The following is a 105,973-nucleotide window of genomic DNA, read 5'->3' on the forward strand; positions in this document are numbered from 1 at the left end:
CAATCGGTGGCTGACTAAATACTTTTTTGCCCCACTGTATACACACACACACACACACATATATATATATATATATATATATATATATATATATATATACACACACACACACACACACACACACACACACACACACACACATATATATATATATATAAATATATATATATATGTGTGTATATATATATATATATATATATATATATATATATGTAAAGGCTTTACAACCAAGTTAACGCTGAAAGTACAAACATCACTAATGTCACACAACTTTGCCGATATGTGGCCAACAGCAATGTTTTAATGTTCTTCGTTATTAAACATTTGCACATAAATTAGTGACGTCATATCCAGTACTTACTTTTGGCAGTTCACTCTTGGCCGCTCCCTTCTGCCGTATTTTGCGGCAAAATTATCCACACCCACCGCTGCACTATGAATTGTGGGATATATGGGACCACGAAGCATGCACCGGACCACGCTTGATATTTGGGGAAATCGACGGCGCATTTGGAGTATGCATTTGAAGTACACTTCGAATTGGGACAGCCGTCGTCGCGTGGCGGTGACGTAATCACACTTAAAATGCATACTTCAAGCGTGCAGACCAAGGTTATTATCGTTAACGAAAACTAACGAAATAACGAAAACTAGAAGTGAAAAAACATTTTCGTTAACGGAAATAAAAATAAAAACAAAAAAAGGAAAACTAACTAAAACTATAATGAGTGTTCACAAAACTAACTAAAATTAACTGAATTTATAGCAAAAATGTATTTAGTTTTCATTGATGTGTGCATGCCATACAGTAGTCAAGGGTGAAAATGAAGTTTAGTTTACAGATTTTTTTCTTGCTGTCTCATTATGCCAGCAGGTGGCAGTACGTTAGTCGAGTCGTCTGTGTTGCTGCTCCGTCCACGTGCAGAATCATGTCAGGAAAAGTCGGGAGCCAGAGTCCAATTTGGGATTACTTTGAATATGACTGTGTTTTGGATAAAGCAAGTGTCTTGTAGTGGAAACAGACAAATTATGAGGGACATTTCTAAAGGGAAAAATCCCACAAACCTTAAAGTGCACTTGAAAAGCTCACACAAGAAGGCTAACCTTGCTTACCTTGAGAAGGTAAGGGAGCACACTCAACCCTCATCCCCAGAAAACAGAAGCTAACCCCAGGCAAAGCAGCGTGATGCATCCTGAGACAACAGGACGGGGATATCTACACAACTGTGTGAGTCAATTACCTTCAAAAAGTTTATCAATTCACTTGAACCAAAATTACGAACACCCGGTGCTGCGAGAGTTAATAGTCTCATTGGGGCCAAGATATACATTTTATAGTTGCCTGGTATCAATGGTTGTTCATCTGCCTTTATTTATTTATTTAAATAACCCATAGGTGGGAATGTGAGTTGTCTGTCTCTGCGTGTTAGCCCTGCGACAGACAGGCGACCTGTCCAGGGTGCAGTATGGTAGCTGGAATAGCAACATACCCAAGGATAAGCAGAATGACTGATATGATGAAACTGGGATTTTGTTACACTTAATTATTGCAAACACAACTAAAACTATAACTGAAACTAATCAAAACTAAACTGAAACTAAGGATTTTCAAAAAAATCAAAACTAAACTAAACTAGCAAACAATTGGTAAAAACTAATTAAAACTGATATAAAATTGAAAATCTGAAGTCAAAACTAAATAAAAATAAAAACTAATGAAAATTGCAAAACTATTAAAACCCTGGTGCAGACCCTGAATTGGGACACAGCATGATTGAGCTTATAATAGGGAGATTATATTGCTTGGCTGGCTTGGGAATGCCTCGGTGTGGATCTGAACTGTCCAGTATGTGTAAATTCTAGTTAAAATTAATATTCTTTGATTTATTGTTATTCATAGTTTTGGTTTATTGTTTTCTGCTTATGTTATACTTATAGTTTAATGGCCTTAGCTCTCTGTCTCTATGAATTCCCTGTGTTCCACATTTCACTTTTAGTTACCTTTGTTTCTGAGATCCATGCCCCCTCTGGCTCTGTCATGGTCACGAGTCTGTGACCCAGTGTTTTGTGTTTTTGAATTATTAATATTCCTTGATTTCATTGTTATTTATAGTTTCTAGTCTCTTGGTTTGTGTCTCAGTGCCTCCCTTGTGTTCCTTCTGGTCTCCGTTGTCTCTATGTTCGTGTATTTCCTGTTTTACTTTGACTGTCTCGCGTCATATGTTAGTGTGTTCAGTTTTGCTTCCTCCCTGTCTCATTAGCTATGTCCGAATTCATAGGCACCATCCTTTGGAGGACCCAGCCCTCGCGGTCTACGTCGGCCGGGTCCCAGTGTTGCCAACTTAGCTACTTTGTCGCTATATTTAGTGAGTTTTTGGATCCCCTTAGCGACTTTTTTCTAAAATTGACTAGTGACAAATCTGGTGACTTTTTCTGGTGTTACTGGAGATGACTTTTTGACCTGAAAGCACGTACTGTCAGAGTGCCTATTTCATCCAGACAAAGGAGGATGGTTGGAATTGTGAGATTAAAAAAACAATAATTGCTAAAAGAAATTTAATTTGTAGTTCTAAATATGTTCTAAATGCTTTTAGGGTGTTTTTTTACTCACTTTATGTTTCTTCCACAATGTTATTTCTCTCTCGTACTGCGTCTATTACAATTACATAGGCATGACCAACTCTGCAAATTAGGCGATGACGACTTCTAGCGACTTTTAGGACAGGTCCTTCGAAGGCCGAGAGCACCGGAGGTGCGAGGCCTTCAGATTTGCGTCACCAGCTGTCTCCGTGGAGTTTAATAAACTCATCCATCTGCTCCTAGCTCACTAAAATATAAAGGACATTGGAGTAAATTCTCGACCATCTCATGCTTCTGTTTAATCTGTTTTCTGTTTGACGTTTATTCAGTTGAGTGAAAACTATAACTTTAATTTCAGCCAAACTAATTTACTCATAAACAAATAAAACACTGAAAAAAGCCAAACACAACATTTTTAAGTTATCTTAGTGACTTAAATATCATGTTTAACCTGAGTAGCGAAAGACTGTGGGAGGTCTGAAAACGATGTGACGGGAATTCGCTGTTCTCCCCGGCTCTTGTGAGCCTCGACCTCCCCGTCAGCTTCGAGCTGGTGGGTAGCAGACGTCTCCGAAAACGCCGATGTCTTGATAAACCGAGCAGATATTTGAAGTTTACACAGCTACATTCTCGCCTGAAAATATGTTAGAAATTTATTTTGTGACCCAGAAAGAATAATAAGAGTAATATTCAAACTTAGTAGCTGCCGCCATTGTTGAAAACTGTAATTGGCTGGGCCGCGCTATGAATTCTGGGATAGGTTGGGTGTTACATCCCCCAGGTGGATGTTTCTTCTTCCTACTAACTCTTTGTTTTGTCCAGGCTCCGTAACATTGGGCCATGAAGTTCTGTTCCAGTATTTGCATTTGGATCCTCTTTATATAGTGCTTTTCGAGAACCTCAAAGCACTGTACAATTCCACTGTTCATTCACACACTGGTGGAGGCAGCTACAGTTGTAGCCACAGCTGCCCTGGGGCAGACTGACAGAAGCAAGGCTGCCATATCGCGCCATCGGCTCCTCTGGCCATCACCAGTAGGCGGTAGGTGAAGTGTCTTGCCCAAGGACACAACGACCAAGACTGTCCAAGCTGGGGCTCGAACCGGCAACCTTCCGATTACGAGACGAACTGCCAACTCTTGAGCCACGATTGCCCCCCGACATTGCACAGACATTGCACCTTTACCCCAATTTCAGCCTGTCCATATATGTTACATTAGTCCCAGACGCTCTAATGAGTTGACATGTTTTTATTTATATATATTTTTTTTCCATTTGCAAATTTTAAAACTTGTAAATGAAATGTACCTCTGTCAGCGGGAATGTACAACTAAATATTCGGGGATTCGTCCATGCCTGTCAGCTTTGATCCCAGCAGAATTAATCCTCACGTAATTAAAAACTCGTTAGCAGACAGACGTCTGGTCTTGTCTGGAGGAAAGGCTATTTGTATTTCGATAGTCGCGGTGTCAGTTTGGCAGCAAAAGGACATCTTAAAAGGAAACGATTAACTGGTTAGCTGAAATGAAAAAGACATGGATGTTTTTTTTATTCCTTCTGGCAGCTTTGTGGGGACCACTCTTGTGGCAGATGTAACCTATCCCTGTACAGCGTTGCCTTGTGCGTCTCTTCCTGATGAACAGCGGACTATTCACATCTTTAGTTTAATATACTGTGAAAAGGCTTTAATAGTTGTAAATGTGTAGTCGCTTGTACCTCAGGAAAGATAATTGCCACAGAGATTGCAGAGAATCATTGGATCCACCTCTTGGACCAAACCTCTAATGACGAAGGATAATGAGCTCTTTCACCTTGGCCCACAAATTTCCTTCATTTAAAACCAGTAATCGTTCCAAATCTGGAATCGTTTGCTCTGTGAGGATAATAATAGTCTTTGATACTTGTTATTCATCTGGGGGGGATTAAAGAGATAATGTGATTGACTTTGATCGTGCGGTGTCCAGAGTTTTGTTTGATCACCACAGGACAGCATGAAGACGGATAACGGCCCATATTTGGGGAGTTCAGTGCTTCGAGAAAAGCTCAACACATGGAGCTGCTTTTGCATTAAACCACCGGGGATGCAGTTCAAAGACAGGCACTTTAACACCTAGAATTTAAATGTCAAGAAAGGTTTTTCCGTCTCTAATAGCTGCATGTTTTGCAGCATGAGGCCGCTTGCTAATGTCCATCATCCTCCAGCTATACGGACTGGTGCTCTAAGTGCACAGTTTAAAAGTCAACTTATGGCAAAGAATTTCTCAACACTGAAGTGTAAAAATAGATTAGGATTTAATCAGAAGACAACTGCATGCAAATCATTTTCCCTTGAAGTGCTTTGCCACTCAAGGGACTGAAAATGAAGGAGATTTGGGTTAGATTCCTTATGGCGGGCATTTCACTCCTCTGAGATTTTCCTGTTTTTTTTCCCCCTGTCTTTTTCTCTTTCTTCCACACACAACACTACAGCAACTCCATTCACTGCTTAAAATGACCCCATTCATTGTTAAAAACAAATGTACGACTCAGTGTGGTGTAAAATCAGTGTTACAAAGGTTTCGAGGTTGTATTACTGAAAATTGAGGCACACATGAAAAGCCCAGTGGGCCTGTACCTGTAGAATATCATTACTGTTAAAGATGCACATTTGTGTGTGTGTGTGTGTGGGGGGGGGGGGGGGGGGGGGGGGGCTGTATTAGTGGAGCAGTATAAATCAGTTTACATGATGAAGCACTGTGGAAATGTGGTCAGTACTGTCATGGTTACTCTGCTGTCTTCAAAGGAGTTGAAAGGTCTTTTTTCCCCCTCCAAACTGGACCATTATTTTGAAATGCTGCACACATGGCTGCTTATAACTATAAACATTCTTCATTCAACAAAGTAGAGCATGGGAAATTTGAACATCTTGAGAATTACAAGAATTCTTCTGGATATTAAAATTTTGCCAGCAAGTGCCTCTCATCGCTGCTGAGTTGGACTTCCAACCTGCAACTTTTGATTTATTGTCTGCTGTCACTGCTCTTAAAAGCGTTGCTTTATCAGGAAAACCTCTCCAATGAATTCACTGTATTTTATTTAGTTTTATTTATTTACTCTACAGCATTACAGTGAGAAACCCATTGATCAAAAGATCCTTTGTTAGCAGCGCTTAGTGATGGTGAGGGAAGAACTCCTCTTTGACAGGAAGAAACTTCCAGCAGAACCAGATCCAGTGAGGAGCAGCCAGGGGTGGCTGCAGCTCTGGAGGTAGAGCAGGTCATCTACTGGTTGGTGGTTCAATCCCTGGCTGCCCCAGTCTGAATGCCAAATATCCCTGGGTGAGATACTAACCCCAAGTTGCTGTCTGATGCATCCATTGGAGTACGAATGTGTGTGAATGATAGAAAGCACTTAAAAATCATGCTTGTGTGAATGTGTGAATGCAGCATGTTGTATAAAGTGAGTGCTCTGGGAGACTAGAAAAGTGCTATTTAAGAATCAGTCCATTTACCATCCGATGAAACTGGTTTGGAGATGAGGAAAAGTGATGTCATTAGAAGGATAATCTGTCAGGAGTTAAAAAAAAAAGAAAAACAAATTGAAAACAAAAAATTCATCATTGACATTCACAAAACAAAACATAGAACCGTATAAACTGTAGTTCCTGGTGTACTGGGATCATTGTGCTGTTGCATGACCCAGTTTGCCCCAAGCTTTATTTCTCGGACAGATGGCGAACATGGTCGACTTGATGACTGCAAAGTAACAAAGTGCTGTGGGTGTAAAACAAGCCCACATCATCACACCTCCACCACCATGCTTGGTATGAAGTCGTAAAGTCTCTCTGGTAATCCTTCCTGACAAGGCATAATGGCTTTGTTAGGAAGGATTAGCATTAGCTAATGCATTAGCATTAGCATTAGCTAATAACTCCAAAAATACATCATATGAAAGAGGCATGGCACATGAAGTATTTTCAAATCTACTGTATAGGACATATTGTTTGGGGGGAAATCATGAGATGACATGCTAACAAACAAAGAAGTTATTGCTGATAGAGTTTTCCACCCTCAGTTGTAAAATGTTTTTAGGGTACTGTAGTCACCCTGCTGCACAAATAGCTGGAGAATGGGGTGACGTAGAATTTTCAAATGATATCGAAAGTATCTACTAAAAATCTTGGACGAGTTTGAATCTCGATGACTTTGATGTCAAGTTTCTGAAAATCTTATGCACACGCGAACTGGAGAAAGATGAGGGTTAGCATTGGTAGCTGTTTAGTTATTTACCATTTACTGTGCAACATTTTGCAGGCAGCTTGTTAAAACCATCAAAAAAACATCAAGAAACCTGCATTTTGAAAATGTTATACCCAGGAACTGCACAGTCATCAGATATACAGTATGACAGATATAATTAGATTCTGTGAGATCATCATTCATTAAAGCCTTGTAAATAGCATTGATGTCTTCAGGGGAAAAACATGTCTGTTCGTGCACAACATAATTGCAACAACATTACTCAGAACAGGGTTTGTGATGAACAAATAAACAGACCTGTGTAGACTGTTGAAGATAACAGCAATGGACGTCATGGCACACAGCAAATGAGGCATAGAAGAGCAAATGGGTAGTAAATGAATAAATGTTTTGGCTGCAGGAGGAAATATTTTTGAAACAACTTTAGTGCATTAAAACTGGTTGCAAAGTTTCATATTTGAAAAAACCCCCCATGATGTTAAAAGATTTGAAACTTCTGCTCACAGCTACTTTTTAACAGGGATTCCACAAAACATCATTACGATCCAGATGTCTGTCGTGTTCTGGCCTATATCTCAGTGTTGGAAATCTGGTCGCTGGTCCAGGCCCCCCCTCCTGAGAGGCTCCTCTGAGAGTGAAGGTCTATTTCTAGTGTGCCTATTTTTACAGTGCCTGTCTCAAAAGAGAGGCAAAATGAAGAAAAATCTTCCCAGCAATCAGGCCAGGAAAGTGAAGGCTTGGTGGGAAAACAGCTTTTTAAACTCAGCAGCATTGCAACAGTTCCCAGAGTTACCTAATCAATGCAGCATCCCTTCTCTTATTTATCTAACCATAGAAAAATCTAAACTAAATGCCAAGCAGTGTTGTCTGTAAACGCCTGGACAAGTGACAATTAGCATGTAGTCAGGATGTCAGGATAAACAGAGCACTAGCAAAAGAATAGCAGGGACACACTGATGTGCACAGACTCAGGTGAACATGGGAAAAAGAGCACTTTCTGCCTTGGTCACCAGAGGACTATATCTTAAGCGCCCTTAAGCCAAAAAACAACAACAACAAAAACAAAACAAACGGTGTCACCTCTGCATTAATGGTGTAAGTTCCAAACACTGTAACTCATTAGGGTCTATTTTACAGAACCAAGTGATGCTGGAGACCGTTCTAAACTAAACAGTACACTTCAGTTTCAACAACAAACTAAGTAATAAGAGCTTTTCTAAATGATCCCAACCATATTTTCTTCATTTTATAAAATGTTTTTATATCATTGAGCACCGTAAATGCCCATAAATATAGAAAAAATACTGGGACACAACAATAAAGTTGAAAAAGTTGATTTGCAGTTGAAAAAAATTAGTAGTAGTACTGTAATACTCAGAGATGGAGGAGAGGAAGAGAGAGAATACAGTTATCTGCTTTATTACAAATATCATATCACATGGTACTTTTTAAATTTAAATCAGAAAAACTGAAAAAAGTCTCAGGTTCGAACCTGAGACTTGAGAATTACCTGAGAATTATTTTATACAGGCATCCAGTCAAAATTTGCTGCTATCTACTTTCTGAGGAAAACTTAATAGAAAGAGTTTCTGGCTTAGAGCTTAAAACTTGCACATTAGAAGAAGGATCCTTTTACAGAAGCTGAAGTCATCGATGTCCTGGCTCAGGAGCAGTCTTTGTTCCCTGCAGCTGAAGTCTCTAACACGCTGCTTCAGGCTACTCCCGCTAAAATTCCTGGAGGGTGCTGAAGCGGTCTGTTTAGTAAGTTTTCACACAGACTCGGCTTAGTTTAGGTGTGAATGTCTTTCTACAAGGAAAAGACAAATTACAAGAAATCCAGCAAAGCTATTGGTAGCACTTGCACATAGTATCATTCATTGGCTGTATTTTTAGACTTTTGGAAAGGCCCATAATGTTGGTATCAAGCTAATGAAACACCCCCCCAAACTGGCACCAAACTGCTCCCATGACACGCTGCCTGCTGAGATTAAAATGATGACACGGTTACCATAGTGACATGCTAAGTTTGTCCTTGTGTGTGTGTGTGCGTGCGTGTTGTTTCAATGATAGCAAGGTTATGTGTTGTCACCCTGTTTCTGTCGCAGTTATCATAGCTCAGCAAAATGGCTCAGTAAAGTGTTGTGGCTACATCTGCTGCTGGTGGTAGGGGGCTTTGGCTGCTGCGGAGACGACTGAGGAAGCGAAGCATGAGCAGACTGGGACCATGTTTTCCATTATGTCCTCCACGAGGATGTGCTGTGAGCCCCATCCAGACAACTAGGCACTGTTCATTTCCTGCTGCACAAAGAATAAATTGTCATTAAAGAGAGTCAGCCCAATACAAGTGTATGAAATTTGCGATTCCGATGTGATTTTCGATGAAATGTTCACATCTTAACTGTTTACTTGCTTGTTTTGCATGCAGCACCAGTAATTTATTCAGGAAAACCACACTTGCATACATGCACAGAAACATGCGCTCACACACGCACTCAAACATCACTCACTGTAGGGCAAACATTCTCCCACCAACATTTATGCTCTTTTTGTATCTCCCCCCGGCCACATCCCCCTGCAGACGGATCCAGTCATCACCAGGAATTTTCCATAAATGTGTGATCGCCTCATTTCCATCTGTTTATAAAAAAAATAAAAATTCCTCCACCCACAACAGCTTTTCTCCTTTGCTTGCTAGATACAGTATGTTTATGTGTCTGTTTATATATTAAATATTTAAAAAAATATAAAAAAAAAAAAAAAAAGGGATAAAGTGTGTTAAAAATTGAAAAAAGAGAAGTTTATGTAACTGTGCTATCTTCAGTTCTATTTAGCAGAATGGATTTTGAACATTTTTAAGAGAATCAGGTGGTGATATTTCCCACATTTGTGCTTTGCTTTAATTGTCATACACAACAGGCAGTAGTCTGCTTCAGATGCATTCAGACTACAAGACTGCTTGTTTGGATAGAGTGTACAGATGGCAGTTATCATGAACTGCAGGGTAAAACCTGGCTAATAACAACTAACTTCACTTGACATTTGCATTTTTTACATGCACCTGTGTTGGGTAAAGCAAAGCAGAAATCAAACCTGCCTCTTTAAAGGATGCTTCTGCTAAGCTTCAAGTTTTAACCTGGAATGATTCATATACATCCTCCTTTCTGGTTTGCAATTTAATGACAGGTCTGTCCCCTTTGAGTTAAGCCAGGTCAAATTTTAGTGGCAATGTCAGTAGATTGCAACTGAATTCTCCTTTCTTACCCCTTCCAAGTGCAAAATGTTTTTTGGTAGCTGCTTTTAATCAGATGACAGATCAAAAACAGAGTATCCTCCATAATGACCAAAGTTGAGCTTGTTTCTTTGTCTGTTTGTGTATAAAACTATATTTTAACATGTTTAAATATCAGCACCTGGCAATAAATCACAAAAAACAGATGTGTGTTAAATAAATACTTTGCAGCATTTTATGTTTTTACCTTTGAGTCAACTCAAAAGCTCTGGCTGCCATTTATCTGTAGTGAATATAGGCCATCAGTCTACTGTTTACCTCAGCTGTCTTCAGATGTCTTTATTCCAGAGGAAGCTGTAAAACTTTGTGAAAGGAGTCCAGTAAGAGTTGTTGACTGAGGAAAGTTCACTTCTGTCTGATAAAAGCGATAATGAGGTGAGTTGTTGAAGATATCCTGATCTTTTCTGTTGGTAAGTGGTACTGTTTTTGTTGCTGTTAGCCTCTGTTAGCTGCTGTTAGCTGCTGTTAGTGAAACCTTGAATGTAATCAAACTGTTAATCAGAGTAAAAGTGTGACTTTCAGGACACTCATGGCTAACATTAGCAACTATATTGTTAGCTTATGACCAGAAGCTGTTGTTGTTCAGCCAATTTGTTATTGGGAGACGGGAGGGTCATATCTTTATCATTAGATGTGAACAGAAGTACATTTCAGATTTTAATGTTTGTTCAGTTCAAGTCTAACAAAAAAATTGAGCCTAAATACACCTAGAGCATTGTACGTTTGTTACCTGTGAGCTTTTATGGATTTTTGTCAGTTCTGGAAACGTGTTGTAACAGTTGCTGTTGTAATGCAGTGTACCGCCGCATGGTTGCGCCTCCTGTCTCATGACTGGTGTACTACCCCCTTTTTGTTCTTCTTCGCACCATCTCTGTAATGGATTCTTCCATGTGTACGAGGACTAGTGTGCTCTCAAGTAATGTGTGGTAGAGGTAACACTTTAATTTTTGATATTTTAAATGAGTCATTCCACGAGAATAGCTAAAATTGGACTTGGATATTTTCACATTTTTTACCAAAATGTATTATTTATATGTATATCCCACATCATTAAGGATATATTTAACTATCAGAAAAATGTATTTTCCCATCTCAGGCATTAGTTTTCTTTTATTATTGATCATATTTTTAAGATGTAGTGACTGTAATTCTTCAACCCTGTTATGGACATTTTGGAGGCTCTCTGAATATTATCATAAAATGTATTTCTAAAGAAATCAATATGTTTACATTAGTTAGATGTCCCCCATACTAATTCAATAATTTTACATAGAAAAATGACATAAAATCACACATTTTTACCCTTTTAAATCCTGAAATGTAACTAATGAGTGAAAGCAATCTTTTCATTTTTCATCAAAAATTTAGTTTAACTAAGAATTGTAATCTAAATCAATGATCAGATGATAGCGCTCAATATTTTAGACAGAAATCAGCAAACATTAAATTATTTTTTCAACATTTTAAGAAAATTATATATGAAAATGTAGGTGTGACGGGGTTGAGACTAGCATAACAGGGTTGAAGAGACAAATACAGCTTTACATATAAACAGTTGTTTACTCTTAAATTCAATGTACAGGGCTTTCCATTAGCATTATATCTCACTTTGTAACCATAGGAAGGACACCAGATACAAATTACCGTAGAATCAAGTTTTATTAATCTCAAGTAAAAACAACCACAACAGCACATTAACAACTAGCAAACATTGTGAAGTGAATTGCTCAAATGTAACATAATGCGTGTGTGTGTGTGTGTCTAGGCATAAGAGAGCCTCATGAGGTGTGCTAAAAGTCACCTCATCCTTGCTCCGATAACATACAATTAAACTTGATGAACTGGTTGAACTAATAACAATAATAATCAGTTAACGATTTCAATGTGTCTGTCTGTATCAGTGCCTGTGTCCATGTCAGAGTGTTTTTGCATGTGTGTGCCTGCATCAGTGTGTCTGTATATAATCATGAATGTGACGGTTGTTTTATGAATTCATCTTGTGAGTCGGTTCCACACCTCTTTCAAGACTTCCACATGGCGCTTTGTCACAGCCCGTGGGGGTGGAATGAGTTCAAGGACATCATCAAACAGGTACCAGAGGATATCATCCTTATGCGGCCAGAAGAATCGGTTTAACCCAACACGATGCATGCATTTGACCTGGACTTGTGTTGTTTGTATGTTTAGAATGATGCCTGGATATAAATCATCATCATATCTGAGAATACACCATTTACCAATCAGCTCTGGACTTTCCCACTGGATTTCTTTTTCTGGATTCCCCCCACTGCCTGTCTGTGATACAGCCGTTTCTATCTTCTGGCCAAAAGTGAAACACTTGGTGTTGAAGCACTTGCAGTTAAACTGCTTCCGTGTTGTGCACATGCAGCTTACATCACGAGCCATCAGTTCTCCTGGAGCTACAGTAACGACCTGGTGAATTCTCATGGTTCCAGGAACAGCTGGTATCTGCTTCGGCATTTTCTCCATAGCTTCCTCAACATCTTCACTTTTCACAAAGAACAGTTTCACACTTGTGTTTGTTTCAGACAAGGCCCTGAATAACTCTTCTGCATCTGGGATGTCATGCCCCTTTGCTACCATCATGTCAGCTGCTCTTTTTAAGGCTCCCCCGACACCATCTGGTGCTCCTTTTCCATGACTAGCCTCAAAAAAATTCCAAGAACCAGCCTTGAATCCTCTTCTGTCCAGTTCTGTAGTGAAAAGGTAGAAGTTTCCTCGTTGTTTGTATTGCATACAGGGTCCGTCGCTTAAAAAGTGCAGCACAGACACTTGTGGATGTTGGCCTTGAAGGTAATCTAGCACAGGATTTAGGTGCTGCCATATTGCTGGAGGGCCTTTATGTCTACTGGGAGAGATGGTGCTAAAGCTCACAGGCTCTGAGAGTCCACCAACATACAACACACCAGTATGAAGGGTGGCCTGCTGATGTGAAGCCCCAAAGTGGACCGCCTGAACTTGAGAACTGTATTTACAGCTGTAGTTTTCTGAGAAGTCAACATGTATCAAAGCCTCGTCCCCTGACATGTTGTTCTTCAGCTCACGGCAGAAGGCATACTGCTGCTTGATATTAAAGTGATGCATTTTAAATTTCTTTACAAAGCTGCGGAAGAGCTCAATGAGGTCCTCTTGTGTGCCCTCCACAGATTTCTTGACTGTCACCTTGACAGTTGCCTTTTCTCCCTTTTTGTCTATCTTCTTTTCCTCTATCACCCACTGGGTAAATGATGTGGTTGCGGTGCTGTTGTATGCACTTGTGATGTGGACAGTTTTGTCCTTGCAATGGGCACACTCTCCATACATACAACTCTTGCTGGATGAGTTGCAGCAAACCTTCTCTATCAACTCTTCAATGTTGGCAGTCTCAATGAGTTTCAACTGACGGAGCTTCACTGCCAGAAAGCTGAGATTTTCATGCAACTTACACATGCATGTGTCACGTTCAGAGAGTGTTGGATTCACAACCCAAAAGGGGCGAAGATGACAGAAAAGGGAATAGGATATCATCTGGTCTGGGTTTTCTGCCAAAAACCTTCTGTGGATATTTTCTATCGTGTCCATCAGGAACCTCTTCTGCATTTTTAATTTGTCCTTTGTGAGTGTTTGTTTGGTTCCTGTGGTCATTCTACTCACGTCATCCCTGAGATAGAACGCCTTTTTTTGAAGTCTTCAGTGAACCTGCTGGTCATCTTTCTTTCAAAATTAAGACTGTCATGATGTCTAAAATTCTTGTTTGAAAATCCGAGGGAGTCACCTGTATTTTTTTATAATTCTCCCTGTCGCAACTTTGGCAATCAGTTGCCTTTCTCTGTCCTTGGTGGCTTTTTTGTATTTATTCCTAATATCTTCAATGAGTGATTCATGGAAAAGTAAGGTTTTTTTTATTTGGGGGTTAATGAAGCAATTTGAAGTGAGTCGTGTTATTTTCAACTGTGGGGAATCCGAAAATTTCTTTGAACGTTGGCACCTTTTTTTGTATTTTTCTTTGCTTTTTCTTTCTTTTTCAAGTTTTTCCTGGAGTTCCGCTATTTGCCTCTTGAGTTTATTTTTTTCTGTTCTGTACTTTTTCCGAGCCACCAGACGTTGCCTATAAAATAAAACAATAAAAGTTGATTTGGGTGTGGAAAATTATGCCGTTTCCTCCTGCCCTCCCTGTTTCTAAAATGACATTGTGAAAGTGACATAAAATGACATTTTCACTATAACACTGTTAACTACCCATTGCCCTAACCTTGAAGATCTTGGCTGTGAAGGCTGCTCTGGGTGATCTCCCTGATCAGGACTCTGTGGAGGAGTGCTAATGTTCTTGAGCACTTCTTTCCTCTCCTTGCTCCTATGGTAAGCTGCTCTCCACATTTTTCTTTTCTTATGCTGTTCTCTTTTACTCAGTTCATTAATTGCTTTCTTCTTCCCTGCCTCTACATTCTTTCTCCATCTCTCACGCTCACTCTGCAGGTATCTCTCCCTTCTTTCAGGATCAGCTTTAAGGCGTTCCTGATACTTCCTTTGCCTTTCTGCTGCTGTTGTTGGTGCCATCTTACTTGCATCCTTAACATGTAACATAAATCACATTCAGCATGCATGCAGTATAAAAATGGTGATTGAATATAATAATAATTAATTTAAATAATTGGATAACTTAACAACCAAAGTATTAAAATCTCAACCCCATCACAATCTCACAACCCCGTTACAATCAAAAACATAACAGGGTTGAGTGTGACGGGGTTGAGATTTTTGCACAAACTGGCCGCTGCTCAATATAGTGAATACCAGACAGAGAGCACATGGCATGCATGAAATTCAAAATCACCATATATTCATGAACTAACAAAAAACGTTTTCATAAGTAATAGTTTTCTATCTTTTTTTCATGTTACGGTGTTGAGTCATTGAGGTTGACGACCACAATATCACAAGATAAATGACTAAAATAAAGGAAAAGATGGGAGCAACTTGCCTGTCTCTGTGGTCCTGTTGTCCAAAAGACTTCAGTGATGTCACTTCCTGATGTATATGGAATTCTGGATCACACCATTGTATTTATGGGGGTAGGATCATTCGTGTAACGGGGTTGAGGGGTTACTCAGGTACAGAAATAATTGTGATTTTAATGAATAATTAACAATTAAATTTGAAAAAAACAAATAGTAACAACAAAAGAGCACAAATAGATGTTTAGGTTGATATCAAAATTTATTGACTTTTTAAAAAGTTTTATTTGGTATTTTCAAAGTAAACTTTCATCAAGGCCATGAGGGACATGACAAAATAGGTGGTGTCAAATGAAAAAACTGTATTATTTCCCATAAAAAGATAAAAAATTAGTTCATTTTTTTACACTGTATTACAGGGTACATTTTAATATATATGTAAAGCTGTTTAAATTGAAAGTTTGGCGACCAAATAGATGAAATACGCCATAAGAGGTGAGAGGGACTCAAATTGTGCCATTTTCATGGAATGACTCAAATAAATGAGTTCTTGTGGAAAGTTAGAAGCTGTTGCTCATTCCCTATCCATCTGCACATCTCCACAGCTAGCTTCATTTCCACATTACAGTGTCACTGTCTTTATCCCATTATTCATTCATCCACTACATATGGTTTCCAGATTGTATTTAGGCAAAGGCATTTAATATGGACCTAGGCCAGCCAAACATCCAGTTTTATTTTTAATGCTGTTTTTAATGCTCATTCAAAATCAACAGGCTCCTCTCTTTGCCTGCAGTCTGCATGCTGTCGCAATACAGCTACACCTCCAATTTGCTATACAAGGCAACATGCATACCTGGAGGTAAAGTAGGGAGATAAGTGATAATGTTGTAAGAGAGAGGCCTGCACCACTAAGGCAAAAGAGAACAAGAAAGTCCAACTAGAGAAACTTAAGTAATAATGTCCAAGGAGGAAGCCAGAAAAGAGGCAGCTCTCCACAGCTCTTCCACAGACGTGATAGCCAATCACATAATTAAATGAATAAATAAACAAAAAGTGACACTTGGGTAAAAATAATTGGTTGCTGAATATCATTTGCCCTGAGACACCCACTGTGGCTCAAGCAGAGGAAAAGGAGCAACTGTTGGCCCGAGATAAGAAATTCACAGCAAAGAAAAACAAACACGAAATACTACAGATTCTTCAGCACTTGTTGGGATAGTGCCAAAAAATGTGATGACGGAGATGACATAAGGCATTTTAGTGAGAGATAATTTAAGACTGAAAACTGAGCTCTTTCCAGGGTTAACAATTTCAGAGACTGCTTTTACATAGGGAAGAAATAGCAAAGATTTTGTTTTGCAGCGTTAAAGACCTGCTTCTTTAGCTCCTTCTTTAATATTAGACTGTGCAGAATATTTGCATGGTTTCTGATTGGCTAGCTTTTCAACAGCCCTTGACTTAATATTTTTTGTATTTTTATGTGGCCTTAATAAAAGGTTGAAAACATCTGTGTCTCTGCCACATACAATCAGTACACCACCTTTACTGTGCTTACTTTTTTTATTACTCCTTTTTTTTTTTTGTTAAAGGTGTCTTTCCAGACAATGTCAGCTCACTCAGTTCATCGCATCATTCTCCTGGTCCCAGCGCACTACTGCATAAAGAGGAGAGACATAATTAGACAATACCTGACAGCTGTGCCAGCCAGCCTCTCCTGGCACTGCCCCCTGAAACCTCTGCTCCACCCCTTCACTGCAGCTGAATCAAAACCATCCCTCACCATCGCACTATAGTTTGAAAAATACCTGTGGACCAAAAACTATAAAAATGTTAGTGTTTTGTAGTCATTGGTGTGAAAGTAGTGTGAATCAAGCAGCAACCTACAGGGCAGAAAAATGAAGCCAACTCAAAAGTGCTAAATACTGGGGATCCTTGAAGCCCACAAGGCTGCCTCCAAACGTGAGACAAACCTCAAACAGTCCCATGTTAAATTCCCAACTTTATAGCAGAAATAGGCATGCAAGCATTAAAAAAATACGGTTTTGGTCTATTTTTAGACAAAAAACCCCATTTTTGTTATCTCAATTCTACAGATTAAATCTTCTTAGTTAAACTAATGAGGAAAAGAATATTTTTCTGCAGAAGATTTTACTGACATCCTGCTAGACATTCTGAAAACGGTTTAAGTGCTCTATCATGATGCTGCCTGTGTGAAAACCCCATACGGGATCAACTGCTCAGTTTCTTTGGTAAGTATGCTTCATCTTAATGCTGTTTATTGCAAGCCAAAGTCTACATCCTATTTAATATCAGTGACGTACTGGGACATCTTGCTATGTTAGGTAGCCAATATTAGCCTTAGCTGATAACTCTCGAGCACTAACCTTTTAAATATTGTCATTTCCATTTTAAAAAAACAAACAAACAAGAAAACTAAACTAACTTGAGACTTAAAAGTAGTAGTCCACAAACCAATAGGTGATGTCACAGTGGCTGCATTCTTCTTTTATGTACAGTCTTAACACTTTGGTATCAGAGCTTTGGAAAGCTAAGCTAAGCTAATCACCTTCTGACGGTGGCATTTTGGTTGAAAATGTCAAATTATGATTCACAACACAGCATATTCTATGGGAAGCAAAGAGGCGGTGTTGAAAATTAGGGGAGTGCTCCTTAGTTTGCTTTCAGAAATTGATGGCTGGTTAAACTTACCAAACATTTATGTCTCATCGGTTTCACCATTAAAAAATGTAAATATCCCGTTTGCATAGTTAAAAAAATGAGTAAATAAAACATAAAATTTTAGCTGTATAAGGCGCATTCACACTCATTTAGGAACTCACTGGAGACTGAATGTTAATGTTTACTGTCTATGGCTTATTCTGACTCCAGGTATGTGGATAAAAACTAAACTTTAAATGAGTGCAGATGCCTATACTTAGAAGCTGGGACCCCAAATAAACCTCAGACCTCAGGCGGGTGTGCGACATCAGGTTATAATCATCTGGGCAACACTTATTGAATTATTTGATGATAGACAAAAACAAAACCAACAAAATAAAAAGAGATGTTTCATGAAACACTTTTGACTTGAAAATAAAGATAGCCTTACTGCTCGCCTCTCTGTCTGACTTTCACTTGCTTGAATAGCACAGACATAAACTTCACGTAAGTGTGTCAGAGCAGCGAAGTGTCTAAAAAGGGGGAAATTTGCCATCTGTATATCACAGGGCACTCAAGTGTTGTCAAGTACTTGTATGTAATGTGTGGGCAGGCTTACTGGAGTAGATAAGAGGACGCCAGGGCACTGCAGAGCAAAAAATGACTCCCAATCACTCAGAGTCACAAGTGGATAATGGCTCAGGATGATGCCTCCTTTGCATTTGGATGGGACGACTTCATTTGTCATGATTGTGGACAGCAATGACAGAAGAAAGAGCACTTCATAAGACATAAAACATTGGGCCGCTGTATTCTGAGTGCTTCTCTGAATATATCTTGTTCTTGCCGGACGATTTAGTGCCTCGGGATCTTTTTTTTTTCTTTATGCAGCTTTACTGTTCATTTCTACAAAGTGTTAATAAAGATAGGAACTGCCTAAGAGCAATATGAGCTGTGAGGTGGTAACTTGAACCTTAAAAGTAAGAATTTATGTCAATATTCTTTCTTAAAAATGGATGAGTGGAAAATGCAGTTTATTTTTACAGGCTTGCATGTCAGTGAAGATGTCATACCATGCTGTTTGAACCCTGAGGGCAGACTCTCTTTTTGGCTCCACCTCCGCCTCTGCAGGGAGGTCAGAGATCATTGACGGCTACCGTAACGGCATCCGCATCCTCCAGATGAAGAGCGAGTGTCTTCACTGATGTTTGCTTGAGCGCATACAAAATCAAACTGGGGTTTCCAAGCAGTGTGTGGAGCTTCAAGCTACAGTCTGAGTGGATAAATTCACCCATGATTAGTGTGAGCTGTGAGAGTTTAACATGAGACAAATGGAGTACGAAGCAGTTTGGACATTAAGTTGCACAAATGTATCTTAGAAGGAGAGCTGCACTGGAGCCTCTGTGTCAGGAGACGTGATGGACAGATCACACGGTGGGAGGGGCTTGTCCACACTTTTTCCAAACTAGGGGTCTGAATCTGTATCAGTTTATCAAGAAAAAAATAATTCATGACTTTACATCACAGACACTAAGTAAGGTGGTTAAGTCTTAAAACCAAAGCAGTTTAGAAAAACTGTACATTATAATTAATTGTTTTGTAAAGTGTTGGTTTATTAAATGTGATCATTTTCAGACTGTAGTTGTACTTCTTTACACTCAAAGAATTACCTTTTTTTTAAAAAAAAAACATTTTTACATAGTTTTTAATGCAATGTTTTCCACCAGTTCATCCCATTTTGAATTAAATTGTGCTGTATGTGATCCATGGATTACAATTAGTGTTCACATCCCTACGTTAAGTAAAACTGGAGTGAACAGTGGGCCATTTTCCAAAACAGCTTCAGATTTATTCCACCCCCTTTTCTCAATCTGCAGTGTAAATTAGACTTAGACAGCAGCACAGCCTCATCATATGTGGATTTCTGAGCCGAGTTACTGACTTTTATTGTGCCACAGCTGGATCATGGAACAAGATGTAGCCTAATAATCTGGAGAATCGGTCTTCAGTAGATGGAACTTAGGTGGCAGAGCCCCCACTAAATACAATAAGCCCCACACCCCACAGTTTGAATATTGTTACATGCATGTCAAAGTTTCCATTTTTGATACAATGCTATAAGTGCGCTGTGAGATTGGTTTTACTTTTTGCCCTGTGCACAAACTAGAGCTTTAATTATTCCATCACTTGGCAGGCAGCTTGCTTCCCAATCATGGACAACAAGCTGTCCAAAAGTAATGGAATAATTAAAACAAGGATGTCAAACTTAATTTTACTAATGGCCACACTGGGAATTTAGGATCACATCAGGGCTGCATGTAGTTTATTTACAGCCTTAAATTAACCCCCCAAAAGTTTGACAGCTTTGATAGCATTGTTGAATGTCCCGTGTGACCTCAGTACATATAATTTTGTCAACATAAAAGGGTCAAGAAAATAGACAAAAATGGAACTTGTGTAGCTGATATACAGTTGCGCTCAGACATTTACATACACTCAACATGGGTATGATGAGTGTATGTAATTTTTGACGCATTGCAACAATCGTTATTATGGCATAGCTCCAGTAGGCGGAGTCTTTCCATCCCAAGAATGTGTGCGATCCGTAGCCATTACAGACAAACATGCTGCTGTATTCTCTCCTCCTTGTGATGAAGACCTTACGCTTGTAACAGGCTGACGCAGTCAACTTCTTGTTCCCAGGACTTGTATGACCGGATAGTGTAGAGCAGCGGTCCCCAACCTTTTTTGCGCCACGGACCGGTTTATGCCCGACAATATTTTCATGGACCGGCCTTTAAGGTGTCGCGGATAAATACAACAAAATAAAACTAGTACCGGTACCGAAAAGAAGAAAATTTATTCCTAACACACGTGAAAAGACCAAGGAAAACAGAGTAAACGATAAAAACGATAACAAAATAACGCTGAAAACCGATAAAAACCCTGAAAACCATACATTTCACACCTGAGCCTCAACTCTCGCGGCCCGGTACCAAACAACTCACAGACCGGTACCGGTCCGAGGCCCGGGGGTTGGGGACCGCTGGTGTAGAGCCAAGGAGACCTGGCTTATTATTGCCAAATAAATGCCTATTATTCTACCTACCTGACTAACGAGATGTTCGGTTAAATTGCCAGCTGCACACCTGCTAGACCTGCTAGCTGCTCCTCCCTCGCCAGACCTCCGTTACGAGATCTGAATAACTTGCATACAATTGCTTGAACTCATGATCTTGGAATCGACAATTGTTCAGAAACAGCTCCAAGAGACCTCCTTTGGACTTCCCCATTCTTCTGAGTAATGGTCAATCCAATGAGTGCTGTCAAACAATCCTTTCTATGTTGGCAAAGAGAAACTACCATCACTAATGAGAAGTAAAAAGGCCTTGGACTTTTCATCTTTAAATACATTGTAAAACCTCCAGCACAACTTTTATTAATAGATTTAAGTAAGTGTATATATCTGTATGTATACAGGGTGGGCAATTTATATGGATACACTGTAATAACATGGGAATGGTTGGTGATATTAAAGTCCTATTTGTGGCACATTAGTGGCAAACTCCTCAAGATGAGTGGATCGAAATTGTGTTGATATCTGGTGAACGCAGTAACCGGGTCATTGCAGCAGATTTCAATGCAAGACACCCTACGAGACCACCCATCTCCCATGCTACAGTTAGCAAACTGCTTGCTAAGTTTCGTGAAACTGGTTCAGTGTTGGATTTGCCAAAATGTGGACGCAAGAAAACTGTCACTAATGAAGAAACATCAGTGGCTGTCCTAGCTTCTTTCAGCAAGAGCCCACAGCGTAGCACTCGCCGCATGTCACTGGAGAGTGGCATTAGTCGAACATCCCTTCGGCGGATATTAGCTACTCAAAGCCCCAAATTACCATGACATTCGTTACCCATGTATGTAAACAGCTGTACCATTTGGTGCTACACTCATTCACTACATTCATGTGAAAAAGAAAGTCTTCACAGGACTCCACATGGCAGGTTGTGGCATTGTATTAACAACCCCCTGAATGCTTCAGACCAGAGCACTGACAAAAGCCCTGTCTTTATATAGGTGCTCACACTTACTGATGATCAGTGAGTCAAGTGCATTTGATTAGCACATATGCTCTTAATTCCATGGACATGGGAAGGGTGTCTCTAGTTTTACACAGTTCTGACATGAGCTTTCTTTTCTTATGCGCACAACAGTTAGTGCAAAGGTAACAAAACACATTCTTATGTAAACTCAAGATAATCAATCTGTATTTTTTGAACATGACTCAACTCAATAATTGTGGGAAATTTCAATAAAAGTAAAATTAAAACAATTTGGATTATGTACTATATAAAGGTGCAATATATTCTAGCCCTCTAGTGCGAAAATAGATGTATGTAATCCAATAAATCACAAATTAACGGCTAGATTTGGCACCAAAACCTCGAGTTTAAAAAGAAAGTATTCACCACTCTTTCTACAGTTCCTTTCTGTAAGGAATATTCACATTTTCAAAGCTGTATTAATCAATATTCCCTGTTGACAGCTGCTATTTATGCTAAATGTAACAATATAATCAGCAATCTTAGCCGCTCTTCCTTTTTTTTCCTGGTAGGTGCACAGCACCAAACAGCAGACTAACCAAGAAACATGTGAATATAAATTAGGATTTAAAGTGCCCGTGGATGCTGGATGTCTAAATAGAAAGATGTTCAGCATAACAATTTGATCTTCCATTGTTCGGTGGGACAGATGTGAGTGACAGTCTCTGTTTAACATGTGTGGCTGACGAGTAGAAAGTAAAGTTGAGAGTATTCTCTCCTGCTGTGTTGGTGTTGATTAAAGAAGATGATTTGAAGAGAAACTGTAGCCCACTTAACACCCACAGCTCAGAGACTCTGAATAACACTACAAACAAAGGAATCAGGGTTATGCCAATAGATAAACTTAAAAGTAAAGTAGCCACACATGTTTATATTATTCAGTACTGATCAGAGTCAAGAAGACATGTTAAATTATGAGGCACTATTTAATTTCTTTGCTTCTATTTTTAAAGGTGTGTATTCTGTATGTGTGTGTGTATAGTACTGTACTGTAAGTGGTGATATTCGCTTTCAGATTATTGGTAATTTGTGGATCGTTAAGATGAAATATCTGTTGAAGAAATGAATTACTGTTGAAGTAAAGCAGTGACATAAGCGCTCGTTCTCCGGTGTCTCATTTTCAGTCAGCCTGTGTCTCTCCAGTAGCATTTGTTTGGAGTTGAAGATCTCACGTTGGGTTTTTACAGGGAGGGTTGGTGGCGGCGTGATTTCCCAACAGCTTGACTCGTGGTTCTGACTCATTAGCTTCCTGCACTGCCACAATGAGCCTCATCAATCGTAACCCCCAGCGCAAAAGAGCTGCTTTCTCTCTACCTGGCCTTTATGGTTCTCTTTGCTCAGTAACACAACCAGGAAGCTGTGCGGCTTTTCTAGGACGTAAATGCATAAAGGGATATAAATAACTCAGAAAGGAGTTTTTAATATAAATACAGTCAGAGATAGAGTGATGTACAGTGCTCAACAAATCAATCAGACCATGTCCCAGTGTTAGGGTTTTGTCACAGATGTGATAAATTAACAGTGTTGATAATAATCAAAATCATTGTTAAGAAAAAAGCTGAAAAAGAAAATCACATTATTTTTTCATTTTTTATTAAGATATCAAATTACATTTCATGCCACCAGAATAGATGCAAATTTTACATTGAAATCTGAAATCTAAAAATGGAAACTTATGTCGTTTTTATGATTATATAAAAAAGACATAAAAAGCTCCACTGAAAGCTAAAATACCAACATTAAAAAAGCCTTTAACAACCTTAAATAAAGAGATTTGTTTGCACTGACTGACCTTTTTTGTTTACAGTGGGGGGTGGGGGGTTCTTCAGTTTCTTTTCGATGCCACTGCTTTTCAATTTAAAAAGGTCTTTTTTACACTTATGCATTTTTCCACTAGAAGCTTCAGATGACAGGACAGCGGGACTTCCTGTCATTGTCCCAGGCCTTTTCCATTGGAATAATTTTACTGCACCAATGAAAACACTAGGCTACCCCCAGCTTCTGGGTCATAGGGGGAGTGCATCGCAAGAACGTCAGCTAGCTAATGCAACCTAGCTAATGCAACCTAGCTAACATTTCCTCCCGGCTCTCTAGCTAGTTAAGAGTGAAGCAAGGGACAAGAGGAAAGGACAAAAAATCTTTACATGCTGTTTAGGAGTTTACGACGCTGTTTAGTTGGATCTGAACTTGAAACGTTGTTGAGTTGTTGAGTTAAGATGGCCGCTAGTAGGTAGTACCTGTGAAGCCCCCGCCTCTCGGTCTCAACTATTAGCCCTTCCCACTGAAACTGGAAAGAAACTGTAAAAATGTCTATCAATCATGCGGTTTTCACCAAAGGGGAAATTAGTTATAGAGACAAGTGTCTTAGTAACAGGCTGCAAACATGGATATTTCTGCTGTTAATTTGTTCCTTTTAACCGAGGAGTCTGTGGGGATTACCTCGCTTGTGGCTCTGGCCTCAAGTAGCCATTTGTGAAACTGCAGTTTTCAGCTCATGTGGTCAGGCTTCATTTTTCAGTGGCTGATGCTCCCGCTTAATTTCCACACATGAAGTCAGCTGAAATCCAACCAGAGATGAGAGCGAGCAGAGGAGGTGAGGAAGAGACACACAAAAATTAGACATCCCTGCCTCGCAGCGTTCATTTTAAAGCAAAGTCAATTAAATATGACGTTTGGCACAGCTGCATCATCTGTCAGTTGTTTTGTTACAGCTGACTGCTGTATGTTATGATTTCAGATGCCAGAAGAGCATAACAGTCCTCATGACAACTTTTATTTTTAGAAGTACTTTAATTAAATTCACAATGAAACTCAGTCTCTCTCTCGCGCTCTCGCTCTCTCTCTCTCGCTCTCTCTCTCTCTCTCTCTCTCACACACACACACACACACACACACACACACACACACACACACACACACACACACACACACACACACACACACACACAGCAAAGAGCAGAATCATTTTAAATAACTGAAATAAATTATGAATACACAGAAACATTGTGTACAATGCCTCTTTTATCTATGACGTATAAAAGCACCTCCACGGAGGATACAACTTAAATACAGCTCCTCCATTCTCAATCCACTGTCCTCCAGATCCATTTTATGAATTGAAACATCCTTCAGCATGGTGCAGTGAAATTGCTGTCTGGAGCACAGGCATGAGGATGGGGGGACAGAGGAGCCAAGGAGGTACAAGGCAGAGAAACGACAAAATACTCGATACACACCAGAGAGTGAAGGCCAATAAGGGACAGGTAGACTCAGATGCTAGGGAGGGTGGGAAAAGAACAAAACAGGAAAGTAAAAGCCATGTGAGGAGCCTTCAAAATAAAACAGGAAGTGAAATTGAGACAGGAAAGAGGAGAAAGGAAAGCAAATCAAGGAGAAGAAACGAGGTAATAACTGTCTAACCGATCATGTTCTCTGTAATGCAGAGAACATGATATGAGTAATAATGGTCATATAAGTTCTTATGGAGTGAAAGTGATTTTTTGTGGTGCTTTACATGTTGACCGTGTAACAGTGATGTGCTAAGTAAGTAAATGTCATTTTCCACTGTAAGAAAAGAGCACAGAATTACTGTATGATCTCACCACTCTGCCAGATTAAGTGAAACACAGTGAAGACAGCAGTCTTTCACATGTGCTGAGCTTGAGTTAACAAGCCCTGCCGCAGCAGCTGTAGGTGTGTGTGTGTGTGTGTGTGTGTATGTGTGTGTGCGCGTGTCATCGGGCTGGGACTCTCTGATGGCTGCCAGCAGGCCCTGCACGGCTCCTACAGGAGGTAATGTAATGACCCTCTGTTGGCATGCCCCTCAACCCGCTTTCAACACACACACACTGACCAACAATCAGAGCCACATCGCTCCTCCTCTACCCTCCTCCTTCACACACACACACACACATGCGCTCACACTGTTAAAAAACTGGGTTATTGTCGCAGTTTTTTGCTGCTGCAGGGCATATAGCTTACAAAGCAGAAGAAACAGTTTCAAGGAATCACAGGGCAAACAGTTTCCGAGGTAAACACACGTGCACAAAACACACAACCCACAGGAGAGTCCAATAACCAAAATTAAATTAGAGACCTCTTGCAATTTTCTTAGGGTGTGTGTGTGTGTGTGTGTGTGTGTGTGTGTGTGTGTGTGTGTGTGTACGTTAAGGGCACAAATGTTGACACAATGATGCACCAAGCACAGTAATTTAAACACTGGCCATACTCACAGGAAAAGGTCATCATTGCATAATAAGGCAAACGTGACTTTTCCTACAACTCTACATCTCATATTTTGAGGCATTTGCTGAATGAATATTGTTACAACCTCTTTTTTTACCCTATGTCCAAAGTGCTTCCATTAAAAGAGCAAACTGCAATAAAATGTCTAAAAAGAAAGAAGGAAAAAACACACACACACGCTGGACGAAAGCCGGGCCCCACAAAGAACACATGTATTACTCATCCCCCACAGAGCCGCCTTGCTTTAGTGTATTGTGGGAGGGCTGGGGTGGGCGGCTGTGCAGGGGATTGGGAGCTGCGGTATAAGACTGCATGACTTCAGCCTGCATGTAATATATCTACATGATTTTTCTTCAGCTTTGCTTTGCACTAAGTGGCTTCTGTTTCAGCTAAAATTAAAAAAGTAAAATGTGCATGTGTGCGTGTGTGCGTGTTCACTTCAAAACTAATCAGGAAAGCCAGTGTGGTGGAACCCAGACATCTTGTTTATCCTGAGATTTACCCGCACTTCACCTTCAGCTCCACACACACACACACACACACACACACACACACACACACACACACACACACACACACACACACACACACACACACACACACACACACACAAGTGAAGGTCTTGTGCTTGTCCCAGGTGCAGAGAAATCTGTGAAGCAGCATGTGGCTTGTCCCAGTTCCTCTACAGTACCTGTGTGCCTTTGTGTGTGTGTGTGTGTGTGTGTGTGTGATTGCGTATTGCGACAAGACTGACCCATTTGAATCTTAATACAGGCGCTCACCATTGCATTCCTGAAACTAGTTCAACATGTAGGCTATAGGCTGCGTGTGACACTGTCACAGAGCAGCGATGCTGAGGTCAGAGTGAGAAGATCTTCATTTGTTGGAGATTTGGTGACTAAAAAAAATTCACTTTTTTTCTTAGAGCTGGAAACTGAATGCAAAAAGATGTTGATGGGTGGAGGCGGAGGGGCTGAGATGGGCTTTGAGGAGATGGAGAAAGCCTCTGCTTCCTGCTTCTCCAGTTTTGACAGCAGGGTGAAGTCAGAGATGTGACTCTTGTGAGCTTAAGCTATTTCAAAGCAGCGCACGTCTAATCTGTGTCCTGACCAAAGGAGGTGCGCGCGTGTGTGTCTGAGAGAGAGAGAGGAGAGAGAGAAAGCGGGAGAGGAGGGAGAGAAAGAAGTAAGACACTGAAGCAAACAGAGTGAAGAAGAGAGCGAGAGAGGGGAAGGACTGTTTGTGTGCCTGGGTGCTGAGCAGCAGCAGAGCAGCTTAGATGCGGACCAGAGGTGACCAGGGCTTGGGGTGAAGGTGTGTGCGCGTATGTGTGTGTGTGTGTTTGTGTGTGTGCGCACGTGCATGTGTGAGTTTGTGTTGCGCGCCTGGCAGAGAGACTGCAGGATCGGGAGGAAAAGGGCTCTCAACTTCCCTCTTCCTCTCTGCGCCGCTCTGCCCTGTGTCGCTCCCTGCCTATTGCTCCTCTTTCCCTTTTTTTACTCCGGGACACAGGCAGCTGCTGCCGCTGGTAGTGGTGCTGCTGCTGCTGGTGCTGGTGGTGGTGAGATGTGAAGAGGCTTGAAGTATGGCATGCAAGGATGGTTTCTGCCAAGAAGAAGGAGATGGTGACAGCGATGCGCCCCGCGTTTACTCGGACCCTCTTCTACTTTTTCTGTTTGCTGACTTGGTGAGTCTCTGTCCGCGGTGCTGAAACCTGCCGCCGAGCTGTGTTTTCAGCCCTCAACTTACAAGTATCCCGATTTTCTTCTTCTTCTTCTTCATAGTATGAAGAAAATCTCTGCGCAGACAAAAAAGGATGAAAGGATCTATCCGGAGAATTTCACTCGCATTTTGGACCGGCTTCTGGACGGCTATGACAACAGGCTGCGACCTGGATTCGGAGGTATTTTAGAAAAATGCGCACTATTTTTGCGCACTATTGAGAGTGTTCTGCAATAAAAGTAGTCATATCAGCTATGTGACCACTCAGAAATATCCCGAATCTTCAAACCACCAGGTGAAATTTTATTTCTTCTGTAATTTATGCTACTTTTTTAAAATTTATTTTTAAAAGCCATATCTCGTAGCTCTAACCACATTATCGAGCAATAAAAGCATCAGGTGACATCTTTAAACTACTAAAAAGGGAGCTTCGCTTGTTATTGGACTTTTTAATGTGAGAGAGCGTAAAATGTACTCTAAAGATAGCTGCAAACTCACTGCTGAGCAACAAAACACCCCATTAGTGTGGTTTAAATCAAGTCAGTTCCACCCATAGTAATCATACTACACCCCTGAAGCGCTCTAAATGAGCAGAGGGAACAATCCACTTGCTGAGGGAGGCTAAAGATTTCAATTTTGGTGTATTCTATTTATATAGCTCACAGCTGCAGTCATCTCAAGGCACTTGATACTGTAAAGTAAAGCTCCTGCAGGGGTGGAGAGAGAATGTCATTGATCTATGAACAAGCACTTGGTGATGGTGGGGAGGAAGAACACGTTTCTAAGAAAAAAGCCATAAAATGACCATCAAATGTGCCATAATTAAACAAATATGCACTTTTATTTGCACAGCAACAACAACAGTCTACAGCCTGAACCATGAAATAATTGGCAGAAAATTCCAAGTTTTTGAAACTGGTTTTTATTGAAGCTTAGAAATTTTATGTTAAATGGACGGCTACTTCAGCACTCAGAGCACTTTACACAACATGCCTTATTAACCCATTCATACCCATTCATGCCAGCACCTTTCTTTTTCTATGGCAAAGTGTTTTCTTTTTAACATCCATACACATTCACACTCTAATGACGTCATCTAATAATAGGAAGGTTGGTGGTTCGATCCCTGGCTGCTCCGGTCTTCATGGGAAAGATGCTAACCCCAAGTTGCTCTTTGATGCATCCAATAGAGTCTGTCTATGAATGTTAGACAAAAAGCACTTAACCAAAGAAAAAACAGTGCTTGCATGTGCTTGGGTGTGAATGGGTGAGGCAAGTTGCATAAAGTGCTCTAAGTGCTCAGGTAGAGTAGAAAAGTGCTATACAAGAACTAGTCCAGTAACCATTTACCAGTGAACACTCAGAGAGCAACTTGAGGTTCAGTTTCTTGCCCATGAAGAAACTGCCCAAGACTGAAAAAGCCAGGGGTCGAACCACCAACCTTAGTAGACAGCTCAGCCCAGTAATTTGCATCAGATTTGTATCAGACTGGCATTTCTATGCAGCTGTTTTAGGTTTTTTTGGGGGAAAAAATGACAGGTCTCTAAAACCCATCTATCAAATATGATGCACTCGGCATTGCAGGGTTAAGACTGTCAAATGAGCATGAACGCCTTACTGAAACTCTTTAACAGCATGGGGGAAGTAGAAAGCTGAGGACATGCATGACATGTTTTCATGGGAATATTATGGCAACATTTTAATGACCTTTTTCTCTACAATGTTTTATGTGATTTGCATACACAACATACTGCTTTGTGGTTTAGTGTATCACAACACGAGCGCTGCTGAATTGTGCACAAGCCTGGTAGTTGTGCCCACTGAAGACGGGCCTCTGAGCTGGCACGTTTGAGTGAGTGTGGTTACATAATTGTGTGTATGTCAGCGCACAAACGTCCTAATGCACAGTTCAAGTTCTAAAAGTACAGTTCTGGGTTTCTACGGCCATATTTCTCAAAGAGATGCCTCACTGCTGGTTGTAAAGCAGCCTGTCAGCAGAGATGTTCAGACATGCAGGCGTACCAGCTTCGCTTTAAAGTGAACAGAATGGAAACAGCAACAAAGGCGCTACAGCTCTGGAAGAGATAAGTTACTGCAAGGCTTTTAGATTGGCTAAACAAGTATGAATAGGACTCCTGTCTTTTTATGACCGCGACACTGAAGGATTTACACCAGTAAACGGTCATTAAATGTGACACTTGTCTGTTTCATTATCTCAACAGGTCCTGTGACTGAGGTCAAGACTGACATTTATGTGACAAGTTTTGGGCCTGTCTCAGACGTTGAAATGGTACCTATCCTATCTCATGTTTGTTTATGACTTTCTTTTGGTTTATTCTAGATTGAGTGTCAAACTACAGAAGACACAGAGATCAATACTTGAAGATAATGACTATCTTGCTCAACCAAGAGCCACTCAACCAAGCCTGCTTTATGTTTTGATGAAAAACCGAAGCAATTTCTTCCCGCTGGTCTTATTTTTGGTCCTTTTTTTCCCATCTTAGGAATACACAATGGACGTATTTTTTCGCCAGATGTGGGTTGACCGGAGGTTGATGTACGAGGGCCCAATAGAGATTCTCAGGCTGAACAACCTGATGGTAACAAAGGTGTGGACACCGGACACCTTCTTCAGGAACGGCAAGAGGTCCGTCGCTCACAACATGACGGCGCCCAACAGGCTGTTCCGCATCATGAAGAATGGCACCATCCTCTACACCATGAGGTACTTATATTAACTCGAATAATATGCCAATCTACAGATTGCAGCCAGCTCTAATTTTGCATCCATCTAAAAAGCCTGCTTGTGTTAGTTACACTTCATGTATTTGTTTTCTCTTTTTAGTGTTTTTTGCTCATTAAAATGGGATAGGAGGGATGACAGACTTTGTTTGTTATAAAGCAATGAAAGAGATTTCCTGTGAAATCAAAAACTCACTGTGTACACAGTAGAGAGCTGTGTGGAGGTAGTGCACATGCCAAACTTTCACATTCATTCAGGAGAGCAGTTGATTGTTTGATATTAATTGGCCTTTTTTATATAAAGATCAGCAGAATCAATGATTGCATAGCAACAATTGAAAAACCACCTTTGTTTGTTTTAAAATACCTGAACAAATAGAACCATGTAGGCAGTAGTTTTTGGTGTACCTTTTAAAAGAAAGCCCTTGTTATTGGTCCTAAGTCAAACGCTTCTCCTCTGTTCTGCAACAGGCTGACGATTAGCGCCGAGTGTCCCATGAAGCTCGTGGACTTCCCCATGGATGCACATGCATGCCCCCTCAAGTTTGGCAGCTGTAAGTTCTTTGTGTGTGAGTTGGTGACATCAGCATCAGAAAACTTTATTGACACACAGTTTGCACAGTTGCTTTGTTACAACTGCAACATATATAGTTTATAAAAGTGGGAAATTAAGTGGAAGTAATAGTAACAATATGACATATAAAAAAGCATTTTTCAAATGTAAACTTATTGAAAACGTGCAAAAATATGCAAATAGATGAACAACACTTACAACACCAGGAGTTAACAGTTTAGTGTAGAGTACTAATGTAGATAGATTAGATGAAACTTTATTAATCCCTTGGGTGGGTTCCTCCGGGAAATTCGGTATATGTACAAAGTCAGTATTTTATCCATCCATCCAATAGGATTTATTATTAATATTAATGGTATTATTTAAATATAAACTAAATAGACAGAAGCTGAGATGAGGAGAAAGACATGATGATTTATTTTCTTTTTATATAGCTACATCATGACAGGAAATAAATGGTACCATTTTAGTGAGCCTCCTTTCAATGTTCTGGCTGTGCTGCAAGAGAGAAAACAGGAAGGGGCTGTTGATTAGGTCTGACAGGACAAAGTGATCCAAACATGCATGTAAGATTACTGTTAACCTCTAATATTCCTGCAGTGCCTTTGAATGAGGAAAAGGACTCAAAGTTTTAAAAAATCTATCATTTTATCAGACTGTGAATTCTGTTCGTCCTCAATGTTTTGTCAAATGATTTTATTAATAAGTCATCATCCCAGTGAAAATTTGTACCTGAGTAATAACATAACATAACAGCATTGTAGCATTGTAAGTCTGTTACTTTGGGAAGACGCGAGTAATGTAAGTATAATTTTTAAAATTAAATACAACAATTAGTGATATTTAAACACAATCAATATCCAGTCCTTGTGTATTCTCACTCTGTTGCATGTTTGACAGTCTAACATAAAAATAAACAAAACGCCGCCTGAGCAACTCGACACAGAGTAACTCGACACAGAGTAACTCAGTGTAACAGAGAGTGTAGAAAATATTAGTTAACATTTTTAATCTAAAGCTGAAATCCTGGAATTTCACCAGCACTCCCACTTTGGACTTTGCAATACCAAAGAACAGCTGCACACTATGGCAGATGTACACAAAAGAAAAAGCACTCTGAAATGATCATTTTAAAATGGAAAGTAAACCATCAAAATACTTCCAGTTAATTAAAAAATAATCAGTTTCATCAACTCAAAAATGAAGAAAATGTCACAGCAATGTAAAATACTGGAGTAAGTCAATTTTGTTAAATTACTTTTTGAGTTAAACATACAAGAGTACAGTAGAAGTGTAAGCAAACAACCCACTTCTGGTTCTTTACTTCTTGTAACTCAGATAAACTTGCACATTAAAACAGGTGGCAGTGTAATGAGCGTGTAATACGCAGCAAAGATCTGATGTGAGTTACCTGGATGATTATTTTGTAAATCAGTTGTATTCCACTCTAACACAATTGAAGTGACTTTATTTAGAGGACAAAAAAAGCTGGATTCTAAGATGAATAGTGTGATTCTATTTCAGGACGCCATGCTTCCTCGGCCGGTACAGCTGCTGTGTAGCAGTTGGTTAGGATAGCGTGACCACTTTATAAACAACCAAATAAGAGCGTTTCGACTGAATTTGAATCTAAACTAAGCAGAGTGGGTAACAAAAGAGAAAACACCAGTGGAAGGGTAAGACAAAGAAAATATTGTCCTAGCTCAGTTCATGAAGCCACTTTCATACTGAAATGGATGCTGTGCTGAAAAGGAGCGCTAAAGAGCTGAGCAGAAAGCGACTAAATGCTATAGTTAATAATGAAACATTTCATTCTTCATCATGAACAATAAACGCCCAACTCAGCAACAGTGTTCACAGTGGGCCCACTGGTCAGCAGAAATGACTTATTTCAAATAAAGGAGCTTCTCAAAAAACGAGCAGCTGCGTCTTATCAGAGAGCAGCAGCGATTTGAAGATTACATCTGCAAGAGAAAGGAGAGGAAAAAAGACAACGAGTTTGCCTCTACACCCGCTGTCAATTACCCAATCTGGTGACATTGCGGAGGACAAATTCACATTCCTCGGTTATTGTCATCCCCCCTCCTCCCGTCCTTTCACCATCCTGTGCTGCTGCTGCTAGCCTCCAGTCAGGAGGAAGCAACCATGGATCTGATGTGGCCTGAAGCGAGGGAAAGGTCAGAATCCCTTCCTCTGCCTCAGGATAGCGCAGACCTATGCAGCTATTTTCCATAGCCGGTGCATGTGTGCGCGTCGATGTGTGCCTGCGTGCTAATTTTCTCGCTGTCTGCCCTGCCTTCATTTTTCCTCCATCTCTCCCCCTCTCTCTCCTCTCGCGTCTCCTTTTTCTGTTTCTCCATCTGGACTTGTGTGCACAGGCACGGCGTTCCACTCCATGACACACCAGAGTCATTTCATTTTGGCAGCACAGTTGGTATCCCGCCGATATGGAGTCCCATAGGGAGTGGCAGGCCAAGACAACTGGCATTTTGTTTTGCATTCGCACTCTGGTCAACCTCGCCAGTGAGAATACAGCGAAGAAAGAAAAAAAAAACGCACAAAAAACAAAATAAAACAGAGGGGAAGCAACAACGGGGCATAAACAAACTTGTAATATAATGTGTGACTGTTACAACTTTAATTAGACACAAAGTGGCAGCTTGAGTCTTTACTAATTGGACAGTTTTACTGTTATCATATATTTTTACTTTCATTTGTTCTGATGTCATGGTGTGGTCCACAATTACCAAAATAGATTGTAAAACCTGCACTGGAATCATTTTCTTTATGCAGATTAGTGAATTATTCATGCTTGAGTGGAGGTGAGATGATGAGTCAATCTGGTAGAACCAATAAAAAAATTATTAGTGAAAAGTTTTTGGTGGAGACTTCTTGTCTGTTTTTGTTTTGATTTTTTTCCAGTTCTTAGAGAAAAATTAATAATTAGCAGCAGTATTCACTTGGAGGGGACTGTCTACATTCTTACACCTTCTGTCATAAAACCTGTTTGAAACAAAAATATATGTTTTTGACAAACTTTACATTTTCATATGTAAATTTCAGCCGGCACACTGAACTTCTCTGAGACTAAATAAATCGAGCATAACATTCAGCCACTAAAATGTTTTTCTGTTCAGAAATACAAACAAATAACTGTAAAAATACATTTTTTCTGCTTTTTCGTAAAACAGTACATACAAAACATAAAAATTTACTTTGGTGATTACCAATTTACTACTGTTACTGTAGCGCAGATGAGGCATAAACCTCACACAGGATGGTGATCTAATACATTTGTTACACACTCTGCATATTTTAGTTGCATTTTACTCAAAATGATTGTCTCGTGTTTCTTAAGGGTGAAGAAACATATTTTGAGTGTAACAGGGACATTTGAGGCCCCACCCAACTGCTCTTTTCTGTTTTGAGAGGGGCAACCAATCAGCCAATCAGTTCCTCCAAATTTTCATTTCAGACACAGGATGAACTGAGGGGCAGCACTAAGGCCCAGTGTAAGACAAATAGGGATTGATTTTAATTATGAGTCATGCAAAGCTACTCTAGTAGAATCTAATAATAAGAATATCAACTTTATTAACAGGAACCTTTAAAGACCTCAAATGTAGGAATATTGGACACGACTTAATTAATTGAATTATCTATAACATATCCTACTTAAAAATATTTATTATATTAATCAATTATTATTCTATTATAATATGTTTAAACATTAACATTAACGTTAATCTTTTTTTGTGTGTGTGTTTGTTTGCTTTTTGTATTGTTTCATGTGTGGACATGCAAATCAATTTCCCATTGGGGACAATAAAGTTACCGTTGAACCCTTATCAACAGACAAAGCAACAACTGTAGAAATAACAGTTATTATCAATTTGTCTTTTCTTTAAATGTAGGCAATAAAATAAAGGCAATATAATACATGCTGCATATAAAATATATTAATTCAACTTAGTTTCACTACACCAACCCACCAAGGAAGTAGAGGTTGTCTTTTAATGGGAAGGTTGGTTCACTTCCCAGTTCTTCCAGTCAGCATACTGATGTGCTTTTGAGCAAGATAACAAACTCCCAACCTGCCCAAGCATCTTTTAGAATAAAAGGCTTGGAATAAAAACGCTCTGAGTAAAAAAGTGCTACATACAGTTAGATCCACAGGTTTGTGGATAATGACACAATAATAATTTTGCCTCTGTACATCAACACAGTGGAATTAAAAGCTGAAAGTCTGCAAAAAAATTCATCTCGGATTTTTGAGTTCAAGTTCAAACAAAATAACTGGATTCAGTACTTTGGAATTATGGCCATTTTTATACATAATCCCCCCAAAAACGTATGAACCTAACCGTAAGCAGCCACGTGACCAGGAAAATGATGTCCGGGTAAAAGCTGGCTAGTAAATGAAAACTTGTGTTGTTGCACCGGCCCAATAAATGCAGACGTTTTAAGTTTAGCAGCAATTTCCACAACAGTTGACAACAGACAAAATAACTAATGTGTAGCTTGTTCCTAATGGTTTCTGGTTTAATGCACTTTTACATAACAATATGCAGAATTTGTTCCAGGAATAGCAACCCCATTATCTGAGAAGCAAAAGCAGAAGTGCTAGAGGATGTAGCATTTATCACATATACAAACAGTGTGAAGAATGGCAACCCAAAGGAAAACAGGAGAAAAGTGGTAATGGGGAAAAGGTGCTATTAACAGCTGGATGGTGACAAGAAGAAATCTACAGTGATGATTTCAATTATTATTGAATATCAAAGTAAAATCCTGCACACATATGGACAGTTTACAGTATACAAAGAGCTGCTTTCTTCTGAGCATCTTATGTTTTTCTGCTGCACTGCTCACAGCTTACAGTCAGTGACTCATGTTGGTGTGGCTTTGCTGTCTGCCCACAGATGCCTATCCTAAAACGGAGATGATCTATACTTGGACCAAAGGGCCTGAGCATTCAGTGGAGGTCCCTCCAGAGTCCTCCAGCCTCGTTCAGTATGATCTCATTGGCCAGACGGTCTCCAGTGAAACGATTAAATCTATCACAGGTGAGATTTGCTCATCCTTTCACCGTCCTGCTTTATCAACCGAGTTACAGTGAACGCTTGAGGAATAATGGGACACTGCTGTTCATTTATCACTTTTACAAAAGAGTCAGCTTTTTTTATTAAAAGAAAAGATCCACATCTGTCTGAGCGCATTATATTGAATCATACTTGGAAGATTTGCCAAGTCTACACTGTGTTTCCACAAGACAGATTTGGGCGTCGCATATTGGGGGGATATAGAGTTTTGACACTTGCACAGACATGACAGTGGGTCTACTGGACCATGGCTAGCACACAGTCTTGTGAAATGAAACCCTCAAACATCATGCGTTGAGACATTTCAGAGCCAGTTGGCTCACAAAAATACTAAAAGCCCCCCACACCACACCAAAAAAAAAAAAAAAGATTTTAGCAGCAGAAAGCTACAACAGAGTGCAAATGGACACAATGTAGAAGTGAGGGGAGAAAACCAGATCAAATGTGACATCTGTCTGGAGCTGCATTAATGAAATCTGTCAGCCTGCAACTTCAAATTCTTTGTTAATGAAACTAATTCATTTCTGTTGATCCCCAGGTGAATATGTGGTCATGACGGTCTACTTCCACTTGAAACGTAAAATGGGCTACTTCATGATTCAGACGTATATCCCCTGCATAATGACAGTAATCCTCTCCCAAGTGTCCTTCTGGATAAATAAAGAATCAGTCCCAGCGCGCACAGTTTTCGGTATGTAGACTTCACACAGCCCTCATGCTGCACTGCCTTTCTGCTCCTCTCTCTCTCTCTGTTTATTTGGTGCCTTCATGCCAATGGAGCAATCAGAGCTGGAGCATCTATTCAGTCAACACAACAAGGCGATGCTTCAGCACGCGGTGATTACGGGAAACAAAAAGTTTCCCATTCTATTTTATTTTCACCTCTTTACAGTAATTCTCTAAAATATGTTTGGCTCAAAAAGCAGTTACAAGCAGTAATACTGCACGTGTGGTTGAAATAAACATTTTTAATCAGATGGGGAAAGATGCCCTCCTTATTGTAGTTGCTAATGACAAGCGTTTCCTGAGTAAATTATTCTTTTTTTTAAAATGCCTAAACCACTGGCTCAGTTCAGGAATGCCAAGCCCAGTGATTTTCCATTACTTCCCATTCGCTCTTGTAATGCTTCTGTCATGGATTTGCTGTGTGGAAGGAAGGATGTAGGACCCAAACACAGGACTCAGAAACCAAAGCGTAAACTAAAAGAGCTAGCTTTATTTTGGCCGTAAATAACTTACTTCAAATACAAAACTAAACTGGAAACAAACCAGGACCAGTAACTAGGAAATGGCTGAAAACACAGAGGAAAACAGACCAGGGAGTAACGAGGGAATGGAAAACAGGAAGGAAGCACAGCTGGGGCTAATCTGACATAACGAGACAAAGGAAGCAAAGCAGAATACACTGACATGGGGCACAGACTTTCAAAGTAAAACAGGAAACACACGAATGCAGAGGCAAGGATGACAAGATAGACACAGAGAACACAGAGACCTGAAACGTGGGACAGGAAAGCTAAGAGCAGACAAAACATGGAAAACAGGGGAGGCACATAAACAAAACCTAAATATTAGAAATCTGGAAATACTAAAGAACTTAGGCAGCTAGAATACACAACACAAACCAAGAGACTAGCAATGATAAATCATGATGAAATGAACAACAAAACCCTTGGTCACTGATCCTGGACCAGGACAGCTACAGTCACACTAAGTCACAAAATGACTGCACCAGTATGGAACAAACTTATGATGTTTTTGCCTTTGAAATGGTTTATTTAAAGACCAGGTCCACAATTTGGTGCATCAAGATGGCGATAATTAGGTGGTGTCAGTGTGCTATCAGTTTGAATGGAGTCAAGTTGGCAGCTACTTGCAGTCTGTTGATGATACAGCAATTAACGTTCACAAATTAGCCCAAATAACAAATCGGTTGCTTTCTGCATCGACAGAAATTCACACTGACTAAGAAGCTCATAGATCTGAAACAGAAATTCCTCCACAAATAGTGACGTAGTTGCTGCAAAATGCAGATTTAACTGCAGAATTACACACAGCAACCTTGCTTTTATATAGGAACATAACCAAAATACAACCAGCTGAGTTGATGGACTGATGGACACAGACCTTTACAGTCTGTGGGATTTCCAATGAGCTTTTCTTGTCTTAAGCTCTCTTTTTCAGTGCTGTGAGCTTTAATCTGATTTCCTATTGTGAGTCATGGGTCGGCCATTTGTTTGTTTGTTTGTATTTGTTCTGTGTTGTCTAAGAAAATGGTCATATGGCTTGTTGATGAATTTCACAGTCAGCGCTAAGACTACCGGCCCTGTTAACGGTCATGTTAAAAACCTCCACTGTCAAACTCGACATGATCAACAAACTTCTGTTATCTTTTCATTTGTTCTGTAACTTAATTTATAGCTAATTTTGTTTGCTTACAGTCAGCAAAATAAGAAACTCCTTCTGAATTCATAGTTTAAACGGTTTATAAAGAAGTGAACAGTCTATCATTTAAATTTGATTTAAAAAAAATAAATAAATAAAGTGCAGTCTTACCTAATGTCCACCCGACTGTTACTCATTTTATATTAAGATTTAAACATCTAGTTGGTATTGGTATGGAGAGTAACCTTCAGTAATGGTAATAGATCACACAGCAATAGTACATTCATGTACTTGTAAAAAGCATGATAATATATTAAGTAATCCAAAGTATTCAGAATACGTTACTCTCATTGAGTAACTTACCTGAATACGTTACAAAATACATTTTGGGGCATGTAATCTGTAATCTGTAATCTGTAGTGGAATACATTTGAAAAGTAACCTTCCCAACAGTGAACATGACACATAAACCAGGGGACATGGATAACTAACTAAGACAAACTAATAACAATACTAGCTCTTAGTGTTATCTCCTAAGTAATACAAATTACCTCAACTTTACTTTAACTTTAGCACATGATATTAACATAAGAAATCAACAATTCAAACATAACACAAAATGCCCCTGACAAAAATAAAATTAGTCCTCCTTAGTCTTCTTAATTCAGTGCATCCCTTAGAAGGAAAATAAGAAACATAAATAAAAAGAATTGTACTAAAACATAACACAAAATGAAATTGACAGGGGAGTGCTTTCAGTTTTGCAGTGTGCTACATGTCTGTTAATTAAAACCTCTTTGGAGGCGAACACTGCATTTCTTCAATTGGCCTAAGTACATCTGAAAGCAAAGAAATAAAATAAAGGCCTTACTAAATTCATTATTGATGTAAATAAAACTCAAAGTAAAGTACCTGACCTATCTACCCCTGTTTTGTGTACTGCACATGTTTTGTCACTTAGTTGGGGAGGGAATAACATCTTTTTTCAGTACGTTGACCATTTTTCTGAAGTCTTCTAGGCTCCAGCTCTTTGCCTTCTTCTGTGGCAGACATTTGAATTTTGTTGCATAATCTGTCTTTGAATACAGTGTTACTCGTCCAGACAGGAAACAAGCAGTGCAGTGCAGGGAACAGCTGTGATTGGCACATGCAGACTTGTGGTGAGGCGCTGATGTAGGGAGCACTCGATTTACTTTTGCTTTCCATTTTCGGTATCGCTCAGTCATGTTAATTTAACTGTGGGAAGCCAAAATCGTGATTGAGATTAAACTCTGATTAATTGTGCAGTCCTAATCCTTAAATACTTGCCAATGAAACTTTTGTTCGATAATTTACTTGATCCAAATTCTTACTGGTCAAAAGGGGATTAAATACGTTTCTCCCTCACTAAAACTTGGATGGGTTGAGAACGACTCGGTGTGCCCCCCCCCCCCCCCCCCCCCCCCCCAGATGAGTTGGAAGAGGTGGCCATGGCGAGTCTGCTTTGACTGCTGCCCCCGCGACCTGAACTCAGATAAGCAGAAGAAAATGGATGGACAATCCCAGATCACGTTCTGGCATTCAGGCATTAAAATATTGCATTTTCACACCAGAGCTACTCTATCATTAAAGTGCTCTAAAGCAGGGGTGCCCAATCCCAGCCCTCGAGAGCTACCGTCCTGGAGCTTTTAGATGCATCCCTACTCCAACACAGCTGAATCAAATAGTTTGATTACCTCTTCAGCATGCCATCAAGTTTGGCAAAGGCCAGATAACAAGCCATTCATTTGATTCAGGTTTGTTGGAACAAGGATGCATCTAAAAGCTGCAGGACGGTAGCTCTCGAGGACTGGGATTGGGCACCCCTGCTCCAAAGTGTTGAAGAAAAAATTCTTTAACAAGTTATATTTTCAGTCAGTGAGTGCATCTTTTGTATCTTTTACTTTCCCCCCCTGTAATATGCAAAACTGCACTGCTTAAAACAGAATCAATGTGATCATAGAGGTTTTTGTTGGTTACAGTAAGGTAGTCACAGGTCAGCCACCAAGCAAACCAGTTACTTTATTGATCACTATATTTGATTTATGAATATGAATTAAGATTACACCCAAATATATAGTGTATACAGTATATGTTTGAGTAAATTATAAATAATTAGTTTGCTACCCATATTAATATCTTGCTGTAACAGTAATAATAAGCAGATGTTCGTCAAACTTCACAGAACTGCTACAGTTCTTGCTAAAATGAAGGTGCATTGATCAAAAGCCAGACCCAATGGAAGGGAAAGTTGGATGAAATTAGCACAAAATCCATCTGTCTTCCTAAAAGCGAAGTGGGCGAGATGAACATTACAAACAATAGCCTCCCTGCATGCTGGCTGCTCATAGATGTGCTACAAAACCTGCTTTCAGTTTTTAGCCTGTAACCCAGTTGCGTGCTACCCTTACTCCCTTGCTACACTGTTTGGGTTTGCCCTAGAATAGACTAATTAGTGTGTGACAATAGACATGTTGTCTATTGAATGATAGTGGCACTGATGCTTGCCTCTGTTTGAAAGTATTCCTGCATTGCTTTCAAGAGAATTAGCATTAACTCATCACCTTGACTAATGACAAGCTAACTAAGAGAAAAACAAACAAGTGTCAGTGGTGATTAATGATTCTGATTTAATATGCTGACCGTTCATGATGCTGCACAGACGTCTGCATAAAACCACACGTGGGTTTATACAGTAGTACTGACCCCATGTATGAAATCCACACATCTCCTCTATTGACTGGTATTTTGTTAGCTAGCACTCTGTCAAATCATCATAACATACTCAGTCACCAACACAACCAACAACCCACCCCACCATTTGGTTTTAATAATGGTGTCACGCACACTGCAGCATCACCTCTAAGCATTCATTTGGTATAGTGAATGCTTTTGCCGTCAGCTGTTGAGTTGCTTAGTGAAAAATGATGCTGTGTGGCTCTCTCTCTCTCTGAGTGTCGCTCAGTGTAATAAAGCACGAGCGAATCACTGCTGCTCTTCTTCAGCGGACAATGTATCTGACAGTCCTGCTGCTCTACCCCTGCCTCCCCCGCCCCAAACTGTCCGGCATGACAGAGGCGTCACAGCAGCCCGACTATTGACGCATGAGTCGAGCCTTTGAGACAGTGGAGTTCTGCTGTTATCCGCTGCTTTTCAGCCAGCGCGTGTGTGACTGTTTGGGTTGGAAGGTGGTCTCTGTTTGTATTTCTCCTCTTCTTCCCTGCAGCCTCTGTTTTGACTTCCTGCCTCTATGACTCGACTGCAGTGACCTGTTTTAAGCCTAAAAGAAGCGGTTTGTCAAGAAGACAAACAGGAGTGGAGTGAGGATTAGAGCTCAAGCTTCATGGTTTCAAATAGAGTCAAGATAAAAAGTACACTTAAAGTAAAACGAGTGTTTCTTAAAGCCTCAAATTATAACTTTCTAGACTTTTGACATTTAACAACAGTGATTGTCCCAAATCAGAGTTTATGGCCAGTAATTGTTCTGAAGTCCCAAAGTGTAATTGTCCTTTGGTCTATGAAGAGGCACACATTTATGATATCCTACAGTACATCTTCTCTGTGAAAGTGAAGACAAAGGACCATGAGTTTCGATTAAGAGGTTACTCTTGTGACATCAGGCGCATGTTTCCTTAGACACAATAACTGGTCATGAGAGAAAACTATGCGTTCCTCGACGAGTTGGAGAGTCGTGTCATGAGGTTAGTGGCTGCTTCTGGGTGAAACTAATCGCAAAGTGGGTGCTACACAAAAAACTACCCTGTGATTGTGTTGATTGCAAGAGTAGAAGACCCAAGTGCAGACAGAGGCGAGGAGACAAAAGTGGACTTAACGAAAAGTGAGCCTTTATTTAGGGCTGAAAGTCATGAAAATACAGCAAGGCTAAACTGAGGGAAAACCTGAACATAAACTGGGAAACTATGACTATGACTTGACTGGGAAACTGTGACAAGGGGTAGGGAAGGTAACACAGACAATGCGACGCTGAGCACAGGAAGACGGAGGACTTAACTACACACATGAGGTGATGAGGAGACACATGAGGACACAGCTGACAAGAATGTTTGTATGTATAATTTGTATTTTGCATAGAACATACCAACTTCTCTGCAAACGCACACCAAATACTAGTCAAGCAGCAGTAACAAAAAGTTCAACATAATCTGGAAATGCAGACCATTCACCTTCAAAGTAAAAGCCCTGTTGCCAACAAGTTTGAAAAAGTGGAACTTATACTGTCGAGGCAAACCTTTGCCATCCAATCTAGGAACACTTTTTCCCAGTGAGCAATGGTTGTCAAATAGTAGGACTATGTAACTGAAGGCTTATTAATTCGACCCTACATGGTCACATGTCCAAAATGAGGGAAAAGCTAACATTTAGCAATCACAACAGCAAGCCCGACTATCCTATGAAGCATACTAATTCATGCAATTTACTGTATCTTCTTATTTAGCTACATAAGTAACAGTCTATTCAGATATATGTTGCACTTGTTGTTGCACAGCTGCTTTCACTCTTTCTGCTTCCTGCTATAAGCTAATAACCTCAAAGCTTTATGTTCCTGAAGTACCAACATGAAAAAAACATCTCTCTATGCAGCGCTTGGAACAATCAAGTATCCAAACCAAGCATAATTATGGCGAAAGAATGGCTTCCGGATAATTTCTCTGATTTCAGCGACCCACACCATACTTTGCATTATATACATAATCAGTTCCAGAGTCAGTGAAATGTTTCCGCAAAAGCTTTAATTTTAATGGAAAACACCCACTGTTTCATTCTTTTGGCTATGTTAAGAAACGCTCTCTATTAGAGGGTAACGTCCTCAGTCTGTGGCCTTGAGCTGCAGTTCACCTATCAATGTCATCCAGCTGCTTTTGACTGACAGGTAATTATATGGCGGTCACGTCCGGGCAAAGGAGACATGCGTTTATGTTGGGTAAGGGCTGTGACGCACAGATTGTTCCAGATCTTTGGCATAAAGGGGATTTTCTCCAAATCCCATTATTGCTATTGGTTAATAGTACCAAGGGCGAGTGACGAGCCTCAGGCTTATACGGTGACCTTCTGTTATTGTAGGAGCCCCGCATAACCTTGGGTGCTGGTCAGACAGGTGTCTCATTTTATTTTTATGGTCCCTCGCTGGGTAGTGCAGCGACAAATAAATGAGAACACATGACATTCAGTCCCGGGATGGTGTCTGCATGAACCTCAGTCAATGTGTCCTCTAGCTCTGTGATGTATAACCTTTCTTTATTTGAATTATTTCCACAATTTGAGAGTTACCAGTGTTAATGTGATAAACAGGGTGGGCCATTTATATGGATACAATTCCATTTTATTACAGTGTATCCATATAAATGGCCCACCCTGTAGTTAGGAAACTGCAAGCTCACAGTGGCATAATATAAGTTAATGCTTAGTTATACAAACAGTATTTGGAGGTAGAGCATGCTGACCATTGCTTAGATGTCTTAATTCATCTGCTGCATAAAGACCTTGACTATCTTTAGCAGGACTATGATATAAGAAATTAAGTGGGTTGGTACCAAGTTATTGATGGAAGTGATTGCCAATGAGACTGGAGAATAGTGCTGACAGACAATTCTCAGGAAGGGGCATATACAGTTAGGTCGACAAGTTTATAGACAGTGACAAAATGTTTATAATTTAGACTTAATTTAGTCTTTACACCATCTTATGGATTCTAAATCAGACGGTCAAGATGTGACGTTTTAGCTTTAATTTGTCACTTAGTACAATTTTTACTTTTACTTATTTTTTAATTGTGCAAGTAATAATAATAATGAATTGCATTTATATAGCGCTTTTCAAGGCCCTCAAAGCGCTGTACAATTCTACTATTCATTCACTCTCACATTCACACACTGGTGGAGGCAAGCTACAGTTGTAGCCACAGCTGCCCTGGGGCAGACTGACAGAAGCAAGGCTGCCATATCACGCCATCGGCCCCTCTGGCCATCACCAGTAGGCGGCAGGTGAAGTGTCTTGCCCAAGGACACAACGACCGAGACTGTCCGAGCCGGGGCTCGAACTAGAAACCTTCCGATTACTAGACGAACTGCCAACTCTTGAGCCACGATCGCACTGCAAGTGTTTGGCCATTACACATACTTCATTACACATACTTTTATACACAGTCCCCCAAGTCAAGTCAATTCAAGTTTAGTTAAGTGGCTTTTTTGTCATTCCAACCATGTGCAGTGGTACAGTACATAGTGAAACAAGACAATGTTCCTCCAAGACCGTGGTGCTGCATATGACATATAACAGACAATCAACACAGGACTACATAAAGTGCAATTTGCAACACCCCCCCCCCCCCCCCCCCCCCCCCCCCCCCCCGAAGACAAAGACAACAACACCAGACAGAAAGAACGATACAGACACAGCAGTGCAATAGAAATGTGCAGAAGCAACAGCAACAACCACTGGTTACAATCAAGAAATGGAAATCCAGATTAGACTAGACGGCAGTTTAGGAAAAAACCTCCTTGGATACGTGAAACCAAACCTAGATGATGGGAAGAACAAAGTATGGAGAAGGAAAGAAACAGTATTTGAAGCACATCACATCCTCTTTCTAACATGGTGGAGGCAATGTTATGGCAAGAGGATGTATGGCTGCCAGTGGAACTGGATGTTGATGATGATGACTCCTGAATGATGTAAAAGAGTGAATTCTGAAGTTTGCAGAGCTGTACTTTCTGTTCAGATTCAGATTCTGCTGGAAAACTGATTATACAGCGCTCCACAGTCCAAATGACCCAAAGAAAGTACAAAAGAAACCCAAGAGTTTTTCAAGGCAAAGAAATGGCCAGATTAGTTACCAGATCTCAACAAAATAGAGCAGCTTTACAGATACTGAAGACAAACTTGAGAGTGGAGCAACTGAAAGCAGCTGCAATAAAGACATAGCAGAGCAGCTCGAGGGAGGAAACAGTAGTCGGTGATATTCATGAATTGTAGGCTTCAGACAGTCATTGATTACAAAGGATATTCTCCTAAGTATTAACCACAAACCTTATGTTAAAGTTATGCTGGCTTGTCCAATTACTGCTGAGTCTCTGAAAATTTGTTTCTATGTATAAACAAACATCAGTCCTCAGAGTACAGAGTCGAGTGAAACTCTCCGAGTAGCTCAAGTGGACAAATGCCTTTTGTGGTTCTATTGTACATGTTTCTATTGCAAAGCTATACTGTATATATGGTTCATTATCCTTCTGCCTTCAGTTAATGAAATCTCCTGATGAGAAGAACATAATATATGGGTTATTGAACACGTCTGGTTGTCTATTCAGATCTGCAGTGTTAAAATTCATACCAGTCTGTGGTGAAGCCTCAGTTTTCCCAGTGAGATGGATATTTTTGCAACTCTACTTACATTCATATTGAGTCAAATTCAGACTAATTATGTGCTTTGATCAAATATGAAAGAATTTATGTCAACTCCCTCTTTGATACAGGCTCATGTGTTCTTTTGTTTTTATTCTCCCACAAACCATCCAAGGCATCACCACCGTCCTGACCATGACAACGCTCAGTATCAGTGCTCGCCATTCCCTCCCCAAGGTCTCGTACGCTACTGCGATGGACTGGTTCATCGCCGTCTGCTTCGCCTTTGTCTTCTCCGCCCTCATTGAGTTTGCCGCTGTCAACTACTTCACCAATGCACAGATTGAGCGCGCCAAAAAGAAGCCGGCCAAATGTCCCCCGGTGCCCCAATCCACGCCTGTCAAGGTCAAGGACGCAGAGGAAGTGCTGCAGGTGACTTCTGTTTCTCTCAAAGTGGCTCAATAATCTGATCACACGTTACTTCAAGGAGCACTCACAGAGCATGTCCCTTATTATGTGCTTACTGCCTTTAGCCTACACGTTTGAATCATCAGAAGTGGTTCCTGCATGTGAGAGCAGTCAGCTGAGCTCCTGCTTACAGGGTGTTAAGGAAAGCTAGAGAAACCTGGTCCCAGAACTTTACAAATGAAATCTTGCTTGTCAAATTAAAAACAACTGCTTGTTAAAAAACAGAAAAAAATGCGTGTGAGAGAGAAAATAAGACAGGTCTGAAAACAGCTTCACAGCCCAGATGTTTGGGAGTAGTCACGAGGTGTGCAACCTTTCTTTTGAAATTCTACATGCATGAACTGACATAAGCGTCTATTTCTGTGTGACGAAGTTTAAGCAAATTGCATCGACACCATGGCAAGTTATATGGATTCAACGAGGATTCATGAATATACCATGAAGCTATTTTAAAGCTGTAAGTCAGATATGATGAATGTGTTGCAGTGCTGTTTATGTAACTGTAGGAACGTGTTCATGGTGCCGGATAAACACGTGCGATGTATTTGTCTCAGCCTGCATAATCTTCTGAAGAGTGGAAATCATAGGTCATCTGTTAACCGATCATTGAAGTTGACGTAACCCACCAGCGGATATGCCCGTTTTACAGTAACTACTTTAAGTTGTTCCCTTCTGCCTAAATCCCAGTGTGGCGTAATCATGCCTGAATGCAGTATAGTGACAACAGCGCTTCAATGGATTAGGGGGTTGCCATGGCAACGCAGTCCGAATACATCTGTATAGGTTTCAGGACAGCTCTGGCAACAGGGGGGGAAATTAATACTCTCTTCCTCAAGAGCAGGTCCTGTTACCAGAGGGCTTGGCACATGGGTCACAGTGTGTTGATGGTTCCAACTCCTCAGCATTTTACCTCCTCCATGTTGAGACACAAACTCCACGCACACGCACACGCACACGCACACGCACACGCACACACTCCTCCTCTGCTGCACATGGGACACAATAACATTGGATCCTTTCTAATTCAAGGGGTGGGGGTGGTGTTGGTGGATTATTCCTGCGAATGCCTTAGTACCAGCATCACACTCTGCTTGAAAACATCAACTTTCAAAGGATAAGCTCCTTTGACGCTACAGTGCATTACCCCGATACAGTGCTACCTACTTTCTGTCTTAAGCTTGTGTGAAATGAGTGAAAGCCATGGTAAGTGACACCTGTATTACGCACAGTCTGTCGTCTGCCTTCACAAATGAAGGCCATCTGTGTCGGGGGACTGTGATCAGATCAATATGACAAAGATTGTGGGGAGGAAGTAAACTTCACCTATCCTGCAAACTCCTTCAAACAGGAAGAAGAAAGGAGAGATGAAAAAATTCTTTGCACAAAATATTTTTATTGTTTTAACGCTCCTTTTTTTTTTGCTAACATCAATTCAACAGTTTATATTTTAACATTAAGCTTCTACAGTAATACAGAGAAATAATCTCCCGAATCCAAACTGAGAGCTGGTTTCAATAACAAACTCAATCAAGAATTCCAGTTGGATTTGTCCAGTGTTATCAATAAGTGGTGGCATGGTGTTACAGGGGTTAAAACTATTGCCTGTCAGATGGCTTTTGGTTCAAACTGTTTGGGTTTCCTCAAGGTTCTCTGGTCTCCTCCCACAGTCTAAAGACATATCGTAGGATAAATGGTAATTCTAATATAAAGGTAGAGGTGGATAAAATGCTTAAAGTGCATAGAATAAAGTAGTGCATCATTGTATTATTAAATCTGGCCTGTTGTGCAGAGGGCTTTGGGGGCTGCATTTGGAGAACTTTGAACATGGTGATAAATCTGGAAAATTCCTTGCTAACCACTTCAAGCTAAATACAGAAAAAAAACAATTTATTCTAGAAAGGACTGCACTGGGAACATTACTTACAATAATACACAACAAATAAGCCTTGGCCTCTGTTGGACATGGGCATGGAGGGAGGAGTTCACCATCCCCATCACTCCCTGCTGGGATGCAGGTGTTTATTGGTTCCGGGGACTGTGGCTGGATGTTCTGGTGTCGTCACTGACCCACTCACTCGGTGGTCTTGGAACTCCTTCTGTCGCTTGGACCTCTTCCGTGGCGCCAAGAACTTCCCAGGCAAAGGTACCAAGCGGTTCTTGGGCACCTGGAGCCTTGATCTCGACTCACACTAGGGTGGGCAGCTCCAGTGGGGTCGGCTGCCCGTCGCCACTGGTCCTTTGGGACTCCCACCCCTTGGCCGTGCGGACCCAATCTAGGGCCTTCCTCATTCTCCTGCTGGAATGAGCGTGCAGATATTGCAGAGATGTGTGGACTTAGGTCTTCAGAACTCTTGAGGGCTGCGGATGGCGCGGTTCTCTGGCCGGCTCCCCACCTTCAAGTAAATTTCTTAACAAAGACACACACCCACACTCGACACTCTCTCTCTTTCTCTCTCTCACACCCCCCCACAAGAAGATTGTTGATTTATGTACCTGTGCATTTTCAAATTTTTGTGTTCCAGGTGTTGTATGTTCGTTATTTCTTACAGGTGCAGCAGTTGGCGATACATTTGTATACAGGGTGGGCCATTTATATAGATACACCGTAATAAAATGGGAATGGTTGGTGATATTAAAGTCCTGTTTGTGGCATGTGAGGGGGCAAACTCCTCAAGATGGGTGGTGACCATGGTGGCCATTTAGAAGTCGGCCATCTTGGATACAACTTTTGTTTTTTCAATAGGAAGAGGGCCATGTGACACATCAAACTTATTGGTAATGTCACAATGAAATGTATTTCAAGCTGTTAAACTGAACTAAGGAAGGGGAGGAACAAATTTAAATGTCAGTGTCAGTAAACTTTCTTATCAGCCTGACTCAAATATGGTTATTCTCCTCTCTCGCAGCAAAATCCTGATACGAACGGTAATCTGAGGAAGCGCATGAATTATATCTCCCACCAAGAGTCGAGCAGTCAACAGAGAGCCCAGTCCACCACCAACATTGCAGGAGTAGGGCGAGGAAGGCCGCTGCGACCTTTAGCCGGTGGAGCCAATGGCAGCTCTTCCACCCTCTCCCGCTCCAGCCCAAAGTCTGAGAGCCTGCTCAGCGTTGCGTCTTCCTCAGCGCAGCTGGTGAAGAGTACGCCTCAGGGTGCAGCTTCTACGCCAGACGTAATGGCGGGGACGCCGTGCAAGCAGAACGCCAGCACTTCCTCTCTGCAGCATCTGCTGGGCCCGAAGCTGGAGCGCATCCAGATGATGGGGAACAAACTGGAGCCGAAGCAGACGCCGTGCTCCCAGCCCACCACTGCTGGTATGGGCGGAACCAGTAAAATTGACAAGTATGCACGGATCCTCTTCCCCGTGTCGTTTGGCGCATTTAACATGGTCTACTGGGTGGTTTACTTATCAAAGGACACGATGGTGGCTAAAGGTGGCTAGACGTGTCTTTTAACACATGGGAAGTAAATAAGGATTACTGGAGTTTGTGAACATTATGTAGAACCACTTGTTTTTGCCAAACAGATGAACAAAATGTGCCCATAAAGCACTTAAGAATACATTTATTTTTTTCTTCCTGAGTCCTGAAACTGCAAGCATGGGAACAAGCGAGCAAAATTAGAAAAACCTGACTCAACATAAGAAGGAACACCTGCACACTGGAGTATGCTACTGTCCTCTTTCTATTACATCGTGCTTCATTTGACTGAAAAGGTCCTCATCAGCTTCAACTGATCTCTTCTGGCCTGCAGTCAAGATAAAGCATGGATTTTATTCATTTTCCTATTTTTGTACCCTGCACCTGGCAAGATGCGTGGACGTGTGTGCCATTGTTCTGAACTCAACTGCACCAATACTGTAAATATATAAATTTATTAGGATAAACAGATTTATATTTAATGAATACAGTTTACTTCCTTTTGAATAATTAAGACGTGTCGCTTTTGGTGCCAGCAGGTTAGAGGTTGCAAAATTAAAACGAGGGATTTAAGAATGGAAAATTGTTGAATGTTGGCCAAAAGGGTTTGAAAGTAAAATGGATTTGGCCAGAATGAAAGTCCTCAAACCAGGCTGAGTGGAGCTTTGGCCAGGACCTGATCAACCATGAAAAGCTTCTCTTGTATAGTAAACACTGCAAAGCATCTTTCACATACAAGAAGGATTAACTAATCTGAAATAGTGAATATGAAATTTGTGGATAAGTCGGGCAGAAAATAGTAAAGACAAGTTATGAATTCATGTAACAGTAGGCGTTAAGCTTCTTTCCAGCCGTAACAGATTGCGAATAGCAGACAAAGATTGTGTAAGTGATTAAAAAAGAGCCATAGCATGAACAAACACAGGGAGCAGAACACAAAGCCATTTGCTCGTAGACCACTGTGGCAATAAAATAATGAGCTGGTTGTTTGTTTCGAGACATTTCGGCGCGCTCAACAAAAGAATATGACTCAACAGCAGCTCCAGGGGAGAAACACAACATCTAACTGCTGTCATCCACATTCTTAAATGTGTTTCCGTGCACTTTGATTTTGGGCATAAAACATTATTTAATTACTCTTCATGGGAAAGATCTCTCATGTGTGTCTATGGAGCACACTCACTTGCTATCAAAACTACAGCAGATACACAACGCGTCGAGCACGTTTTGAAGGTTGAAATAACTTTTTCTCTCCTGTTTGGTAACCCCAGTGTCAGCTGACGCACGGCTGTTGGTCACTAAGTTGACAGCTATTAGTAGGTTATGGAATTTATTAGTGTTTGCACTGATAATTGCTGAAACATTGATGTTGCCCTGGTTGAAAGATATTAGTGATTTAGACCACATTAAGTTATGGAAGTGGTTGATATTTATCTGTTGTGTCAGATCAGTTAATGTTTAAAGATAATGACGAGTCATTTTTCATGGAGGTAATCAGTTTGCACCTAATTTACTGCAGCTGCAGTTTATTACCAACCAGAAAACGATTGTACTGAAAATCAGAGTGCATATCTTTGGAAGTGTAAAGGCCTTTTCACATAGGTGCGCTTGTGCTGTGGTGTGTGCGAGCCATAGAGAAGAATGGGTTTTAGAGCAGTTTTCACATTGTATGGGAAGGGTCTTAATAAATTCTCCTGTCGTTCTGAATTAATGGGAAAATGTGTAAAGAATCTTACTTAAGATTATTTTCATGAGAAATATTGGCCTCTACTCGGTTTTTATTTCAGTTCAGGTCTTAAATGCTTCGAGATGCTGGCATCTTCGTGTAGAGCCCCCATGTACTCAGGCTGAAATCCATTTTAGTCGCTTCATCTCATATCCTGAAACCAGATGTTTTGAAGTGATTCTGTAAAAACACTGCACTATCAAAAAGTCAAAGATGCTTCAAGTCAGCAGAGGCTGTTGGGATTCATTAATCAATTTAGAATTAGATGTGCTGACGAATAAACACTTTGAAGACAGTGGTCATAATAGCGAGGACTAAAGCCCTTTACACACCGGACATGTAAAATTCAAGCTAATATTTCGTGCCTTAAAAATATTTTTCATTTTTCATCTATTTTTAATGCAGCCATTCGAAATTTGGGGCTTTTTTTTAAACCGAGCTAAATTTTTCAGATCCAAATAAACAACAAGCGTGCTCGTAGTTTAAAACATGCAACGGCTTGATGATGTCATCTTCAAGTTTTTTTAAAAATTCATTTTCTGCAGAAATGCTTTTGGTGTGTATCTGTGTAACACGACAAGTTTGGATCAGAAAAATTCTGTTTTCTGATCCAAACTTGCTTCTTTGCAACGCGCTCGAGGCGTAATGGCCTTAACTCAGAACTTGAGCTCATCTTAATCTACACGCTGGCTACTTCAACACTTGCTAAAGTATTGTTTTTTAAAATAGAGATTTTCTGCTTTCATTTAAAAAAATCTGTGCATACAAGAATTGATTTGAAAATATTGTCCATCTACATGAAAATGCTGAAAACAATAACAAATACTGGCCAATCAGAATCTTTAATGGAACAACTTTATTAGGTGAACAAAGATGGGCATAACAGAAATGTCTTAACTGAATGTGGAATGTAGAAATCTCTGTCTTTCTAAAAACACAGGAGCGTGAGTCCTTTGCATGTGTTAGCATCTAAACGTGCATAAAAAGATAAAGCAATAATATTTTGTCGCGCAAGCAACACAGCACACAGTCTGATGTAAGAGTTAATAAAAGGCAAACACCAAGTTTCAGAAAACTCTGTTTTCAGTGACATAAAATGTGGACAAAAGGCCAAAATGGACAGAAAAGGCTAGTTATCAAAACAACTGTGTTGGGTTTTTGAGAGAGAGAGAAGACAAATATGCTCAAAGTGCATTTTCTTAAATTTATTTAGCAATTGAAGGTTCAAGTTTTTAAAAAATGGCTGCAGGGTCTCTCTGCTCGCTCAGGAGACCCAAACGAACAAAGAGCCCCACACCCAGACAGTGAATGCTTTTTATTATGTGTGTTAAACAGGACACTAAGGTCAAAGGTCAAAAGTTCTCCTTGTTTGACTGAGATCCAATACTTACGTTTCTTCTTCTGCAGCTTTCTGTGCACTTCAGCCTTCTGCTAGCAACACTACCGTTACCATGACAGCCACCTCTTATCCTCCGGTCAGACGGAGCTAGGGTGCATTCCATAAGAGCAGATTTATGACCTTGTTGCCTTGTAGGTATCACAACCTCCATCCACATTCTTGTGAAGGGGATCTTACTATGTTACACTGTGGACCGTCAAAGACAACACACAAATATGTGATGCTACTTATGAGATATTAGCCGTACATATAAACATAAATCCCAACAGTATGTGTAGAAAGGCCCCAAAAGGTAACCAAATGCCGCTACTTCCTCGCACCTACTCTTTAAAATACGCCTAAACAAAAGCTAGGAGGTCCGTTAGCCAGGCTAGCTGCTTCCAACTCTGTCTGGTTATTGTGCTAGGCTAATCAACTGCAGGCAGCGTCTTCATATTTACACTTTATGTGTCTATAATCACTTTCAACTCTTTGGTAAGTGATGGAAAAAACTTTATTTCCACAAGTCAGAAATGTTTAAACTCAGCTATTAGCTGATGATATATATGTGCTAATTTTTTTCTTTTTAGACATTTTGAACCCTCAATATTAGTATTAGTGCTGACACATTTTTGTACTGTTTTTGCACAAGTAATAATCATATTTGGAGGAATTAAGGTCTAAGTTGTCAGCTACCATTAATCCAAGCATGCTGATAAAGAGAAGCTTGGTCATTTGGAAAGAGGTCAGAGTAGAGCTCCTAATCTAAAGGAGCCAGCTGAGGTGCTTCAACATCTGACCAGGATGCCTCCTGTGCAGCTCCTAGGTGAGGTTTTGTCACAGCAGTGTAAGACCATGGAGCAGATTCACAACAGGCTTAAGAGATTACATCTCTCGGCTGGATTTGGAAAGTCTTGGTGACCCTCAGAAGAGAAGGACTATCAATCCAAATATCAATAGTATCGATACTATTGAACTGATACTAGTTCAATAGGATCAATAATTTGTTTCTATCCTCTAAGTTCAGTCCACTGATTTGTGTTAAATAAATATTTTTTTAATTACCGGTACTTGTAATTGGATCAGTACCAAAACTTGCAGTGTTGCACAACACGACTGGGGGAGTGGGCAGGGAGCCGCAGATCCAGATACGTGGAAGAAAGTATGGATAGTCCCAAGAAACAGATAATATAAATGATAATTTTAAAAAAATTACAAAATAAACCTGAAACTTACTGGATGGTCTGGAACACACAGCAAGTTATATTATGTGTCATAAAATTCCATCAAAAAGTGTCAATGTGCAGTTTAGTGACTTGGATTATCAAAGATGAAGCCTAACAGACACTAACTGGCTGCAGGCTTACACCTGCATAGTCTATAAAAACGCTGTTCTCTTAACTTTAAATCTTCTCAGTGTTCAAATGGTTGAGCTTCGAGAAAATTCACTATACACCACTGCACAGCTGTTTTAACCAAAATCAAGTGGCCCCTCTGGGAGGACATTCATGTTTGGCATAGAAGTGTCTGATTTCAGTCACTAACAGTCTGACACTTTTTCCCCACATAGTGAATTTTCATTCTAATGCATGAAAGCAACTTTCAAACATGTTAAAGGAACAGAGGAAATCCAGTGTGCTTCCAGTGTGATCAGGACCTTGGTGCAGTTTCAGCCTCTGCTGACCTTTAGAGGTGATGAATCTGCCGGTAATTGAATCCTTGAATAGACAAAGGACACCATTATCTTGATAACACACAGCACCGCAGCAGAAGATTGCCCTCCCTGCTGTCGGCTGTTGCTGTTCCCTAACTGGCTGATAGAGGTGAAGCAGGGGATGTTTTGTCATTGAGCGCCTCGTCTGGACAAAACTGACATTCGGCGATGACGTTGCTAAAAAGTGCACAGAAGAAGTCTAGAAAATATCAGAAAATTACAGTTATCGTCCATAATTAAGCGCTTTAGCAGATCCTTTTTGCAAATAAATAATGTGTAGGTTAGCGTCATTATAGGAAGGAACAGAGGTGACTCACCTTGAAGAGTCTATAATTATAATGTACAAGATCTAATTTTATATTTCCATAAAAGAAGCAGAAAAATCTCACTTGATAGATATATGTATGGTTCTTTTTGGCCTAATTTTCTTCTTGTTGGAGAAACTGGAGGTTAAACAGTTGGCGGATGAGCTCAGCGTCACTCCTGCAGATAAAGATGTCATATGTACAGGGTGTGTGTAAGTGTGTGTGAGTGTGTGTGTGTGTGTGTGTGGGGGGGTTCGTGATGTAGTAGGTGCCTAGTTTCTTGCTCTAACAGCCGTATCATCCATGTAGTCATGGTTGTTGGCCCTCGGTTAGTCTAACAGGAGTTATGATGCTGCCACTGCAACGAGAATCACGCGGGCTGATGGACAGATCAAGATGCCCGGCGCCACTCACCTCTCCTAAATGCAGTCAAGTGTGAAATTGATTTTGCCGTCATTACCTCCCCGTTGGTCTCTGCTCTCATGCTCTCCCCTTTCCTCTCTGTTTGCCACAACAGGCTACAAAATGCATCTCCTCATAATAAAAAAACCCAATAAGAACCCCCACAGACCATCCATGTACCAACGAGGAGCCAGTCAGCAACAGATTGATGGTCAGTGTAAATATGCTGTATCTCTGTGCTTCTAAATGTGTGCATGATTGATGGAGCAGCCGATGCCAGGTTTTGGATTTTCTGTTGTTGTTGGTTTATCTTTTTTTCCCCATAAACTGGCAGTGCTAGACAACAGTCGAACAAGCTCGCTTTGCCCCTTTCAGAGTTTACTCGTAGTGTTTGTGAAAAGTGTGAGCACTCCCAAATGATCATCATCAGGCTTCCTGAAAAACCACACAGTGCAGTTTAACTGGGCAAAAAAGTATATTTATTGTCGCTTCAGAGCACTTTTGAGGTAAAACATGGCGTCACGCTCCCTCTAGTGGCTCAACTGAACCCACTTTTATTTCCTACACAAACTCACAGAGGATGAGGCTGTGTAAGTTACAGTAATGAGCAGAGTGATGAGACGCTTTTCACGAATGTGGACACTTTAACTCCTCACAGAAATCAAATGAAAGATTGGCTCTGTCCCCATACGTTTCCATTTTTTTTTGACTGTTGCAGATCATTTTCAAAATAAAAGTACTACTTGCTTCCTGATATTCTACAGAGAAAAACTATAAATGTATTTAACAAAAAAATGCAATAGTTCAAAGGTCATATGTGTGGTATGTAATAACATAGACTGTATGATGTTATTAGGTTGACATTGATGCACTGTTATTGTAGCTGGTTTCACTTATTTTCCTGCACTTTTAAAGATTTCTCTTATCTGTAACTTTTTGACTGACCTCTCAGGTATTGATTTAAATTAAACGGAGCCACGTGATAGGAATTAAGATTTGCCGATAATATAACCTTGAAACGTCAAAGGGCTCAGAATGAAAGGGTTTGAGTCATTAGTAACTGTGCTGTACTGTAACACCCCCTAATAAATAACTGTAGTGAAGTGAAAAGCACAATATTTATTTGATAAAAAGGTAGCAGAAAGTGGAAACTTGTAAGAACCTTTAATTCCTCCTCAGATATTCCAATCATATGGAACTGAACATGTCTGCAGCTCACCTTTAAAGCTGTTTATTGTGAGTCCTCTTTAATGCACATGGGAATTAAAGCGCACGTCAAAAAGCGTCCTTTTTTCATGTTGAATCTCTGTCTTATTTGCATCAACATGAAATATTATTGTATAAAAGTTTTACAGTCTTTTGGGTTCATTTGAACGAGTTCATGAAGGACCGTGCACTCACACATTAAAGTAAGAGACCTGGACGTGTAATAGGTTGTGTCTAATTCCTGACATGATCCACTAGAGGGAGCAGCGTGCCATGATTTTCTTCACTTCAGAACACAGATGGTACTTTTAGATGGGCCGAGGTGCAGCCTGGACAAAGAGGGTGATTTGGTTTTGCTTTAGTGTCTAATTTCTGTGATTCTAATGGGAGAGATGTACTGATAGCATTTCACTGTGCTCAGCAGAAGCCACACTCTGAGAGTGGTTTGATTCCACCAGCCTAATCATTTATTTCATTTCATGAGCCACTCTCTAGAGATTTGCATAATAACAATGAAGGTCTGCCCTCCATGTTATTATTCTTATCACTCATCTGTCGTCGTAGATGAGAATCCTTCAAATCCTGCAGTCAAGGGGAGGCAGCGATTCAGGGTGGGCATCTCGGGTTGTTTGATGTAAATAGAATACCTTTGCAACCGGAAAACAACTGACTGACTTGTTAAGTCCTGAATTTGGGTATATATCTCAGGTTATTGGGTCAACCCTAAAATAATGCCACAAGTACGTCACAACATCAGTATCTCCATTGGTTGGATAGATTTCAACTACAGATTGTGCACTGATAGAAATGTGCGTTGTTTTGTTGGGTGCCGTATTCATCACATGTGAAATCAGTGATTTGTATTCATCATAATCTTTTCTCATGTTCCTTTGAGCACGCTGCTCATGCAGCCTGTGTTTCATTCGTAATAAGGTCTCACTTAACCCAGTTTCTGGACTACCACAGGCCAAGATAATTAACATGTAGGCCCTTGGTAGTTAATAGGATAATACATTCTCATTTGTCTTATACTTTCTAGCACCCGTGCGAGTCATTTGGGCGGTTATTAATCTTCCCGGTGGAGAAGGACAGCATGATTCCAACTGTTTGGTGTGTCACAACACAGAAAATGAAAAAGCCTAAAAAATCCACCTCTAATCTGCTGGTGCTGCACCCACAGGTCTCAGTGATGTGGAACAATGATTTCTAAATATTATTTATGGTAATACTCAATAACAGAAGTACCAATTACAGCAATATTTAGACCGTTATATAAGCCACAAACAAAAGCAATAATGCATAGAACAAGGCATATATTCTATACACTACCTTAACACGGCTTCCTGCTGCACCAAAGGACTCGTAATTTTCTACAACGCCCTCCCATTGTGTAAGAATTTAGCACTTTAATCAGTCAAGCTCATAATTAAGACTAACGGACCCGTATTGTGTTTATATTTGATCAAAATTTCAGTCGCACTGGATGAGATGAGTGAAACAGGCTTGTGAAACTGTGTGTATTGTGTAATAGTGAAGCCACCGTGAGTTTATCTAAATGGTAACAACGTACTGCGGTACTGTACATTACTGTACTCCAACTTGAAGTGTTTGTCATCCTGTCAGGTTGTTACAGTCAATATGCTGATAAAATATTTTTTGAACTAATGTTTCATTTACCAGTCCTTATGCAATGCACTGTTTTGGACAAACACGATTAAACATGTTAGAGAAATACTCACTGCATGTGGCAGCTTTATTTGAGGAACTGGCGATGAAAGCATGTCGCGTGTGTGATGCAAAAAGGAGACAAAGACCATAAAAAGTGTAAAAGTCTTTGTACAGGTAGACTATTACAGGGTGCATCACATACTAATGTCTTTGTTTGTCTTTTACCTCTGTCTGGTCTCCTCCAGCTCCCGAGGGAAACATCTGGCTCTCAGGTCTATGTTTCCTCCAGCTTCTTAGTGATTCACGGGGAATTACGGACAGTGAATGAATTAAAAGGAGAGAATAATTCAGTCAGGAAAAACTCTGTTATGTTTGTCAGGACTTGAAATAGAACCTAACCGATATTTAAGACTGATACTGATATTTGTTGATTTAAACATTAGTTGATTTTTTTTTTTTCCAACACACAAAACATAAACAGGTTTCCATAACCCACCCGACTCTCCTTGGAGCAGATAGTTGTTTTTTGTGGTGTTGCTAACTGACATGCTGACAACCAGGAAGTTGCCGTGCCCTCTGCTGGACAAACTACTTAGCATCAACACTTGAAACATGGTTAGAGTGTATTTCTTCTTGTTATTCTTTGTTATTTTTATTTATTGGCTGTTATATATCAGAAAATACATAATACAGGCCAATAACATCGGCCCACAGATACATCGGTTGAGCTGTAGTGTGAAAACAGCCTTCTGCTTCACGTGGAAAAACATCATGAGCAGGTACAAATTAAAATTTGCCTCCCAGGCACCTGAAATCTGACAGGTTGCTTTTCCTCTCCTCGCCATGCTATGTATGTGGTCAATGGTAGCGTCTCTAACCACATAAAATGTGATTAGGTTGAATGGCGATGTCCATCTTGGCAACTGTGTCCAAGACTGCAGGGCAACATGAAGGCTTCCACAAACTGCTTTTATGTATTTTTAATGGATTAATTTTAAGTTTATGAGAATGCATCACTTTGTTGGACAGTTGTTGGAAGGTGTAATGTACACACTAGCCAGTGTATAAGTACCATGTTCTTTTTCTCTGTTAAATAACAAAACACTGACTGACTGACCATTCAGAGTGTTTTCTGAGCTAGACTACATTATAGATAAGCTAGCTGCATTTAGCTAAAAACATGCATGCTAGATAGAGGGGTAAAGTGATAAGCTTTCATGTAATTATAGGTTTTAACTAAGGCTGGAAATGCATCCTTTTGATTAGCTTAAGCATGAAAAAAGCCACTAATTCTATGGCCTTTCTCTGCTTTGCTAAGTAGCTGTTAACTTCATTTACAGACAACTTCAGTTTCTTAAACGAGTCTGTTAATGGTGAAATACTATGAGGTTTAATTTATTGAGCTCCAGCAGCATTGTCAACAAGTATTTTTTCCTTATTGAAAAAAGTAACAGCTCATAGAAATGTGAGTGTGGGTTACCCGATATTTCTCACAGGCTTGTATTTGATAAAAGTCCAACATCAAAGATGCCTAAACCTACATGAGTTGCCACATATCCAGTAATCCACACATCTGTTGCCTTTGTGTCAGGTGGAAGCAACACACAAAATCCCTTATGCATTAAGATAAAGAACAAAACTGAAAATAGATTTGAAAAATGTCACCATAAGATGCAGAGATAAAAAGACAAATCCTTCCATGTGTCCATGCTGGGACAGCAGCAGCTGGTGAGTTGCTTTGCCAGTTTCATGTCACAGCCCTTGATAAGCAAAGCCGATGACTACTGTTGACAAGACACTAAGAGAAACTGCATAATGAGAACACTTACTAACTTTATTATCATTCTCCTGTCAGATAAATAATGGTAATTGTTAGATCTGAGGCATAAAAGAAACTGTAAATGTACTCTGAATGCAGAAACCCCCCAAAACAAAACAAAAAAACATAAAACCTATCTATAATTCTTTAATTACAGATAGTTGAACATGATCTAACAGTCCAGCAAAGAGCTGGCGCAGGATTTGAGAGATGCATCTGGCCCTCAGTTGATCCATTTCCTGTTTTCTGAAGCCCCATCAGAAATGGTCTGAGGTATGCCAAATTACACAAGAGCTGGAGTCAAAACAGCTCTTATTGGGTGTTGGATCCAAATTTGAATTTTTTTGCTCAAATTGCCAACAATATGTACAGAGGAGGCCAGGAGAGCGGTACAACAGTGAGTGTCTGCAGCCACCTGTAAGACATAGTTGAACTCAAACAGGACTACAGGTTCCAATTACACTGAAACCAGACCATGAAACAAGACTAAGAAATCCAGCAGCCTAACAAATCATGTGAAAATAAGCAGGAATACAAAAATTAAACCCCGGCAGAGACCCAAACTCAGACCCTCTTACCAGAAACTAAATAGTACAAAATCCCAGCATCATGACTAAATGGGCTTCAAACGAATGATGTTGCTCGATGTATATTGGATATGTAAATCTGAAACAAAGTCAACTTTTTAAGATGAAAATGTTTCAGTGTTCTGTCTCCAGCTTGATCTCTGTTGCCTTAAGTAGCAAAAAAACCTCTTGTTGACATGAAACAGCCTTTTTACAGCACAGCTAAGCAAGTCCTAAAGAAGCATTTTCATTTGTTTTAAGAAATGGCCACAAAGGAAGTCTGGGGAGAAACTTTGGTTTAGATTTTTCTCTTTAATTACTGATTTTGCAATTATGATGGGATGTAGATGGAATATTGGAGGTTTAACGGGTTCACCTGGATAATGTCTGGACTGTAGCAGCAAGCTGACAGCCAATGCAGTACACCTCAGTACAGATGGAGTGGTACGGCAACAAAAACAGACATATACATGGGTCTCATGAAGGCATCTTTCTCTGTTTGTGGGGACTCCTGATGGGGCTGCCACCATTTCCTCCTAGATCCTTGGCTGCCACAATTAACCACAGTCTTTTTATCCAGACCTGTTCTTCCACCCACTCGCTGTCAGATGCTCCAGCAGTAGCGGTGTTCAGGCTCTCATCTTCTTTCCTTTCTTGTGCCTTCCTGCACTCTGACCCAGATCTCTTGGTGCATGGGGTATTTTATGTGTACAAGCCATCTGTTTTTAAGCTCATAGGATTCTAGTCTGTCTGCCTGGTTTTACTCAAGTGTCTTGAGTATAGCTTGGGTTGGGTTTATAAAGGTCCACCTCTGGGTGGGCTTGCTGACCTGCTGATCATCAACAACCAGTCTCTGCCAGACTGCCTGCCTCTTCAGATTGTTAACCAGACACCTATGTGGCTGTCCTGTGGTTTTGCATATTCTTTCTGCTAAACTTATTGTTTCCCGGCTTTACAGGGCTTCAAATGCCTTCTCAGTGCAACTTACCTGTTTCTGCTGAGCTGGTCTTATCCTCCCTGGCAATCCTCCCACAGTTTTGGACGCTTATCACTGACCTGCCCAAAAAATCATGGATAAACTACACGGCACAGAAAACAACACGTACTGTCCACTTACCAGCACTCATATCTCATGCAGCCACCTTCAGGTAGTCACACCAAATATACTCCTTCATTTCTTTTAACTTCATACTATTCTAATACCTCAGTATAAATCTATCCACCTACAGGTCCCACATGTAAAAACGTTCCTTTTTGTGTCTGTTTCTCCACTGTACCGTGACGCTGGGATGTTCTTCGGCGTGTGACAGTAGAAAGCAGGTGCGAGAGCCCACGCTTTATCTCTTTGCTGTTTGTACACCAGCTCAGTGGTTAAATTTAGCCGCGGTTAAAAAAAGACAATTACAGCAACTCTGGAGCTGAAGATGCAATATGACCAGCAAAACACAGAGGACCGTTGAATTGCACGCAGTTTAGTTTCCCTGGTAACCTCAGGGAAATTAGCAGCAGTGTGAGCAGAAAACTTGTGCCACATAAATAACACTGTCAAGGTCATGAAGCTGGCCTTTTAATTTTTATAAGTTAAGCATGCCTGTGTTTCAGCTGCTGAATTATATAATGGAGAAGGGAAAAAATCAGACCCACTGATACAGCATGAACTCAAGCTGAACTTTTATTTGTCTCCATCTCTGGTTGTCTAGAGTGTGTTGCTGAGTTGTTTCTGCACCGCACATGTCAGTCAAACACCAAAGTGTGTTGAGGCCATTACATCCCCACTCCTGCTCCTCTGTCCATTCATTCTGACTTTCCTTTCAGTCTTGTGGAGTCTGCAAGTGCAATTATTACTATTTTTGATTACTCATAACCATTCCGAAACCTGGTGATTTGTTCTCCTTTAGACATCTTTTAATATGCCATTCCAACAGTAAAGATACTGACTTGTCACCCGCACTTGTAACGAATAAAATCGCCAATGCCTGCATCCCATTTCGGTGTATTATTGCAATGACCCTGTTGGCAGCAGAAAGGACTGAAATGCAGCAGATGAAACAACAAAATGTGAGCGTTTATTCTGCCTGATAAAGAATCAAAAAATATGTTAACCCCTAAAAGCAAACAAAAAGGTAGGCAATGTGACAAAGAGAAAGACTGTGGACACGGAGGGCAGAAAGTAGAACAAGACAAAGGTGGGGACAATAAAGGCCGAGCAGACAATCACAAAGAAAGCAACCCAGACAGGCAAAAAAAAGAGAGAGACAGAATAGGAAGTAAGACAAAGACGGAAAATCAAGGCACAGGAGAACCAAATAAACAGGAAGTGGAAACAAGAAAGAACAAATACATACAGGGAAAGTCAAAGAATCACTGGGGACACTAAAGACTTTCACAACACATATTTGTGGAAGTCATGAGTGAACAAAGTAGATTTAAGTGGATCTTTAGAAAGTTGTTGATGGTCACCAAGATGGAAAATGCTGCAAAACTCAATCAAAACTCATCAATCCACAGACGGACAGATTATGCTTTACATCACTGCTGCTAAGCTCCGAGTGGCCAATCGCCCAAAATAGGCCTAATGGCTCTGACTGTGGTTGGTGCTGTTGGGTTTAAGACACAAGTGTGTATATAATATATTTTTAGTTTTTACCACCAGGTTAATGATGCATTAGTAAAGAAGCTCAGAGATTCATAGATCATACAAAGTGAAGTGTTAACACAGTTTGAAAAGATGAGACTTTGTGGTAAAAACAAAGAAAAACAAAGAAGAAAGCTCCATGATCTCCATGCTTTAAGTTTTGACTTCTTGTCCTCCTGTACCAGTGCTGATGTATCAGGAGCATACTGCAGTGAGTACTTGTGCCTCAGCTTTAGTAGAGTGTTGTGGTGACGTCACTGTGTGCGCACAACACGACCGACGTGGTGAGTATAGCGGCGAGTAAGTGAGTGGTGTGTATCTGAGTTGTAACAGATGAAACCAGAGTTAAAGGCTTGTCTCAGAGTGGCAGTTATTACTGTTCCTGAGCCCCAATCAGGACGATGCTGAGAAACAATGGTTACAAAGATGAAGCTAGTGCAGCTCAAAGATCAGGTCAGAAATAGTTTTAGTTGATGAGGCCAAAGTAAAGTGTTTTGGTGTAGATGTCCAGTGTTCTGTTTAGCTAAAAACAAAAACCCTGCTTCAGGTATAACAACCTTATCCCATCTGTGAAACATGGTGGTGGTAGAATCATGGTTTGGGTCTGAGCTGCTGATTCTCTACAATGACAACTTGCTATCATTAATGGAACCATTATTTCTAATTGATATGAGGAATTTTGACATGAAAACATCTGGACATTTGTCCTTGATCTGAATCCCAAGAGACGGTGGGTATGAGGGCAACACCTCAAACCACACAAGCTCCTCTACCAAGGAATGGTTAGAGGAGAATAAAGGTAAAGGTTTGGCCTTAAAGTGGTGGAAAGGCCCGAAGAATGCAATTCATGCAAAAACATGAGTACTGAGGAAGTTACCTAGAAATGTTTAGCTGCAGTTATTGCTGCGCAGTGACATCACACTAGACATTCAAAGGAAAGGTTCAGACACTTTTTTGCCCTTAACAGGTAAAATGATGAAAGTTGGATGATGTTTAAGATCATTCGTCACCATTAATTTAAAAGGGTTCAAAAACTCCCAAGCACCTCTGTAATTATAGGATAATACCTGTTATTGGTGTTGCAGTATTGTGTGATTTAAAAAGCTTTAAAAAGGCTTTTATCCACACCCAATACATCTCTTTGCATCTGTTTATTCCAATCACATCTGAAAACCCTCTAAGAGTCAGCTAATAAAAATAAATTTATGCTATTTGTGTAATTGTGGGGAGCACAAGGAAATCAGAGGAGGTCTGGAATAATTTCAGGCAGCTTGGCAGCTCCATGAACCCAAAGCCGAAAAAGGCCTGTGAACCTTTTTTCAGCCAGTGAGCAATTTGAATGAAAGAGCTGTCATCTTGGAATGGGCGATCCGTTTTGTTTTAGTGCATCCATCATTTGCACATGAATGAATAACAAAGCCACAGTTATTAGTTCCACCTATACTTCCCACTCGGTTTGTTGTTTGCGCCTCTCTTAGCATTTTATAAGCAGATACAATAACATTACACTATAAATATTACAGTTTTAGTTGACACGTTGAATCTAGGTCACCAGCAGCAAGCCATGGATTGTAATTTAATTTGACTGAGCCTTAATTTAAACACAATGAACGGCAATGAACATGAGAGCTGTGTGTCAGCCGGTTTGGTATTTTCATGAGCAGCATGTGTGTGACAAAGGATTTCCAAGGGTGACCTATCACTTTAAGAGTGTCAGAGCTCCTCCATGGACTCCTCATCTTTTTTCTTTCACAACATCTTTCTTCTGCCATGCATGGCTTGTTGCCGAGGTAACAGGCCCAAGAATGGTTTAGCATTTCCAGCATTGCCTAGTGAATCGACTCGTGCTGACATGCAACTGACAACGGCACAGTCGACGACAGGCTCAGGTATTTTCTTCCCAAAATGTCACTGGAGTCAACAGCCACCTGCTGTGCTGTGGTTCACTCTCATGTAGGGATCATATGAAAAGCTGTGCGGTCTGATATCACGTTCAGCTGCCGTGTGTGTGATCACAAACGCAAGCAAAACCGAGCTGCGTGCGGTGCTCTGACGGGGTAAAGCATAAAATTCGATCCAGCTGATGGAGACATGTTTGCAAGCTGCTCCAGTCACTTTCTCAGGTGTGAGTTCCTGGATGTCTCCAGCAGAGGACACCGTGTGTGTGTGTGTGTGTGTGTGTTTATATCTATACATGTGACTCATATCTCCTCATATAGCTTTTACAATTTATTCGAATGCATTTTACTTTTGGTTCTGCAGAGAGCAAATATCAAAGACTTAAAATTCTGAGGGGAGATGCATCTATAAGCATCTCATAGCTGCTCTGACCGGGGGGAGGGGGGCCTTCTTGTTAAAATGCTAAGCAGCAGAAGCACTTTTTTGTCACCTGCGTGTGTGTGTGTTTTCTTATTGACCAGATCATCATTGAGTTATTTCCCTGCTGACTGAAACCACATGAGTCAATTCCTTTGCTTGTCTCAGACTGCATTTGCATTGCTCCCTTGGCATTTGTGCTGTTTACATGTAATCAGCGTACTGGAAGCAAGTAGCTTCTAACACAAAGGGTTAATAGGCAAGTGTGTGGTGCCAGCGAAAGAACAGATTGGAGTTACTCACCCCTCCATTAATCATGCTAATGATGAAATACTTTGCATATCTAGTCTTTCTCCCATCACAGTATTACCAGCACAAAACTGGCTTTTAACATCATTATGTAACACCCTGACTGAGGCAAATTTCAATGTTCACACGCAAGTGCCAACAAAACCCCGTGCAACAGGTTAAATAACTGTTTTAATTAAACCTTTGCTGCTACTTTTTAACCTGCGATTATTACCTTCCTCCACGTGGGCTCGATCAATATGCATTGTCACACTGAGTCCAATTGGGACACGCTCAGGACCGGCAGTGGGCTGGGTGATGCAACATCTTGCAATAAACATTGTGCTGTAAGAGTATGTAACCCAGCGGCTAGCAGCGCAAGCAAAACCCAAGTTCAGAGGAAAAAAAAGGAACATATGCACAGGCATGCATGCAGATTTGATTAGAATAAAAGACAAGAATTTGTTTATTTTGTCCTCGACGCCCTCGATGGTCCTCGCTTCCCGTTTCCTTCCCTCTCACTTAAGTTGGACTTGACTAAGGGCCCAGGGGTCACCGTTACTGAGATGACCCACTTCATCGATCACATGACAAGAATTGATTAAAGGGGAGATCAATGGGACATCCTTCTAGTTTGAAGTATAGCAGAGGGAGTATGCTTGATAATGGTCAGACCCCTGAGGACTCAGTGTGTGTGTGTGTGTGTGTGTGCTGCTTCTTAAATGAGAGTATGTGCTGGGTTATCACTCACCAGCTCTTGTTAATGACCCTTTTTTTCCAACCTGTCTAAGCATGTGTCGCTAATACCTAGTTCACACAAATTGTTTACGCTGCAAAAACACAAACTCTGAGCTTCTGTGCCTCTTAAAATGCTTCTTATTAGGAATTTACAGACAATCTGAGTGCAAAGGATTCATAGCTGGATTAACCTTTTAGTTTTTCACTTACACAGATAATACAGTAAAGCCTTTAATTACCTTCTCAGTTGTAACATTTCCCCTCTTTTCTTTACTTGGTTGCTTCTTCCGTTGGTCACGTTAAATTATCATATTTTCAGGTAGTTTTTTGTGTGATTTCTTTTTCTACACAAGCTTCTTGCATTTAGAGGTAGTTATGCAAAAGAAAAAGAGTGTAGTGAGAAAATGCCTGCTGCTTTTGCTGCAGCATGTGTGGTACTGAAAGAACAGCTCCCAAAGGCTGATGGTCGTAAAGGATGTTGCAAAAGTGCGAGATTCAATGGTGGTTTTTATCTTCATGCACTTGGTTAGTGAGCGTCTCACTTCAAGTGTGCTTGAGAAAAATTGAATGATTGATGAAAATTCTGGTGATTTTTTTAGGTCACAAAACACAGTCACACTCACAGACACACTCTTGTGTTGGCTTCATTTTTCCAATCCACAACTTGCCTCTTAAGCCAACATTGGTTGCCCCTCCTAAACAAAAAGTTTGAACAGCAGGTGGGTGGGGCATCTCACAGCCAGAGCTCACTAAGGATAACTGCTCTGAGTGACATAAAAGAGAGCTAGGAGTAGGGAAAAAATCTGAAAGTGGGTGTTTAAAGCAGCCTGAAGTCTGAGATTTTGGCTCTCAAGGATGACACTGGCCAGGTTAAAATGAGCACCCACTGTATCAGGATACAATGATTGAGCTCCATAATAGGTAGAGTAAAGATATAGGCAGATATAGCTTTGATACCATATGCTATCACTCTCTATAATACAATACATCCGCCTGGCAGAATGTCATCTGTCTGACAATAAGAATATATGTAATGATTTTTATTTATTTATTTATTACAACATCATTTCAACTGCTGTGATGAAAGAATTACCCAGATAAAACATAAATAAAATAGGTCTTATCTTTCTACATATGTCTTAAAATAAGGGATTTTTTTCTTTTCCCAGTCCTTTTTATGTGTTTTGCTTCATTTCTCATCTTGTTTCCTCAACACCTGATGTGGGCCGATACCACACAGCTGCTATATTACATCAAGCAGGTGTCCACCTGAGATGAGCTGCTCCATAATACCTGAGGCAGATGGTGTCTGTCTTCAAAAGGTTGTAAGTACCAGATCTATAAAGGCAGGAGTCTACAGCTGATTGGGCCAAAGCTGCAAACCGTACAAAGGTGCCCCCAAGACTACCCAAGACATAGTAGCAGGCTGTAAGTTTTGAGCTGGAACTGCGTGCACTGAGAGACACAACCAAGTGACTGAGACAGTACACAGATACATCTGTGCCATATGTGGACTAGAAGTCCTCAAGTCCCGATGGCAGACACCATCAAAGGTGGCTGAGAACAACAGTGCAAAGGTCCCGTGGGACTTCAAGTTCCAGACAGACAAGCAGTTGCTGGCCATCCAACCAGACATAGTGGTAGCTGAAAAGGAGCAATTGTGCTAGATTCGACATTACCTGTGGATGGTAACATCAGGAAGACGGAGCATGATAAAACAGAGAAGTACCAGAGTACCAGGAGCACACACACACACACACACACACACACACACACACACACACACACACACACACACACACATTGCTATAACACGTTCATCAAAAATATGTACCTCAAATAAAATGATCAACTAGATAAAGATTTTTTTAAAAGAAAAAATGCATTTTCAATAACAAGAATTCCACGAAGCTGCACTCGTAATCACCGCCGTGTATTTGACTGTGAGTAGAGACAACATCCTCACATTCCAAGGTCTAGGCTGCAAGAAGGAGGCTCAGTGCATACCAAACCGCCTTTAGGACCCAGCGTGTCTCCTTCGCAGCCTTTGTAGTTTTGTGTAGAGATGAGGGAGACTGAGATGTGCTTCTTGCTTATCACGATTCACATCGAGGCTCTAACAGCTGAGGAGGATGCTGAACAAGGCGATTTGAAGCCCGGATCAGCTCTCACTGCTGCTGGTTTACATTTCACTTCATTTCATTAATTATTTATTTATTTATTTATTTATTAGAGACCTTTCCTCTCACCGACATTATTTTCTATTTAGCCATTTTATTTTTTGATATTAAATAGTGGAAAACTGAAAGTATTTCGGGCGCATTCCTGCTGCTGGCTGGGACTATGATTTATCGGCGCTTGCATCTTGGCTCTCATGACAGACTCGCTCTCACTGGGTCTCGTTCAGACGGAAGAGAGCGGTGAATTGTCTTTAACTTTCTTGAGCATCTTCGACGAATTCAGCTGCAGCGGGTACTTTTTGCACTTGAGGTGAGTTCCCTTGCATTCGCCCTCACGCACAAAACAAACGCTTATTTTCATACTGTCATTCAGGCTCGGAGAAGAACGCGTGGGAGAGAAGATGCATCCCTCTAACCCTCTTCCACGTTTCATCTAATCACATTTTTAATGATTATTTCCGCATTTTTTAAAATCGATTGTATTATCAAAATGGCTCAAATCGGTGCTTCATATTTTTGGTAACAGTAATGTTCAGCGAGTGAAGGAGTGAGACGCGTCAGTGAATACTAATTACTGTCAGTTGCCCATCCACCCTCCCTGTGTTAATTATTTATTTATTTTTAATTGATTTACGGCGCTCTGAAGGGAATCCCCGGAAATCAGTGTCATAAAATCTGGCTGTATGGAACACATACAGGCTGTAAATCCACTGGCATGTCAAGCCTGTTAATGCGAGGCTCCATTCATTGCAGCGGCTGTCCTGTGTGTAGGTGTGGAAGCAGCCATGTGGAGCAGAGAGAGCGCTCCTTTACTCCTCGTCTGCCTGCTGGCTCTCACAGCCCTCTGGAAAACCAGGTGAGTGTTTTGAATGAGAGACCCCTTGAAGTGAAGACATGCCAAGAATCACACACTTTGTCTCAGGGGGGCAGCTCTGCTTATCTCATGGGTTTTTGTTTGTTTTTTGGTGGTGGGGGGGAGGGGGGGTATAAGTAAAAGGCTCATGATTTCGATTGTATTTGAGTTATCCTCTGTTATTTCTTATGACTGGGCTAAACAATGCACAGTTTGTGTGGTGTGGTTATTAATTTCCATTTACAAATTCCCATAGACATCAATGTTTTGAAATGCATAAATAAATAGATGGCTTTAAATCTCTCCTGTATGCTCTGCGCCCTGCTGCTGTGTGAGGACGCCTCACATTAGGCGCTCAGGTGTGAAGGTGTGTTTTTGATATTGGCCCGAGTGACAGATCAGGTCAGTCAGGCGCTTACAAAGAGGCAGCCAGCGTCAGGAGCAGGAGGGGCGATTCAAATAAGGCCATGGATTTCCCCTCCAGGCTTCAGGATGCCACTGATACACTGATACTGAAAACTGGACTTCGTCATCTATCTCATCAGCGCCTTTATGTTTTCAAGACATTTTTCCACGTCCAGACTGCAGATAGTAGGACTAACAGGGTGAACAACAAATTGTTTGGATACATCAGTTGTTACATTTTAGCTAATTATTGTTATTGTGTTGTTTTGTGCCAAGAGAACTTGGAAATCTCTCATTGTGAAACACTCTTTAAAATCCTTTCATCTCTTTTTTAAAATTTGGATTTTAACCAGCCAAAACCAATGTGACACAAGTAAATGTAAACATCTTTAGCACACAATGAGGCCAATATGGATGTTTGAGCGATTTAATCTGTGTCATTTTACTTTCATTTCTAGTTGCAAGGTCCTGATTTTATTTATGTGCTGTGATTTGATTGTCACACCATGGTTGCTCATTGGAAAGATTAAAACTGACTCATTTTTAATATTATTAGTAACATCTGGACTTTTCCTACTACAAGAAAAAAAAAAATCTGCAGAGCACATTAATCTGAGGCTGTTGTTGATGTTTATTTTCAGCACTGTCATTGTCAGTTTGATGTGCTGACAAAGGAAAAATGTGCTAAAGTTGTGTAGACCTAATCTGCAAAAAATGACATAAGCAAGCATATATATTAAACCTTTAAATGTTTTAGATCTGTCAGAAATCTATCAAAACCAGGTGTCGCTAGCAACAGCTGCAGCATTATAGTGCTATAGTAGTGATACAGCATTACATCACTGGCTGTAATCTCAGGTCAAAATCACTGGCTGTAATCTCAGGTCAAATATAAGGAGAAAACTAGCCTAGGTAGTGTTTTCCCTGGAGATTTTAAACAACAGTATAACATGACATTTTAGTTTAAGAATAACTAAAGAAATGTAACCTTGGAAGTTGTCAGGAGCTGCACAATGTTGTCTCATAATAAAACTGAAAAACTCCTGTCCTCTGGAGTGCAACAAGTGAGCGCTCCAGTGAAGCTCGATGGAGTCAATTTTTTTACTTTTGCACATCGCCAGCTGCTCGAATACCCTCCTTCCTAGCATGTTTGCTGAAGCTTGTTGAAGAGGATATTTTTATGTGTTAAATTCATCTTCATTCATGTGAGGCTGACACTTTGCTCTTCCTCTCAGACATGCCCCTGCTTGTCTCGTTGTTTTGCACTCTAGGGAGAGTATAAGGATGGCATTGCTTTAGTAATGATAGCATTACTATAGAGAAAAACTACTCACAGCAGGCTTAACTGTAACATGGTGTTATAACTAAGCCCACATAGTGTACAATACTAATGACATTAAAGGTGCTTTTCAGTATTCAGATTTAGAATATATTGGTTTCTAGAAAGAGAGCAACAAATAAAGCCATACACAATAATCCATAAACATATATAAGTAGAGCTTTGTTGCATTCATTGCATTTAACTGGACTCTTGCAGCAAATTAATCTACCTGCATTTGTGGTATTATTTAGCGAAATTTATTAGGATTGTTCTGATTTGCCCATTGAACTGCTTTTTTTGCACGCAGACTTGGCAGCCTTGTCTCTCTTAAAACAGGTTTATGTTGATGAAACCCTTAAAGACAAACATCTCCCACTATATTCAATGCTAAGCATGTCTGCTGTCACCAGCAAGCAAAGAAAATGTAAACATACTAAACTGCTGTTCTTGAATTAGCCGAGTCAGCTGTTTGTTTGTTTTTTTTTAACATTTTTTTTCTCAGTGTAACTATAGCTACCAGTAATGGCAGCCATTTTGCTGCTGTTTTATTATCTACCTCATTTCATTAAGTGGGAGATGCTGCTGCATTGTAGAAATGTACTGTTAGCCATTGTCCTCAGGTTACATATCAAATATATATCGATATACATCAATATAAACATGTATCAAATATCAAACACTGTACCGTAAGGCCCAGTAGTGATTGTGTATCTAGTGAGGTATGCTAGCAGGATGTTGTTAGCACAACATATACAATCATCTGTGTTTATGGCTAAATTTGATACTTTGTTTAAGCTAAAATAGCTAGCTAATCAAACTGCTAGCAGGATAATGTTAGCACATCTGCAATCATCTGTGTTTATGGCTAAATTTGATACTTTTACTTAGTTAAGCTAAACTAGCAAGCTAATCAGACTGCTAGTAAGATAATGTTAGCACGTGTACAATCATCTATATTTATTGCTCGCTTTAATAATTTTTTTAAACTAATGGGTCAGTTAGTTGGTGTAGGTTTTCTCTACAGGCTAATTTAGATTTTTTATAATTTTTATGACTCCCCGCCCAACAAAGCAAAAAAGAAAATTAGCATTTTGGTATACTCATATGATTGTGTTTCTTATGGCTTTAATACACAACCTAGAACATACTTGAAAATAACAAATGAAATATTTATATGCTATTTTGGCCTGTAATATAAATATGAAGGCTACATTAATCTAATGCTTTCAGTGAAGCTAATTAAAGGATTGTGGTTCAAACAGGAAAAAGAGCTAAAGATGGGGAAAAAAATGATTAATATTGTTTATACTTTCCCAGCGACTGCTTAAAGTAAAATATGCCCATAACCTGAGGCTGTTATACCAGAGCTGTTGACAGTGGTGATTAAGTAGAGCTTTAATGTGGGACATTAACTGAATTTATTTACCATGAATCTCTGCTGTGATTTGCATAGTCAGTTGTGTTTTGACTCCCAGATCAGATGGCTGGAACTGGGTCATCCATGTGCATGAGAAACATGGTTACGTGTATATCTGTGTTGGTATGCAGTCTCTGCCAGCTACAATAAGCACTGTGCTTTTCATAAATCAAGCTGCTGAGAAGAACTGAATCTAAAATGTAATCAGAGTACTGCTGAAGTGTCCCCTTGTTGTTTTCATGTCTCTGCTTACTAGATCGGTGAATGCAGATGCCACATCTGATTCCTTTAAAAACAACATCACTCTGTTCACACGCATCCTGGACAGCCTGCTGGATGGGTATGACAACCGTCTACGACCTGGTCTTGGGGGTAAGCAGAAGAAGTGCAGACATACAGTTTATAGAATCTAAATGAACAAACGCTGTTACGAAACATCACGTGTGTCTTTTTTGTTAACGGCTGACGGCTCATTTGAAGTGAGAACACTTCATTTAACATCAGCTTTTCTAGTACTGATAACCTTTGGCAGCAATCCCCTCGAGAATAAACTGACAAACACACTCTGTGCACAAAACATTTAGATTATATAATACTTCCCTCCACTTCCTGGAAAGTAACAGCAGCCAAAGTGGCCACATTTAACCCTGCAGAGTTTTACTCTTGCTTGACTTTTTAGGGAAAAACCAAAGTGAGAATATTTGTGTAAAACATAAGGAAAGACATTGTATGTGTGGCTAATGACACTGTGTAGCTGGTTTGTGCTGTCTTAGTGTTTTGTAGCTGCACTGCACAGTAGGAAGGTGGCTTGGAATTACATGGTATGGTTACATGTATAAACGGCTGATGTCGTCAGATGAGTAAATTAAAAAGTGTTAAAAATAATAAAAAAATAATAAAAAATAATAATAAAATATTTAGATCAGAATATAAACACATTTGGTGTATGCTCTGATGCTGGGGCCATTAAAAAGAACTTCCTGAGAGCTCCCTTAAATGTTTAAAAAATTTAAATTTTTAAAAGCATAACAGGCTTTTGGTATTTTTTGCTTCACACTTTCTGCAGAAGGCAGCGTTTGGATTTCATTGTTTGAAGAATCACATCGCCTCACGCACGCGGCAGCGCTCCACTCGTCATCCTCACATCTCCCGTTATCCTCCATGTTTGGGCATTTCCAGCTGGCCCCTCAGCCCAAAGCTGAGCTCCTCCCTCAGGATTTGGTGCCATTTGAAATTCAAATTCCTGGGGCCATCAGCCCAGCCCAGGAGCCACCATATGTGGAACAGACCTCCTTTAGCTTGGCAGCACTCAGCCTATTCAACTGGCCCTACAGTAATAGTCCTGCCAGCTTATTTACTGTGCAGAAAAAGCCCCAATGTATGAAGAAAGCTCAGGTATCTAGAAAATGCAGAAATATAGAATGTATCTTTGTGTTTTTGATATTTCACATAAGCTTGATACACCAAAACAGACTGATAGGATCGCGCCAGTAAAAACCTGATGCTTTTGGACCAACAGCTAGCAGCGAATAAGTGTCTGTGTAACACACAGACTCAGCGATCTGACGTAAAACACTTAAATAAAACATTAGAGCATAAATCAGAAACTTTTGAAGTGTGTTCCTCTACAGGAGCACAAGCCTCATAACGCTCACAGTGTAGTAGCACACTGTACCCATTAATGTACGGAGGAAACAAACAGCTACAGAAACGACATCAGATGTTTTCCACACGGCAGAAACATTAGATCTGTATGTCTCATCTGTGTGTGTGCGTTGGGGGAACACGTCATGTTAACGCTCCACTGGACTTTGGCTTATGACATATTTATAACAACTGAAAAAGAGCCTCCTCACAGCTGCACGAGCATGCTCACTCATACATACAGTAAACTCAGAGTCAAAGGGTGAGTGTCTTTGACGGTTCTCATGGTCTAAGCATAAGCATTCACAAAGAAAGAGAGAAAAAGGGAAAAGCAGCTTGAATGCCAGTGGATTCAATGTCATCAAACATTCAGTCATTTATGTAGAGGCTAATTACACATGCAGAGTATAGTATAAAATCTATTTTCTCCCTGTAGCAGTTTAAATGTTTCACTATCCTCCATCATTAAAGATGTTTAGAACAGTTACAACTGTGGACATAACACGGACACAATGCAAATCAGCGAATAACTACAGCCTGATAAACCAGGGAGGTATAGGTATGGTATTTTACAGTTTGTAGCAATGATCATATGATAAAGATTGGGAAGATGAACCCACGTTTCCCTTTGTGGGGTTTCAGGGGAGAAGAAAAAAGCAGCTACAATTTCTTTAACCATGAGTGAATAGCTGTGTGGGTTTAGGCTGCAAATGTCTCCAGAATTTACTTAGAGCAAATTTACTTAAAGCAGGCTTTCACATGCATAACTGTGTATTTTCTCTGATATAGATAATGTAACTAGACTGTGGACTAAATTGTTTTAATCTGACATGTATTTTTCATACTTGTCATCTGTTTCAAGTGCTCTTTTGAAAATGCAGCATTTTTTTTCAGACACTTTCACTGAAGTTGAGCCAGGCTGCAGAAAGTGAACAGAGAACACACAGTTGCTCCTCATCATCATTAGTGTGACTGTGAGGAAGCTCACTTCTGTTCGTATTCACACTTCTGCCACTAATTTGCTTTTCACCCCCTCCAGAAATTTGTCACCTATCCATGACTTCATGCTCAGTGCTATACCTATCAGAGACAGTTACATGTCAAAAGGTTTTTATTGTCTAAAATCGAACATTTCTCCTTTACTGGGAAGTAACCATAAGCAACAACAAAAAGTCCTTTTGATGTTTGGGACCAGTGTTTTTTACTGGAGATGACCAGAATTCCAGCGCTCTCAGTCCTGACTGGTGATTAACCGCTTAGCCCCACACATGTTTGATTATAAACCAGCCCATTTCATGTGTGTGTAACATTAACATGTTGTAAGTTGGAAGCTCTTTCACTATTAAATCTCAAAGGATCATCAAGAAAATGTTTGCAACGATAAACCTAATCATGGAAACTTTAAACAAGCTAAAAGTAGCTAAAGCTAAAGGTATCCAGAGCCCAGAGCCATCCACAGGCGAGCAGCCTTGGTATGAGCAATCAAAGCAGCTAAAAGGGCAAAAAAAGTTAATGCCCTGTTATCAGGTGTTATCCTTTTATCCTTATTTGCAAAAGATGTAAGTACCTGGGATTTGTCTGGTAATGTAAAATATTTTGGATAAGGGTGAGGTATAGGTGCAGGAGCCAAGTTTTGGTTGTTATCTTATGCGTGCCGCTAGGGGTCAACTTTTGTGTTTTTCGGTAAGGTGTGTTTGTGTGAATGTATTTAAGGTAGACACACGTAATTAGCGGCAGGTGTGTTGTTATTCAGTTTGTGACTGTTGTGCTGTTATGATATGGTGATGGATAAAGAGAGCTGTTGACACAAATGCAACTGATGGAAGAGAAATAAAGATTAAAAACGAATAAGATAAGTAGCTGGAGTTATTGGACTGTAACAAGTTTAACAAGTTCATTCATACCAGTGGCATCGCGTCAAATTGGAAATTGGATATTGTGTATTCACAAACTTACTAAAATGAAATTAATATACAGGAAATGTTCTAGGTTTTATTCCTTGTTTAAAATTTGACGTTATGATCTGAGATGTTTTGAGTTTGTCATACCTATTCTGAACAATACTGCTACGCAGTAAAGAAAGACTAAATCTAATAAAAACTAAACCGAAACCAAACATTTCCAAACAACAAAGACAAGTAAACCCCTTCTGGAAACAAACTCAAGCTATAAATTTTTATTAATCAAGCTATAAAAATTAATATAATCACGTCTTGCGTCTTCTAATTGGACTCTGATTTTTAAATGATGCCAATGCCAAGGTTTCTACTGCTTTGTGCTAAAATGTCAAAAAACTTTTATAACTGCACAGACCAAATAGTTCACCAGTATTATTCACTGCAGCTGCAACAGGCGTCGACGTGTGAAGAGGGTTAACTGACCTTCCCTCCTCACCTGTGTGACGGAGTAATCTGGATGAGTTTTTTACACAACGCTAATTTATGAGCAGCTCCTAAAATATGTAGTGCTTTGTTCATTCAAGTCAAATCTGTTCCCTCTAACAGTCTGTCATTTTGCTGCTTCTCTTCATCTCCATTGAAACTGGCAAGAGTTAAGTTGACATTTGGATGGTTGCACAGTGGAATGCACAGAGTCTCTAACACAGGCAGGTTGTGTCTTACTGATTAAACATGGTTCAGCAGGCCCATCTGTACCAAATGATTCAGATTATATGAAAAGCACGTGTTTGTGACTGCTGCTGAATAAATGAACTTTAGGTATTGTCCTTGCTCCCTTAAATAAAATATTCTAATGTCCTCCGGCATTAAATGCACTCTTGATATTTTTAAATAGTAAGCACGTATTTCCCCTGAAGGCAGTGCTTTTCTAGGTTTGCTACTAAAATGAATAAATAAAAAAGCTAGTTTTGCTTCTGAATTTGTCCCACTGGTACAATGCAAATGGAGTGCAGCTACCATTTGGTGATGGATTTGGTTTTTACAGACCTGTGTTCGTTTATTCTTGAGGAGCTTTTGATACTGGTTTGTGATTTCTTTTTGTGTGTATGTGAGAATGAGTGTGTGTAGTCGTATAGCAAAAATCCTTTACTTTACTTGATTAAATCGTTTTCTGAATCAGGCATGATAAATGACATTGGGCCTGCATTTGCATATAAAATGTACTTAAAATGAAGAGCCAGCTCCATGAAACCAACAAGACAAGAGGGTGTTTTTTCTCATTTTCAAGCACCCTCTGCAAAGTACGCTCAATACAAAAACACAATTACAGTGAATAATAATAAAACCCTCAAAAAACAAATCCTGATCATTAATGTTAAAGCTGTAGCCTCCCAAAATCCTGAAAAGAGAACAAAGGCTGTCTCCTTTCTGTTGTAAGCTCCATCAAAGTCCATCTAGAAGTCTTGCTTCTCAGCAGTCATCTTAAAATTCCGCCCCTTATTTGTTCAGTTATTTTGAAGTCCAATATACATGATCTTTCATTTTAGTGGTCACTTGGATATACAGTAAACTACATCAAAGTTCTTGCACCACGATGTTTGCTGTTGTAAAGTTATCTCTTTTGAGTCCTCTGGTATCTTTTTAAATGTCTTTGATCCTTTGCACCACACAGAACATGTATGGACTTTATAACTGTTATAAATACAGAGCTGACTTACAACAAGAATAATTCTCCAGGCTTGATTTTCAGTTCATTTCTTGTGTAATTTGACATACCCCAGCCTCTTCTTACTGTTTTCTTTTCTTAAGAATGAATGGCTTCTTTACAGCCACCTTTCATTTCTAAGATAAGATTTCCAGTGCGGCTTCAGTGAACAGCAGATGGATCAGCTGAAGGGACAGAGCCATCTCTCAGGTCCTGTGTCTGGTCTTTGCTGGGGTTTTTCCCCTGATTTCTTAATGACATGACTTTCAGAAACTGTTCATCAGCTGTGGAAAGGGTTTTAGATCTGCCACTTCTTCTTTTGTCCAGCTTCCTCAAATTGTTTGATAAACACAGTGCACCCCATACCAGGACATGCCACGTTTTCAACTAACAGCTCGTTTGGAATCACCTTGGTGGAACAAAAAAATATTATATTGTCAGTCTGTGTTTTCTTTGGCATTTTACATAGATTCAGCCAAAAAAAAAATGGGAACAAATGTGTTAGTGACAGGTTGGTAGTGCCTAAAGACATAAAATAAATTGTATTTTTAGTAGTGCTGTCAGTGTTAACCTTGTTAAAATGACGTTAACACCATAACTACACCAACGCGACAAATCTCCATTAGGAAGTTAACGGAGATCGCCCAGTGCGAGGGCTGCATGGCGCTAACGCGTTAACAAGCTAACCGCGCTGACGCGTTCACACCGTGCAATTCCTCAGACTCACTAGCGGAGTCCAGATCACACGCTGCACAGCCTTGCTGCTCCGTCTTTTTCACCGACGTTTACGTGTTTGCGCGTGAGCAGTGTGAGCGGCTGCGGTGACACCCTCACGAGCGATTGATGATCGGGAGCTGGTCGTGAGGTGTTAATCGCTTCTCGTTACCCCACATATACTACACGATGCACGATGAAGGCCAAAATCGGGCCGATCACCAAATTGGTCGCATGACTCAAAAATCGGCTCAAAATGGGCCACAAATCGCACAGTGTAAGCCCAGCATTAGACCAGCAATGTTTGTTCCCCTCAGAGAAAGAAAAACAAGGCTGCAAAAGTACAGGGAAGAATGGGAAAAGGAAAACACCTGGCTGGAAAAGTGCACGATAACACCTATAAAGCGCACTGCACTGTGTGCCGGCGCACTTTTTCCATAGGCATGCTTCTAATGGTGGGCACATGAAGAACATGAGGGGCGTGAAAGCTCGGGGAACCCTTAACCAATTTTTGTCCACCAGGCCATGGCAGAAGCAGATATGGTATGTAAACACGGGTTTGTTTGTTTTTAAACCCTCTGGTTAAGGTTAAAATGGGCATGTGCAGTGAATATCAGCGCTATGTGGCCAGAAGTGTGATAATATAATTTATTTTGTGTAATAAACAACTGCAAGGATATATGATTACAACAAATAGATGAGTAATACATAAAAGTAATACATAGATGAATAATGATGATGAGTTATGATGCGTAATCATGGGAACAAGTGGGTTTACAAACGGGAGCAAAAGCTGAAATAATGCCTCTACTGAAGCCAATTGCACTAAATGCACTAAATGTGCACTGTTACAAGAATATTTTTCTTTCTATTGTTTTCTATTAATTTATATAATTTTAAGTTAAGCAGGACAGAGTTCTTTTAAAGAAAGATTTACTTTTATTCTCAAAAGTTAAGCGTGACAGGCTTCTGTTTAAGAAAGAGACCTGTTTTATTGTGTTAATGTTGTCATTTTGAGCTAAAAATAAATGGCTAAATGATATTTGTTTCCCATGTGTTGATATCACAAAGAATATGCATCTACTTAAATCAAATTCAAGTCAAATGGTTAAAAAAAATAATTTCACACACAAAAAAAGAGCTAAAAAATTCACCACACTGGGAAGGGTGAAGACAGCTGGGTCGCCCGGCCCTGGCCACAAGGTGTCCCTTATTTATTTCTCAGGGAGTTGGCAACCCTAGACACAACACAGGTTCATCGCTTAGGTTTTTATGAATGAGTGACTGATAGGTCAATGTGAAGTGGCTTAACAAACAAAAACTGTCATCTGACAATAATCAGCTGCAAGGACTGGACTGAAAATGAGTAGAAATAGCAGCCAGTGTCAGTGTCATTGGCTCAAGACTAATTAAAAAAAAGTCTCTTCAGAACCAAAATATGGAGAAAAAAGGGATGGCACAAGAACTCTGCACAGTACTGTGTGCCAAAAGCATCACCTTTAATAGTAAATATCACAACTCGACAAGACTCTTTGTAAAAAAGAAAGAAAGAATGGATTTACAACAAAGTACAAAGAATAACTACAAAATACTAAACAGTGAAGAAATGCAATGAGACTTCAAGGAAATTCATGGCAAACACTAACCTCCATTAAAGGAAAAACAGCCAGGAACAAAGAAAATGACAACATTATTTTTCCATCATATAAATAGCTAATGAAACCAGCCCTCAGCCCTAATACTATACAAAAATTATTAATCATACATTTGCTCAGATTTAATATAAACATGATAACTGATAGCTTCTTTAAACAGTCAAAAGATTAAATAAATCACAATGTCAGGTGGCGAAATCATCCCTCATGAATTTTCCCAGTCTTTCTGTTCATCTTGTGTCATGGTGGCTCCTGTTAGTAATTCTCAATTGTACAATACTTTTAATATTACGTAGCAAGCTCAGTAAATGGTATAGAGATGAAACATTCACCCATTACAACACATGACCAGCACACTTGGATTAAACAGGATATATAGTGTCACAGCCATTGAGAGACTCAGTATATTACAGTGCATTAAGCCCTTATGCTAAAATGCACCATTCTTTGTCACAAGAGAAAGTAATACAGGACATTTTTACTGAGGCACAAATGTATTTACAATTATAAATCAAACAAATGAAGGTCTCTGTGGTAGAGTAAAAATAAAAGATGAATCTCAGTCTGCCTTATTTACATTCCATAGCCTGGTTTACATGAATAAATGCACCCAGTGGCATGTCTAGCTAAATAGATTGAACCTATTACTCCTCAGCCTGCCGCAGCCTCTGATTAACGTTATCTTATAAGCAGGTGAACGGTGGTAATATTTTATATTAAGCCTGTGATTTATAGAGTAGTTTAGCTGCATGAATGTTATCAAAACGCTGACCGGTTTCCACCGATGCTCAAATGTAGGTGGAAGAAAACATGTTTATTAGAAGCCAGGGAGAAACATTTGGCCTTTTTTAACACTTATTACTACTGGAGACAACACATACCTGCAGGGGAATGAAATGTGGGTGACACCCTGATTGGTAATATGTAATTAAAGACAGAACAGTCAAACTGCAAACTACTGACACTGTTATCAACCATTTCTATGATATGTCTCAGAGGGATTGTGGATGGCAGCTCACCTTGCCATGCATGAGAGAGCTTTTCTTAAAGTGAAGTATTTTTTAGGTGGTATGTAAGATGCTTTTCGCTGTGTAGAAGAGAGCGTAGTATGAAACATGGAAGCTTTTTGAATCGACCAAGCACAAGAGATTTATCTTCAGTAAATATTTCAAAGAGCAGGAGTGTAGAGAGAGCGAACGGAGCTGATGCAGCAGCGCTGATGCAGTTGCACATTGTCACTGGAACGGGAAACATGCGAGGCCTTGCTTTTCCATAGCTGTGAACATTTAGGTCAAATTTGAACTTACATGTTGCTTTGATTCAATACGTGTAATCTAACAGAGGTTGAGCGAGCATTTCAAAGGTCACGTGTACAGTTGTGTGATAAAGAAGGCACACCTTCTTACAGTTAAACGTTTTACATATCAGGACGTAACAAAAAAAATCTGAATCAAAAATAAAACCATGTTATTGTCTATTTAACATGAACTAAGCCAACATGCAGAAGCAATGTCTGAAAAACTAAGAACACCTGATTCAAATAATCCTTTTCCACGTGACCTTATGGGTCTCTCACATCATTGTGGAGGAATTTGGACCTGGATCTTTACAATGCTGCTTCACTTTAGCTCTGCAGGCTGCAGACTTTTGTCCATCCACAGCTCCTTTAAGGTTTTATCATTTCAAAGCATTGCAGCATCTGGATTATTTCCTTCTTCAGCCATTCTGCTATAGCTTTGCTGTGGGCTGGGATGATTGTCATGTTGCATGACCCAGTTTGGCCCCGTATTTGACACTAGACTATTTTTCCTTATGGTCGACTCATAAACACAGTGCTGTGCATTATGGACAAACAGCTCCACTTTGGTCTAATCTGCTCAAAGGAGATTGTTCCAGAGGTCGTGTGGTTTGTTCAGATCCATGCTGCCATGTTTGTTTTTGGAGAGAGGAGGCTTTCTGCCAGCGGCTCTTCCAAACAAGCCACACTTGTTTAATATTTTCTGATCATGAATTTTAACATTTAATATGAACAAATAAACAGTTGCAAGGTTTAATATGTCCTGATTGATACTCATTAGAGTTTGCTGAATTTTAAGATCTTGTGTCCTGATAGATAAATCTTTGACAGTAGGTGAGGTGATCTTGCACATAATATAGTTCTGTCTGTATGGTAATGATGACAAATAACTTCCTGAAACAACATCACACAAATAGAAATAATAACGACTAAAAGCCACCCCGAGTTTAGCTTAGTAATTGCTTTTAATATGTGATTACAGCAGCAGCAGTATCCATGTACCTCCGAAAAAGCACTTACTTGATGAAGCTCCGATAAAGTATAAGATCTTTGTGCATATGCCATTATGACTCCAGCCCAGAAATGACTCCACGTATCCCAGCGCTTGCATATAGAGAGGTAATTACTGATTATAGATACACTGATAAACTGAGTAGCTATTCCTGAAAATGGAAGAAAAAAGATCAAAACTTTTGTTTAATACTCTGTAAATCACCTCAAGCTTCGAGGATATGTGGCAAACTTTTGAACAATACTAAAAATGAAAGAAAGTTCAGCGTAAACTCGCTTCTTTTGTGTCTTGATGTCTTTAACAGTTTTTCTCTGATCCAGACAGAGTAACTGAGGTGAAAACAAACATCTATGTTACCAGCTTTGGACCAGTTTCAGACACGGACATGGTGAGTGCAGCGAACGGACGTTTATTCACTCTGCTTACTGTCATTTCTCTCACAGCCTGCTCGTGCTTCAAGAAGAAACAATACTTCTTTTAATTTCACCTTCATTATGTCTTCCCCTCACACAAACACATACAAACACTACAGTACTGAAGTAGGACGAGTAATCCTCACTGTGTCACGATGTCTATTCATCTGACAATTTTCATCTCATAAATTATTGAAAGTCTTCTTGTTATTCAAGTCACTGCTTTGTTTATCCTGGGCTTTCCTGTTTATCATTCTGAAACACGCGCCCACCTTCGCATCATATCATCAGCCTCCCTTCAATTGCTAAAGGCTCATTTTTCCAAGTGATTAATTCATCGATTCAGCAGTTAAGTTCAATGCAATGTTCTCTGAAAAATATGTGAACAACACGGCTCTCGGCCAAACATAAATCAGCACTTATAGAGAGTGGGACAAAGACACCAAATAATAAATCTTTGAGGCTAAAATTTATTAAAATGTATTTATTTATTTTTTAAATCATATGGCAAAAATCCCAGATCCAAATGACCACCCACATCTCATCAGCTAATTGGCCCAGAGGGTGATCTGTCGGCCAAATGATTTCTGATGTCTCCTTCTAAAAACATCTTGAACATAAACAGATGGACAGACAGACAAACAGCTCAAAGGAAAATTTCCTTTGCTTCAGTTTCACTGGCAGAGGCCATCACTGATGACCTCGCTTATAACCCAAGGAGGAAGTCACTGCTAAAATCATCCCTTATATTCAGGTTTGGAAACACATTACTTGGTTAAAAATATATTATTTATCTCAGGCTCTGCTGTGAGATATATGCCTCATAAAAAATGAGAAACAGGATGAAATATTCTCATCTGATCTGTCTGCTTTATTCAGATACTCTAGAGAAATTCAGACGATTGCTGAGGTGGCCACATATAAGATTTATATAAGGTCCACCGAAAGGAAGAAAAACAATAAGATGAAAAATAGAAAAAATGAACAGTATTTACTTTAGGGGACTTAGTCACAAAATGAGCAATCAATATTTATTATAAAAATGAAATACAGATAGAGTCAGATAGCATAAGGCTGCCAGCCCAGCATTTGAAGTGTACCTATTATTCTCATTTTCATAGTTAAAAAGCAGAAAAAATTGTAAACACAGAGACGTCACATAATAGTTAGTTACTGGGTTTTTCTGATACGTGATAAACCTGAAAATTCAGTTTGTTATTTGCCTAATAAATAACAGTTTCTAAAATATTTATATTTTATTGTGTTTTATTTATCACAGGTGGAATAATAAAAATATATAACTGTCTAAGAGTTGGACTCCAACTGTTTGGAGACAGGTTGTCTCTCCCCAGGAAACCTGTGCAATTACTTTGCAATTAAAAGTGGTCACAGACAGGCACGTGTTGCACAAATAACTTCTGAGTGACCAGTCTGTTGCCTCAACTACTTGAAATCATTCTTTGACAACAAAAGAATTCACCAGGCAACCACAAATGTTTCCTAGTTGCAAGGTAGTTGTCCTATTTTTGCTCTAGTGTGATTGAGCCACGATCACTAAGTAAGAAAAACCTAGTTCACTTGCCTACTGTGACCATTAAAGGCTTTTATCATGTCGAAATGTAGAAATAAAATTGACATGAAGACAAAAATCATATTGGGTTCCATTGAGACATCATCCAGAAATGGAAATTCAGCTGATGTCACTGAGAGCCAGGGGGGGAAATGTATGAAACTGAGTATTTTTGATCAGTCTAAAGTCTGAGCTTTTTTCCTTACTGGCATTACAAACAATGACCTCATCGTTTTTAAACTTCCGCCATGTTTGGTACGAGAATTATCTTCATATCTTACGAACAAAAAAGGTTTTTAAAAAGAAAAACAACCAAAAAAAGCTCTTATTTTGTAAACCAGCTCCATTTTAGCTCCCAGCAAAAAGGAGTAACATTGTATTCTTGTCATGGATTAATGCATAGTGCTTACTTTAGGACATCACAGTGGTATATGTAGGAGTTACCCAAAATAACCCAGTGTGCACAAACATCAAAGTGAAGGACCAGGCTTCCCAGTCTGATGTTGAGGTGGAAGAATGTGTTTTTAATAATTTAGAAGGATGCAGAATGTTTTAGAAGAGAGCTCAACACATAGGTTTACAGTTAGCCTAAACCTATGTGTCGTAAGAACCACAGCTTACTGACCTCATTTATGCTCCGTCTTTCAACAACCACACTGTTCACGTTCAGACATTTTTTAATGACTTTTGCTAAACTTTACTAAATGAGACCTGAACTGAAATACTAAAGCAGGCCCTCTCAGAGTCCGAGCTGCTATACCATAAAATCCACAGTTTCAATGTCCCGACATCTAAATGTCACAGGCTTTGCAACTATGACGAGTAAAAAGAAAAAAAAAAGTATCTCTTTCTGCTTCTCACCCTCACTTGCTGTGTGTGAATCACACGGACACGAACATTCACACGTATACACATTTCACGGTGCACTGATTTCTGCCCTTAATCCTTGCTGTGTGGTGTCTTTTGACAACACAGTATTGCAGGTTAAGGGGGTCATGTTGGCCTCAGAGTCAGCTTAGGAAAACAGCAACTGAGTAAGCTGTGAAGGAACAGGGCGAGTGTGGGTCTCACCTTCATGGAGACTCGCTATTTGGAAAAAGGGAAAGGTTAAGGTTAACTTCACCTGCCAGCTCTGTAGGCAGAGCTGGCAGGTGAAGTTAGTTGTGATGAACTGCCCATCAGTGTGCAGTTTAGCATTTTTTGAGTGGGAATGAGCCTTGTTTTAATACATGGGGAACCTAAGTCATAAGAGAAGTAATAATATAGTGAGATTAATTCATGAACGTATCTCATCTTTTCTCAGGAGTACACCATAGATGTTTTCTTCCGGCAAAGCTGGAAGGACGAGAGGTTAAAATTTCATGGACCAATGAATATTTTGCCCCTGAACAACCTGATGGCGAGTAAGATTTGGACCCCGGACACCTTCTTTCACAACGGGAAAAAGTCTGTGGCACATAACATGACCATGCCTAATAAACTGCTGAGGATCAAAGATGATGGGACTCTGCTGTACACCATGAGGTAACTCAAGGCACCTAAGCAAAAAGATAGAAACAGTGAGAATCGCGTGGATAATATACGTTTGCTGTCTAACTGCGGTTTACTTAGAAACACTGATTACATCTATAAGGCAAACATGAAGCTCTTGCTAGCAATGTGTTAGCTTATGTTTACACGTAATGTCACATCATCACTGGAACCTGAAAGACTAAACGAGGCATTTCTCTGCTGCCCAGCACTGCATTTAAATACACGTCTTTAACCCTGCCAGACAAGCTCAACAGCCAGAGCTGCTTCCAGTCAATCCATCCTTCTCCAGAGTCAGTTCAGACTGACTCAGGTTGGATTTGGAAAAGTAAGTCAAAAAAATGATGATGGAAATAGACTTAGATGTGGATTGTTGATATTTTTCACCATAGCCATAGAAACTCGACTCCAGTCACCGTGAAACTAACAACAACTGGGCCATTGTTAAATGGCTAGGTAATGTTAGCGCCTCCTCTCCCCGCACAAAAACACAGATTACTACATGTTTGAGACATGAACCCAGGAACTCTCAAAGCCAGGCTGCTGGATACAGCTTCATATTTGCCTAAGAGACATGAGAGTCCACAAACTTTCCTAAAATACAGAGAAAGGAAAAGAGAAATGACGTGGCTGGAACGCTTTTCTTGCTAAAGCAAGCGTGAATACAGCAGCAACACAGAATCCCATTTGTTCAAATGTATTTTTTATGCCTCCTGTTTCTTGCATTCATTGCTATGCTTGAATGCTATTTCAAAAAAGTCAATGGAAACATAAATTTTTGTAATAATATTAATTATAATAAATTGCTTAACAAATTTAGACCACTTGTCAGAAAAACAAAAATGACTGAGTTCATTGCAGGAGATTCATGTTTTTATACCTAAATTTGTGCCGGCACACTGGACTGTGAGAAGTGACATTCAAACAGTAAAAGTAATTTTTCTATTTAGAAACACAAACATGTATAATTTGGCATCTCAGTAAAAACTAAAAATGTGCTTTACTATTTTTTCTGCTTTTTTGAAAAATAGCCAAGTTGAAGATTCATGGATAACAATAAGAATTACAGCTCAGCACTGAAAACATTATTTTGTTTAAACAGCCTGTCCTGGTGGATGAACCGTTATACATTTAAAAAAAAAAGATTTTTTGTAATTACCAGTATTGTTAATTTCGTCAGCTGTGGCATGAACCTTACATTGGCTGCTGGTCTGATACATTTGTAAGCACTGTGTATTTTTGCAGTGGTTGGATATTGTCTTAAACAGCACACAGCTATGCGGTTTCTTAGCACAGAGCTAACCTACAGTGTCACCATCTCTGCTGGTCTCTGCAGCACCTCGTTTGTTTTGCTCCGCTGATTACAGTTAAGATGATTATTTTTGTTTCAAGGCATTACAGATGGGAAGTGTCTTGAATAGTGCATGAGGCTTGTGAGTTTATTTTTCTTTCTATCTCTGCTGTATACTTTTCATGCATTTGCAAAGTCTCCTCCATTTTCTGTGAATTGGATGCAGGTTAACTGTGCATGCAGAGTGCCCAATGCATCTGGAGGATTTCCCCATGGACTCTCATTCCTGTCCACTAAAATTTGGCAGCTGTGAGTAACTCTGATGATGATAGTGCCTGAGGGAACTCAAAAGTAAAATGCTGCTTTGTTTCTTTTTTTGTTTTTTCTTTCCTTCCTTCTTCTCACTGGTCCTTTGGCGAGAGAGGAGCCTCAGGAACAAGTGAAGCTAGAATGCATGGCTCAGTTTTTTGGCAGTGGCACAAACAACACTACGGATAGACGACTAATTGGAAAAGTCCCTGGGAAAAATGGGGAAACCAATGCTAAGCTCATCCAAATATTTTTGTTGGGTATTTAATTCTGCTAATGCTTCTTCACATTTGGATGGAATTTTTTGCTTTAAGCTGTTTCAAGATGTTGCTTTAAAAGCAATAATTATCCTAACTCAGTGGGTCATGTCTGAAATGCCTTGATGTCCTGTCTTCTTTATGTGGTGATCTACAGTATTTCACATTTCACGTTACTGTGCAGCATGACTGACAGAATATTTCAATTACTGAATGTACTGAAGTAAAAATGTTCCCCTGTTTCATTAGACATTCTCAGGTCAGCAGACACATTCTCATATCCCATATTCAGTAAATTCTGTGGCTGACTGAAAAGGGCAAATGTCACTATGTATTGATATCTTGTTGGTGTTTCACAAGTGACATCATAAAGCAGTGAGGGGCTTTGTTTCTCTCAGCAGTATCATTTAAACACTGTAAAAGGTGGCTTTTCATTTGGATTTTAGAAAAATGTATCAGTTTACCTCCAATGGGTCTACCCTCTTCCTCTTTTTAGATGCCTACACAATCTCAGAGGTGACTTATGCTTGGACTCGCAATGCTTCCGAGTCTGTTGTAGTGGAAGGGGAAAGCTCTCGGCTGAACCAGTACGACCTGCTTGGGCAAACGGTCGGACAAGAAACCATCAAATCGAGTACAGGTAAGAGTCTGTCGAAGCCTGTTGGGAATCAAATCCACCTCTTGATCCTTTTTTCTTCTCCTCGCTGACTTCATCCACAGACATTTTCAAATACTAGAGAATAATGAACATTTGCCAGATTGGTTCCAGTGAGTATTTCTATTACACCCTTTGGTGACTAAACACGGCAATAATCTGAAGCCGTAAGAATCTGTTGTATGCCTTCCACTGCATCCACTTTGTGGAGTCAGCAACCTGAATATCTTTCTCACTTCCAGTGCGTTTTAGTGTGAAAATCAAACTGAACTGTGATTTTGTGCTTGTTTGGGAGGATGTTGAGATTGTCCACCTCCTACATGTTGCAGGAGGCAGCCGTAAGCCCGCTGTGACACGCTTTGCTAAGTTTTGTCTTTATATTACTCACTTTATTTGGCTTGGAAAATGCAGAGACATCTTTGCTCTGGCTTTTGCATGGAAATCATTTGACAAAACAGGAGTTTGGCATTTTCTACTGCACTGGTCTATATTTTGTTATTGTGTGTTTTCCTGGTTTGAAGACCCAAAGCTGCATGGCAGGTGAGCTGTTGCAGTGCGGAGCCTTTTTACTTGTTTGGAGAACAAAGACTGGCCGTTTATTTGGGTGGATTTTTTGCATTTACCAGTAAAAAATAAGACATGCTGATGCACTACTAGAAGCAACAACTAACACGCATCTGCTTTAGCCGTCAGAGACATAACAGAGATGCTCTAGGAGAGAAGAACAACTTCTGTCTTTCAGATGTCCTTTGGTATGTTAGCATAAAAACACACAGAAACTGAAGTGTCTGACTAGAGTGGAGAGATGCATTAAAGTCTAAAAAAAAAATCTATAATCTACATAAAAATGAGTAGCTTGCTTACTAGGTTTTATAAGGAGGCTTTTGACTCATCACGACTCATCCTTGCAAGTTTTAGATCTCAACACACCTGAATCACATGATTAGTTCATTACCAGGCTTCTGGAGAACTCCAAGACATGTTGAGAAGGTAATTTATCCATTTAAATCAGCTGTGATGGATCAAGGACACATCTAAAACCTGCAGGGACACCGGCCCTCATGGACTGGGATTGGGGACCCCTGATCTAGAGCAACAGATTGTCATATTTTACAAATCCGTTGCACAAATCCTTGAAACATCAGCACTGAGTAGCAAACACATGGCTGATCATCAACATCAATATTTACTACGAGGGTGACTTGAACTGAAATCTCAGACTGAGCTGCTATTTGTGGCACCTCTGGAGAAATGTTATGCTTGCTGTTTGTTGTCTTTGCACAGCTGCCATTATGGGCCGACACAGAGGAGCAGACACTCTTATACATGACAAGATCTTATCTTAACAAGCCATCATTCACTTAAGGAATCACAAGTTAGAACTTGTGATCCACTAGGCTGTAAAACATGTTATAGAAACAGTGAACCTGACGTTAATTTCACTGAATGGATCAGGATTTTCCTCCCATCTCCTGTCTGGAGATTTGCAGAGATGGAACACGCCACATATGGCTCCTCCACAGGAAATGGAAGAAGAAGGCTCAAGTTCATCATCAAAGTAGACTGTAGTGGACTATTTAATTTTTAATCTATTTAGTTGTGTTGTTGTACTTTGAGATGATTTCCGATGAAATTTTTAAGTCGCCACACCTGACTGAATGATTCTTTCTAAAAAGGGGATTTAGATCCTGCATTAAAATAACAGCTCATGTCTTGCATTGTTAGGTTTGAAAACAAGCAAGGGGTAAGAGCTGTGCTTGTAAAAACTCAATTGCTGATATCAGGTCTTATTTTTGGAAGCATGTTGCTGATTTTGTGGTTATGGTCCCATTTATCACTAAATAGATGGTAAACTTCTGTTTAACATCTATTTATATATAAACTTCCAAGGACAAGAAGTATTTCATACTACATCGTTCTGTATGGTTTTAGGTTGTAAAAAAAAAATTTTTTAGTTGGTCTGAGAGGTGTGTGTTCTGTACGAATCAACTGACTACCCCCCAAAATGCTCATCAAAACATAAATGGAGCAAAGAGCCCTTATATTCAAATTTCACGACTGATACTGATATTGGTGATTTTAAAAAACTGATATATTGGCCAATTTTTTCTTCTTTCGGACACGCAACTATGCATCATCCACACACGTAACATGCTTGAAGTGTGTTTTTGTAAATTCTGAAAACAGTTCTCTTGTTACACTCTCTATTTTTCTTTGATTATATGTAGAATACAAGGAGTAAATAGATGTTTTTCATTCAGGTCTTAAAGTTTGAGCTGGGTTTTTAAAGCACAGGGAAACGTGGCAGCAACGAACATGTTGTCTTAAAGCTTTGCTGGCTACACACAGAAATAGAAATATGCTCTATCCAAGGTAATCGGTTGTCAAGCTAAGTTATTTCAAAAAAGTGTTCTAACAAGCATATCGTTGACAAAGTTCAGAAAAAAACCCAAATCCATACAACACAAAAAGTAAGAGATAATGAGGATTAAAAATAGAAGCAATACACTTCTACATATGCCAACACAGATGCCAAGAAACAAGATCGAACTTGTGTGTGTGTGAAGATGAAAGCGACACCATCACTGTCCAAGATGTAGGAAACACAAAGCTGGTTGTAAGATGGGGTAACTAAACATGCCGCAAGTCTGAATTTAAATACCGAGGCAGTGTGAGGCTACCAGGCTTCTTCTAAAAGGATGAGAGGATGATGGCAGCTGTTTTCCTTCAAACGCTGGAAGCGACAGAAATCTGACTTTGCGATGGCAGATGATGTGATATTGGTGATAAGTAAATCAGCCATAAAGGGTATTTAATGCACTGTAAGTTAGTGAGACGAATGATATGTTCTTGTCTTGGTTTTGTGAGGATTGTGTTCACATAAAGACCAGAAAAATGTACCTCATATTTCTTTTTATATTCTTATTATATTATTTTTTTAACATTACATTTGATTCTATCATAAACTATAATGCAAAATGAAAATGGAAATCTGAATTATTTGGGGGAAATGGCCCCCTGTTGGTAAAGCTGCCTGCTGTAGCAATATCGTGTAGCAGAATGAAATTCACAGCATAGTGATAAATAACATGCAGGAACCATTGCAAGTAATCCCCCAAGAGTTATTAATTTAGAAATAAATACCCCCCAGGGTGCGTACAAACAGAGCAGAACCAAAGCAGGTGGAGGCTGGGTGGAGTGGAGCAGCAGTAACATCGACAAGCATAAATAGGGCGCCTGATCGGTGCAGTGAGATGTGATGGGGTGGATGTGGTTGGTTAGTTGTTGTAGCAGAGTGGGAGCACTGTGGTATGAGAAGTTAACGCAGTGCTGTTTATCACAGAATAAACAGCAGCAGTCATGTAATAATAATAACAACAATAATGATAAAAATAATGACGATGTCAGGGGTAAGAATGAGTGAAGCGGAGCCTGGAGGATGACAAAACAGACCTGACAGATGAACCAACTTCAGCGGACGCACAATTTATTATGGTGCATGTTGTCATGGTGACAATGGATGTTGCCATGGTCGCATAAGCATAAACTAATCAAAAAGTACCTATATAGCACTATTCCAAACACAAGTCACAAAGGGCTTAACAAGCAACGTTTAAAGAAAAGTGAGAAAAGTATAATAAAAGTAAAAAAAAATAGATGCTTAAGAAGTGATGGACTGGCTTTATTATAGCATCTTCTCGTCTTACTAACCAATTTCTTTTCACTGTTTCATAAATTATACATAATTTTACTTTTAAAGTTAGTCCTATCTGGTACTAATTTTATTTATATAATGGTGGCTACAATTTTTAGTTGAATTATGTAAATTTACAAAACAATTATTAAGTAGTCCTTTATAATAAATCTAGTGAAATACAAGTGCAGCGTTGCCCCCCCCCCCCCCCCCCCCCCCCAAAAAAAAAAAAAAAAAAAAAATACAGTGGCGTAAATGTAAAAAGTGAAATAACATACTGGGTTATTATAAGAAACATTGGGAACCACAAGTTTGCCGTCAAATTTAATGTTGCATAGTTATAGAGGCATGTCCTTTATGGCACTGGCATGATAGAAAAGTCTTGATTAGCCTTAAAAGCTACTTTAAAATAGTAAGTTTACCCAACCAATTAGAATTACTGAATGTACTTTCTACAGCATTTGGCAGAGCAGCATCTATAGTGTAGGTCAAGTAAGTTGCAGAGGATAAGAGATCTGAAAGCATCCAATATACTCGCTGTCGCTGAGTGACAGCACTGATCTAATTTTAGTAATACTACTTCTGAGGAAAACCTGACAGAAGAAACCTTTCTGGATATGCAGCTTTTGCAAGATGATGATAAAAGTCACGGTGATTATAGTGGTGAGAATGGGAAAGTAGGCTGTAATTGCTGGAAGACTGACGTTGTCCCCCCCTACCCCCCACCACCACCACCTTTTAATTCTGTATTGTTTGTACATGGACTGATTGATTCTGGCTATTTAAAGATAAAGTATTGTCAGTTTGGATTAATCAGTTTAAAGAACGCTGAAACCTCCTTTGAAAATGTATCAGCCCTAGCAGGGGCTAAATTAGCTAAAAAGGGGGAAAAGCACTGTTTTGAACCTCTCAGGGAAGAAGGTGAGATCAGAGTGGAAATGTGAATAATGCCTGGGATGGATTATCACAAATGTAAAGAATGAGTTACATTTGATGATCATGCAAGAGTTTGAGAAATTTGCTCCTGTGGAGGATACTGACCTGAGGGTTATCGCCTGCAGACTTTAAAGGTACTCTTAAGGAAAGAGTGGGTGGTTTACAAAGCTTTGCTGTGGAGTTGGATGTCTTTTGTATGAGCCTGAGCGTGGAGAGTGAGTCCCCCTTTTCTCACAAGATGTTCTACTTTTTTCATTTTTGGAACTTTTTCATGCTGGAGCTTCGATGTATTTCAGGATAGAGTAGGTGAAAGTATTGAAGGAAAAACACAAGATCTAAACCTGTGTTCTTGTATCAAAGTCTAAGACCATATTTACTGAAATATGTGTGATCGTTCTGCTTTTAATAGAACTAGAAAAGGACTAGGTTTTTCTTTCTTTCTTTCTTTCTTTTTTTAATTAGTCAGCAGTGAATTTAAATACAGGCTGAAATTATACCTGCAATGTTGGGTTTTAGTTTGAAGTTACACCGGAGAATGAATATGTGCATGCTACTGCATCCCTGAGTGTTCCACCAATGTTCCCTTTAGGTATCAATTACCAGTACACAGTATTTCCCCAGTGACTGAAATCCCCCATCAAGGGAATCCCTTCTGCAGTTTTATTATGCAAGAATACCCTTACATGGACTAAATTTTCCTATATAGGTTAAATGGTGTTTGATGCCTTGGTGGAAGGCAGAATGCCTGCCAGTGGCTGTTTCTCTTGTTTAGCTAGTCACTCCACATTATCTGATTGGCTGACTTTAAATTAATCATTCATTACTAGTGTGTCAGTGTGTGGTGTAGCGTACTTGCAAACTAGGTCATTTGGCACGAACTAATGCACTCTCTGGCTTTACAGGGACGGACATCTTGCATAAGCCTGTGAACATACCAAGACACTGTTAGAAGAATCTCACAATTCAAAATATATGTTTGTTGTCTCAGGAACATCTTTTTGTTGAATGCATTATTCATAAAAATCCAAGCCTGAGCAGAGCTGAATGTAGTGATGCTTTACTTCACACAGTGTGGAAAGTATTGTACTACTAAAGGACAGCTTAACTAAAGTGTTTTTTCTTGTTTGTTAAAATGCCTAAAATGTTTTCCCCTTCCCCCACACATCCAGCCAGTACTGATTAAAAATAGCATTCATTTAGAGTTGTTTCTGTACATTTAGCAAATCACATACTCTTAGCTCTTAAGGGTCTCCTGGGGGGTACTTCTGGCTCTTTAGCTGCTAAATACTCCACCATATTCATTAGCAAGCTGCTAACTTCATCATTTTGTTGGTTTGTTGCTGGGCAGCTTTTAGTTTATGGTGGCTTCTCTGCTGATACCAGCTGCAGGCATACAGCTGTCAAAAACACTACTAAATCAGTAGCATTGTGAGACGCCTTGTAACTCACTAGTTAGAGCATGCATCCCACGTACAGGAGCTCATACCTTAATGTGGCATGCTTGGGTTTTGATTTGCTGTACTACCCCACTCCCTCATCACGCCTCCTGTGTTATCTGTAACTGCTGCTGTCGAATAAAGAAGAAATAAGAGTAAAACTGTGGCTTTTAAAAAGTGTTCGTTTTGAGGCTCAGCATATTTTATTTTGGCGAGTGACCATATTTGGAGAACAAAATAGAGCAGACATATTAGTAGCTAATGCTGGCTATCTAGCTTAGCTAGGTAGTCAAAGGGACACTAATAATGCTAGGGATCCTCCTGAAGGCAAAAAATTCCCATCATTGTGTGACTCCTCTTGTTGTAAAAAGCTTGCAAGTTGTATGAAAGTGTATGGTCTTGTTGCTGACCCCTTTAATCAATTTTCCGTTGACTTCATGAGTTCAGTCTCTGTATTCAGGTCATACTGATAGGAATCTTTTGTAATATAAGGCACACTTTAAATCCTTTAATTTTCTCAAAAATCGACAATGTGCCTTATAATCCAGTGCGCTTTATGTATGAATTCTGGTTGTGCTTACTGACCTCGAACCGATTTTATGTGGTACACGGCGTTTAAAAATCTGTCAAAAAATGTTTTAGTACGACTTTGGTAAGCTACGAAGCCACACTGCTTGATGGATTGTCGGAGATATTACCTAGTCAGGAGCCTCGCTGAGTAATCTGGGTCCAAAACTCTGTCAGCTTCTGGTCCCAAAGTCAAACGAACACTGCGACATCACTGAGAGGTAAAAACTGCTGCTTTACCAGGTGTAACAATTAAGTTTAACATCTAGGTATCCGTGAAAACAGAATTTATTAAATTTAACGGAGTTAAACATGATATAGCATATTCTGACTGAGAGATTTCTGAAACAAATTAAAATGTACAGCTCTGCTATCACTTCCGACATAAAGAAAGACAGAAAACTAAACAGCAGTGACGTTTGTAGCATTACTGAAGTTGGACTAGCTGGTATCTAATGATGTGCTCAGTGTTGCCAACTCCTCAGTAAGGAAAATCGCTATTGGCTGTCCTAAAAGTCGCTAAATGACATCATCGCCTAATTTGCATAATTGGTCATGCTAATGTAATTGTAACCTAGGTTGTTGGAGAGAGAAATAACATTGTGGAAGAGACATAAAGTGAGTAAAAAACGTCCTAAATGCATTTAGAGTTTATTTAGAACTACAAATTAAATTTCTTTTAGCAGTCTTTGTTTTTTTCAATGTCACAATTCCAACCCTGCTCCTTTATCCGGGCTTGGACGAAATAGGTACTCTGGTGGAGTTACTTTGTGTGTGTGTGCTTATAAGTAGTTTTAAACCTTGTGATCCACAAAACAGCATAAGAGTAAAAGAAGAACTGACTGCGTTACAGTCAGTGCTGGAGCAGTGGCTTCGCTCATGCGCGATTCATTTGCAGTTTGGACGCACAGATGTGAACATCTGCTGCCCTGATAGCAGCTGGGGGAGGACTATCCTCCACCTGTGAGTAGTAGGAGCGATACTTGCTTCACATCAAAAAGTCGTCATAAATAAGTCTCCAATAACACCAGAAAAGTCGCCAAATTTGTCGCTAGTCATCTGAAAACTTGCTAAATATAGCGACAAAGTCGCTAAGTTGGCAACACTGGATGTGCTACGTGATCACTAGCATCACAGCTATGTTAGCATAACATAAACACAGTGAAGCTGGAGGATGAACGCTAACTTTTTTCCACTTGATAAAAGTTAGCGTGAGGGTTCCTGATGGTTAGGGACAATCACATGGCAGGATGCTGTAAACGGACCAAAACTTCAGTCAGGAGAACAACTGAGATTATTCATCCACAATACGAGGTTAGTCATTAATATACTGCAACTACATGGGAATAGAGCAGCTGCGAGAGAATTCAACATTAATGAATCAATGTTACGGAAGTGGAGGAAGCAAGAAGAATGAGTTGAGTAAAGTTGTTTCGCTTAATGTGCCTTATAATCTGGTGCGCGTTATGGTCCGACAAATACAGTAGGCTAATTTTAAGGTTATTATTAGAGTCAGAAAAGGGAGAATATCCAGGATATGCTCACTGGGTAAAAATATGTCAGTCAGAAGTATTTGGGCAATAATGTACTGTTTCTGTACATTGTGTCATTTCATGGTAATTTTGCAGAAAAACAAACAATATTTCCCATTACTCATTTCTTACACTGAATTTTTTATTTTATTTACGCTGCACCTACAGTTTAATTATTTCTTTATTTCCTGTAATAACATCATTTGCTATCCCTTTATTCTAATGTACTTATCTAATTGTAGGTAACTATAATTGCATCTTGTAATAAAAAAAATACTGAAATTCCTTTCAGTTACAGGGGAATTACAGCCTTAGTCATGGGCCGAATTATAAAATGTTATCAAAATGTTATCTTTGCCTGGAAAACCATTCAGTCTGACCAACATGACAGGAGCTATGATGTGTACAAAAATAATGAATGTATAGCATCAGTTGTTCGGATAGTATTTCTATAGCATTTCCAAATAACACATATTCCTTCAGTTTCCTTTGTATAGCACGTTCCCAGAGACTGAGGCGTTCTCATCCATTTAGAAGGGAACCTTGTTTCCTACACTTGTTTTGTGCTTCAGTGAGCAACATGACAGGATTACTATCTTCATGCTATAATTGTCTTCCCTCTAAGTGAAGTGATCCCAAGCTTTTCCAGAGAAGACTCATCAGCATCCATATCCTTGCTTGTACATCCCCTTCCCCCATTCCACAACACAAGCACCGGACCGGCATGCAAATTAAATTACAGAAGATACAGTGCTCCATAGAGAGTACTGACAGTGCACTCGATTCCTCCAAATTCCTGTGCTAGCATGTATGCCTGTGTCAAAGACAGAATAAGTCTTCACGTAACTGCTAGAAACACAAGCAGCACAGCTACAGTGCTATTAAAGAAAGAGAGGGAATATTACAAAAAAAAAAAACGTCTTTGGGGATTATTCTGTGGAATTGACATCCCTTCTACCCCCTCCTTCCCACTGCTGAAAAAGACTTTCCTCTTGCCAAGTGGCAGCGTATATCAAGGCCTTCATTTCAAAATTCGTGGCAAATGAGCTATGTTTCTCTGTTCTGTTGCCACTGGTAACACATCTTTTTCTTCCCATGTCTAATCTTGGCTTCTCTTTGAGATATCTTCTGTTTGGAAAGACTGCCTGATACTGCAGCACTGGCACAGTTTCACCGCCTTGTCAGCTATTAGGCTTTGCTTGGTGGCCGGGAACTCTTACTGCCTACTTTTGCATGTGTTGATGGATTATTACTGTATATCCACTGTGCACTGCTGACAGTTAATCTATGTTTAATACTGCTTTGTTGTCTTAAAGCTTGAGATATAAATATAATATTTTAACAATGTGAATTACATAAATATACAGGCACAGGAAGGCGTGGGTTTGCACTTGCATAGCTAAATTGGAGTAAGAAGATATTGTTTCCAGTTGTGTGGGTTAAAACACTTGACACACTCATTCATCATGGCCCTCACTCCGGTTTTACTATTTTTACACTGATAGATATATAGATTAAAGAAAAGTGTTTTCATTATGAATAATAACCCAGTTAGATGAAAGTCACTTAACTTACCTTTCTTCCCCATTCTGATGATCAACAAGTCATCTTGACTAAGTCTAGATGCCTAAATGCACCAAGTTGAATGAGGAGTTGAAACGATGTACTTAAAAAGTGGCCAGTAAGAGTATATGTTTGATGACAAGAAATCAGAGTGAATCAAGAAGCTGAATTCTTTGCATCATGTAATTAAACCTGATTCTCGTCTGCAGGTGAATATACTGTGATGACGGCTGAATTCCATCTGAAGAGGAAGATTGGCTACTTTGTTATCCAGACTTACCTCCCATGCATCATGACAGTCATCCTTTCCCAAGTGTCTTTCTGGCTGAATAGAGAATCAGTGCCAGCTAGGACTGTGTTTGGTAAGCATATATGACATACATGATGATTGTTAGCACCAGTGTAATTTGAGCTGACTGTTGTAGATGCTGGATTTTATGCGTGTGCTGCAATGGCAGTAAGACCGTCCCCTAGTTTTGTCAAAAATTAACACTGTAAGCTTGAAGGATGAATATAGGGAATTGTTGGAAGTTGATGGGAAATTCTGTGCAAAAGAAAATGGGATAAAGAGAAGGGGGTGGGGGCAGTTCTTACAGGCCCTACTGCTTTTAAATCCAGTTGGCTACGCTACTGCTTGACCTGACTGTAAGCCAAGTGAAAGTAATATTAGTGACTCATCACTGGTTAGCTCACAGAAAGAAATAAAAATACCAAATCTCCTGAGCTCCAGAAGAAATATTAAAAGTTATACGAAATAAGAAAAAATAAAATGATTTTCTTTTCATATGCCTCACTTTGTTCCCCTGCTTCATTAAAGTATTGTGTAGCAGAATGTGTATTACAGTAGAAAAAACCTTAATAAACATTGCCAGAGCTCATATTATTGGCTATCTTCTGTGTCTGTTTCCAGGTGTAACTACTGTTCTCACAATGACAACTTTGAGTATCAGCGCAAGGAACTCCCTGCCTAAGGTTGCCTACGCCACTGCCATGGACTGGTTCATCGCCGTGTGCTACGCCTTCGTCTTCTCCGCTTTGATTGAATTTGCTACTGTCAATTACTTCACAAAGCGCGGCTGGGCTTGGGATGGAAAAAGCGTGGTGACTGACAAGGTAATGAAGAAGAAAGCGCATCCTCTGACAGGCTCCGCCTTCAAAGAGAATTCATTAGCATTGTACTGTATGCTGAAGGAGGCAGTGCTCAGAGCTCAGAGAGCTTTGAAGGCATTTGTTGGAAGCAAAGGGAAACAGCAGTAATGGCCTCTTTAACCTTCCAAGAGTGGAGCCAGAATGCTGCAGCTACTGAGAACTAATAATAAAATCACTCACTCTCTGGCTCAGCATATCGATAAAGAACATAAGTGCAATCAGGTGTTCATCCCCCCTGGTGCTAATAGGTGCCAAACTCAGCCTAGGAAAGGTGAATCCCATCAATGGTCAGATAATGTGTAATTCTTTTGACACGCTTTAATCACAGAGAGCCCTTTCACGTACACTTTGGTCCAACATGAAGCCCCCAGTCATTCCACAAAATCAGTTTTTTACCCTTTATAGCATTTAGTCGAGCAAAACCGAACATTCAAATTACAATCCCTACATCAACAGGGGGCAGAAAAGTTTTAAGAACATAAAGTGATAAGGGATTTAAATTTGTAAATGTTGTAATGTGACAAATGTGGCTTACCTCCACAGAAATAATAGGAATAGGCAAAAATAGCTGGTTAGTATTCTGAGCAGTGTGTCTTTAAAATTCAGTCTGTCGAGTACAGGCTCTATTAGTCATGAGAAGATGGGTCTGTGTGTTTTCTTTTTCTTTCGGCTGCTTCCTTCAGGGTTCAGCGGATCATCTGCTTCCATCTCACTCTATCCCTCACATCCTCTGTCCATCCACTGTCACACCAACCCTCTGCTTGCTCTCCATGAACTTCTTCCTTGCAGCCTGAGCTGTTGTGCTCATTTCTCATCGTGTCCATGCTGGTCACTCCCAGGATCTTCAATATCTTCAACTCTGTCACCTGCATTTTGGCCCCCATCTTTTTGTCAGTGCCACTGTCTTCAAACCATACATTAGGGCAGTCCTCACTACAATTCCCCAGAGGTTGAATGTGCAACACCTTCGACCTTTGGGCAACCATTTTTGATTGTGTGGGTCATCTGGTGAGAGGCAATCTGTCTCCAGCCAATCACCATCTGATTCAGACTGACTGCAGTCACTCTCAGACAGATTGGTGGAGGTTTGTAAGTAATTGCTGTCTAATTTATAATTGCAGACAGATTGACAAAATGTTGCAATCAATCTGAGTTGGTCTGCACCAATTAGCAAAACTCATCTGCAATGCCTTTCTTTGTATCTGTTACATCTACATATATAGAAATTCACATTAAACTGAAATTCACATCAGCTACTTACTTTTAGAGTCCAAGAGTCCAAGTAACTAATGAATGTAAGTAGTTAATGTTCATTTTTTATCACAGATTGCATGTAACTGCCAACTTGAACCCCGAAAGTCGCAAACTAATAGCAGACTGACTCCATCTTATTGCTGTCTTGATGTGCCAAAGTGTCTTTTAAGATGGGAACTGAGTGTGAGTGGTTGCGGGCCTGGTCCCCATCTTTCAAGTAGCCATTTCAAAGCCAAGAGGCTCACAAAATCATAGCACGCGGCCACAGTAATTTTGCTTGTGCCGCTGACTCCAACCATTGTTTTCCCAAGGGCAGGGGTCGGCAATCTTCAACATCTAAAGAGCCATTTTAGCCCCTCCTACCAAACAGGAGAAAAAGAGCCACACACATGGACGGACAGACAGATGCCAGATGTAATATTAGGGGGTTTTTTTTCATAAAGTTTCATTTATTTTTTGCAGCAGCCACAGTGAGGTGCTGACCCCTGCCTAGGGTGACAGTGACATAAAGTACCATTAATCCACTCGTCTCATTTAACTACATAGTGACTTGCCCTTCAGCAGAGCGCTTAACCCTCAAACTACCACAGAAAAGTCTCGATCTGTCTAAGAGTACAAACTCTGATAAACATGTTGTACGACATTACATTTTATCAGGGGTAGAAGGAAAATCAAGAAATAAAATTTAGGTATAAACATAAATTTAAAAATAAATGTCTGGATAAACATCCAGACATTTATTTTTTTTTAGGAAATGAAAGCAAATCTTGCATAAAATCATTTCAACGTAATGAGAAAACAAAAACAGAGAGGACGTGTTCTGGTCAGTGAGAAAGCACAAAATCTCAACAGAAATGATACCTTCATGCAAACAATGAGAAAGATAAAAAGCACTTGATTGTCTTAGCTATAACAATTAATTACCACAGGAGTGGTAATTAAAGTTGCTGGCTCATATAAGTGCAGGCTCATCTTATATAGCATGACGGGTAGCATAAAAAGACAACAAAAGGAATTTTTTCTGGAGCTGCTTAATGAAGCAATGAACCATTATTTCCTTTAACCTGAAAGGGAGAATGCAGATTATCAGAGGGCTAGGTTTGAAGAAAAGTCATTAAAATGCAGTGAAAGAAATCTTTCATCATTCATTTGAAATTGCAACTGTAATGTAATTTTCCTGTCTCCTCATAAAGTTTTAATTTTCACCACGAGGTGGGATATAAGATGGGTGATGGAAGACAGTATTTAGACCTCCTGTTCATGGATAAGTCTGCCGCAAACTGAACATCCCTGGATAAAATAAAAGTGGTCTTCATTCTGACTTTGCAAAATGTGCTCGATCCATTACCGGGGTCTTTCCGCTCTCTTCATGTAAATGCATTTTGAAATTCAGGGGCAGATGGTGACAAGTAAAGCTGCCTTTCCAGGTAATCCTTTTGGTCTCTCAACAGAAGAAAGAGAGAGCCTCCATCGTCAAGAAGAATAACGCCTACGCTGTAGCAGTAGCCAACTACGCGCCTAACGTGACCAAGGATTCCAGCACTCTTCCCACCATCGCCAAAGGCGGAGCGACGGACCCAAACAAGCCCAAAGCGGATGGCAAGGCCCAAGAAAGCAAGAAGACCTTCAACAGTGTCAGCAAAATTGACAGGTTGTCACGGATTTTGTTTCCTCTTCTCTTTGGCATCTTCAACCTCGTCTATTGGGCAACCTACTTAAACAAAGAACCCGTTATACCAAATATGGTCCCCTCTGTTTAAGAGACCAGTTTTGATAGCTTCTTGTCTGGGGTCTAAGTAATGAATCAAATACCTCCAGCAACTATGTACACAAACCTTTGCAGAGTGAAGCCCTGGACTGCAGTGTGACCCTCTATCTTCGCCTGTTTTCTACACTGTCTGCAGCACTTTTAAGAGCCCGGCTTTTTGTAAATGTGTATGTATATTTATATTTATGGTTTCATGGTGACATATATTGTACGAGGACTCTAATTAGAGTGCATATTTCTTTCAAAGTATGTTTCCAGTTTCAGTACGTGGCTGCTGTACATACAGATCCAATGAAGAGTAAACACATAATCACTAAGAATCACGTTTGATTTTGGATCACTTCTCAGTGTGTTGAATTCTGCTGTAATGCCCACTTTCTTGATATAACAGTATATATTTTTGTCTCGAGTGAAAGGGACTGACTATCGTTTGATTTCTTTCTTCATATAAGAGTCTTTCAACTCTTTTTCTTTATTTCCAAGCCAATGCAAAAACACACTTGTATAGTACTGTTACAGTTTAAAGCTTGTTTTATTATCTTTGACTACAGGTATGGGGCTTCAATAAAAAAAAAAAAAGAAAGAAAGAAAAAATCTCCAAAATTATCGAAACACTCCCAGATCCTGAAAGGCTGTGAAAAGAAAAAGATATGAAATGAGAATGTGTGGTTCTGCCAGCTCGATGTACCATTTGGGATTACAGGACAATATCGCCAAAGAAACAAATGATACACTATAAAAAAAGACATATTTCCCAAAGGTTGTGCATGTGTAATATTTGTGTAAAAAATGGGAAAACTTCAGAACTAGCTATATACCCCAGAAAAAATAATTTATGTACAACAACAGCAGATAAACGGATTAGTTTTAGATCTTTAAAGGGCAACAGAAGAATTCAAGATTACCCATAAAAATAATTTTCTCTGGCCATCAGGGTGCGCAGATGACCCCACAAAAAATAAAACAGAGCGGACAGAAGTGTTGCTTTAAGTGGTATTTATGCTTCTGTGTTAAATATACGTTGTTGTTATGTTGTAACAGCAAACCCTTTATGAACTTGCGCCTGATGTGGACCTACCTAGAACTGCTATTACGTGTTGTGTTAATGCAGCCTGCTACAACTATTCTTGGCCTTCTGTTCGACTCTAATTGGCTCAAGAACGTCCAACTAGTGTTCTGGCAGCAAAACTGCAGAGTAACGCAGGCACCCTGCCACAAGTGCAAATGCTGGCAATGACAAACATGTGAATTGTACTTCTGCGTCAGATCCGCAAGGAACATTGGAGAAATCCAGAGTTTCCACAAAAGTTTTGCAAGATCCTGAGAAACACTTTTCCCTGCATTTATTGTACTTCCATTAGTGCCCGTGAAGCTGTCCAGAACACTGCAGGTGGTTGCTAATGAATGTAACCAAGGCCACCAGGTCAGGGTACGCCTTGCCACGAGTGTTTTCCCTTACAGTAAGAACTCTCTTCAGATGTCTCTCTCTTAAATAAAGCTCTGATTTAATGACATCACAGTTTAGCCCAAACTCAAAATAAAACTCTATAAATCTCTCCCGTGGGTGTGTGTCTTCCGTCGCTATGGTTGTTTTCAAGAACTCCATACTGGCCTGGAAGTGCATGGATGTAAATCAAAAACTTCTTCTGGATTTCGCAAAGCTTTTGTGGGATGTCGCAAAAGTACATCTTCATTTGCACCTGCCCCCCCTCCCCCCAATGTCCCTTGTGAGGCTCCGTAACATTGTAAGTTACGCCATATTTGGAACCCCGTTTTAACCCTACACGGCAATCCATATATGTAACTACACATCAGGTTGCTGCATAACGCAATGACTTGACTGGCATGGAAGGTATATAGAATAGGGATAAAAGGAGTTTCCGGTTACTACGGAAGTTAGGACGTCGATTTCCCGCGGAAGTCTAAATCATGCTTTAGTTGTAGGCTCTGCAGAGATTCAACACAGAAGTATAAATCTATAATGCTAGCAAACACTTTGCGTATTTACACACCAGCAGAAACTAAACAACATGAACATTCATTTTTTAAAATGTAAGTTGGATGTTTACTCACCTTTTTGTTCTATTTTATTCTCTTCTGAGTCCTTCCATTAAATATATATATATATATATATATATGAGATGTCAGTTATAGGCAGGAGACTGTTTCACAGAAACACCAACAAGCTAATACCAGAGTATTTATTCACACCTTTATTACTTTACTTTTAGTTTAGTACATCTATTTATAATCAGGGGTAAAATCGGAATAATTTCATGGGTTTATTGCTCTTGTATAATACAAATGCTCATGTAACTCAGTCTTTAAAGTTAGGGAAGTATCTTGGTGGTGGTTAAAATCCTGCAAAAATGTCCTTTGATCTGTGAACAGTAAGAGGATGCTGGACTCCAAGAATGAGAAAAATGTATTGTTAAACCTGTTTTGCTCATGATTACTGTATATTGTGTGAGAAAAGTCATGTTCAGCCCCATATCAGCAGTCATACATGATACTCTAAGGTGTAAGTTTTTCCATGACGTGATATACTTTTTCTTCACATGGGTATTTTAACTTAACTTCTCTTGATTTGTTTGTTGAAACAAACTTTGCATGGAGACAAAATCTATGATTTTTATAATTTATTTTCATTATGTCGTTGGCTATAATTCATATTTCTCCAACATCCTGACAGAGTCTTAAACATTCCAGATAAAGGGATTGTTCACCAGGTGGATGCTTGATTGAGTGCACTTTTTAATAAAACACATTATTTCAGTTCTTTATATCTGGTTTTTGTCCTGACTTTGGAGACAAGAACATAAATGAAGAGAATGAACTGCGTAGCTGCTTATTTTTCTTTTTAACTGTAAAGAGCTTAGTGAAGAAAGACACTGAAGATGGCTACTTTTGTTAGTCCTTTAAGTTCCAACCTTTAAGTCTACTGATGTACAAATGTTCAATTTATTTTTGTGTTGTTATATAAGTTCTGGGTACTTTTAATCACTGTGTTGGTGAGTTTTAAACTTGCTATTTAAAGAGCTAAAATTAACAGTTGATTGTAAAACGCCTTCACAAGTTTCGAACCACCATATATAGTTAATTCCTGAGCCTGCACAGTCATGTTAAAGTTTTCACAGGACTCTTCAGTTCTGCAAAAAGCTAAGTATACTGCTTCCATAGGATTTAAGATGATAAGTAGCAGCCAGGTGCTGGTAATTGAATGCACAATGAACAATCTTCTTTGGAAAAACCAAAGTGGAGATGCTTGGCTGTAATGCACAGCACCACAATTAGCAAAAATGTTGATGTATATTAAGTTGACTATG

General features: G+C 39.9%; 2 protein-coding genes and 1 pseudogene across 4 annotated transcripts; 2 read left to right on the forward strand and 1 right to left on the reverse strand.

Moving 5' to 3' along the window:
• Positions 1–11,902: 11,902 nt before the first annotated feature.
• LOC148106118 (uncharacterized) lies at positions 11,903–13,212 on the reverse strand (annotated as a pseudogene).
• A 14,074-nt stretch (positions 13,213–27,286) lies between these two features.
• gabra4 (gamma-aminobutyric acid type A receptor subunit alpha4) lies at positions 27,287–58,317 on the forward strand. 2 transcript variants are annotated; one of them, XM_006781858.2, is made up of 10 exons: positions 27,287–27,385; positions 27,584–27,758; positions 27,856–27,974; positions 30,016–30,083; positions 30,298–30,518; positions 31,007–31,089; positions 36,032–36,175; positions 36,750–36,902; positions 46,149–46,405; positions 49,348–58,317. In XM_006781858.2, the coding sequence occupies exons 2-10, from the start codon at positions 27,670–27,672 to the stop codon at positions 49,882–49,884; spliced, it is 1,671 nt and encodes a 556-aa protein (XP_006781921.1). In that variant the 5' UTR covers positions 27,287–27,385; positions 27,584–27,669; the 3' UTR covers positions 49,885–58,317. The 2 variants fall into 2 exon arrangements, with proteins under 2 accessions (XP_006781921.1, XP_006781922.1); XM_006781859.2 differs by having other exon boundaries at positions 27,300–27,363.
• Positions 58,318–68,718: 10,401 nt separating this feature from the next.
• Positions 68,719–105,422, forward strand: gabra2b (gamma-aminobutyric acid type A receptor subunit alpha2b). Of its 2 annotated transcripts, none has more exons than XM_006781855.2 (10): positions 68,719–69,112; positions 69,556–69,658; positions 73,055–73,170; positions 83,044–83,111; positions 86,010–86,230; positions 87,754–87,836; positions 88,590–88,733; positions 98,686–98,838; positions 99,387–99,589; positions 102,331–105,422. In XM_006781855.2, the coding sequence occupies exons 2-10, from the start codon at positions 69,588–69,590 to the stop codon at positions 102,637–102,639; spliced, it is 1,368 nt and encodes a 455-aa protein (XP_006781918.1). In that variant the 5' UTR covers positions 68,719–69,112; positions 69,556–69,587; the 3' UTR covers positions 102,640–105,422. The 2 variants fall into 2 exon arrangements, with proteins under 2 accessions (XP_006781918.1, XP_006781919.1); XM_006781856.2 differs by having other exon boundaries at positions 69,574–69,658.
• The last annotated feature ends 551 nt before the right edge of the window (positions 105,423–105,973 follow it).

This window comes from Neolamprologus brichardi, chromosome 2, assembly GCF_056152115.1.
Source record: "Neolamprologus brichardi isolate AB-2024 chromosome 2, ASM5615211v1, whole genome shotgun sequence".
In the NCBI taxonomy this organism is placed as follows: Eukaryota; Metazoa; Chordata; class Actinopteri; order Cichliformes; family Cichlidae; genus Neolamprologus; species Neolamprologus brichardi.

Coding starts and splice junctions, on each gene's coding strand:
- gabra4 (XM_006781858.2), top strand. CDS start 27,670: ATGGTTTCTGCCAAGAAGAAGGAGATGGTGACAGCGATGCGCCCCGCG. Junction 30,519..31,006: donor ACCATCCTCTACACCATGAG/GTACTTATATTA, acceptor GTTCTGCAACAG/GCTGACGATTAGCGCCGAGT. Junction 36,176..36,749: donor AACGATTAAATCTATCACAG/GTGAGATTTGCT, acceptor GTTGATCCCCAG/GTGAATATGTGGTCATGACG.
- gabra2b (XM_006781855.2), top strand. CDS start 69,588: ATGTGGAGCAGAGAGAGCGCTCCTTTACTCCTCGTCTGCCTGCTGGCT. Junction 87,837..88,589: donor TCCACTAAAATTTGGCAGCT/GTGAGTAACTCT, acceptor TCCTCTTTTTAG/ATGCCTACACAATCTCAGAG. Junction 99,590..102,330: donor AAAGCGTGGTGACTGACAAG/GTAATGAAGAAG, acceptor GTCTCTCAACAG/AAGAAAGAGAGAGCCTCCAT.